This window comes from Ruditapes philippinarum, unplaced genomic scaffold (genome assembly GCF_026571515.1).
Source record: "Ruditapes philippinarum isolate M1 unplaced genomic scaffold, ASM2657151v2 ctg1261_1_1_1_1, whole genome shotgun sequence".
Lineage (NCBI taxonomy): Eukaryota > Metazoa > Mollusca > Bivalvia > Venerida > Veneridae > Ruditapes > Ruditapes philippinarum.
In genome coordinates, this window is record NW_026858541.1 from 4 (window position 1) to 144182 (window position 144179).

A 144179-nucleotide genomic window follows, 5' to 3' on the forward strand; every position below is an offset into this window, starting at 1 on the left:
ACGTTGGGGGTTGATATTTTGGGGTTTTTATTAGTGATGTAAAGAGCTAGTTAAAAAACAAAGTTACCCACGTAACCCTAAAATCATGCATGAATGGACCTCCAGTATTCCTACAAAAGTAAATCCCTAAAGGCACCATATGACCTTTACACAGTTCCTCTTACTTAAAACACTACCATTAACCTTAACCATGCCACCAGAATAAATCAAGGTCAAAATATGATTCACTCCTAGGTTCCATACTGTTTGATGGACAATTTCCAAATTTAAATCCTGATGTCCCTAAAATTGATAATGGACAGATAACAAGCCCTTATAAGCCGCATGCTTGTTCCAAATGTACTCTTCATGAACTTAAAAAATATAACAAATTAATTTAACATTTTGAAAAGGATGTAGAACAACACGTCAAGAACACCCGAGTACGTTTAAGCTACTTTACTCATTTACTGGTTTATGTTCATCAGGAATATACAGTCATTTAGAAAATTCAGACTTTAAGGATGCAAAAAGTGGAAACTAAATATTATGTGACTTTACTATATTTGGAGTTAATTTGGAGGTGTAATTAAAATGTAAGTTTAATAACCATGTTTGAGTACCACATATAATAATGACGGGTGATTATAAGATAACTTACATCATATCCAGCAGGTGGCGTCCATGTTATAGTTACAGGCTTCAAGATACCAGCCTCTACCATGCCCTGAAATGTACACATTTGTTCCATGTAAAATTCTTACAATACATAAAATAAAAAAAATGTTTCGTTAGTTTCCTAAAATGTTTTAAATTAGGAATTTTCTACATTACATGTATATCTTAAAATAGTAGAAGACCTTTCAAACATGTATAAGATATAACTAACCTATTTTCGAACCAATTAAAGTGACTTGTTAAGAGGGCTCATAATTAAAACCAAAAACACTCGTACACAACCGCTTATTTTATAAGTCCCCGAACTTTCTGCTTGGCCAATAACTAGGAAAGACTTATCCGGTTATTTGACTGTCAACATGGCTGGGAAAGGTAAAGGTCACTGACGACGATTATTTTTGACCATGTGGGATTGGGAACTACAAAATTAACTCATATCATAAAGATATTTAGAGACTATTCAAGTATTTTTTCCTACCACCAATCCTGAAATATTTATTTTCATACCATTCGATGAAAATAAATCCTGTGATTTATAGAATAAAAAAAGTTTTGTGTTTATTATATACGTTTGTCTCTTTTTCGACATTACAATTTGAAAGACTTCCCCTTTAATTTTGTGTTTTTGCTGAATTCCGAAGAAAGTAGTCTGGCACGTTACCAGATAAAATACTGAAAATATGTTTCACTGCAGTGAAAAATAAATTCTTTCCGTGAAATAACTTGAAATGAAAATACGCATTTCATTTCATCAATATTTCATTTATAAGTACATGTACATGTATATAATATATGTTTGGACCTTTAAGTCATTTGTTACAGACTTGTATTAAAACTTGTATTCCAACGAGTTTCATGAGCTTTATAAAATTTCTGTGACTGGTATAACCCTTAAACTGCTGGAACCAAGTGATCAGTCATTGCTACTAGTAAACCCACCAGGCCTGTCTGCACATCTATGTAGTCGAACCAGGCGCTATACTGTTGGTAGCTAAATTTTTGTATTTTGATACTGAATTCCCTAAAACTTATCAGGAATTCGGCAAAGTGGGTTATTTTTAGGTACAAGCTAACTTTTACAGTTATAACTTCACGGTGTACTACCCATCACAATAGATTAGTCAACCTGTCACGCTAATTTTCGAAGCTGTTACTGTAAAAGTTTATGTACCTGTTATTAGCTGGGAAAAACCCAGATATTCTTAATCCATTATCAAAAGTCGGCAGCTTAAGAGTATGAAGTATTGTTCATGCTTATACATATAAAAAAATGCTATAGTTACCTTCTGTGGCTCAATCGTAAAGCCTTTTGGTGCTATCAGTTGAACATTTTCAAACGAAAATTCACCATTCTGGAAAACAAGGAAAAAAATTCATTACTAGAATCAAATGATGAAATGTGTACAGCATAATTTCAAACATTTTAACTTTGTTACATATTGAACTTGCATAAGACTTTAAAAGTTGTTTGTTTTTTTTTTTGTTTTCTTTAGCCACCATGAATGCAAGTTTTCCTTTTTCGGCCATCACTTCTACATGTATGCGTGAATCCAAATTATAACTCAATCACTATTTACATCTGATTCATCCATGGGGACTTGAAATTTTATCAAATGTACTGGTATTCAATAATAACAGAAGTACCCCAAAAATACACTTATATATCGAGATATCGTTTGAATATTTCTGTTTATATCAATCATTTGATATAATTCTAAGTTGCCATGATTCATCCTATTTTTTTACAGGAAAATGATTCACCAAATGTTATGACCATTGGTGACTTTTTAGCTGCACCTGAAGTTATATATGGTAGATTCATTTCCTTGTTTACCTGTAAGATTCCTACCGTTTTTATCTATGAATAGCTGAATAATAATGGTTTGTTTACTGTTACCATACTTTCACAGGAGACAATTTGACATTTATATATTTTTCGTTAAGACTTATTTATAGATATCCAACATACTGTTATGTAAATAATGAAATAATTTGTACCAGAGAGTCAGAGGAAAGAAAGAGGACTCTACAACCAACACCAAATCATTTATCTACAGAACCACTTAAAATCATACACCAATGTAAATGGAGTTTGCTGGATCATTGTTAGGTTGGCATGCATAATGATTAGTATAAAAAAAAATCATTTTTCAAGTTTAAATTATAGTAAAGGCAAGGTAAAACCATAGATTGCCCAATAATAAAGTAAGGCAAAGATAGTAAAATCATAGATTGCCCAATTAATTCTAAAATCTAACTCTTTTTTTTGAGAAATTTCAACAGTGGCTTTTATTTGTACCCTAAGTAACCTGCTGAATTTGTGAAATGGATTTGACCAGCTTTGAATTTGGAACAGTCCATTCAAAGTTAAAATATGAAAATGAAACTATCAACATTTTTAGAGCCTTAATGTTGGACAGCACAGACGAACTGGTTATCCTGTTTCATATATCAGTGGTATCAAAGGGCTTTAGGCTAATCATTTTTTAGTCCCAGCAGGTTAAGGGCCTACACTGCTATAAATTTGACATTTCCGAGTGGGCCAAAAAAAAAGAAGAAATCTTTGATCTGTCAAAATATTATGTCTATTTATGACAGGTATAGTTTTACATCTAGTTTTATAACCAATGTATTTGTCAGGAAAATATTTGTGAATTAAAACCAATCTTACTGAATAAGTAAAAATATTTACAATTTTATAAATGGATTAAGTTCAAAAACACTGCTTTATCCATTAATAGGCACGAATGCAGTCACTGCCACAACATTGGGAGCATTTGTTAGTGCTGTCATAGGGACAGCATTCAGTGCTTGATCATCATTAGAAGACAAATTTAGGCCTGAATTCAAAACAGTTGTAAGTCCTTTATTTCATATAAGTTACTGCAGTTTTGCAGTTTAAACCTTAAAATGCCATTCAGAAATTTCACAAAGGGGAATTATTAAGTCAAAATCAATGCTAGAGTTTTGTTTCTTGAGTAGTGAATTGTCCGAAGATATGTGTGAAGTTAAGGCAAAAGGTGCGCTTTATGAGAACTAAAATTGCTGGTTTAACAGTAACCAAGTGTTACCCTGATACCATGATAAATAGATGAATAGAATAGCCCTCATTTCATTGAAAAATTAAGCTAAATATAAAACACTTGATATATTACTTGTGTTATTGAGTACTAGAAAAAATTTCAATTTTTATCATTTAAACTTTTTGAGAAATTTACCGGAATTGGATCCTAAATATGTGTATCTTAAAGATATATGAATGATAAAAAAGAGCTTACATGTAACCCACACAAAACACACACTGCTTGTTCACCACAACAAAACATATATTTTTGATAGTTCAATTTTAATATGTGCAAACCCTTCAATTTTATTTACCCTTAACTTGCTGTACCTAAAAGTATTAAGCCTTTGCCACCTATAAAAAGCCACGCTTTAGCCTGCACATCTGTAATGCCTGACTGCAGTCTGACCAGGCTCTATACTGCTGGTAGGTCAATTTTTGTATTTAGATATTGAAATCACTTAAACTTTGATGGGGCTCTTCAATCAACTACAAAGCTTGTGGCCAATCCAATACCTTATAAAATTTAGCAGGTTAAGGGTTGAAGATAATGGATTTTATACAACCAAAATACAGCAGTCTGACCATTGGAGCATGGAGCAGTCTGGCCAGACTCTGAGATCCCTACTGCTCAATTTTTAAATTTTTGATACTGAAATCCTACAAATGTAACTCTCGATAATTAAATCAAAATTCCAAATCCTGTAACACGTGTTCAACTAGATAAAAGATTTAAGTGTTCTTTATTTTGCGATGCAACCCTTTTCCATATCTTTTTTTTTTTTTTTTTCATTGCATGTAAAGTGACTGTGTGCTTGAATTACCCGTATTGCCTTATCCTATAATAGAGAAACTTGCATAAATATTTCTATAGCTACACGGCAATCTTTCTGTACACAACTTAAACATCGCTGCCTATCATTCACTGGCAAATCTTGTAATATTTTCATTTTTCATCATTTACATAAGACAAAGCACATTAAACTATAAGAGGACTTAATTAATTAAGTTTCATTTCAAAATTCTATCCCTCCAATAATTGTAGAGAATACTAGGGAACAAAATCAATCGTCCATTTTGCCCACTGTTGTCCCACAGCCTGTACGGAAAAGTTAAAATTTTCAAGAATTTGCTGTATAAATATCATACGGACATAAAGTTAAGAAATGCTTTAGATAAAAACGGACAAGTAAGTCAACATCTTATTTTGCCAGCCCTGCTCACTGTAAGTATGTAATTGTGCCAAAAGACCTACTAATTGAGCCATTTTTCAGATTTAATTCTTATTTTGAATATAGAAATATCAATAAGGTACATGTACACAACTTATAAGTTTTTGACAGCCCATGGAGAATATATTTCTAGTTAATTTAATATTATTACAGCTTGAAACATTATTAGATATGACTGATCATTTAAATACACTAAATAAGTCAAATTTTTATCAATCCTAAAACGCATTTTAACATAACATTTAAAAAATAAACTTGAATTCATACAAATAAATAATGACACTCATGTCAGAAAATTTAAGAAAAAAAATTAAACAATTTAAACAGCCAACTGGAGGGAGCCTATTTAATGACTAGCTCAGTAGTTATTTAAAGGGTTTCATTTTTTTCTCCTATATTAAGTGACTAAATATAACATAATAATATAACATAATATAACATAATATAAATATCTTCTCATTACTGAACAGTTAAACAGTTAAATGATATGAGTTTACCCGATATCCTGGTTTTGGTGGATCCTGAACATGTAGCAGACGGTAAAAATTACCCACAATGCATCAGCCAACAGGAAGTGGATTAAACAGAAGAAGCATGCATCACAAACAACAGGAATGGAAGGTTTTTTGGTAACAAAAGAGAAATATTATTAAATGAAAATAATGTCAAAACTTTGATCACAACTACTGTGAACACTTGCAAGAATTTTCTTTTTTTCCAGGTGAAAATTGAATTTTTAATGAAACTTCAAAAAAAGGGGAAGTAACTTTGCTTTGAAAAACCAACTATATGGATACCAAATGAATAACTTTAAAAAATTTCCAGTAATATTTTAATAAAATAATACTTTGTACATCACTATTGCATTGGTTGTTATAAAAAAATGTTTACTGGCCATATTAATTATTTATTATCTAATCAGTTGTAGATAATACAAAAATAACTATCATTAATACGAAAAGAAAAAGTTTTTCATGCAAGTGTACACAATACCAAAATGTTAGCCAAAAGCTATATATAATATCATATAATATAAAAAGCAACTATATAGAAGCAAAATTATATAATATATATTAGTTTGTTAAAAAGCTGAACTGTTAATATAATATAACATGATAACTTAAATATGAAATAATGAATGCCCCTTTTCAGGTTTCAGTCTTAGATCCCTGGCCTGTCGACTTATTCAAATTATCAGATAAGTGAATACAATAAGAATTTTACAACAACATAAGTAACTTACTAAGGTGTTAAGTAAGAAATTCAAATTTAATGTTTTTAGACTTTTGGACCTCAGTGGAGTTCCTTAAAGGTGTTTTTGAACAGGCAGCTAAAAAATACATAACATTCTTTAAGTTATCAAACTAAAGGGCATCCATTAATACACATAGTTAAAATCTATCAAATATAAAATACTATGAAATCACTTTATCATTTCAAGGTGAAATTTTTGGAGTAGTCAGGAAATGGCGAGAGAGGGTTAAGTTTTTAAGTTACTACTCGGACATTGTAAAGTTCATATGGTCAAGACATCAGTTGCCCCTCAAAAGATAATTTCAGGCCCCAATGTGTACCCAGAGTGAAAACAAATTTATGGCTACAGTTTTACCTTAACCTTTTGCCTGTTGGCGACAACTATTTCTACCCTTGCGCCTGTTGAGTCCAGAGAGTGAATTTCATAATCTTTATTATGGTAAGGACTCAAAAGGCGTTTATAAATGAGCCGCGTCATGACAAAACCAACATAGTGTGTTTGCGACCAGCATGGATCCAGACCAGCCTGCACATCCGCACAGTCTGATCAGGATCCATGCTGTTCGCTATCAGTTTCTCTACTTGTAATAGAGTTGGTAAGCAAACAGCATGTATCCTGATCAGACTGCGCGGATGCGCAGTCTGGTCAGGATCCATGCTGGTCGCAAACCCATTATGTTGGTTTTGTCGTGACGCGGCTCAAATATCCTAGGTAAAATGATTCCATAGTACAATATATTCTAAAGTTTAAAGTTACACTATCACATCTCATATACATGTATCGCAAAGCAATATATTTGTTACAGAAGAGACGATGTTACATCAGCAAATACGTGCAAAACTAGCATCATTATTAGGTGAATATTAATAAAAATAGATGGATAAATTTGTTAATTATCTAAATTAGTTAATAATCTAGATTTGTTTTAGTTAAAAAAAAATTTGGGACGATAATCCATTTTTTTTTTTTTTGATAACAAACATCCTTTAAGTACCTGTGTTTAACAGGGTATCAGAGAAAAAATTTAAGTATTTAACCGTATTTAAGTTATGGCTGAACATTTAATTCAAACTTTGTTGTAATACTTCAAGGATCTTACAATTTGACTGCCAGTACTGACCAGAATAACTCCAGGGTACCTGTTTACAGCGGTAACCAGGCTCTGCCGAGTTTCCACTAAACAGTTACCCAAGATCTAGATATTCCTGTCTGGTACAAATGTAAATGACAGCCCGTGTTTGATTTTTCTTGCATATTAGATGTTTATTATATTTTGAAAAGAAATTATTATCTCCTATTTTTTTTTACCAATCACATTCAGCCTTAGCTTTATTGTCTTTTAGCCTGCTTGTACACAGGTATCAAGTTTAAATTCAAGACACAGATGTCTGACAGATTAAAAAAGAAACCTCTAAATATAGAGATACTACATTCTAAAGTTGTTAATTCTAACTAAGATTATTCCGTATACTTTTATACTTGAAACTTTATAAATTACAATGCAAGAAACAAATTGACATTTTTATTTTAAAAAAATCTAGTTTCTGGTATTATCATTAAAACAATTGCTATTATATAATAAAATTGTTATAACTTTATCATATACAAATTATTCTGACATTATCATTCAAACAATTGCTCTTCTGAGATAACCATAAAATCAAGTTCGGGTCTGAAGTTGTCATTAAAAAATTGCGATGCATAAAAACTAAGACAGTGTAAATGTTATAAAGTATGTTTAACAATGCAACAAAAGACTTTAAACACACATTTGTTAACAATAAAATCAAATCAGCAATTCAGACTTATTAAATTCAAACAGTTTCATTGTATTGAACAGTTAAGATTATTGGGAAAAGAACATGCAAGTTAACCGACACGATTTCAGTTCTTACCTTTTTCTGACTAACGGCCATGGTTCTAACACAGCCAATCATAATATCTCTACTGGCAGGCTGGTATGCATCGTCTTTAGCCACGGATCTGAACGTCATTAAAACTGTTGGCAACTGCAGTCTAAGATCTAAAATGATGAAATAAAATAAATTGATTAACGACTATGTTGTTTTAAGTAAATTTTAGGATATAAACAAGAGTTTTTATAAAAAAAAGAACATCATGTTTGACCTGTCTCGGAGATTTTCAAAGATTAAAACAAAAGCTTTGCAGTAATTCAAGATTATTTTCAGACAAAACATCATATTTATATTTTAGACATACTGCAACTTTAAATCACATACACTGAATTTCTCGCCAAAGTTATTCAGTCCTTCATAATTTGCTAAAAATATTTCATTGAAAATTTTCAAAATAAATCTTTCATTAGGAATTCAAAATGATTATCAAAAAATTATTAAAAACTCATGAAATTTCTATGTCAAATATACAAATATGTCAAAGTTAACTAACCTTCCTCGTCCAATTGTGGTAAAGGTTTCACAGCAAGAGATTCAAGTTCTGGTTTAATTGGGTCGCCGCCCTCTAAAAACATGATGCGTTGCTTAGAAATGCCCTTTATCTGGAACGCTTGACATTCCTCCTGTTTAAAAGAAATTTCATTTTATCAGTTTATCACATAACCATGAAATCTATAACCCTTTACCTGTCTTATATCACATAACCATGAAATCTATAACCCTTGACCTGTCTTATATCGCATAACCATGAAATCTATAACCCTTGACCTGTCTTATATCACATAACCATGAAATCTATTACCCTTTACCTGTCTTATATCACATAACCATGAAATCTAAACCCCTTGATATGTCTTATATCACATTACCATTAAATCTTTAACCCGTGACCTGTCTTATATCACATAATTATGAAATCTTTAACCCTTGACCTGTCTTATATCACCTAACCATGAAATCTATAACCCTTGACCTGTCTTATATCACATAACCATGAAATCTATTACCCTTGACCTGTCTTATAGCACATAACCATGAAATATATAACCCTTGACCTGTCTTATATCACATAACCATTTAATCTTTAACCCTTGACCTGTCTCATATTCACAATGGAATTTCCCAGCTTTGAATTTGGAACAGTCCATTCAAAGTTTAAGGGATTTCAGTATAATTTATATAAAAACTTGACCTACCAACAGTATACTTCAGACCATACAGATCTTCACCTAAGTGCAGTAATGGGTTAACTCCTTATATAGTTTAATAGAAGTTAAACCATTACTGCACTATAGTGACTAGATGTGCTGATTGGCCTGACTGTACTTGGGGCAAAGGTTAATTACTTTCATTTCCAGCTATTCTAGGGTTAAAGTGAAATTATACTCATTTTTCTCATTCATTGGGCTGAATAAACTATATATTTTAAAAGATTGACTGGGTAATAAAATGGTGTTTGAAAAATGTTTAGGATAAAATATAAATCTGCTTAAAATACAAAAAGACTGCCCCATCCTTTTTATAAATTGTACATTACAGGTAATTTCTGATGAATATTTACAGAAATGTGAGTTCTTTATCGTTCATGTGAAATAAATCATAAAATTGAAAGGAATTATGACAAAATGTAAAGATATTTTGATATCCACCAGTTCACCTACTATTTACATTTGAATAGGCATTATGCCACTTTAACAATTACATAAAACTAAATAAGTCTTTGTTAAAGGGGGGGGGGGGGGGGGGGTGGAGGTGAGGAAAAAAAAAAACCATTTTGGACTTTTCTAATATATCTATAGAAAATATTTTCATTAGGTTACAATGATAACTATAAAAACACAAGTTTTTCTTTTGAAGTCCTGAAAAGGATGACTTACATTTTTGAAAATGTCTAGAAAAATAGGAAAGGCATTGTTTAAATAATAAAATAGGAAATGTGCTGTAAACTACCAATTTTGTCACAGTTTGCAGTATTTTATGAAAAACAAATACTATGTAACTAAGGATATCATATGTTTTTGCCAAAAAAATGAAACAAAACAACAAAATCTATCTCTACGAATTCTTTTGAAACAACAGAAACTTAATCTTGTTTTCCGTATAACTTCAATAACAATAACAAAATCTCCAATGAATTTATTTGAAACAATAGAAACTTCATATTGTTTTCAGTTTACCTTAAATAAAACCTCTATTCAATGAATATCGATTAAACATAATAAATAGGGAATTTAGCAGTTGTTTGACCTTAACATTTCTATTTACATGAACAATATGTTCTATATTAACCCTTCACCTGTTGAACTTTTGATTGGGTTTGTACATCACACCAACACAGTTTAGGTCATATGGCGACGTTCCAGCTTTACTGATGGAGGAAGACATCAGGTGCCCTTCTGTGCATTATTTCAAACACAAATGGGAACCCAAGTAGAACCACTGACCTTCTTAAGCTAGATGGATAGCTTCCTCACATGAAAAAATCTGAAGTCCCTGTCTTGATATGAACCCAGGTGTTGACGGGCAAGTGGTTTGAAGTCAACAACCATAACCACTCTGCCACGGATGACCTCCGTTGAATGTTCATAATGGACTTGTCCAGCTGTGAATTTGGAACTACTCATTTCCAGTTTAAGGGTTTTCAATAAAAAACTGAAAATGGGCTGTTCCAGATTAAGCAGACAACTGTATATAGTATATTATACCCTTTCAAGAAACTTCCAAATTCAAACAGAGTAAAGATCTGGCAAAAATGATCCCTTGGTTATGCTATTAAGAATAAAATACATCAACACTTGATAATTATCAAGACCTTGTTAAATTGAAATTAATATTCTACAAAAATAAGTGCCCAAGGAATAATAATGATTTTGGAGTACTTTTGAATTACCTTTCCAAATAATTCTATTTTAACCCCATCTGAATAGTTGTCACTGGCATGATCAGGGGCAAAGGTCACGGTAATCTCAACATTTCCTCCTGAAAAAAATATACAAAATAGTGATTCTTTAATATTTTCCAAGATTTTATTTTGCATATAGTTAAATTTCTGTTCATTATTTTTTTTTGCCACTTCCACGGCAAAAATATCTCAAAGTTCAGTATCACAATTCAGTGATCACTAATTATGAATGATCATTTATTATCAGTAATAAGTAATTATCAGATATTACTAATTATCAGTGATCACTTATTATCAATGAAATTTTCATTGATCACTCATTTTCAGTGATCACTATTTATTAATGATCACTTATTTTTAGTGATCAATAATTACCCGATAGAAGGAAAAACATGTCTTATAATCAAATAAATTAATAAATTCACAAATAAATGAAATAGACAAGTGTATATAACTGTTACAGCATCTCACCTGGAACTATAGTCCCTTCCGCTGGTACAAGATCAAATACATTTTGACCATTATTGTTCTGCACCCCTACAAGTGTTTTAGATTTGCCATCGAGGAATTTTGGCAGTTCTTGAGCGTGGGCATGCCGTAATAAAGACAGGCTCTCCAATCGTATAGAATAATCTATCGATAACGAAGAGGTGTTTTGCATCTGAAAGAAGAAGAAATAATTCAATACAGAAATAGATACAGTTTTTATTTCATAAAAAGCTACATAGAGGATATTGAATATTGAATAATTAATGAGCCGTGTCACGACAAAACCAACATAGTGGGTTTGCGACCAGCATGGATCCAGACTTGCCTGCGCATCCGCGCAGTCTGATCAAGATCCATGCTGTTGGCTTACCAACTCTATTACAAGTAGAGAAACTGATAGCGAACAGCATGGACCCTATCAGACTGCGCAGGCTGGTCTGGATCCATGCTGGTCGCAAACCCATTATGTTGGTTTTGTTGTGACACGGCTCATTTATTGAACAACAAGTTGAATAAAATTATATAATACAAGCAAATCAATTATACATGTATAAATATTGTAAGGTATAAGAATGATGACCCCAACACTCTCACAACTATTACGGACTGAATTCCGGTAAACGTGGTTCAGCAGTTGGAGCCTCAAAAAAGTTTTTTATACACATGTATATATATATTATACAAGCCTCTGTTTACAAGCCTCTGGCCATTTATTACATAAGGTATCCAAAACACACATTTAATGAGCACCTGAGTAGAAACAATGATGTTTCGTAAGCCAACTTACTAATTAACCAAGGAGGCAGTGATAATTTAGATAATAGTCTCCTGCAGCAATCCATCAGAAATATTATATTTACAAACTGCTTAGTAAGTGATAATTTACAACAATCTGGAATATTTTAATAATATTTGATATTACACCAACTTGTTTTACGTCAATACTTTGAAGATTGTTAACCTTTACAGAGGCTCTATGCGTGTTTTAAGTAAGTGCAAAAATGTCATATTGTCTTGTACATGAAAATACACTAATCCCTATTTTTTTCAATATATTCTTATCAGTTCTATGGAATACCTACCTTAAATGTTTTTTCTATGTACTCTCCTGCAAGAACAGCCCCCATATCCATGACACCGTCTTCTGCTATAGCAGGTGACAAACTGATAAGGGGGCTCACTCCTTTACCAACCAGGTTGATGTGTAACTGGGCAGTTAGGCAACTAATACTAAGAGTTTCTTGAAACTGCAAAGACATTTAAATCAGGTTTTCAAATGAACTTATCACATCATTTGTTTCACATTATTTTCTTAACTGACAGATTCAAAATATCAGTCAAGTTACATCAACTGTGAATAGAGCCTAAAGAATAATATGAATCATACATTTTTTTCTTTTCAAAATGATTTTCAAAATATGTCCTGTGTTGTTGACAAAAAGCTGAAAACTTTTTGCTACTATATTTTGTATGTTAAAATGCAAATGGATACCATTAAATAAAGGGAAGTAACTTCATGGTATCAGACACATTTCTCCATGAAGAAGGGAGATAATCTCTTGAATAAAAACTTTGCCAGAAAATTTTAAAAAGCTGCTTTAAAAAAAAAGAATTTAAATAAATCACTTACCACTCTGCCAGCACTTGGAGTAAATGAAACTAACATTGTATGTGTTGCATCAGGGGGAAGAACTCTAAATGCATTCATCACTTGAAATGGACCCATAGTATCTAATGCAGTTGCTGATAACTAAAAGTAAAATGTATGTATCATAATATTACAATCTGTCCACTTGTGAAAAGAGTGAATTTGCCTGCTCTTTAAATATGTCTCTTGGCATCTTATCTGTGATATAATGGCTTCACTATCTGTAATCCCCTTTCAAAATTCCATATGATTTAGTTTGTTATTTGTCTTCTTGTCGAGGGCACATGTCTTATTTTACTTGGGGACCAATTATACCCCTTTACATGGAGTGGCTGGAATGGCACAAACATATCCCATTGAAATTTACATTTCACAATTTTTATGTTTAAATGTAGAGTTCTGCTTGGGCCGGTACTTGGGGCATGGAAAATGGCCTGTGTTTTTCGGGCACATCCATGAGAGGGTTCAATAAAACTGAGCCTGCAACATTTTGGCAGAATAATGGCAGCCAGCATCAGGAACCATGTAAGACTGCATGAAAATGCAGACAGGCCTGGTTTTATACTGGTGGCAAAATAATGGCAGATAGCAATGTAGATTCTTGTCACACTACAGGAAATAACACAATGATTAAACTGGTTGCACAGTAAAAGTATTTAAATCACAAACACTTGATGAATATTTACCTCCTGAGTCCTGTTTGAAATATTCTGTATGGTAATAGACTTGAATATATTCTGTCCTAGGGATACTTCACCAAAGTCTGTGACTGTCCTTCCGCTATCAGAAATGACCACCAGAGGGGGCTTCACTGCTGGGCAGTGGATTTCCAGATATAGCGTGTTACTGGTGCTGTTGGTAAAACCAGAAAATAAACAGATCAATATTTTGTTTTATCATGCCTGGTCAGACTAATATAAAATAGGGATGAGAATGTTGAAGTAGCTAGCTCACTAGCAGGTTAGTCAACCAGGCAAAAAATTAAATTTTTGTTTAAATATTATTTATTTCAACTTGATTTGTAAAGAAAACTTTCAGCTTCCTGGAACTATAACCAGTCCTGATGCATATTAGGTTATACAGTTGTGCCCCAAGAAGGACTTATACCCATAACCCCTGTATTGAGACAAAGACACTTTAACCATTAGGCTGGCACTAGCCTTAAATGTTATTTTTTATTCTTCCAAGTATTACCATTATGATTTAAGTAATGGTGCTTCATGTACTGGTAGAGAGTTTAGCTAAAATTGTACATTACAATTTTCCTATTCACCAATGAAAGGGAAATAATCGTCAACAAACAGAATGTTTGCCAGATATCTGCTGCAATCAAGTGTTCATTTACTGTATAAACATTCCACAATGTTCCGTCCTATTTACAAACATAATCATTCAAGAAGCATCATATGCATGATTGTTTAAGACAAGATAAAAAGAAACTTTTAACAAAATATTACAGTACCTGTAAGGAAGCTCTCCAGGGTTTGTAGTTTCACCAGACGCAACGTAACATGGTACCGTCAATGACTGAAATTTACCCTTAAACTGTCGTAACAGGGATCCAACAGCTGCTGCATAGGCTGAAGAACTAAATAGTAAAACTTCAAATATCAAATACGTTTAAATGTATGCACACACTGGTAATGTGGTAAAGGGGGGAAATTTCCAATTTTGACTTTGGAGAACTCAGGATTTAAAACAAATCTATCAGATTCATACTTATTTCAAAAAAGACCATTTTAAACAGTCTGAAAACAGTCTGAAAATTAAGAATTATGTCATAATTAAGGATATCCTAAAGAATAGTTAATTCTAAACGTCTTTATCTATTCTAAAATTTTTTGCTCTAAACTTTGGAGCTCCTTCAAGGTACCAATCAAATTAAATGCCAAAGAATAAGTCTGGTGGTGATACATCCATTTACAAACAAAAACAACTTGTTCAAATGTTTTTTTCCCTATTTTTAGGTCTGTTATACTTATATAAAGGGGCCAGCTGATAAAATATTAGCAAATTGTAGTTCAAAGGGCAAAAAACAAATTCTCGCTGCATATTTGAAGGAAATCTGACTCATACTTTCAAGTTAATATTAGGCACGTACTCTTTGGTAATATCCTCCGGTTTAGGGGGGACTACAGGGGTTGGCCCCGTCACTGTCAGCATAGTGTTTCCAGGAGTTTGTTTACCTTTAGGAGGCCCTCCTTTAGGCGGGGCAGCACCTTTCTTCCCGGCTGCAGGAGCTGATTTCTATAAGTAACAAATTACACAGTCATATTAGTTTTCTTATATCTAGACCAACATAGTGGGTTTGCAACCAGCATGGATCCAGACCAGCCTGCGCATCCGCGCAGTCTGATCAGGATCCATGCTGTTCGCTATCAGTTTCTGTACTTGTAATAGGGTTTATAAGTGAACAGCATGGATCCTGATCAGACTGCGTGGAAGCGCAGGCTGGTCTGAATCCATGCTGGTCGCAAAACGCATTACGTTAGTTTTGTCATGACACAGCTCTTATATATTTGTACAGCCATTCTTGCGTATAATTGACAAATCTTTTGAAAATATTCTTCAAAAAAAGTTTTAGTTGTCTAATCAAATGTAAAGACATTCAATTTTGCATGATCTTTGTATATAATTGATGAAAATATAAAATAAAAAGCTGACCTGAATTTAAAGTCAAACTTTCACTACAAAATGTCTATGATCAGAGATGTTCTTCTCAGTCACATGTCTGATTGTGGTTACAAATACATATGTACTGCAAATTGTTTTGTGACTTATAATAACAAAAAGAAATTATTATAGTGAAAACAATTAGTTCAAAAGGACTTTTAATCAAAAATTGTTTAGACAAAATAAGGAATGTGATAAAAAAGATAAACTGATTGTTAAAGAAATAACTTATTATTGAACATATTCAAGTTATTCAACATATATAAGTAACTTTTACTTCGATTTTTTTTATTATACACCTTTATGAAGAAAACAAAATGGATAATATCAAACAAGTATTATGTACATGTATCAAAAACCCTTTTGTTGCCTACTCTATGTGTTTTTTTTTCCTTTCAATTTAAATTATTATCTATTTGCAAATAAGATGAGTAAAACTTTAAACAAGTATATCAAAATACTTGATCTTGCATGTAAGAAACAGCAAAAGACAAATGAGCTGTGCCACGACAAAACCAACATAGTGGGTTTGCGACCAGCATGGATCAAGACCAGCCTGCGCATCAGCGCAGTCTGATCAGGATCCATGCTGTTTGCTTATTAACCCTATTACAAGTGGAGAAATTAACAGCGAACAGCATGGATCCTGATCAGACTGCGCGGATGCGCAGGCTGGTCTGGATCCATGCTGGTTGCAAACGCACTATGTTGGTTTTGTCATGATGCGGCTCAAATGGTAGATATTACATTGTTAGCAACAAATTTACCTAATATCATGGAAACCCACAAACTGCTATTAGGAATCAAAGTTGTTGATCTGAGAATTCAGTCAAAACTAATTCTGAGTAAAAATCCCTACTTAGAGTTATAGTCCTTGAACAATGACCAACAATTTAATGATACAGGAGACAAGTAAAAAGATGCCTTTAAAATTCAGTACATGAGTTATGAGTCTTGAGAAAGAACTTTAAGTTATGACCAACTCCAAAGACGGGTGTGGAGTTGCTCATTAAAATTCTATACTTGAACCGTTGAGTGAATGACTTACAAGCAAGACCAGTTTCAAAGATGTGATAAGTTTCAACAGGATTCCTCTAAAAAAGATTTAAAAAAAACTTAACTAATTAACTACCCAAAACCAAGGCAGGAATAGTAGACTAAGGGTAGCCCCATGATTTCTTTGATAAAATGAGCTAGAAAACCACAACCAGTTTGTTTTGTTTTGTTTCCAGTTTTAGAAAGGCACTACAACACAGTTTAGGTCATAATGGCACTGTACCTGGAAAGATGATTTTGGCTTCCCTCGGGTGTTTACATTTTAACTAAAGTTAAAGCAACACTGGGGGTTAAATTCAAAACCACCTAACCTGCTGGAGCTAAGAGATGCATAGACTCCAGTTATTCAAACCCATTCAGTCGCCTTACAAGATCACGCAGGGTTTTATTGTGGCTGCAATTCTGATGCCTCAACCAGTAAAGGCAACCTGAGACTCTGCCACATGGGAAATTTTTCAAAAATATTGATTATGGTAGTTGTTTATGATCTTGATAGATGAAAATGATATATCTCAAGAAAACTAAAAGCAATGAAAAATAATACTTAAAAATCTATTAACAGTAAAAAGCAATACATAAAAATCTATTAACAGTAAAAAACAACAAGTCAATTATTTACAGGATATTGCATTTTCCTTCTCAAAATATTGCCTCTTTTTCAGGCGATAAACATTTTTCCATTAACATGTGGAGGTCTGAACCAAACTAAAGACGTAAATGAATAACGGTTATTAATATTAACGACTCCTACGTATATCCTCAATATTTTCCCTAAATGACTGCGTAATTGCATGATTACCAAAACTTTTTCAAGGTTAACAGAAACAAAATTACTCAGTCTCTATAATAATACCCTGTCAATATCGGTAAAAGCCTCATAATGAATTAAAACATAGTGAAATTTCAACATTTTTAAATTTTCAAAATAATCATCACAAGACACTGCGATTTCGTGATATATTACTTTGCAATACCAAACACTACGATATATGAGCCACATCACGACAAAACCAACATAGTTCGTTTGCGCCCAGCATGGATCCAGACCAGCCTGCGCATCCACGCAGTCTGATCAGGATCCATGCTGTTCGCTATCAGTTTCTCTACTTGTAATAGAGTTGGTAAGCGAACAGCATGGATCCTGATCAGACTGTGCGGATGCGCAGGCTGGTCTGGATCCATGCTGGTCGCAAATGCACTATGTTGGTTATGTCATGACGCGGCTTATATTTTGATACCAATTATCCCAGCACAATATATATCACTAATTAAAAAAAAAAAAGAGTCTAATTCATATAGAATCCAGCCACTGACAAAAAATTTCTATAATGTAATTTTCTCCCATTTTTCTATTGAAAAAAAAAGTTTACCTGGTATTTTCCTCTCACTCTAAATTTTGGTGTCTAAAATATTATAATATACAGATGAAAACTGTGCATGTGGGTGTATTTGTGTTTTCTGTAACGATTAAATTTCACACTCTCACATTTTACATTATAAAATGATCTGTAAAAGGAACTCCACTGAGGTGAAACTTTAACGTTAAAACATAAAATCTAAAATTCTTACCGGTCATATCAACTTTGAAATTTAAAGCCGGATAATATGCAAATGATAATAAAGAAATATATATCAAAGAATATAAAACTGAACATTGATTTTTTAAGCATGACTCTTGACCCGATTCAAGTTATATGCATTATAATTCACTTCATAAAAAATTTTGTGTGTCCTTCAGCATAATAAAATGAGTATTCGTATGAAATAATTATGAAATGAAGAAAGTGTATGATCTGAAAATTTGCAGACTACCAGTGTTATCCATCCAGACCTTCATCAAATCATAAATAAATCTCGAAAACAACTGTTTCAAATCCCGTCATGTCAAAAAAAAAAATCTCAGTGGAGTATCTTTTATAGTGTAAATTACGTGGAAAGTGAAAAAAAAAAAACAACCAAATAAATCAGTGCTCCATTATTTACTTCATACAAACTTCTCATTCAAGTTTTACATTACAAAAACTAAGTTTGACAACTAGTAAGAAAAACATATGCTCTGATTGGTCAATTTTAAAATTTAAAATTTCAAAACCAGCCAATCAAATATTGAAGTTTTTAATCTAGTCTTCAGATGCAAAGTTTTTATAATTTAGAACTTTTTTAATTTACCTTGCTTGAATCAGTCTTAATAAATAAATAAATAAAGAGAAAAATTATTGAGGTAAAAAGCTTTAAGATTTAACAGGATGTAAATGTTAGCAGACACCCATTTCTTTAAATTAAATATACACAATTAGCATATATCTCAAAAACTTATTGACTTTTTCTTTCCTTCTTAACACTTCCTCTTTGTTCATAAACACAGTCATATTGTTGACAATAACTATCCAACTAAATATTCTTATCATTAGCACAACCCCAGCTCAAATAAACACCAAGCCTACGCGGGCATTAACATGAAAATTGAAGCGATCCTTTCCACATTAAATAACAAATTATCAAAATTAGCAGATTTAAAGACACTATCAATAGCGGAAGGCACTATCTAAATCAATACAAGTATGATATTTCCTGTTGTTTTTCTTCTTCTTTTGATTTCCTCCCCTTATGCATAAGATAAAAAATGAAGTAAAGGACCTTAAATGGGTAAACAGCTATTTTTAGATTGTTTGTATTGGGCAAAATGCTTTGGGGTTGTTGTTTTTTTTGTATCATTATAAAAATTATAGTGGAGACCTTAAACTAACAGTCTCAATAATAAACTATTGTGCATGACACTTCTAGTCATTGCTAAATAGGCTAAGAACAAGAGCTGTCCGTAAGACAGCGCGCTCGACTTTTTTATTGCTTGCCAATAAAAAAAGTTTTTGCAGTAAAAGGCAATACAAGAATCTCTGTATTTTTAAAGTGAACAATGGCCATGAGCATTAAGATATTTAGTGAAGAATTATTTTACTGAATTGTGTGATACCCTTGAACACTGCAGGTTCAGTGGATAGGAATGAATTTTTTTAGATTTTTTAAGTTTTTTAGTGCTTGCCTATAATACAAAACATTGACAGTTAAGGGCCATAATTCAAATAAAATCTTTGACAGAATTACCTTCTCCTGGACATGTTTGGGAATCATGATTGTAAACAAGTATTCCAACTTTCAAATTAATATCTCAAACAGTTCAGTCAAAAAGTGGACTGGTACTAAAAACTTAACCAAGATTCTAAGTCGATAAAAGGCCTTAATTTTTAAAACAAATCCTTGACAGAGTTACCTTCTCTTGCGTACAGATGGGGGTAATGATGTGAAATAGCATTAAAAGTTTCAAAGCAATATCTCAAAGGGTTAAGGCAATAAGTGGATTTTACCCATATTCAATGTATTTTCTAAGTCAAAAAGGGGCATAATTCTGTCAAAAACCTTGACAGAGTTATGTCCTCTTGTCTGTTGATGAAGGTCGTGATGGTAAACAAGTATGGTCAGTTTCAAAGCAATACCTCCAATGGTTTTGAAATAAAGTGAGGTGGTACAAAAAACTTAACCAAGCTCAATACACTTTCTAAGTCAAAAAAGGGCCATAATTCTGTCAAAAACCTTGACAGAGTTATGTACTCTTGTCTGTAGATGGAGGTTATGATGGTGAACAAGTATGGTAAGTTTCAAAGCCATACTTGTAATACTTCTGAAATAAAGTGGGGTGGTACGAAAAACTTAACCAAGGTGTGACGCCAACGCCGACGCCGGGGCGAGTAGGATAGCTCCCCTTTTCATAGAAAAGTCGAGCTAAAAATCAGTCTTAATATAATATATCTTGATTTATTTGATATGGCATCAGAGGTGTGTTGTTTTTTTTCTTAACATTTCACGACTTGTAAGAAATGTCACCTCTTAATATAGAATATGTCAATTTTTTTGATATGGCACTAGCGGTGGCTTTTTTTTAACATTTCATATTGAAACATTAGATTTTTCATTAAATAAGAGAAAATTGCTTTTCTTATTTACAAGTTTCATGTGTACATGTCAAAATGTCACGATTCCTCTTTAACAATTAAAAGGAAAATAATCCTTCAAATTCACAATTTCAAGCAAAAATCTCTCTTTGTCTTTCTAAAATCTGACCAACCTGCGCCTCTTCACAATAACGGGGTGGGATGGGTAGGGGGTGTGTAGCTGAGTTCAGCTGTATATTTTGTTACAGAAATTTTTATTTCATTTAATTTTTGTCAGAGCATTTTAATGCGAACAGTTCTCTGACAATTTGGATGTCAGAAATTTCTCTAAAAATAAAGGGGTTACTTCACAAAAGAAATTATGTACACCTGACATGGGTTGCAACACCTGCCAATCTTATAACCAGGTTTTTCTGTTGAAAAATCCGGTTTAGTATAAGATTGAGTTAAATGCGATCATAGCTTATTTTTATTTCATTTTTAACAGTTATGTTTACACGAAGGCTTGTATAGTTACTTAACATAATGTTCTATCTTTATATCACTATGGTAACACAACATAATTATATTCCACAGAAATCACAGTTATTTATGTAATGTACATGCAGTCATTGAAACCCGTCTCTCAATTCACAAGCCTGAATTTTTATTCTGAAGTGTATAAAGACTGAAATTTCTCGTTTTGATCATATCTGGGAGGTTACTAGCCCAAATATATAAATTGTGAAATTTTCACAAGCCCTGACCTGAATTTACCAGTGTTTTACTCAACAGTCCAGGCTTAAGTGTGGATTTCAATGACTGTTTAACATGAATAATTATATACATTTCTATAGTTTATGCCGTCCCCTTGTTAAAAAAATTTGACAACAAAGTACAGGACTAATCTATCTGACATCTACAATGTCATTATCATTCTTTTTTGACATATACTTTTACACAATATTTTCTACACAATATCTTCCGATATAAAACTCATCCCAACACCGAAGATTATGTGACAGTTATCAACATCCAGACATTTAATTAAATACAATAAAATCAACCCTTCCAATGCTAGAGATGTACATGACTTGCATTTGCCACCTGCAGAGTATAGTACCTGCCAGCCTTCATACATTTCCGTGAAGTCGGACAAGACTCTATTAGAGCTGTCATTGATTTAGTGCAAAGCATATTGACGATATATTGATATCGGACGACAAATATGGAAGATACACTGATATCTCTATATTATAATCTATAATGACTAGTCTATTTGAGCCGCGTCACGACAAAACTAACATAATGGGTTTGCGACCAGCATGGCTCCAGACCAGCCTGCGCATCCGCGCAGTCTGATCAGGATCCATGCTGTTCGCTATCAGTTTCTCTACTTGTTATATGGTTTGTAAGCGAACAGCATGGATCCTGATCAGACTGCGCGGATGCGCAGGCTGGTCTGGATCCATGCTGGTCGCAAATCCATTATGTTGGTTTTGTCATGACACAGCTCATTTATTGTCTAAATCGCTTTTGTACATGTTTAAACAATCTAAGTAAGATATGATTATTATTTACCAGAAAAATATCAACAATACATCAATATCATTTGTATCAATGACGGCTCTAGTATCTATACTGTCTACAGATTTATTTAAGCATTTTGATATTGAAACCCTTCACTTTGACAATAGTCCGTTCAAATTTCAAAGCAAAGGCACGTCAAATTTAGCACAACAAGGGTCTACATTTCGTTCAGTGTTCTATACAAGGCTATTATTACATATACTTTGATGAGTAATGAACAACAGTAGTGCGTAGATCGCTCTACACAAACATTCTAATAAACTTACATCACTATTTGACTCTGACGGCTGTATAATTTATAAAATGCAAAAATAAATCTATTTTTATCTTAAATCATGTAATACAGATATATAAAAGAAATATACAGTACAAACTCTGTGAGTTCACCCTTTCGGATGCAAAAATGGTACTTGTTACTATGAGGTGTTACTACAGAGTGGTAATAATGTAGTAAACAAAAGGAAAGACTGGATCATGATACATGTAAGGTTGGCAACATTGTCTTGACAATCGGTTTTGTACACTTTGTATTTGTCCGATCAATTGCCTAATTGTGTTTAAGGTAGTCTTACTTTGATGCTTCCCAGCCAAAAAATTCTGATATCGTAGCAAATCACTATTTCCGGAAGATTTGTTTTTATTCAAAATCTTGGGCATAAGATTATTTACAATCACTCATCATTTATCGCTTTGTACTAAATTCCGATTACAAACTGTTAAAAATTATTGAATACCAAAGATTATGAAAAATTACATTCCGGAAATGACCGATTAATTACGATATTGGCCGATGTTAGAAATTTATTGGCGGGAAAGCATTAGAGTAAGACTACTAAGGCGAAACAGCAGACGGGCACTATGTTGCCATTTGTTATCACTGTATGCCATGGATAGTGGCAACATTAAACAGTTCTAGCCGTTGAGATATTATGTTAAGTAATACAAGAGCTGTCACAGGAGACAGCGAAGCTCGACTAATAAAATGCTTGACGCAGTAAGGAGGACAAAACTATGAAAGAAAAATCAATTACGTATAATTAAGTATTAAGTTATAGTAAAAATATAACATTTGTTAACATAAATTCCAAGAGCAAGGGGAATAATTCTAGAAATAGTCATGCAAGAGTTATGGACCTTGCCACACAACATTTGTGTAATGATAAGAAATATATATTTGAAGTCTGAAGTATATATCTTAAAAAATAAAGAAGTTATTATATTTCTTAAAGAAAATCCTAAGTTCAAAGGGAGATAAATCTGTAAATATTGCTTCAAGAGTTATGAACATTGTCACATAAAATGTAAATGATTATAAGGAATAAGTATTTGAAGTTTGAGGTAGATACCTTTAAAAATAAAAAAGTTAAAATAAAAAATAACATTTTTCTAGTAAATAAATCTAAGTTTATGGGGAGATAATTCTTGCGATATTGGTGCTAGAGTTATGAACCTTGTCACATAAGATGTGGATGATGATAACGTAAATATATTTGAAGTATGAAGTTGATCCCTTTAGAAATAAATAAGTTACAGTAAAAAATAATATTTTGTATGGAAAATTCTAAGTTCAAAGGGAGATAAATCTAAAAATATTGGTGCTAGAGTTATGAACATTGTCACATAAGATGGGGATGATGATAATGTAAATATATTTGAAGTATGAGGTTGATCCCTTAAGAAATAAAGAAGAAACAGTAAGAAATAGTATTTTTTGAGGAAAATTCTAAGTTCAAGGGGAGATAAATCTGAAAATATTGGTGCTAGAGTTATGACCCTTGTCACATAAGATGGGGATGATGATAAGGTACATATATTTGAAGTATGAGGTTGATCCCTTTAGAAATAAAGAAGTATCAGTAAAAAATAGTATCTTTTAAGAAAAATTCTAAGTTCAAGGGGAGATAAATCTGAAAATATTGGTGCTAGAGTTATGAACCTTGTCACATAAGATGTGGTTGATGATAAGGAACATATATTTGAAGTTTGAAGTTGATACCTTAAGAAATGACAAAGTTATAGTGAAAAATATTTTACTGCACCAAAACTTTAATCTAAAATCTGGACGCGGACGCCGACGCCGGGGCGAGTAGGACAGCTCTCCATATACTTCGTATAGTCGAGCTAAAAATGAAATCTTGCTTCGCATAGGGTGTTGCTCAGGTAAGGTTGTAATGTAAATATATTAAGATGTCTTACCTATTTTTTTCAATTAATAGCTCATACAAAAATTCTATACCCTAGTTAAGTTTACTGTTAAGAACAGTTAGAACTACTTTTTTGACAAGGATCTATTTTTTTACCTAATTGGATGGGATTTTTTTTTTCAAAAGGAACTATTTTCTACTCTAAAAGGGGGAAAAACAGAACATGAACAGGCTCAATCAAACTGAGCCAGCAACATTTTCAATTTTGTCTTTTTGGGCACTTTTTGGGATACTGTTTTTTTTCTAATCTATAACTGGGAATTAACTTTTTGCTTAAGACCTTCATTCCAACTAAATATGTGTCCATTGGAAACACAGATGCCCAAATATTTGACTGCTTTACAAGTCTACAGAGGAAAAGCTTTTAAGCATAGTGGTCAATACCAAATCTATACGCCCCCCTCCTTAGTGGAAGTATTAAAAAAGGAACTATTTTTTTAGCACAATCTTTTTTTATAACATTTACCTGGGCTTCCTCCGCTTCTTTTTGCCGTTTTAATGCCTCTTTATACTCTTTATCTGCCTGCAGCTCCATCTGCCGCGTGGCCATTCTAACAGCCTCAGTACGTATTTCATCTTCATTCAATGTCGGTGCAAAACGTATCTGTACTCTGGTTTTCTGTTTCAATAGATAGAAATATTAGACTCAAGCTGTGACATATAACTAGCATGATTATGATATGGTATTCTTTAGGACTGTAGTAGAATTCTTAATAGTGTGGAAGTTTGAAAACATACAACTAACAAGAGCTGTCAGAAGGACAGTGTTTTTGACTTTTCTCAGCGCTCCAATTATGCTCTCAAATAAATGTATGAAGTTTCAACCTATTCCCCGTATACCAACTTGCATGAAAAAATCTTAACCACTGTGATACAGAAATTTTAAAGATACATGTATTAATTTAACTTAATTGATATTGTCACCTGAAAATATGCCCCCTATTCCCTCCAATCTCACTTTTACACCCTCACAATACTTTAATTTTTATTATGAGACCCATAACCAACAAATCAAACTTATCAGATCTCCTATATAGCTTACATCATTATTATTATACTATAAATAAGGACTATAAATATTGATGATAATTATTACCTCCCCTGGCTGGATAGTCCCAACAGATGGCGATATTGTAACAGGTGCACCTTCTGGTACCACAAATTCAAATGAAGTCGGACCAACAGGTGCAATTTCTCCTAAAAATTTTTGAAAAAAGATAAAATAATATATAATTTATACAAACTGATAAAAAATCTACATACAAAAAAATAAAAATGGCCTTCAGAGATAATCTTACATGTATTATATGTATTCTTTCAGACACAAAAGAACACTGTTGCTTAAGCTTGGAAATTTAAAAACTCTGAAGGATTATTCAATCACTTTTACTGTCACTTTGAGGAGAGGATCAATTACTGAAATATTGAAGAAAAAGTTACAAAGAAGTAGGATCAAAACCTTTTCCAATTCTAGGAACAGGGTGTGTAAACTCGTTCATGCTGGTGTGAGAGTTGATCACATGAAGTCCGGCTGTAGACACATCGTAAAGAGACGTGGCGGCAAAATGGATCACTTGGTGTGAAAGATCCAATGGTGGGAGAACGCCAACGCCTTTACACTGAATTTTAAATTCTCTGCAAAAAGAATAAAAAAACATTCATTTAGGCACATTCACATAAAGTAAACAGTCATTTCAAAAAACAACCCACCTGTGAACGCATTAACACCTTCACATTGTAATCATTTTGAATTTTTTGGCAATAAGTAGGAAAGTCTGTACTTCCGTAAGTCAGTTTAAAAAACAACTTCTGTCGGAATAGTGATTTTATTAACATTCATTAAATGGCTTCCTTGTTATGTTAACACATATAATTATTCTAATTTGAATCTCTGAAATAATAACAAAAACAGATAGCAATTATAAGTTTTTATGTAACAGTGCTAGGACATTGTACATAACAATTCTATGTTAACAAACAAGGATTGGTATCACTAACATAGCCACATATAAAAATAATTCTAAAGGAAAGTAGATCAAAAATATGGACAAGATTTATGTGGTCCATCCAAGCAAGCAGACCAAGTGCAGGTAGCAAATTTTGAATTCTGCCACTCTAAGAAGAGAATATACAAATCATACAAACCTATTTATCAGAGACTTGCAGTTAAGTTCAAACTTGTAGTCTCTGGCCTTTTTCGGGCTAAAAATAACTTCTAGCTCTATCGTTTCTAGTGGCAACAATGTTCCGAACCCGTCATTTGGCTGTACCTCTACATACTGAAATAATGAATAAAGTTATAACCAGCTATTACCAATTTCTCCAAAATTAATCGGCTACTTATTCAAAATGATTTCCAAATCAGCAAATGAATCCCTATTGAGGTAATAAGTTTGACATGTAAACGATATGAGGGAGAAATGAAACACATGGCAACTATAAATTCAATTTAAATACCACCTTGCTAGCGTATAAGAAAGAACGTTGGACTATAAATCAGGTGACCCGTGTTTGATTCCCAGACAGTGCATGTAATTTTCATTATGATTGATCATGAAATCCTATCAACAGTCATTCCTACTATACCTATGCTTTGGCTTGTAAAGAAGTTGTTAGTTCCTTGTGAAAGTGAAGGCAACTAGTACTGGTAAAGTGTGTGACATCGTGCCAAGGAACAATGCAGTGGCTGAACTGGGCTCTGGTGAATTCAAAGTGGCTAACTCTCATGATCCTAAGGGTAAACTACCAACACTACCACCATTCAAATTAAATTTTTTTAGAAACATGAAAAGAAACAATGTAGGTATACCTCAGGATGACCAACAAAACCAAACTCCTGTGGTAAAATTGATTTATTAGTAAGCTTGATTGTAGTTTTTGTAGATTCGTAGATCGTACAGTCTCCAAAGTTAATATCTGTTGTATCGAACACCATGTCCGAGTTTGTAACCACAGCAGTCACTGTAAACGGCACTGGAGCAGTCTGCAATACATAATGTTTATATATACATGTACAGGCATTTAATAATTGGAAGGGCTTAATCTTATGTTGCCCAACCCATTTGCTTCTTGTTATAAACTCTCATCAATTGTACGATATCTAACATGCACTTGATGCTATAAAATATGTTTAAACTAAAAATAATTGGAAAGTTTTGCCACATGTGACATGAATATTGTTCAGACTTAAACTTTCTATTTTTTATTGACAAATCTGGACATTCGGTACCCTTTTGTTGCATTATTTTTCCCTGCAAAACATGCACTTTGAAAGATTACTTACCCAAAGAAAGTTACCTGGCTATATTTTATTTGTATGAAAACATCAAACCATTGTGAAATTTAACACTAAAAAAATCATTATTTATAAATTTTTGTGATTTTTATTGGAAAAATCAATCCACAAGTTTAAAATCCAACAAAATTTTATTTTGTCTGCTGTTAGATTATTTTTGCAATACAATATTTGCATTGTATTCTTTGCAAAAGCAGACAATATACAAATTTAAAAACCCATTAAAATGTCCTTTTTTACAAAATCATGAATTCCATGCCATTGAAATTAGTGATTTCACAGTAATCCTTAATATTAATTTCTATAAAATACACGTGACAGATACAAAATGCTCCCTACAGATGAGTAAACAATGTATACATTTATTTCTAGGTGAAATGTTTTGTTTTGTTTTATGGAACACAAACACAATTTGTCATATAGTACCAGAACAGAAAAGATGATTTTGGCTTGGGTGTTACAAAACTTAAAGCAACAGTTACACCTGCAGTCAAAACCACCTCACCTTCTAGAGCTAAGAGATGCATAGACTTCAGTAATTCAAACCCATTAAGTCTCCACTCACAATCAGACAGGGACAAAAGGTGGCTGCAATTCTGAAGCCTCAACCCTCAAAGGTAACCCCTCAGCCACAAGGGGAAGTAATTTTTTTTATTTTCTGTGACACAAATAATGCATAATATTCTTCACCTGATCAGCTACTCTGATTGTCATAGGCGCTTCCAACACTCCTGTTTCCTTGTCAAAATATTTGCCCCCTTCTTCAAATAGACTTTGCCTGAAATTACAAAAAAAAAACAAACATACATGTACAATGTATATATATGAGCTGCATCTGCGCAGTCTGATCAGGATCCATGCTGTTTGTTATCTACTTTCGTTTCTCTACTTATAATAGTGTTGGTAAGCGAACAGCATGGACATGATCAGACTGCGCGGATGCGCAGGCTGGTCTGGATCCATGCTGGTCGCAAACGCACTATGTTGGTTTTGTCGTGACGGCTCATATGTAGACAAAGATCTCATAGGACTGTATACAAATTATATAGGAGAAAAAAAAAACAACAAATAAAATAGGACCAGACAATGATATAGGACCAGGTAAAGATTATTTAGGACAGGACACAGATCACATTGAACATGGCACATATTATTAAAGCAGGACAATTCTTTTGCAAACATTCAACAGCATTATAATTCGTCTACAAAACGAAAAAAAAAATCATATCTAAAAAATTCAGACTTGTTTTTGTATCAATTTTGGCAATCCTTTCTTAGGCTTATTAACCACAACTCAAATTCAATAACAATCGAGAGAAGTCTTAAAAACATGTAATTTGAGACATTACCACTTACAATCCTGTAATTCTTTATCTAATTGATAAATCTCCCCTGCATTGGTACATGCAAAAATTATTGACCTTGTTGTTTTCCTGAATGAACATTTTAGTTTAGTTTTATATGAATTTATTTTAGTTCAATTGTGTCGGAAGCTATAAGCTTACTGAAACACTCCCGCATCCTTCCTGGAACTAACCATAACTAATTAATGAGTGTAAATTTTCTTGATCACGGAAACAACAACTTAATTGCCCCCTTACAGGGTTTTAAACTCTTGAGGCCAGCAATCCTTAGATTAATGAACCTTATACATTACCTGGGTAAGAATTTAAGTTGTGCAGAGAACTGTGACTGTGCCTGGATATACCCTGTCTTTGGTAAAAGCTCAAGATGATTTCTTAGCTCTTTGCAAACTTCGAACTTCAGGCGCAGTGCTGTTGTAGCCCTGTGTACAAAATTATACAAGCAAAGTAAAATAAATGTACAGTCAAATCATAATGCAAAATCATACTTATTTGTGGGGCACGTATTTTTTGTGGTTTTTGTGGCTAGGTAAATTAAAGATGTAAGTAACCAAATTTTATTTCCTCTACTGTAAGATTATTTTATTTCATTACATTATTTCAATTTATTTTATTGCAAAAACAGACAATTCAAGAATTTAAGAATCAAGACTTTAAGAACCCACAAAAATTTCCTTTTTCAACAAAATCTCAAAATCTCATGCCCACGAAATTAAGCGAATTCACAGTATATGTGTAAACAGTTGAAACTGTAAATGAATTAGTTTATTAAACTCTATATGTACAAATAAATCCAATTGTATAGAAACATGTTTTTAAGGTACTCCATTGAGTTTTTTTTTCTTTTTGACAGGACGGGACTGAAAATACTTTTTTTAAATTTGTGTACCATTTTTGATGTAGATTGGAACCAATAACTTGTGTGCAAACTTTCATGTCATTTTCTCACCCTATTCTACTAAATAATCATTTGCTCTTCAATATTGGTGGAATAAAAAGTATCTATCTTGTCCAAATTAATCCAAACATAAAAGTATTGCAAAGCTTTTCACTCAAATCAGACTATAACACTATGCACTAACTTAAGATTTCCAATTTAATTTTATGTATACTTCTTTGTGATCCTTTGCAGATTTTCTATTCTAAGTGCTTCACTTATCTATATAGAAATTACAAATTTGATAGTTTTTAGGCTTTTTGACCTCATTGAAACTTTGAAGGACAGAATGATTTCTAAGCTCTTCACAAACTTCAAACTTCAGACACAATGATGTTGTAGCCCTTTGTATAAATTAAAACAAACCCTGATGAAGACTTGTGAGAGTCTTTTGTTTGTTTGTTTGTTTCATTTTACACCTTTTCCCAACAGTATTTCAGTCATATAGGGGGGTAGTTTCCTAACCATCGTTCCTGGAGAGTTACACCAGAACTAGACAGTAAGACTACCTTCCTCCGTGCTAAACTACCAAGGCATCTCCTGGGGATCGAACCCACGCCAGAGAGGTATCTGGATTAGAAGTCATCGACTCTAACCCCTTGACCACGGAGGGGGTTGTGAGAGTCGGAACGTTAGTTATCATCATTGAATAAACCTTAAAACTTTCTTCTAGAAAATTACATATCTGATTGTTTTTAGGCTTTATGACCTCAATGAAACTTTGAAGGACATACGATATAAGTCATGTAAGTAGGAAACACTCGTTTTATTGGTTTATACAGAATTTATTTTAGTTTGATTGTGTAGGAAGCTATTAGCTTATATACACACTTTAGAATCCGTTCCTGGAACCAACCAGTACAGAGCAATGAGTGTAAAGTTTTTTGCTGAAGGAAACAACAACTTGCCCCTGTCAGGGTTTGAACCCATGCGGCTAGCGATCATAAGATTACTAGTCCGAAGCGTTAACCACTTGGTCATGCCGCCATTAGTAACAATATCAATCACAAAACATACACTCGTTTTATTCAAAATCAGAATTCAGAATCCATTGATTCCAGGTTATTTAAGACATGTACCTGTTTTTCACTAGAATGGTATCCTGATACAATCTGTCAAACAAACATATTTTCAGGTCCACAGTCTGTCTTTCCACCCATACAGGCACATCTATAGCATTTCCTAGAGCTCGAACAGGTATCTGAAAATTTATAGCAGTTTTCATTACTTGATAGAATTATACAAGTGTTTTATTTTTATTCTGTATTGAATTATACAAAATGATATCAAAGTTCTTCATTGAATAAAACAGTGTTATTTAATTCATTTATTGCAAACCATGTGTTTCTATTTTTCATTAAAATTATACAAATTATACAATCACTGTATTTTGTTCTAAATTAAATAATACAATGGAATACTTTTGTTTCTTCTACATTGAAAAACACATTGGAATTCTAATCTTTACTTCTATATTGAATAATACAATGGAATTCTTTTGTTACTTCTACAACGAAAAATACATTGGAATTCTAATTGTAACTAATCTATATTGAATAATACAATAGAATTCTTTTCATTTCTTCTAAACCGAATTATACATTGGAATTCTATTTGTTACTTCTACATTGAAAAATACAGTGGATTGTACAATTTCAAAACACGCTGTGATGTTGTTCTTAAACAAAATGGACGTCATGTGGAACCCATCTTTTACAAACAAACATGCTATTCTAAGCGTACACAATATTTTTTCAGTAATTACGTTCACTACTTAAAACTTTATTATTTTACCTTTCCTGAAATGCAACTTTCATATAAGTACTGATTAAACAAATTTGTACAATAAACAATTAAAATGGTAACAGATATTAATGGACACCCTGCATTTGATACTGAATAATATATAATGTAACAGGTACTTACACTTTCTGACAACGGATCATTGAAGGTGATAAGAAACTCAGAGTCAACTTTTCCTGGGAGAGAGGGGTTCCAAATAATTTCAAGTTTTGTAGACGCAAATGGTCCAATTTCCCCTGCAGAAATGGGCCCGGCTTTCATTCCATCCAGGGAACCATAGTCGTCCATTTCACTGACAGCAAGGTCTGGTGAGGCATTTTCCTCGGCTTCACCTGTATGAATAATGTGACATTCATATATCATGAGATTCGATGAATTGACATAGTGACATAATTTAATGTGAGAAATGATGACTTAATGTGACATTCATGTGTCAAGAGATTCGATGAATTGACCTAGTGACCAAGATTCAATGAGTTGACCTAATAACCTAATTTTATGTGAGCAATTTGTCTCAAATATTTGCTGAATAACAGTAAAGAACATGAATTTTGCAATGTCATCATTTGCTGTACTACCTACTCACAGCCAATTTTAAAAGCTGATAATTTAATTACTTTAATATTCATACTACACACGCAAATGTTTCAATATAAAAGCAAAGGATATAATTTTCTTTAACATGTTTAATGAAAAAAACAGCCAAGTAATACCAATCCCCTACTTTTATATTGATAAAAGATATTCATAAAACTAAATTTCAAGCCAAAGGATATAATATATCCATATACATGTAAATGTACCTTCTTCAGCTTGACCTTCAGTTTGACCTTCTTGGGTACCCTCCTGACCTTCAGAGGTCACAACCTGACTTTCTTCACCACCTTTCGATGTTTCAGCTAAAAAAAATTACATGAAAATTCTATAATCATTGATTCAGTCATATCTTTATTTTTTTGTCAAGATTTAATCAATTCACACAAACGCTAAAGTCATATGGTAATTTTAATGCTTTAACTTTAGAAGGGAACCTTATAAGCCCCCTCTGTGAAATATTTCAATTTAAGTAAAGAGCCAGCACTCAAAAAGAATGAAAGATCTTCTGCAAGCCAGAAGAAAAGCTTCTACATATGAAAAAGTACAAAGTCTGTGACAGAATTCAAAACAACAGTTGTGAGTGTTAAGTGATTGTAGACAACAAACTTGGTCACCTGGCCATGAAGGCAACATAAGAAATTAAAATGAAACAAAATTACATTTTCAAATTTTCATTGCCAGACATTAAAACTTTTATGCTAAAGGTTATTGTTTTACTAATGAACAAAGTATCTTTACAATTACTCTGTTGAAAAAACCTGTAAAAGATGTACTCGAATATAGTGACAAAATATCTTTCACAATTGTAGCAGATATTCAAAGTAATATTGATATGATTAAAAAGCAAGGACAATATAAAACATGGGTCTAGTAGAAAAGCTGAAAGCTGGCAGATGTTTAACTGTAACAACTTATCTATTAAAGTGTATAAAATACCGTCAGTTTTTTTCTCTATTGTAGTCTCTTTCTTCGATTTATCAACCTCAGTGGGTTCGGGACTCAACGGCTGTGTAGACTCATTACCTGTTGTCTGTAAATATATCGCATGCATCAAGTTATAAACCTATTCCAATTAACCCTTAACATGCTAAATACTTTGTATCTGAAATGGACTTATCCATTCTTCAATCTGGGCAAAACCATTCATCAATTCAGGGGAAATTTTCAAAAAAAGTATTGACTAAATAGCAAACAATGCAGACGGCATGATCAGACTGCATGGAAGTGACATGGATATATAGTCAGATACCTACATGTAAATTAATTTGTATACTTTTATGGTCATGTCAACTGAACAATTAAGGTATCAATTATTATAATGAATGAATTTTACATTGAAGAGCAATAATTTACTGACTATCCCTGCTTATAGTAAATGGGACAGTCCAAACTTACAGTATTATTATATTAGTTATAACTTGTCAGAAATATTTACAAACAAATTTAAAATACAGCAAGAATCTTTTTAAGAGAAAAAAAAGTGAGATGAGATTTCTTCATAAATTAACAGCAGCCGTGTATAATTATATCTATATAAACATCACGATTATATCCAATGAAAAGTGACGTTACAAACGTGCAGTATTATAGATGATAGTGTAAGATCTTTATTACCATTCTTCCAAGAGAGGTTTGGGCACTTGTAGCTGTCTTTGCTTTCATTCCTTCAAAAAAAAAAAATATTTTTCCTGTTATAAATGTAGTATAGAAATCTAACAAAACATTGTGATTTCAAGTGAATTGGTTTACAACGGGCAGATTTTCCATTAGTATTTCAAATATTGATAAAAACTGCAGAAATGTATCAATTGGATATTCTTATAAAATATTGTTTGAAATAAAAATGTTAATGAAGTTCTAAGGGATTTAGTAAGAATATTTTTATCAATGATAACACTGGCCAACAACATCCATGTTCATGCATAATTCTTTCGAGGTTTGTTCTTTTGTTCTTATGTGTGATAAAAAATACTATCCATGTAATTATTTGTTGTATCACAGACCTGCTATTATAGACCAATTCAATTTTAAAAGATGAATACTAGAAATGTTTCTATAGGAAACTGACACCAACTTCACCCTCCCCCCACCCCCCGGCCCAAAATTCCACTGTTTTGTCAATATATGGATGGACAGCATGAAAGGGCAAAGGAGATAAAAGGGCAAATTTATATCCCATCCTAAGTGAGGGCGTAACAAAATTAGACAGAGTCATTACATGAATGAGGATGAAAAATATGCATTTCTTGTGACACATGGTACTAGCATCAGGGAAGTATAAAATCTTCAAATCAAAAAAGTTTCCAAAACGAGAAAACAATCTCACATGACCAGAAAAATACAATGTTTTAAAAAATTAGATAACATAAGAGTGTTTAATGTGGCAACTTACAAAAATAAGAAAGAAGGATAATTCCTTTAATATAAGTATGAGTGACTTTTGTGAATATATATCTTTATATCGAGAGAGGTTGTCATCCTTGTACTGTCACTATTTTTTGTAACGTTAATTCTAGCAAAAATACTGTGACCTTCGGATAATTTGCCTCGGTAACATTATATTATTTGGAATGATTTCTTTACTGATACTCACAACCCTATGTGTAATCTATATCATAACAACAGGTAGAAAGTATGTTAACTGACATTACCTGTGAGTTTAAAGAACTCAAAAGTTGTGCCGAGGGCTCCTTTGTTTGTCAGGGTGAATGTTCTCTTGAGCGTTTCATCTATGACTGTTGTACCAAACTGTATGGTATCCATGTCAACTGACAACTGTAATAATAAATAATACATTCAACACTGTTCTAAACCTTACCCTCATTTAAAGACCACTTTTAAAGAAAAACCTGAATATAAAGGCCAATATTCTCACTTTTGCAATTTTATAACATATTAATACCAGAAGAATGTTTTTTGACGTGTAAAGTATTCTTTTTTTTAATTTATCACAAATTTACACCAAAATAATGTGTTTTGACAGGTAACTTCTAGAAATGACTGTTTTAAAAGGACAAAAGAGATATTCATGTACTTCAGTGAATGAAATTTTTTGCTGCTCTCATCAAATTACTTGTTATTTATTTTCCTCTTTTTATTCCTTCATCAAAATTTTAGAGAAATTGTTACAAATAGTCATAAACAAAATTGCACAAGATGGGCAGTCAGTATAATACACAACTAAGCTTCATGACAGCCACTGTATAAGAAGGTTTTATATTACCACCAGATTTCATCAATAATGGTTATGAATATACAGCATAGACAAATAAGAGCTGTCACCCAACTGACGAATGCCCCCGAAAATGTTTCTTAAGCATGCAGGTATATGAAAAGAAAAGAGAATGAAAGTAACTAATTGCTGAATATTGTTCTTTTTATTATTGTACCTGTAGTCTCTAATTGTGATAGCATGAACCTTCAAAATATAAGTGTGACCTTGATCTTTGAAAAAGGGACATGGTTCCTAGACCCAACAAAATGTTGTAATGAGATAGACATTTTTGCCAAATTATTTCAAAATCCCTCAATGCATGACAAAATTACAGTCTGGACATGATTGTTGTGTAAGTGGGGACAAACGGACATGAGCCTAGCCGCGACACATTGCCTTGATGTGGTAGACATTTGTGCCAAGTTATTTTAAAATCCTTCCATGTATGACAAAGTTACAGTCCTGACATGAATGTGTATCTTCAAACTCTTCTCAAGAGAATGAGTACCTTCAAACTAAAAATGTGACTTTGACCTTGAAGGTAGGGACATGGGTCTTTGTCGCGACATGTCGTCTTGATGTGGAAGATATTTATGCCTAGATATTTTAAAATCCTTCGATGCATTACATACAGCCCGGACACAAATGTGTGTACCTTTAAACTCTAACTGTGATAAAGTGAACTTCAAAAGGGTAGTGTGACCTTGACCTTTGAGGTAGGGACATGATTATTAGATGTGACACATCGTCTTGATGTTGTAAATATTTATGCCAAGTTATTTTTAAATCCTTCCATGCATGACAAAGTTACAGTCCTGACATGAATGTGTGTACCTATTAATTCTAATTGTGATAATGTGAAACTTCAAAATGTTAGTGTGACCTTGACCTTTGAGGTAGGGATGTAATTCTTGAAGACAACACACTGTCTTGATGTGGTAGACATTTATGCCTAGTTATTTTAAAATCATTCGATGCATGACAAAGTTACAGTCCAGACATGAATGTGTGTACCTATTTACTCTAATTGTGATAATGTGAAACTTCAAAATGATAGTGTGACCTTGACCTTTGAGGTAGGGATAAGGTTCTTGAACGTGACACATCGTCTTGATGTGGTAAACATTTGTGCAAAGTTATTTTAAAATCCCTCAATGTATGACAAAGTAACAGTCTGGACATGAATGAAGTGGGACAGACGGAGGGACAGAGACAGACAGACGGTGCAATTATATTATGTTTCCCTTCCGGGGCATAAAAATTATATCGTACAACAATACCATCACCATTTTGGCTCCCATCTAGGGCACAGCAAATGTTTTACCATATCAAAGCTTTGTGGGAATTGCCATATTTCAAAAAGATATATTCAATGATACTCAATGCCATTTTAAGATTTTACTACAATTTCTATTCTGAATGCAATGTGAATCAAAATAAAGCTTATATAATTTTCAAAGAGCCAAAATGTTTACTTCAGGAGTGTACTAAATTGGGATGGAACTTGTTTTTGTTTTCCATTTAATCACCAGGAAAGAGTGCGGAAATGTTACCACAGCATATTAAATGGCACCTAATTATATTCTTTCCTGGAGGGAAAATTGTCCGTTTATTTAATTGTGGTTGCTTGTTTTCCATGTGTTTTGTTTTTTTTCAAAATCAATTCTAAAACATGATTTGGTCATATCTCTGATAAAGACAGACCAAATTACTTATGTTATATGAACTTGTGGTCCCAAAAAAATATTTTTATCTTTTTTTCTATATATTTGCAGTGTACATCTTGTAAAACAAGAGCTGTCCGTAAGACAGCGCGCTCTACTTTTTTATTGCTTGCCAATAAAAAAAGTTTTTGCAGTAAAAGGCAATACAAGAATCTCTGTATTTTTAAAGTGAACAATGGCCATGAGCATTAAGATATTTAGTGAAGAATTATTTTACTGAATTGTGTGATACCCTTGAACACTGCAGCAAAGTTTGAAATGTTTAAGTCAAAAGAGGGCTGGTAAGAAAGAAAAAAAAACTGAGTTGAGCCTTAAATAAATTTAATTCTAAGTCGATAAAAGGCCTTAATTTTTAAAACAAATCCTTGACAGAGTTACCTTCTCTTGCGTACAGATGGGGGTAATGATGTGAAATAGCATTAAAAGTTTCAAAGCAATATCTCAAAGGGTTAAGGCAATAAGTGGATTTTACCCATATTCAATGTATTTTCTAAGTCAAAAAGGGGCATAATTCTGTCAAAAACCTTGACAGAGTTATGTCCTCTTGTCTGTTGATGAAGGTCGTGATGGTAAACAAGTATGGTCAGTTTCAAAGCAATACCTCCAATGGTTTTGAAATAAAGTGAGGTGGTACAAAAAACTTAACCAAGCTCAATACACTTTCTAAGTCAAAAAAGGGCCATAATTCTGTCAAAAACCTTGACAGAGTTATGTACTCTTGTCTGTAGATGGAGGTTATGATGGTGAACAAGTATGGTAAGTTTCAAAGCCATACTTGTAATACTTCTGAAATAAAGTGGGGTGGTACGAAAAACTTAACCAAGGTGTGACGCCAACGCCGACGCCGGGGCGAGTAGGATAGCTCCCCTTTTCATAGAAAAGTCGAGCTAAAAAGGAAAGGAATAAAATATGTTTACACTTAATCTCAGTGTCACCATGACAGTCACAAATTCATGAAATCAAGCTTTGTGCTGCAAACTGGAACCCTTGTCATAATAATCGTACTTTAAATGTTAAAAAACCCAAACAACTTACATCACATTTTTTTGTTGTGCATTTCAGCGGAATGGAAAATGGCCCAGTCTGTGAGAGAAACTTCACTTCACCTTCTAGGTCCTCATTTATCTGAAGAAAAGATTTTTTTTACTAAAAAGCTGAAGAAAAGATTTTGAATAAAAATCTGAAAAAAAGATTTTGAACAGAATGATAATAAATAATGAATCTGTCTTTTTATCTGCCAGTGTAACATTGTAGAATTTTGGACAAAATTAGTTTTTTTAGGGCTGTCAGCGAAAATCATGATATCAATAATCATTATTCAAAATTTAATGCAATAATGATTCCCAATTAAGAAAATCATTACAATTAAAAACCAATCTTTTCCTGACTTGTGATTTTTTTCCCTATTTTGCTAGAAAGAGAATTTTCTCCATTTTTCTTGGCTTAGCTTGGGCCTTGAATTTGATTTTCAGAGATGTTCATATGTTACATTTTACTTGTAATTATGTTTTCAGGTACAAAATTTATAAAAAATAATAGCTTACTCACCATCGGTTTAAATGAAACCAACATTTCACATGTAAGACCAGCAGACATCTGTCCAGGTGGATCAAAACTAAAAAAAAGGAAAAACATTAATGTTAACTAAAAAGTGCCCCGATTGTGCAGTGATTCCCCCACCTTTCACTGTTTTCTCAATTTACGGACCAACATTATGAATGGGGAAGTGGGCAAAATAAACAAGGGTCAATCTTATATGTCCCTAATATATATCAATGTAGTTTATTGGCCTTTACAGGGTTCCCACTCTTAGATATTTTGAAAATTTAAGGACTTTTCCAGGACTTATCAAGGACCTTTTTTGATTTTTTAAGGACTTTTTAGAAGATTGAATTTCAAGCTATTCGATTTTTTTGTCTTATGAATATTTTCATGGTAATGTTTAAAACAACATTTAATAACAATATAATACATGTAGTTCATGACATAAATCTAACTCTATCTAAGAAATACATTCAGTGTCTATAAGTAATGAAATTTACTTTGTGACAGCAACTGTTGCAGGTTGTCTGCAATTTTCATGTAATTTTGGTGTTTTTAATGCTTCCAAGGGATCACTTTTTTACAAGATATTCATAGTACTTAATAAGTAACCTCACATTTGACCTCAGTCCACTTAGGTGCATAGAATGGCAAAAGCATGTCACACTGAAGGGTATATGAAAACTGCCTGCAGGTGTTTCTACATTAAAAATTTCACAACTTTCATGTTTAAATGTTGTACTCTGCTTAAGCCAGTGCTACGGGTTCTACAAAATATGGAAGCAGCACAAAATACCCAAACACACACAATTATAGCAATATTCATTTTGATTTGTATACAATATAGATTTTAATGAGAAAATGAATTGATAATTTCAAAATAATGTGACTTAGCCAACTATTACTTTCATTCATTCCGTTGAAATTGGCAGTTCAGATGTTGTAAGAAAAAAAGTGACATTTGCTTTTCTAACTGTTAGGTTCATTAATGAATAGACAAATGTACTTGCAAATATGGTGTGGCCAACTGGCTGTGCTCTGCCTTGACAATAGTTCATGTATGTAATACTATTGTTTATTTTATATTGATTTACCTTTGGCTTTTAGCATGGTTGTGAGCAATAAGGTTAAACAAATTGCCCAAGGAAACAACCAGACCTGTGAGCTTTCATGTTTCTTAGCACGGGCCAATCAAGCAAACTTGTGGTCGATTTGTGACTGTCTTATAACATTTTCCAAACAAAACCGCCATAGTAACCAGAAAATAAATGTTAAATCTCATAAATGTCAAACTTGGCCTCCCAAAACACTTGTAAATCGAAAAATCATCAACATTCAAGATGCAGAAGTCAATATACTGTGCTAAGACCGCCATTTTGGTTGTTTGATTTACCTCCCCTTTACCAGACTAATTCCCGTACCTTCCCGGACTTTTTTATGTATCAACACTAATTCCCGGACTTTTCAAGGCCGGGAGCTCCTGTTTTCAAATTCACGGACATTTCCCGTTTTCCCGGACAGCGTGGGAACCCTGCCTTTAATAGTGATCTACAGTTATGGTCACAAAAACATGTATTAAAATCATAGTAAATTAACTTCAGTAGTTTTGCAAATCTTCTGTCAAAATCTATGAAAGTGCTATAGGCCTTGGACAGTGACTTCCAGTTTTAAAGTGTGTGAAGGTATGAGAAGTTAGAAGCAAATATGTCTTGAGTGTTTGATAAGATATAATGCTTGAGGACGAGAAGGACAGGGGGAGGGGGGGGATTCTGTTAGCTTCAGATTTGACTTAAAAGTGTTTAAACACTTTTCATTTTTGAGTCATTTTGCACAACTTAAAGGATTATATTCTTAAAATACACAGTGAGAGAATGATCCTTCAGTTCACATATAATGTTATTGATCTAGACATTTATCAAATGTTAAACAAATCTCGGTAAAAATATTGCCAGTACCCGTCATGTAAAAAATCCTCAGTAAAGTCCATTCAAAAATAAAAATTTTCAATAACAGGATGTCTTCATTGTCAGTTTTGTTTAACTAAAGTAAAGAATGTAAATGTGCACAGTCATTGTTACTCTCACCATTGTTTCCTGTTTGATTTTAAGTCACGTCAGCACAGTTAAGGTGGTAAAATAACCTCCCAGCTTTATTTTAGGAAGGATTGTGTGTCCTAAGTTAGTGTCCTAAGTTTAATAAGGGTCCATCTGCCCTTTATGAATTTGGCAGTAGCCTCCTACAGCTTTGGGTTTAGCACATAAAATATTCAAAACCCTTAGCCAAACTAATGTGCGAAAAGATTTACATACATTTTATATTTAGAACAATAAATATGTTCAGGGCTTAATTAGAAACTGCAAGCAGATGGATACTTTTATGGATATTTTTTTCTCACTTTCTTGGAAAAAAGTTAAGGCCACGGCCCACATGGCCTATAAGAAAATACATTAATGGAAATATACAAAATTATCAACCTCAAATCTTGTTCAAACCTCAAAAAAATTGCTAGCATTAAACAAACAAAAAAAATACTAGGAATAAGGCAATAATACAGCTATGTACATAATTTCAAATAAACACATATAATGCAACAGCAGCGTCTAAATGTCAAAAAACTGTTGTTTTATCTTTTGATGATTATTCTTTTTATCACATCTTAGTCACACTAGCACCTCCATATCAACAACTTAATATATTCCGGTGTTTTATTATTCCACATTTTTCATAAATATCTGAGTCATCTTGTACAACTTAAAGAATGTTTACTTGTTCCGGCCCATAAGACACAATTTTCAATCATAACAGTTCTTTAAAAATAATATGGACACTTTTTTGTATTTTAAACATTTCCATACACTATGTTTTATTATAATAACTACAATTGTCACAGGAATGGCTAAAGTACCCCCACCATCTATATGACACAGTATTACTATGTTCATGTAGCTAAATTATCATCATTTCTAAAAGTGAACATTTGAGTGTAGTTTTAAGAATAACCCTTAAAAAGTTTAGAACAGTTTTAACAGTGCACACACAAAATGTCTGACACCGGACTCAAATTCAAGGATGACCTTGACCTTAAGCCATGTAGCACGAGTTCTGCACATTACCAATTTGAAGTGAACATTTGAGCCAAATTTGAAGAAAATCCTTCAAGGAGTATATAAAGTTATAGACAGGACACAATTACAATTGCTGTGGGCATTTGAGCAAAGTTTGAAAGTATCCTTCAAAGGGGTAAAGGATTTAGAGAGCAGACACAAAATTGTTTGACACTGAACAAAATTTGAGCTGTGTCATGACAAAACCAATATAATGGGTTTGCAACCAGCATGGATTCAGACCAGCCTGCGCATCCGCGCAGTCTGATCAGGATCCATGCTGTTCGCTTACAAACCCTATAACAAGTAGAGAAACTGATAGCAAACAGCATGGATCCTAATCAGACCGCGCGGATGTGCAGGCTGGTCTGGATCCATGCTGGTCGCAAACCCATTATGTTGGTTTTGTCATGACGCGGCTCATTTGTCTCTCACCACTGATTCATGTGAAATAAGTAGTCATTTGCTTGTGATAAAATTGATAATAACTGGATTGTTTAAGCAAAGTTGGTTAGCTAGATTGACAGCCAAGATATGAACCAAAAGTATGTTAATTTTGGCATAAAAGAAAAACACAAAAATACAAACAAACAAGCTGTTCTGGCCATATGGCAATTTTCAAGCTAAAATGGTCGAGTAAGACTTCATGGTGCCAGCCCATATATGCATCATTTCAAGCAAGAGTATGCAGCTGAGTAGAACCATCAACCTTTGGTTAGAAAGAATCTAAAGTCCTTATCTGAATTCATACCTACAGCAGTGAGGGGTGAGAGACAAGATGTCAGCTACCATAACCACTTGGTCATTGAGGTTCAATTTACAAGCCTTTTCCCTAAATTACGAACTTCTCTATTGACTGGGACCTGCTCTCAACTCCATAAAATTTATCATTCTAAACTTGTTGGTGTTTTTCGTTGTTGGATTTTACGTTGCATCTACACAGTATAGGTCATATGGCAACCTTCAAGCTTTACTGATGGAGGAAGACCTCAGGTTCCCTTTCCGTGAATTATTTCAGGCACAAAAAGGCACCTGAGTAGAACTACTGATGTTCTGTAAGCTAGCTGGTAGCTAACACACATGAAATAATCCAATGTCCCTGTTGGGATTTGAACCCACAGCAGTGTGAGGAAAGTGGTTTGAAGTCAACAACCTTAACCACTCAGCCATGGGTGCCACTTGTTCTTAATTTGTTCATCTTTAAATTCCTCTGAATATAAGGCAATTAAAAGCAAGCAATATATTCTTGTATTTGAGGTTGACTTTTAGCCTTTCAATGCCTACATAAAATTATCAACAAAAGATAGCAAGAAATTCTGAGTCACATAATGTAAACAACAATTTTTTCCTGTGATTATACTTACTGGATGTTAATGAAATCTTTGAGACGTTCAGTTATGTCTATGTATTTACAGTAGTTCACCGTATAAGACACGTTGGTGAGCGTAACTTTCTTCTTGTATGATTTACCAACGTCAAAATCCTGAAAAAAAAGAGAAAAACTACCAGCATTAAATAATTCAAATTATGATATTTTCATTTCATTTGCGTAATACATGTAACTTTCATATCTGGATACAGAAATTATAGTTATGGGTCTATGGCAAGGTTCAAAATTCCTATCATTTATTATCTAAAAAATGTCACTGGGCATAACATTTTCCAAGGGGGTGGGGGGGGGCATTAATTTAACTACAAAAATTTTAATACTGTAAAAATACAAAGGATGATTGTTTCTGAGTTATTTCCCTCCTCATTATTGAGATGATGTGTTAACATTTGTGTTAACTTCCTTGAATTTATAATAAACCACTATTGTCTTGGTGAATCTTTTTCTTTGTAAAAAAAGTAGGAGGGGAAGGGGTGGCTTAAGGTTACAGCAAAACTGAAATTAAATTGTCACAGAGTCACAATTTAAGAGGGTCAAAGGGGGGGGACAAAAAAGGTAAATGAGGATAGTAATTTTGTTCTTGATGATCATTGGGTGATTATGATAAATTTGACCACTAAAATGGTGTAGCAAATAGTGCGGAATGCCGTATTAACCAAATTTTTGTTCATTAGAACTTGTTTACAACGCAATAGAATAATAAAACATAAGGAACCAAATATTGAAATGTGCTTCAAAAGACAATCATCCTCTCAATAAATGATTTAAGAGGATTGTCTATCTCTATTAATTTATAGTTCCTCAGATCTCTTTTTTCTTAATTCTTTAGCACTCTTCATTCAACGGAAAGAAAATTGATCATTTTATATCTACAAAAAATTTTTTTTTTTTTTTTGGGGGGGGGGGGGGGGGATAGGGGACAGGGGAGGTGTGAGGTGTATTAGAGATAAAGGATTGACATATTAAGATGAAGAGAAAAAAGGTCTCAATAAGTAGCTGTAACAACTATAAATATACCTTGAAATGGATAACGTCAGGTTTACTATAGAACGGACACCCCGAAAACTCTCTCCCTGCAGCAACCTGCTTCACTACAATACCCGCGCGGTGCTTCTCCAAAACTTGATTTAAAATTGCCTGAAAAAAACAGTGTAACAATTTTTTTTATCAAAACAAATCAAGATTCAACATTGTAACAGCAAACAATATGGGCAGAAAACCCTTGTGTCCAGTAACAATTTTTTTACATTAAATAGACTCCACTGATAATTTTTGACATGACAGGACAAAAAATAATATTTAGAGATTAAAATGTTCCATTTGATCAAGGTCTAGATCAATCACTTGTGTGAAAAATTTCAGATAAGTAGCTCACTTCCTTTTGCGAGAATAATTATTCTCTTTGTGAAAAATGAGCAAAAATTAAAAAACGTTGCAATGCTTTTCAGACAAATCTGGCTAAGAATAACACAAAAATAGAAATTTTGTCAATTAACAATGTATTTATTAGTATATTTCTTAAACATTTTTTGCATATATTTCTGTTTTAAGTGCCCCAGATGATGTATGTAAGAAATTCACTTGATATATTTTTAGGTATTTGGACCTTAGTTGAGTTAATCTAATTCAAGTGTAAAAAAACCAACATAATGGGTTTGTGACCAGCATGGGTCGAGACCAGACTGCGCTTTAGCGCAGTCAGATCAGGATCCATGCTGTTCGCTTACAAACTCTATAACAAGTAGAGAAACTGATAGCGAACAGCATGGATCCTGATCAGACTGCGCGGATGCGCAAGCTGGTCTGGATCCATGCTGGTCGCAAACCCATTATGTTGGTTTTGTCATGACCGGCTCATTAATGTTTTTCAATATTTTGCTCTAGGTTGGTTCATAACATTAACACCCCTATGTTGATAATTGCAGGGCTTCCGTTAACGGGCGTACGGCCGTAAATTACGCCCGAAAATCGTATCTGTACGCCGAAAATTAAGATCAATGACGTACCGCTGACTTCCAAAAATTTAGGAATACGGCGAAAATCGTAAGCCGTGACGTACGCCACGACCATTTTCCGACATTTTCTCACTTTCCTGGCGTACGATTGGATTATTTATTTAACTCCGCCCCCTGAATTGAATGGTTGACATGACAGCGATGGGGGAAATTATGCGAATGCACCTGGCGCGTGACGAATTAGCGAGTGTTGATTTATGACCTTGATAAGCGTGAAAACAAAGTGATTGGATTAATTGTTTGTTTTGTACGGATAATGGATAGTTAATTGACGTAAACTGTGGTAGGTATCTGTTTTTAATTACTTTAATTAGATAAAATGATTTATTCTTTATAATTTGTGTGCATCGGTAAGTTTTGAATGTATGGATCCGAAAGTTTGCCGAGTCGGCGAAGCGTGTTTTTGTCTTTTGATTTTTTTTCCTTTTTAAAGTTAAAGACGTTTTATTTTCACACATTCTATCGATGTTGATTTGATTTGATTTTTTTTTCACTCGCTAATTACGAATACGAATACGAAATTATTATGAGAAGCAAAGTAAACATTTAAAAATCTTTTTCCCTACCCACTCTCAAAATGTCTCAATGCTCACTTCTGCAATTTGGCGTATCTCAAAAACGTAATTAAAAAATTAATTTGGTCAAGAACGGTGTTCGAAATTACTTTTATAAAACTTTCAATTTATAAGCCTGATTAAATTTAACCATTTTATGTTGTTAATGTGTTATGATTCATTTGATACACTGAAATTGTGTTCGGTACTGTAGTAAATAATTTTAAACACAAGAGATATTTAAACAACAATTTTTATTTTACAAAAAAGAAATATAACAATGCTAAAGGATGTCATGTTTTTTTTTTATTTCAGGAAATCTACAGAGATCCACCCTTTTAAAACACAATGAATCCAATGACCACAAAAATGCTGTGCAGGCTGATCACAGCTGTATGGTACTGATCCAGAGGTAGAAAAAGAAGAACCCATCATACACATTTCAGAATCTACTTGTACCATGATTGATTAAAGAATTAAAAGTTTTCTGGAAATATTATTTTTTCTGTTATACCAATGAGCAATTATTTGAATGTTATCACTGAAGGGTTCTACACGGTTACCACTGTCCTTAAATAACAACAATACAGTCCTTTTCAGGGTAATGTTCTTACTTCTATTGAAAATATTTACCCAACAATCATGTAAAGATACTTTGAACTTTTTAAATATGTATAATAAAACATTTAAAGGAATGACATTTTCAGAATCTTGTGATTAAAATAATTGCTTTTACTTGTATCATCCCATACTATAAATCAAACATTGAAACATGAAAATTATACGCGTAAGAACAACTGACTTCCAGAAATTTACCTCATGACTTCCAAAATTCCTTGAAAGGAAGTCCTGACTTCCTAAAAAAAATTCCTAGTGGAAGCCCTGAATTGATGATCTTTGTAAACAAGAATATTATTTGAAAAGAAAGGAAGTCCAAAAAGCAATAACAAAGAGAATAGTGTCAACATCAAGGTGGGACTTGTAAAAATATGATTAAAAGATGCTTAAGATGAAAATAATAATAAAAAAAACCTCCTCTGTTATGGGTTATGAGCATCAATAACCAATTGTTATTAATATTCCAACATACACTCCTTTTAATATTACTTTAACTATTATGCTGCTCATCTTACAACTTTGCATTGTCATGAAAATCAAGTATTCCAAATTTCATGTTGATATCTTTCATAATTTGGAATCATTTTACTTGATAAAGCAATTTTGACCAAAAAAAATCTAGATAAAAAGAGGCATAACATATAGTTTTCAGAATAAAGCCCCTTGTCTTACAACTGCACTTTGTCCTGATAAGTTAGTATTCCAAATTTTGTGTATTTGAATAATGAGCTACATTAAAGCTTTTGCACAATGACAATGACAAGGAAACAATGAGGGCACTGTAACAATCACAGTAGCTCAACTTTTTCTTCAAAACAAACAAGGTAACTTTGATAATTCAAATTGCCAGGGACTGAAAATTTACTTTGAATAAAAATTAATGGGTTTCAATAATCCAAGTCCGAATATAGTGATAGACATCAACAACTCAACTTTGACATTTTAGCGAAAAAGCTTCGATACAAAAATAGGCGATATTTGGAAAATGCATTTGAAAGGATATGCTCTATATATATTAACATATATAGAGATAAAAGCAGGACTGGCAATCTACTAAAGATAATGCAAGGTATTCAAATAAAGGTTTGTCACTAAACAGGGGTAGACTGTAAGGAATACATCAGAACCATATATAGAAAGAAGTCCATTCTTTATTTGAAAAAATTGTAAAATCCAATGTAATTCTATTGTAATACCTTGTCCATTTTTGAGGCACCAAGAGTTTTCAGGGGAGATGACTCTGTATCTTTTGGTACTTTATAAGGTTTATGATGGTCCCATAATCCCTCAAACTCCGGTTTTGCCAGGTCCACGGCATTCTCGCCAATATCTTCATCATCACTGGAGTCACTGCTCTCGACTTCCCTTTGTGGAACAATCTTTTCATGCATGTCAGTATCTGCTGTATCTAATTTCTCATCATCCAGTTTCTCAAAAATCTAAAAATAAAATGAATATTCTAAAAATAGAATAGAAATATCTAAAAATAGAATAGTCTAAAAATAGAATGACTATTTATAGAAAAATCAGTCTGACAAAAGAAAATGAAGTTTACAAAAAATTCATGTTTCATTATTAAGCAAACTGATTTGATTGTTAACTTAAGCCAAAGTAATACAAATACAACTTTTGCATGACCAAACTACCCGTAAAATGTACCCTATCAAATCAAAATTTTTCTTTATATAGTTCAAAGTCAGAGTATTGAAGCAAATCATGTTACATCTTCACTTAATCTATTGAATACATCAATAAGCACATCTTTGCAATATTCCAGGTAAAAGCCAAATGTAGATATAAAGTGCAAAATATAAGATAAATGATTTTAACCTTTATTCTGATTCATATGTAAAATCATGACTTGCCATTGTTTTTTAATATGGTTCATAGTATTTTGATGTGATTTCTATATCAGAACAGCACAAAGTCTTGCCAGACTGCATGGATGTGAAGGCAGGGCCCGAATTTGCCACGTTTACTAAAGGCAATCAATAAAGCTGTGCGCATATAATGAGTCAAATAGTGAAAAATAATGTTATAAAATATAGATATATCAAAATATAGTTACATTCTCGTCTAATGAATCTCTGAGATTTAACTTAAGATCTTCTTCTACACTCATCTTGGTGTATTCTTGAAATGTTTTCAGCGGCCTCTTCTTAGGTGGTCCAAGTATCTGGTTAAAAACACATCAAAGCAATTATAAAATGATTATACGAGTTGGAGTTATGATTTTTGATTTGCCCTATATAACAAATTGTCCACAGTTTTGCACTTAGCATTGAATGCAGTATAATCATTGTTCTTTAAGTTTCCAATATGTCTCGTCATGTTTTGCATTTAACATTGAATGCCGTAAAATCTGACGCTTTTCTTTTTGATGATATTGTAAAGAGCACATATAAAACCTAGTTATTAAAGAGTTTACTTTTAAAGATATACCATGCTCAAATTTGATATTAAAAAAATATTGATAATTGGTACACAGTCTCTTTGTAAATATAAAATAAACATGTTTCGACTTCACAAAAGGTAGATAATTGTTTCGTTTAATATTCTACACACTATAAGTGGTCACAATATGAATATACAATGTACATGTATAATGTCATGAAAAGAAAACTAGCAGTTTTTTAACTAAAGACCAACTTTACTTGACCTGTAATAGGGAACACAGCTTCCCATACATAGTTTATTCATTTTTATATTCAAATTAGCCATATTCAGTAAGAATTTCATAGATTACAATAAATTTCTGTAATTAAATTTTTTTACAAGGATGGGCATAGTATATCTTTAAAACCAAGGAAACATGGGTTCAAGCCCTACTGGGTACATCACCAGTCACTCATGTGGTGCCAGTACTGGTTAGCTTCAGGAAGAGGACCTTAAAATACGGCTCACATAAGCTCTCAGCTTTCATTCGCAATAAAACTGAAATATATATATCTAACCGTACGTAATTAAAGAACCTCCCTTTCTGAGAAATTTTATGCCCTGCATACCTTTGTTTTTTCACGTTGAGGATCATCCCAGAGTAACGGTTGCTGTTGCTTTCTACGACGCATTCTTTCCTCCTCAATCAGTATCTTTTCCATCACACTTGCCTGCTTTTCCTTCTGTTCATTTTCAAAGTTCCTGAAATGTGTCAAAAACACCTCACATTTGTTACTTTCTTAATTTAAAATTGGCTGAAATCAGGAGACTAGATAAGAAACTATGACCTTAATAAATGACAACTTTGAGATTTACAATTTTGTCGCATTTGCTTAAGTCTTATTGTCTTAATACATTAGCTTCCTAGACATAACCGATTTTTCCCATGCAACCCATTGGAGGTCAAGTTCAAATGGTCTACACTGTTTGATATTCATTCAGAACATGCATGCAGTTTTAACTTTTAACCTTTCCTTTAAAATGATGCATGACTTTGTCCTGACTGACTGGCTGAAAGATGGACATTGTCCATTTATGAAATTTTAGAATTGTGAATGGTAAAAATGCCATTTTTAAGACAAATATCATCACCTCAGTGCAATAATAGGTTAACTCCTTATATAATTCAATGGGAGTTAACCTATTATTGCACTAAGGTGATGACAATATGTTGACATAGTCATCTGATAAATCAGATAACCATCAATAAAATTTAATGAAACAACCTAACAGTACAAATTATCTGTTCATTACATTAAGTGACATGCAATAAGAAAATAAATTTCAACTATTCCATATGAGTTGTTCATCATATAATAATGTCGGTGACACCAATGGTTGCTCCCTAAATGTTTTTACGCTACATCGACACAAATTTCCAGATGCCACAACACTGATATAAATTAACATTCATAAACAAACAAACAAGGTTAGTTTACATATATTTACTCTTAAAACCTCGATTGTGAAATAAATTCTAGCCACTAAATTATATCAAGATTCCTAGATCTAACAGGTACCAGGTGTCAAATTGGTACCTTATTTGGTGTCATATTGTCACCTTAGCACAGTAACGGGTTAACTCCTGATATAATTTATTGGAGTTAACACGTTACAGCACTAAGATGACGAATTTAATTTACCATGAGGAATATGCATGGTCTTAACTTAAGTAGGGCTTGAACCCACAACCCCTGGGTTGAGTGGACAACAAAACCACTAGGGAACCACTCCCCTTTGACAAGGTTTAGAAGCCTATGCTATGACATTCCTGTCATAGATGTATTTTATTAAGCCAAAGATATGTGATCCTGTTGAACTTGACAATTTTTGAATAATTTGATTTTTTACATTTAATACAGTCAGTGCATAAGGTAAATTACACATGTGCCTTTTTATAAATAAGACTAATTTTATTTTAAGTTAAAAAATTTTCCCAAACATTCTTACCTTTTTCTGCAAATAAAATCAATTTTACAAAAAAAAAAAAATGTGTTTTTAAAATTATTCAAATCAAAAAAAATTTTAAAAAATATTTAAAAATAAACAAATTCAGATCCCAAAAATAAAAATTCTTTACAAATTTTAAAAAATTTCCCCCGTTGGGTTTGGGTTTTTTAAGTCACTGTTTTTAAACCAAACTCAATAAAAAGGGGCAACCAAACCAGCAAAACCAATTTTTTTGTTGGGGTTTTAAATGCACAAACAAGGTATGGGTCTTTATTTTTTTTCAGTTTACTGGGGTTGGAAGCCCTTCAATTCCCCTTTTCCCCCCCCATTTAGACAAACGGGCCCCGAAGAACCCTGACGCTCTTTTTTAGCTAGCGTGGTTTTCCTCACAGTAAAAAAATAAAATCCCTTTCGGTTTAAAAAACCCCACAGTGGTGAAGTACAAGTGGTTTGAAGTTAACGACATTAACCACTCAGCCATGGATGCTCCTAGTTTTGTTTATCAATATATCTATTTGGGCAATCACACCAATACTGGTCATTTTGTGAGTTCTCAGCATTACTACTGGGGGAAGGCCTTTTCTGTGACCTTTCTTATCATTACTTTTGACACAAATGGACATCCAAATATAACCATCTAATAACCACAGAAAAAAAGTAGAACCAAACTTGTCAAAGTATTTGAAAATTTAATTCATTTTAAGTAATAAAATGATATTAAATATACCTCTGTTTCGTTCTGATTTAAGTCCAAATTTTATACAACTTTTCATAATACTCAAAAAATTCCACAGAAAGCTAGTCTTTCAAATTGAACACTGTAAAAGTATCAATAAGAAAGAAACATTAAAACTTACGAAATTTTTTTTTTTCAAAACACTTATACGTTTTTTATAAGAAAAAATCTTTTCGGTTGCCTCCCTTCCCCAAAATTTTTTGACGAATTTGTTCAATTTCTGGCCCCTCTTCTTCTGGGAGCTTTTTCCTGCACGGAGAGCTTTTTTGTTCTCCTGGTTAAAAATTTTTAATGGGATAAATCAAATTTTGTTTAAAATTTTCCTTAAACCTAAAAAAAATGGGAAAAAAAAATTTTAAAAGATTTATAAATATAAAATTTGCAGTACGTCTGAAGAATTTTTTTGTCGGGTTTGAAAACACACAGATATTGTAAAAGCCATGTGAGGACTTTACAATGTAATTTGCTGAGGAAAATCTTGGGTACACAACTTTGCAACATTTCAGGCACAAGAATGACTTACCTTTTGTAAGCTACCTGGCTAGCTAACTCAGACACCCAAATGTTGCCTTTCTTAAAAGTTAAAATTAGACCACTTTACCAAAGTGGTAACTTTTAATGACACTCACAGAACGAAGGAAAAATAAAACACCCTACACCACAAAAACACATAAAAGAATCAAAAGACCATCACTGCATTTGAATTCATGGCAATAAGGGATATAGATTATAGATCTGTCATCACTTGGCATATGAAAGGCTTGTAGTTAACATTTTAATAAAATAAAACTGACAAACAGATTTATGGGAAAAAAAAAAAAGAAATAAAGACACGGATGCCCCCACATGGACACACCGTTTTTTCTGTATACAGATGGACAGAATGACAGCCCATCAGCATGACAGACAGACAAGGGCAAATTTATATCCCTATAGCATCCACCCGGTCCCTTGATATTAATTCAGCTATACAAAAGAATTTGTGAAGTATACCCTGTTTGCAGTGATATCACTCTTTAACTTCAGTAGCATGTCCATTTTTGTCTGCATGTTTTGCTTATAACGCTGATTTTCCTCTTCTTGGCGTTGTTTCATCCTTTAACAAAGATAAACAAAAAGTTGTCAAACCAAACACATGCAATGTTTTAGCCAAGAATTTACAACTGAAATGTTCAGAAAAACATATTATCTTTGAGAAGATTTACTAACGAACAATACTGCAATGTCTTACAAGAAATGATAAACATGTACCATAATAAAAATATCTAATTCAATATAGCAATACGAGGTATAGTCAAAAAGATCCTGGATTCCTATGCCTATTCTGGCACAAAATTTGATAAAAATAAACTTACTTATTCATAGTATCATCAACAAATTTTCTATGTTTCTGCTGACTTTCTTTAGCATTATTTGCTCTGTATTCTGACTGTCTCTGCCTCTCCTTCATGATTTCTTGCTGGAGTCTACAAAACAAACACTGACTAGTTACAAAGATGTAGTGTTAAAGGGACTCCACTGAAGTTTTTTGACATGATGGGACTCAGATAAATTTCCAGATAAATGTACAATTTGATGTAGGTTTAGATCACTAACCTTTGTGCCAAAGTTCAAATCATTCGCTCACTTCGTTTTTCCAGAATATTTATTCAAATCGTAAAAAATGACCTAAAATGAAAAGTGTTTAAACGCCTTTCACTCAAATCGGGCTAAGAAAAGCACAATAAATACGATTTTCAATTTATTTCAAAGTATATTTCTCAACTATCTTTGCATATATTTCTGAATAAAGTGACCCAGCTGATTCACGTAAGAAATTAAATGTTATGTTTTTAGGCTTTTAAACCTCATACCAAATGCTGTTTCAGGTTTTAAGTCTATAGATACATTTTTCTTATATTTATCATACCAAATGAATATCTTAATATCACTTTCAATGTAATATACTGTACAATGATATACATGTACTAGTATAGAACTCCCTATGCGTACCATGTCCCTAGCTACCCGTCTGTAGATTTTCCACAGTCTGTCTGGAAAAACTCTGGAAAATAACTGATTTTCCATGAATTTCCATGAATTTTCATGGAAACAAGCTTTTTTCCACAGTATTTACAAAGTACTCTGGAACAATTTTCATGGAGAACTCTGGAACTTGACTTTTTCATCAAAGAAATAACCATGAAACAGTTCTGGAAAGTTAACACTTAGACAATTTTCAAGGAGTTTTACTCTGGAAAACACTTAGTCATTTTTAAGAAAGTTTTGGACTTAGAAAATTTTCGTTTTATTTCTGCATTTACATATACTTCACTTAATACATTTAACAGATACCGTGGTTATCCAACCATGAAATAAATTATGGTTGCAACAATATCTCTATCGTTTTTTTTTTTAAAAAAGGGTCGAGCAAATTATATAACTAGCACCACCAATGAATTTGACAGATTGAAATAAGTATTACATTCTGTTAAATCACTGACATAAATTTTATCAGACATTTGTTCTTCTAAAGTAATGGTGCAACAGTTATTACCATTTAAGTAAGTCAATTAATGTAGGTCCATCTTTCAAAAATTTACAAATAGTTCAAGTATCGCAGTATCTATGCGCGCCACCTGAATTATAGGTTCAAAGTTAAATATCTGACAGGTGTAACTTAGAATAAGGATGACTCATTATTTTATCAAACACTTTTCTTTTTACCGTTGTTTATTTCTCATATTTTTCTCTGCCTGGAAGGCTTTTCTCTCTTCTTTCCGTAGTCTACGAATAGCAAGATCTGTTTTTTCTTTAGCTAATCTGTCCTCTTTCTTTACAAGCTCATCTTCGGCCAATAGGAATTTACCTCTTTCAACTTCAACCTTATTAAGCTCATATCTGAAATAAAAAATTTTAAATATAATTATAAACAAGATTGCATTTGTGAAAAAAATGCTATGCCGCTGCATTAATAAAACACTAAATAGTAAGAATAATATAGATTTTTTCTTTTGGTTCTATCAATAAAACTTTGCTATAATGCAGTTGCGCCCAATGAAATTTGGAGGTCAAGGTAATAGTTCAGCATTTCAAATGAAAGGAAATGTACAGACATGTCTAATGTTAAGATACAAAAAGGCCATGGAGGATAATAATTGATTCAAAATAAAAGTATTCTTACTTGATAAAAATTTGGTATTTTCTGCAATAAATAGCTGTATTAACCCATTACTTCATGAGCATTTTGTGAAAAATGGCTGTTTTCATTGAAAAGTCTCCCGTTACAAGTTCAAATTGCTATAATACTATAAAAACTGCTTCAACACTAATCAAACTTGGCACAAATGTTGACTGGACCATTGCCCTTGCAACAACATGCTCAGGCTTAAATTTTCTGTTATCATGGCAACGAGGGGACATCTCAAAATTGCCAAAAATCACTATTATATGTTGATTTTTTCCATCATAATTGATTTCAAAGTGCTGCAACTTCTCAATGGATTGAGATAGAGTCAAATGCTTTTCAGCGTTGGTTACACGTTACCTTATGATCAATCTGGGGTCATTTATAGCCTCGCACAAGTCCAAAATTTTCTTGGCGATGAGGGGGACTCCGCCCCCTTCAAACCCCCTTCTGGCAACCCCCTGATGTATTTTTTGGTTGGGGGACCGCGCCGAAAAAGTGGTCACTTTTTTTAACAACATTTCTCAAACAAAAACAAGTGTTGGGGGCCTAAATAAGGCATTTTTTCACCATTTGAGACAACAAAAAGGGGGGGGGGGTGTGAAAAAGGCGTTAAAAGGCGTGTATATGACGTAATGGGTTAAATGTTGAAATACAGTTACAGTTATTTTTCTAACATACAATCTTAATACATATTTTAAACAGCCATATTTTTATATTCTTCTTTATCCAAATTTCTGAAACTAACTTACTCTTCTTTATCTAGCCTGTCAGAGATAAGTTTCTCTATTTGTTTCTCGTCCAAGATCTCTTGACTCAATCTGTCATGCTGAGCTCTAAGTCTGTAAACAGCTGATCTGTAAAATAATACAACAATAAATGCTTGAATATTTGTTATGTATGTATAGGCTTGAATATTTGTTATGTATGCATGTATAGGCTTGAATATTTGTTATGTATGTATAGGCTTGAATATTTGTTATGTATGTATGTATGGGCTTGAATGTTTCTTTTGTGTATGGTATAGCTGCTTTTCTACACTTTTTTAAAATAATATTTCTATTTTTTTGTCTCAATCTTTATGTAAATGACAAAAGAGGAACTAACTCTTTTATAATTATATAAAGGGCAATAACTCTACATATTCCGTCAAACATTTTATGATTCATTCAGTGCTTAATTTATGTTGCAGATTGATATTATAATTTTTCAAATCCACAAAAATATTGCATGACAGTGTTTTGCCTGTTGGCAATCGCATTTTATGACCTTTATATTTTTAATTTTCTCAAAAATATATTGACAGTCTGCATTATCAATTTTTCATCCTAACCACACTAAATATCTTCAATGGACTTGTCCAATCTTTCAATCTATCAATTTTAGAGAAAATTTTAAAATATGTATAGACTAATTAGCAGACAGTGCAGACTGTGATCAGGAAAAAAAACAAACAAACAGAAATTAGAACAAACTATTCTGGAAAAAGTAAATCTGTCAGTAATGATTTTTATAAATAGTAACATAAAATTATTTTTTTACTGGTTCCCGGTTGATTCTTTCTGTTGTATTTCATCTCTGACCTGGTTCCTTTCTGCCTCTAGCTCTGAAATCTTACTACGACACTGCTTCATCTCATCTCTGTGTGAAATATCATAAATGTAAATTTTTATTTCATTCACTCTCTGACAAAACTATAAGCTGGTGACAAATTCTTAACAACAATCGATCATAAAAACTTAAGGGAAAGGGATGATAATTCAGCACATATTTCCCATCCTCTACCACCTTTTAGAATTGTCTGATCTTTGAATATCTTTTTATATTATCTGAGTGGGTGGCCGTAAAATCACACTTTTCAACTTACAGAGCTTTCTTGGCCAAGATACTTGCAGAATTTTTCAGGAATACACTTGCTTTCTTTCATATATATAAAATTGCATTAGTATTACAACAATATATCAGTACTCAGACCAAAAATATGTAACTTTGTTTCTGGTGTTCTCCCTTAAAAAAGGACAGGTAGTTAGATTTTTTTTTCTTTAAAAAAGAAAATCTTTGAAAACATGGAAAGGTAAGTGAAAATCTAAGGTCAGAAGTTTAAAATGAAGGTGGGTAGACCCAAAACAGAACAACTTTTTTCCCTGGCAATGTAAGTACCTTGTTTTTTCTGTCATATACTGGTGATGTTTCACTTTTTCTGTTAACTGGTTGAGATGACTTCGTAAATGCATCATACGTAATTGTTCCTGCCGAGACAATCTCTCATCTGGGGTATCTGGGTAATCTGGGGATCTAAAAATTTTTAATTTAATTTTAATATTGTCATTTAAATTTTTATGTACCATAAATATTAATAGTTCAAAGAAACATAATTTAAATTAGTACAGGATTTAAAGAACAATTTATTTAATTTGAATCATATATATTTACCAGTTGGAACAGAACTAGTTTAGCAGAAAAACTGGAAGGCGAAAGATAAAAAAACAAGATATGTTTGTAAAACATGTATGCCCCCTATCAGCAGCCAATTAGTCATGTGATAAGGTTATTATGCATGACTTCTGACCTAGTGATCAAACAATTAATAAGGGTTATCAAGTATCTACTGGTCATGACCTTGACCTTTGACCCCTTGACCCAAAACTCAATAGGGGTCATCTGCTGGTCACGACCAATCATCATACAAAGTTTGAAGTTCCTAGGCCTAAGCGTTTTTAGTTAATTGATCAGAAACCGATTTTACCTACAAGGTCAATGTGACCTTGACCTTTGACCCCTTGACCCCAAAATCAATAGGGGTCATCTGCTGGTCATGACCAATCACCATGCCAAGTTTGAAGTTCCTAGGCCTAAGGGTTCTTTTATTATTGATCAGAAACCGGTTTAACATACAAGGTCAATGTGACCTTGACCTTTGACCCCAAAATCAATAGGGGTCATCTACTGGTCATGACCAATCACCATGCCAAGTTTGAAGTTCCTAGGCAGAAGTGTTCTTTTGTTATTGATCAGAAACCGTTTTTACTTACAAGGTCAATGTGACCTTGACCTTTGACACCTTGATCCCAAAATCAATAGGGGTAACCTGCTGGTCATGACAAATCACCATACCAAGTTTGAAGTTCCTAGGCCTGAGCGTTTTTAGTTAATTGATCAGAAACCGATTTTACCTACAAGGTCAATGTGACCTTGACCTTTGACCCCTTGACCCCAAAATCAATAGGGGTCATCTGCTGGTCATGACCAATCACCATGCCAAGTTTGAAGTTCCTAAGCCTAAGGGTTCTTTTATTATTGATCAGAAACCGGTTTAACATACAAGGTCAATGTGACCTTGACCTTTGACCCCAAAATCAATAGGGGTCATCTACTGGTCATGACCAATCACCATGCCAAGTTTGAAGTTCCTAGGCAGAAGTGTTCTTTAGTTATTGATCAGAAACCGTTTTTACTTACAAGGTCAATGTGACCTTGACCTTTGACACCTTGATCCCAAAATCAATAGGGGTAACCTGCTGGTCATGACAAATCACCATACCAAGTTTGAAGTTCCTAGGCCTGAGCGTTCTTAAGTTATTGATCAGAAACCGTTTTTACTTACAAGGTCAATGTGACCTTGACCTTTGACCCTTGACCCAAAACTCAATAGGGGTCATCTGCTAGTCACGACCAATCATCATACAAAGTTTGAAGTTCCTAGGCCTAAGCGTTTATAGTTAATTGATCAGAAACAGCTTTTACCTACAAGGTCAATGTGACCTTGACCTTTGACCCCTTGACCCCAAAATCAATAGATCACCTGCTGGTCATGACCAATCACCATACCAAGTTTGAAGTTCCTAGGCCTAAGGGTTTTTAAGTTATTGATCAGAAAGCATTTTTACCCAAGAGGTCAATGTGATCTTGACCTTTGATCCCTTGACCCCAAAATCAATAGGGGTCATCTACTGATCATGACCAATCACCATACCAAGTTTGAAGTTCCTAGGCCTTAAGGTTCTTTAGTTATTGATCGGAAACCGTTTTTGCTTACAAGGTCAATGTGACCTTGACCTTTGACTCCTTGACCCCAAAATCAATAGGGGTCATCTACTGATCATGACCAATCACCATACCAAGGTTGAAGTTCCTAGGCCTTAAGGTTCTTTAGTTATTGATCGGAATCCGTTTTTGCTTACAAGGTCAATGTGACCTTGACCTTTGACCCCTTGACCCCAAAATCAATAGGGGTCATCTACTGGTCATGACCAATCACCATACCAAGTTTGAAGTTTCTAGGCCTAAGGGTTCTTTAGTTATCACTCGGAAACCGTTTTTATCCAAAAGGTCAATGTGACTTTGACCTTTCACCCCTTGACCCCAAAATCAATAGGGGTCATCTACTGATCATGACCAATCACCATACCAAGTGTGAAGTTCCTAGGCCTTAAGGTTCTTTAGTTATTGATCGGAAACCGTTTTTGCTTACAAGGTCAATGTGACCTTGACCTTTGACCCCTTGACCCCAAAATCAATAGGGGTCATCTACTGGTCATGACCAATCACCATACCAAGTTTGAAGTTCCTAGGCCTAAGGGTTCTTTAGTTATCACTCGGAAACCATTTGGTCTACGGACCGACGGACCGACTGACCGACAAGTGCAAAGCAATATACCCCCTTTTCTTCGAAATGGGGGCATAAATATTAGCATGCTAGCTTATTGGGGGTTTTCTCTCCCATAATCCTGCCTTTTCTACATATAAATTTCTTAAATTACAACTAAATCCAGGATAATCTCTATTGAGAGAATAAAATCATAGTTTTTAATACAGTGGTCTGCTAAACTGCATTCTGTAAATATAATAATAGATGTTCTTTCACATATCCTGGTATCCTGAAAAAATTGATTTGTTTGAACTATCATTTTACATTACTTATCATGCTTATATAGCTAATAGCCTAAATAATTTATTCCCCTATTCATAACTGATATGACATGAATTAAAGATATCTATTTTAGAATAAAGGCAGTTACACCATTCAAACCATAATCGAAAGAATATGATACAGTCACAATGTACAAGGAAATCAAACTTGAAATTTGTTCCTACTCAATATATGTTTCATCATCATCTCCTTCCGATCCGCCAAGATCAAGTTCACCATCCTCATCATAGTCGGCAATTTCTCCCTCAATCATAAAGTCTTGTTCCATGGTATCAAGATTCTTAAAGAAATCATCCCCATCAAGCAGTGGCATGCCAAAATCTTGTGGCAGTCCTTGAAAATCCATCTTTCTAATGTTTGACTCTCAACCTTCATACAGAAAGTCAAATTAGAAATTAATTAATATCAACTTCATTTAAATCATGAAACAATTCCATTCAAACTTAAGTACATGTATCTGAGTTTTAAGCATACCCAGATAATACAAGAATCCCTGATAAAACAAGAAACAGGGATACTATACAATATTGATAATGGGAACTCTGAGTGCAATCACCACAGGTTAAGTCTAAGGTTTGTTTATTGATGCAAAATGAAGTTAAAATTCCCATTATTCTTTTTCAGAGAAAATATCTCTGTCTAGAATCATATGTTTGCATATACATTATTTCTTTATTTATTATAAAAATGTCATAAGGGCTTAAGCTCATTTTACATGATGGATATATCACAAAAGTAAAAAAATGTTAAATTCCTACAGCAGTTTTGCATATAGTGGAACCCCATTGTATTGTGCTATTCATTGTATTGATCTATTTACAAATCTTTAGATTTTTTGCAAAATACGTCACCTACTGATTGTTAACATTTACAACAGTGTCACGAAAACTTTTCGCATTTGTTTTTGTTCAGTAAAATGATCAAAACATGTTTCCAGTACCGTAAGACGTTGTAGAAAATAAATAGACTTATAAATAATGTGTTCTTATTAAAAGTATAGCTACTGTCTGTTAAAAGTTCCTAAATTTATACTGACATTTTAAAACAGACATCTATGTTTCTTATTGACTGAAATAGCTAACATAAAGATGGTTAAGGCTTCCCAAACTGGCCAACTGAACGATTCTCAGAATACATCGATATTATGGCGTGACCTAATTCTTCAACCTGTGTGACATGTCTGTAAATAACCGTATATACCAAAGCTAAAAAGTATATATCACTGATATTTGCCATGTAAATATTATAGCAAAATGTTCCAAGTAAATGATACAAAATAAATATTCAGGGAGATTTGAATTTTTTTAAATGCAGTTGTGATTTATGGGTAAATAGAACGATACAACGGGGTTCCAGGCTAACTCACTGGTACATTTAAACTGTACCCCTGACAATTGCTATATGCACCAATTAAGCGTCACCCTGTCTGGAGTCTAGTGTAATAGTTTTGAAGTTTGGTGTAAACTCAAATGTAGTTGACTGATACACTGAATTTTTGTGAATTCTCTATAAAACATGGCACAATCATTTATCAACATGATCAATGATAGCTATCAATCAACAGAGCTATATAGCTTTCCATGACTTCCATTATCATTATCAACACATACCGACCAAAATTTCATTAATTTAACACAAAATAATTTACAAATATGCTCATCTGATACCAGATAATTTACCTTTAAGTATTTAAATCATTGATATTTTTTGGTTATTAATTTTATAGCTTGCAATTTAGTTTACGTTGGAAACATAATCTCGCGTTAACTCGACAACGAGAGTACCTGTATAAATTCTGTGACAGTAACAGGTGCGTTTCTGTCCAGGCCCTTCTGTCCAGGCAATCTAAATCTTAGGTCATAATTCAAATTCAATTTATGGTTGTGGCATGATAATAGAAAGAATACGTATAAACAAGAAAAGGCATACTTGAAATGGATTGAAATGCACGGAGTAAACGTTAATTTTAGTCTACCATATAGTCCGGTTATGTACCGATTACCAGATTTTAATGTAACTATTTCGAGGGAGACAACTCCGATAATTGATTATAAACTGAAATTTTTGCACAAAGAAAACGGTAAATACTTGTAATATGTGCTTTGTCCAGGTATTTGCTAATACAAAATCTGTAGATTTTAAAAAAAGTTATAAGCTCTAATTTCTAACCCGAGTATTTTAAGTGTACTGATAAGGAAAAGTCGCATACAACTTTAGGGCCGATTTGACTAGTTGTGAGGCCCATTTGACTCGTTTTGGGACCGATTTGACTCGTTTTGGGGCCGATTTGACTTTTTGAAATTGTTGTGTGGCCGATTTGACTAATTTTGAGGCCGAATTGACTAATTTTGGGGCCGATCTGACTTGGGGCCGATTTGACTAATTTGCACAGACATTCGGGTTTCAGCTGTTTTAGGGTTTGTGTTCTATCAGGTAGACAGACGTTTCACTATTAAGACGGTTCACACCAAGACGGTTCACACCAAGACGTTTCACTCCCATTTGGGAGTGAAACGTCTTGAAGACGTTTCACTCCCTTTTTATACCAAAATTATTTTGATACTTATGATATACTAAAATAGACCTAAAATATTGAATTGAACTAAAATAGACCTTAAATTTAATAAAAATAAATTAAAAAGGGGGAATTCACATTTTTGTCAATGACTTAAAACTCAGTACTTTAAGTTCTATCACTTCAGTTATCTTATCTTCTTTATTGTTGTTTTGAATTAAGGTGTTTTACTATTCTTTAATCCATATGTGCAATTATCACATTATTTCACTTAAAGAAAAAAATATTTTTGATTAAAATAACACTTTAATATATAAGAGGATATTCAAGTTTTTTCTATAAATACATGATTTATTTTCATCGAGTGGTATGAAAATAAATATTTCATGAGTGGCTGTAGCCACGAGTGAAATATGGTAATTTTCATGCCACAAGATGAAAATAAATCATGTATTTATAGAAAAAAACTTGAATTTTCTGTTTATTATATACATTTTTCTCTTTCTGGACATTAAAATTTGCAAGACTTTTCCTTAAATTTTGAGTACTGGCAGAATTTAAAAGAAAGTCCAGCAAGACACCAGTGAAAATACGGAAAATATGTTTCACTGCAGTGAAAAATAAATTTTTACAGTGAAAATATGGAAAATGAAAATACGCATTTTATTTTATCAATATTTCTCAATATTTCATTTCAAAGTATATAATAAAACTAACTATTTAATCTTTTGTAAACATGGACTCAATAGGCAATTTTAATTTATTAAAGCATACCAATCTTGTGACAACAATTAACTTTGAATGGGTTTTTTTTGTTAATTTTAACAATGGGATAAAAAAATTGTTAAATTATTTAATGCTAGTATAGTGCTTTTGGGATATATGTCAAAAATTTAAATGGCCATTGAAATCAGAAATATCTTTAAATTAAATTAGAAGCATTTGGACTTTTTCAATATTTGTCATGTATAATCATTTTTTTTAACTAAAATTCATTATTATATAAACAAAACTTATGGAGAAGTTTCTGTGTTTAAATTGGCTGTTGTCAAAAAATATTTTAATGGTCCAATAAACAATTGATTAGTAAACTGTTATGCTTAAGTGCAGTGTTTATACAACTGATTTAATGGTGGTGTTAAACTGTTAGTTGACCACAGTTACTTAAGTTTGTTTAATGGCTACTGTTTAATAAATTGATAAAGAAAATAATTTTAAAAAATAATTTATTTCATACACATATTTCACATTTCATTGTTTAAGACTTACAAAAAGTAATCATTATATAGTCAATAAATTTAATATATTGATATTTTTTTTATTATTTGAATAATATTAATTACTTTACTGTACTGGTAGTGATTTCAATATTTAAACTGATACTTATGTCTTTGTTGTTCTTTCTATGTTATTTTTTTTTTAAATTTACTATAATAAAATTTTCTCATGTCAATGTTACACTTCTAATAAAAGTGATATTTCAGAAATTTGTCTTTCATATACACCTCTTATCACTCAACTCATAATTAAATGAGTAATCTTCTCATAATTCGTATTAACAATACCATTGAAATCAATAAAATGAAACATTAAATTGAATTTCCTTTTTATACCTTTTGATATTAATGAAATTAAAATTTGTTAACTTTCCTTGTAAACATCTCTAAAAATTGGGAGTGAAACGTCCATACAATTGACAAAATGGGAGTGAAACGTCTAGGAGTGAACCGTCTTGGGAGTGAAACGTCTCAATAGTGAAACGTCTTGGGAGTGAAAGTCTGACATTCGTTCTATCAGATCATTTCTGGTCTGTTCATGTCAAGGGAATTTTAACTCAATGTCATGCCAGACATTTTGAAACACTAGAGATCTTAGTCGTACTTTATTAATTTAAGACTTGTCAAACTCAAATTTTTAAGAGACATCAAGACAATTTCTGATGGGCAATGTTTAACAGTTTGACAGTATGAAAAAAATTGTCATGCCGAATTAGGCTATACAGATCTGACAGCTTAAAGATACTTTTTTTCTTACTCATTGGCTATTTAGAGTACCATGGTCAGCATTGTCTTAAATCAATTTAAGAACAGGGCTGACTGTATGAAGGTGGTCTGGAGATCAGGACAGGGTTGACTGTACCAAGGTGTTCTGTAGATGGGGACAGGGCTGACTGTACCAAGGTGGTCTGTAGATCAGGACAGGGTTGACTGTACCAAGGTGGTCTGTAGATCAGGACAGGGTTGACTGTACCAAGATGGTCTGTAGATCAGGACAGGGTTGACTGTACCAAGGTGGTCCGTAGTTCAGAAGAGGGTTGATTGTACCGAAGTGATTTGTAGATCAGGACAGGGTTGACTACCAAGTAAATTCGTAGTTCAAGATCAGGACAGGGTTGACTGTACCGAGGTGGTCTGTAGATCAGGACAGGGTTGACTGTACCAAGATGGTCTGAAGATCAGGACAGGGTTGGCTGTACCGAGGTGGTCCCTAGATCAGTACAGGGGTGACTGTACCAATGTGGTCTGTATTCAAGATCAAGACAGGGCGTCTGTACCGCGGTGGTCTGTCGGTCAGGACAGGGTTGACTGTACCAAGATGGTCTGAAGATCAGGACAGGGTTGACTGTACTAAGTTGGTCTGTAGATCAGTACAGGGTTGATTGTACCAAGGTGGTCCGTAAATCAGGACAGGGTTGACTGTATCAAGGTGTGCTGTAGATGGGGACAGGGTTGACTGTACCAAGGTGGTCTGTAGATCAGTACAGGGTTGACTGTACCAAGGTGGTCTGTAGATCAATCAGCAATGACTGTACCAAGGTGGTCTGTAGATCAGTACAGGGTTAACTGTACCAAGGTGGTCTATAGATCAGGACAAGGTTGACTGTACCAAGTAGGTCCATAGTTCAAGATAAGGACAGGGTTGACAGTAACAAGGTGGTCTGAACATCAAGTCTTGAAGACAGGGTTGACAGTAACAAGGTGGTCCGTAGATCAGTACACAGGATTGACTGTACCAAAGTGGTCTGTAGATCAGGACAGGGTTGACTGTATCGAGAGATAGATATCGAAAATATATATTGACTTTGACAGTAGATACAATGTACAATGATAAACATGTGTTATGAATTAGGATCATTGTGTTATACATGCTTGACATGCTTAGACATTACAAATACTACAAACTAACAGAAAGTTGTTTTTTCTGTTATTTTTGTCACTGACATTTGAAAATGGAGTTTAAACTGAAAAGTTAAAGTTGGCCAAGAAAACTGGAAAAAACTGACTTCTCTTATTAGGCAAAATAGAGAGGTATATTCACTAACAGAAATAAATCAATTTTAGCTTTTAATGATATTTGAAAGTGTATCAGATGTCTGATGATGAATATCGATGATATATCAATATTGCAATATTCAGATAATGACAGCCCTAGTTATAGTTTTGTATTGGCCCAGTGGCCAAACCCAAGTTGATTTACCAAGAAGTAAAAATATCACAAAGCAACATATTTATAAGACTAACTTTCATTCTGGCTCTAAACTGTGGCAAAGTTAAATCTTTTTTTTCAGTTCAAGTATGCTGAGGTTAAACATACCATGATATAATTATGGTTTATTCAAAGTATTCTTATTTATAATAATATAGTATTTGAAATTTTTTAACATACATGTTCTTGAATTTATCTGACAGGACAACTTCGAGATGTCAGCGTTGGGGGTAGAGGCAGGTCTCAGAGAGTTGCCTTACTACAAAACCATTCTTAAATCATGTCTCAGGAAGCAGATTGGAGCTCTGGTAAGGTTTGTTTAAGTAACATAGTCTGAGGTCAAAAACAGGATGAGAATTATACAATTTAATCTTTCACAATAAATGAAATCAGTACATATGTATTTAAATTTTTATGTAACACACTTTCTATTTACAAGGACAGGTTTAGCTGTAACCTGCCAAACCTGTGGCCACCCAGGGCTTCCGTTAATGGAAGTTTGGGAGTTAATTACTCCTTGATTTTGGCTTGTGACTACCAAAATCTAATACTTTTCTTTCTTTACCTTCTTGACAAGTGGTCTTTATTTGGGGGTTACTCTATTCTAATAAATCAGAAAACAGTTGTTGAAAAATGGTCTTTATTCATAGGATGATCTTTATTCAGAAGTGGTCTTAAGCACAGGTTTGACTTCATATAACCTTGGTATTGCTAGTTTCAGTCCTGAATACTTACTAGTGTTATTAGAAGAATAGGAAGTACTATCCTAGCCACTTGGTTACTGACAGCTACTTCCTTATAATAACTGTCACATCCTGGTTAATTCTTTTGCACCACATTTTTATGCCCCCGGGCATATAGTAATTGAACTGTCTGTCCGTCCGTCTGTCCGAGCAAACATTTTGGGTGTAGGGGCTATATAACAGTAAAGAGAACAAAAGAGAACAATAGGATCATTCAAAGGGTTTAGAGGCTAGTAGCCCTTAAGATAACAAAGTAAATAACAAAGAAAATAGCCCCTAAAGCCAAAATGTTTGAAAGTCCGTCCATCCGTCTGTTCGTATAAGGTTAACCTAGAACGGCAAGTTGGATTTTTCTTAAGTTCTACCTGTACCAATGGCTTCTTAGTTTACACACTTACTAATCAATACAAAGTTCATGATCTGGGCAAGTTACATAACTCTGGCTTTCATATTTACCAAGTTATTGCCCTTTTCAGCACTTAAAAAATGAATAATGGTTAACCTAAAACGGCAAGTCGGAAATATCTTAAGTTCTATCTATTACTAATGGCTTTATAATTTCCACATACAAAGTACATGATATTGCCAAGTTATATAACTGTGTCATCCATATTCCCAGTTATTTCCCTTTTTTAGCTCGACTATTCGATAAGAATAAGTATCTAGCTATTGCAGTCACCCGAGCGTCGGCGTCGGCGTAACCACTTATGTTAAAGTTTTTGTAATAGTTCAAATATTTTCAAAGTCCATTGACATATGGCTTTGAAACTTTGCACACTTGTTCACCATCATGACCCCAACCTGTAGACAGGAGGACGTAACTCTATCAAGCATTTTGACAGAATTATGCCCCTTTTTCGACTTAGAATTTACGTTAAAGTTTTTGTAATAGTTCAAATATTTTCAAAGTCCATTGACATATGGCTTTGAAACTTTGCACACTTGTTCACCATCATGACCCCAACCTGTAGACAGGAGGACGTAACTCTATCAAGCATTTTGACAGAATTATGCCCCTTTTTCGACTTAAAATTTACGTTAAAGTTTTTGTAATAGTTTCAAATATTTTCAAAGTCCATTGACATATGGCTTTGAAACTTTGCACACTTGTTCACCATCATGACCCCAACCTGTAAACAGGAGGAGGTAACTCTATCAAGCATTTTGACAGAATTATGCCCCTTTTTCGACTTAGAATTTACGTTAAAGTTTTTGTAATAGTTCAAATATTTTCAAAGTCCATTGACATATGGCTTTGAAACTTTGCACACTTGTTCACCATCATGACCCCAACCTGTAGACAGGAGGACGTAACTCTATCAAGCATTTTGACAGAATTATGCCCCTTTTTCGACTTAGAATTTACGTTAAAGTTTTTGTAATAGTTCAAATATTTTCAAAGTCCATTGTCATATGGCTTTGAAACTTTGCACACTTGTTCACCATCATGACCCCAACCTGTAGACAGAAGGACGTAACTCTATCACGCATTTTGACAGAATTATGCCCCTTTTTCGACTTAGAATTTACGTTTAAGTTTTTGTAATAGTTCAAATATTTTCAAAGTCCATTGACATATGGCTTTGAAACTTTGCACACTTGTTCACCATCATGACCCCAACCTGTAGACAGGAGAACGTAACTCTATCAAGCATTTTGACAGAATTATGCCCCTTTTTCGACTTAAAATTTACGTTAAAGTTTTTGTAATAGTTCAAATATTTTCAAAGTCCATTGACATATGGCTTTGAAACTTTGCACACTTGTTCAACATCATGACCCCAACCTGTAAACAGGAGGAGGTAACTCTATCAAGCATTTTGACAGAATAATGCCCTTTTTTCGACTTAGAATTTACGTTAAAGTTTTTGTAATAGTTCAAATATTTTCAAAGTCCATTGACATATGGCTTTGAAACTTTGCACACTTGTTCACCATCATGACCCCAACCTGTAAACAGGAGGAGGTAACTGTATCAGGCATTTTTTTTACTATCAAGCACTAAGAATAGTCGAGCGTTGCTGTCCTACCGACAGCTCTTGTTTCACTTTGAAAATAGTGCCTTGTCTGGTTAACCTATTTCGGCAAGTTGGATTTATCTTAAATTTCTCCTAATTGCTTAATTTCTTTAATGATATCTTTCATATTTAGTAGGTGGATACCTTTGATGGTCCTCTAATTTTTTGTGGAGTAAGCGGTCTCTAGGATCAAGGTCACTGGTTTAAAAAATAAATATAAACATTTTTGCTCATACAGCCTTTATTTTTTAGTTGATGTCTTAGTTTAATACGAACATGCCAAGGAAGGTCCTCCTTCTTTGGGTGTAGTAAGGGGTCATTTGGGTCAAGGTCAATGTTACCAATGTCAAGGTCACCAATGTTAAAAATAGATTTTTACATTTTTACAGGTGTATTAACCTTATTCTATAGACAGATGTTATTTATAATTGATAGAAACATAAAATTTGATGGAGTTAGTGGTCAGATGGGTCAAGGTCACCAGTGCTAAAAATAGATTTTTACACATTTGCTCATACAGCCTTTATTTATTGACAGATGTATTTCATATTTGGTAGGAAGATAACTTACATGTATGGTATTCTTCCTTTGGATAGAGTTAGGGGTCAGTTTGGTCAAGGTCACCAGTGCTCAAAATAGATTTTTACACTTTTGCCCATACAGCCTTTATTTAATGACAGATGTATTTCATATTTGGTAGGAAGATAACTTGCATGAAGTTGAATATTTTTCAACTTCACAAGTCAGAGCAATGACTTGGCAACTTATATTTTTCACAATACAAAATGCCATGACTTTGTCAAGCTATATAACTTGTGTTTACAATTTTTTGGCAATTTTTCTGTCCATAACTGAGTGAGTGGGTAAACATAATACATTTTTTGAAATATTGCTACTGACAAGTATCTGAGCCGGGGGCATTTGTGTTTAACAAACACATTCTTGTTTTTTCACTGATAGTCTGAATCCATTGACCATGTACTTTCAAATTGGGAATGCTTGTTAATCGCCATCACTTCCACTTAATCACTAGACAAAAGAATGTAACTGCTCTTGAATATTTCAAAGACCTGCTTTTAATCCACTGCTTCCGTGGCCATTAGAAGACCATTGACTTTAATCTATTTCCCCTTCACAGCTTGTGGTCAGCCAGGGACTTTGAATTATAAGAAAGCTATCCAGCAACTTGTAGCTTACAAATAATTGGTGGTTCTACTCGGGTTCCATCTCTGAATTAATGCACAGAGGGCCAACTTAGGTCTTCCTTCACCAGAAAAGCTAGAAAGTTTCCATGTGACAATAATAGTATCTATATGAGCCACGTCACGACAAAACCAACATAGTGTGTTTGCGACCAGCATGGATCCAGACCAGCCTGCGCATTCATGCAGTCTGATCAGGATCCATGCTGTTCGCTATCAGTTTCCTTTCTTGTAATAGGGTTTGTAAGCAAACAGCATGGATCCTGATCAGACTGCGCGGATGGTGATGAATACAACAAAAACTGTCCTTTATAGCACATAACATGTAAATTGTTACTTGTATCTTAAATCTTTTTACCTTTCTTAAAATCTTAGTACATTTTACTCAAGTTTAATTTAATTGAGGCATGTCGCTTCAAGGGAGTTTTTACATGTATATTACAGCTTGAAGAACTTGCTACAGAGACCGGGGAGGAGTCAATTATTGTAATGGCCGATAGAGGTAGCAGATCAACTTCATATCTTGCATCAAAGAGAGCTACACATTTTCTGGAAAAAATCCAGAAATCAAGAAACTTGGACATAAAAAATGAGTTCCTATCATATTGTTTAAGTGGTGAGTTTTTAAAAGTTGAAAAGTTCTATAATGTACAACAAAGCTTGATGTATTGGAGGTTCTTTTTACCATCTCATTGATATGTTGGGTTCTTGTCTGTAATAGTTTATTACTCAACGGATTTACTAGAAATATGTTCCCCTTATCATCATCTTCAATATATGTGTCAAGTTTCATTATAAACTTTAGCATCAATGTTTCAAGCAGTATCTGATTAATCTCCCCTTTGTAGCTAACATTTGCTTAAATTTTATTTTTTACCCTTTCTGTATCATGAAAAGATTTACTTCAGTCTTTTGAGAAGGCATATCATTTATTTTTAATTGGTCTGTTTCAAAGAAAAAAGTTGGGAGTCAAATTGATCTTAGAATTTGCAAAAAAGAAGCACAGTGGATTTACAAAAACTGTTATGTGTGTTTTAAATATCTGTTTGATGAATTAATGATGATTGATTGCAGATTCAAATTAGCTCAACCAATAGGTAGAGCATCGGATTCATGATCCAGGGGTTACAGATTTGATCCAGGGTGAGGCAAAATCTCAGATTGTGATGGTCATTTGAGCCCGTCACAACAAAACCAACATAATGGGTTTGCGACCAGCATGGATCCAGACCAGCCTGCGCATCCGCGCAGTCTGATCAGGATCCATGCTGTTCGCTTACAAACCCGATTACAAGTAGAGAAACTGATAGCGAACAGCATGGATCCTGATCAGACTGCGCGGATGCGCAGGCTGGTCTGGATTCATGTTGGTCGCAAACGTACTATGTTGGTTTTGTCGTGACACGGCTCATTTGATTTTCACGGCTGATTCAGAAATTCTATGGGATAACAAGTGGCTCACTTGAAGAGAAAATGGTTATCACTTGTTTAGTTATCCAGGAGTGTAGGTTAGGTGGACGGACTGTCGAGATATGACCAAATTTCTTTTGAAATGGATGTAAAACCTATACAAATAAACATGGTAAACAAGTCCGACTAGTTATCTTATGATCGCTAGCTGCATGGGTTTGACTGTCGGGGGCAAGTCATTGTTTCCTTGAGCAAGAAACTTTACACTCATTGCTCCGTACTGGTTGGTTCCAGGAACAGATTCGAAAGTGTGTCTATAAGCTTATAGCTTCCTACACAATCAAACTAAAATAAATTCTGTATAAACCAAATAAACAAATAAATAATTTCTATATTATATATTAACATTTAAGGTTTAGCAAGTGAAGCAAGAGAAGTAAGAAAACCTAGCACAGCTAAAAGGAAGGCAAAGAATGTGGCAAAGGGAGGTAACTTGTCAAAAAAGCCCAAGCTTTTAAATTTTGAATGTCATGGTGATGGAAATAGTTCGAGAACAGAATTTGAAAACTGGGAGCCTGTTAGACTTAATTCAGAAAGAGACAGTAATGAAGATGCTGCATTGGCAAGAAATGAAGATAAACTATCTGAAGGTCCCAATCTCAGCCAGAATCTGTGAACATCCAATTAATAATAGAAAATAACCAGGAAGGTGAAAATTTAAAGGAAACTATAAATAATGAATTTGATGATTCAATAAGAGTCAAAATGGAACCCTTATCTGATACGGACACCATGGAAGACACATCGAATATGAGTATAAAAATTGAACCAAATATAGAACAGAATTCACTGGCGTGGCAAGATCAATCTCAAGGCAGTGAGTCATTAGACATGAGTGTGTTAACATCATCTGAACAAAGTTTTGATATGTCTTTGAATCTGACCACTCCTGTTATGGCAGGGCAGACAATAGGTCCTATAAGATTTGGTGAGCACTGATATATTTTTGTTTAAATTTTTTTCCATAAATAGAGGCATAATATTTACCTTGATAAAACTGACAAAACTGTTGGGACATAAAGTTTAATAGCAAAAGAATGCTCCCAGCCAGCCCATCTTTCTGTTTAAAGTGAATTTGTCTGAAATATCTAAGCACCAGTAATTGTGTTAATAGTAATAAGTATCATACCTAACAAGTTACAACAAATCTTGAAACACATTTTATGGATTATATGTGGATGTTTTTAGCTCACCTGACCACGAAGTGGTCAAGGTAAGGTATAGTGATGGGGCTATGTCAGGCATTGTGCATTGTCAACAATTGGGTTGTTAACAGTCTAGCAGTCACAGTTTTGATTGGATCATCATCAAAATACAGGTCAAGTATGAATATGGGTCATCTCAGGTCAAAAACTAGGTCACAGGAGCTAAAAATAGAAAAAGCTTGTTAACACTCTAGTTGCTGCAGTTTTGATCAAATTTTCCTAGAAATCAGTCAGGAAGGTTGTTTTGATAATTTGTAGGTCAAGATCGAATATGGGTCATCTCCGGTAAAAAAACTAGGTCACAGGAGCTAAAAATAGAAAAATCTTGTTAACACTCTAGGGGCTGCAGTTTTGATCCAAATATTCTGGAAATCAGTCAGGAAGGTTGTTTTGATGATTTGTAGGTCAGTTTGGAATATGGGTCATCTCGGGTTAAAAACTAGGTCACAGGAGCTAAAAATAGAAAAATATTTTTTACACTCTAGTGGCTGCAGTTTTGATCCAAATATACCGGAAATTGATCAGGAAGGTTGTTTTGATGATTTCTATGTCAAGTTTGATTATGGATCTTCTGGGGTCAGAACTAGGTCACACTGCCCAAAAACTGGAAAAACCTTGTTAATACTCTAATGGTAACATTTTGACTCAATTCTCATCAAACTTGGTCAGAATGCTTGTCTATGACATAGCGCGGATGTGGTTTATTGGTCAGGGGAGCAATCTAGGGCCATCATAGCCCTCTTGTTGTTAAGTGTGAGATACATGATCAGATATTATATCTAATTGTAGCAGATTATAAATTGTTCTACAACAAAATATTATTATTCAACATAAAGATGTTCATACTAAATCACTTAATACTCTTTCAACATTTTTTTTTTCTGAGAGTATACAGATAATTCATTTCTATTGTTGTTTTTTTTCAAGTTTTGAAATACTTTATAAAAAAAATGTGCTCATGGTAGATCAATCTACTTTTAAAACACCATGCATTTACACAGTGGATAAATGAAATCATTGTTCTGTGTCTTGCAAGCCTAAAAAATTCTGTGTTTAACTTTTCTTGCTATTATAAGTACCTGCTACTTCTTATTACTGTACCATTTTTGGAGCATATATACTTGAACCTGTACTTGTAATGTACAAAATCCTACAAAAACAGAACAGGATGTAAACTCCTTTATCCACAATGATTTAAACAGGCTTGGTAAATGTTTCTAATTTTTGCTCTTCTGATTACCATTCTCAAAATCAAATTTCTTCCCAATTTAAAAGGCATGTGTTGTTTGCTAAACAAGTAAAGAAGAAAATCATTTGGCAATATGTCACCTTATTGCAGCAACATGTCTGTAAATGTTTACTCCTCATATATTTATTTAGGAGTTAACCTGTTACTGTACATATAAATCCATGATCATATGTTCCAATCAATTTTGCTTGAGAAAAAAATAGTTATATTTATTCTTTGTTTTTATATAGTCCGAAAGTTTCCACCAAAAGAAAGAACAACACTTTCCTTACCTGAGAAGATCCATATAATAGAGGAGTTTGAAATGGCTGATGAGGGCCTGTCACAGAGGAAACTGGCAGATAAGTACAAGATCAGTAAAACGGCTGTTGGCGATATGCTTAAAAACCGCCAATTACTGAAGGAACAGTTCGAATTCAACTCAAACACAAAACGAAAAAGGTTTAAGACAAATAGCAAATTTGCCCAAGTTAACGAGTTAGTTTGGCAGTGGTATAAAGTGTCGCGGGAGAATGGTGTTCAAATGTCAGGGCCAATGATTCAGGAGAAAGCCCTTCAAGTGGCCCAGAATTTACAAGCCAAAAATTTCAAAGGATCAAACGGGTGGCTGCACAGTTGGAAGAGCCGTTACAATGTGACGTCATTTAAAGACGATACGGGTCTTACTCCAAAATTAAACTATATCAATGATTACAGTAAGGTTGAAGGACAAAATCCTTCACTGCAAACATCTGATGCCGCCAATATTATCATGAATCTTGATACTATACGTAAACGTAACTTATTGAATGTAAATGCAGCAAACATGCAGGGATCTGTTGCCAATTTAAGCAGTGTAGAATGTTCTAATAGTTCACAAATGGGCAATAATGACAGAGATAATAGTAAGTGTGAGGATAAGTCAGGTGTTAGTAGTGAAACCCCTAATATTTCAGAAATTTTAAATAATGCGCGAACTGTGTCAAGTGTGGCATTGAAAGCAAGTTTAGATAACTCGGTGAAAACTGAGCAAGATCCTTCAGACACAGGTGATGATAGTCATTTAGCAAAGACATATGACAAAGTTGTTGAGAATGCATTGTCCGAGTACGAAGATATTAGTTAGATCTGATTAAAATGTTGATCAAATTGAGGCTCTAATTCAATACTCCTTAAAGTGGCCTTCAGATTTTCTAATTATTCAATATGTTATTTTTAGATAAATCGTTCCATATTATAAGTTGTCAAATCATAAGAGTTATGGTGTAAAATGAAATGTGCAGACGATTAAATACTTGAGTAATAAGGAAACCCCTCTATACCTCTAATCTACTGGTGGGCTTTCTAATTCTTTTTCTATTTTTAGAAACGAACATCACTGACGTGGTATAAATAGCTCTCTGGACGCTGTTTTAAAGAAGGCTTACAGTGAGTGATAAGATGTCTTTTTTCCAAAATAAAATTACTGAAATACTAAGTTTGAAGCAACACAGAATTGTTTTTACAACAGAAAATATAAGCTGAAGGCAGCTTTAAACGCAAGTGGATTTTTTTTAAAAATAAAAAATGAGAACAAAAATTGTATACTGTCAAACTTCTGACGTAATAATTTTGTCAATCTGGCATGATAATCAAATGAGCCGCATCATGACAAAACTAACATAATGGATTTGCGACCAGCATCCGCGCAGTCTGATCAGGATCCATGCTGTTCGCTATCAGTTTCTCTACTTGTTATAGACTATGTAAGCAAACAGCATGGATCCTGATCAGACTGCGCGGATGCTGGTCGCAAACGCACTATGTTGGTTTTGTCGTGACGCGGCTCAAATGTTCATGGGTGCCAAGCTGAGAATAATAAAATTTAAGCTTTATCAAATATGGTCAAAGACCCTAGGTTTTGATGTATGAGATTTTAAGTAGGTTGGAAGTGGCAGTGTTTATTAAAATTAACAACATCGACAAAAAGGTGCCATATACGCAGTCATTCTCAATATGATTCTAATTGTTTTTGTATGTAGAAAAGTAAAGGTACGACAAAGGTTAATGTACAGCCATGCAATTTAGGACAAGTGTCACGCAAGCAACAGATGGCATCATGGTAATGCTTTTAGGACTCCTAATTAGATAATGGTGGGTAATTGGTTATGGTAATGAGATTCTCCCGTCATACTGTCAGAAGATGATTTATCATGTTTATAGTGTACATGTTTTGTTAAATTAAAACGCAATATTTTTATTTTGATATTATTATTTATGTAATAAAAAGATGTAGAAAACCATTGTGAATTCCTTGTTAAACCGGTTAAACTTGGTGGATGAGAGCCGGGCTAGTTATAATTTGGCTTGTGATCTTTCAGTATTGACAAAACCATTCATCACTTTTTGTATTGGGAAAATATCTGGATATGTACTGTTTTTTTCCTCAAAAATATTTATTAAGTGTTCCAACATGAAACTTGGAATAGTTATTTTTGTTTTTTTTCTGAATTTGGTAGATAAAATTTATGAAATTTTGACAGAACACTTGACACAAAATTTAGAAAAGTTACTCTTGTTTATATTCTTTACATGTACGAATTTGATAGATGGGAGCGGCTGCCTAGCAGTTTAGGTGTCTGCCTTTTAACCAAGAGATCATGGGTTTGAGCCCTACTCGGGTCACGACCATGTTTCTTCATACGACACCAGAACTGGTTGGTTCCAGAAAACGGACTCGAAAGTGATTAATATAAGTTGCAAGAACTTGTTTCGCAATCGAGTGTAAATAAATATGTTCAAACTAAACTAATTTGATAGGTGAAATTTAAAATGTATGACAAAACACTTGATTTGCTACCATTTATAACAAAACATATTTTGAAGAACTTAATTACATACATGACATATGCAAGACTATTTTTCAAGTGTTATTTACAGGTACAAAAATGCACAGTTTTTGTATCCAATTGAGTGAGAAATCGTTATTTGGCAGAGCTGTCTATATTTACATTCAGATTGTAATGTCTTAACTTTTATTAGTGATGATCGTTTATTAACGGAAGACCACTATTACGCTTGGTAATAAATGATTTAGATAACTTTACATTGAAGTACAAATAAAGTTGTAATTAGTACCTAATTTTAAATATTTTCATAAAGTTTACTGACATATTAATGAGAAGAAAAAGATGAAATCCCTTAAGGTCGATCAACTCGGCAAAAATTAAAAACGATACAATGTGGTACACTAAGACTGCATTGCTTTTTAATTTCTGGAAAAAAAGAAAGTTTCAACAAAATAATAAGGATGTCGTTATTTGTTTATAAGGTTTGTCCGTGCGTGTGTGACAAATTAATCTCTTCGAACGGTCTAAATCAACTTGGCAATGTAAATTACGAGAAATTAACTCGAACCAGTTTTATTTCAACAGTCGTGTTCTGTTATATACATGTATTATACGATGTCGGAAAACAAAGAAATTCTCCCTTTTTTATCGGTAGAATCGTGTTACCATTTTAAAAGCCCCACGTATTTATAAAAGAGGATATGATTTAGATCACAATTGAACAGTTACGTAATATTTGTGTAATGTTTACACTGTTAAAATGATAAATGGAAATACACATTGTTATATATTCTTGGCGCCGCCTGGAGATTTTCATTCATTTGTTTGCGATATCACCGAGACTATATCTGTCCATCACTGTGAACTATTTAAACAGACGTGAAAAGGAGTGTCTTCTGTTCATTGAAACTCCATCTAAGACTAACAAGACATAATTTTATGCACCCCTTCTCTTTCTTAGAAAAATACAAGTTACATCAGACTACCATAATTTCTCGTTTTTCCCACCATTGTGTGAACGAACGGACGGACGGATTTATTATCGTAAATGCCTGCTAATAAACACTTAACAGTTCATTGTTTGAATTTCTTTTATAAACAGCCGATTTAATGGAGTGATTTATAGTATAGCCGAAAGAAAAATAGGGCATAATTCCTTAGAAATCTGCACGAAAGTATTTTATTCTATATGGATATTTTAAATCTGTTTTGTTTTTAAATAATGTATATTAAATATAAAAGTTAACTCTAAAAACTTTTCCACTAAGTAATTTCGAGTGCGCCAAATTGAAAATATATGTATTTTAGTGGTGCAGATCGAAAATATTCAGAAAAAAAATATTATCAGCCCCCTAATAACGTTTTTTTTGAGTGTGCAAAATGAACATTCTCTGTAGTAAGGGTGTAACTATTAATTTATTTCTTGTACCTGAGTGGAACTGACCGGACCTGTTCAGTAGCTTGAAGAAGGGATTTCGTTTTACACAGTTTCGTTCTTGTGTTTGAAGGCACACCCTGTCACTCAACATGTATACCTTTAAGTTGCAATAATGCCAAAATGTTGTCGATGTCACTTTAAAGTGTATCAGTATCTTAAAGAGGCTCCACTGAGGTTTTTTGACATGTTGGGACTTGAAATGTTTTTCCAAGGTTTGGATGCCATTTGATATAGGTCTTGACTAATGACTTGTTTGCAAATTTTAGGATCATTTCCCCCCCTTTTTTTAAAGAATCCCTTTCATAATGAAAAATGTCTCAAAAATGAAAATCGGTGCAACGTACGCTTTTCAATGAAATCGGCATATAATCGCACAAAAAGAATTCGATTCTAATATTTATTTTAATTCTGAGTATATTATGTCTTTATTAACCTTTGTTGATTTTTAAACATTTGATCTATGAAAGAATTTCATTTCATAAACCTCCTTTAACTTTAAAAATCACAGTTGATTCATTGACATTCAACATTTTAAGTTAACTCAATTAATACAAAGTTTATATAACTAGTGTATGGAAATATATCAAACATATATTTTACTTTATTGTTGAAATAATGTTGTAACATCTCAGTACTCTAACAAGAACGATTTAACTATAATTAACTCCAGGGAATAGGATGTAGATATATTTATATATACTGTAGTTATAATTTATTTCTACGCTGTTTCGTATGTACAAACCTTAGGCACATATGTTCAGAACAAATTATCCGTATATGAACAAAGCATTTTTTTGTATGCTCTATTTTGTTTGCATTGCTCATGAAACGATAGAATTATTTGATTTATGTTGCATAGAAGGTTTGCTATTTGTTTCATCATCAGTTCTAAGAACAGCACAAAATTTAAGTGTTTCAAGAGCGTCATTGATAAAATTGTTCTACATGTTCTAAACTAACCACTCTCTCGACGTCGTTTCTGAAAGCTAGAAGACTTGAGGAGGTGGTGGGGGAGTCGGGTTTGAAAGTATTAATTATGAGCAAAACTATTGGCTGACATTGTTTACACAGAATAAGAGATATGTCGAATAGTTAATTGCTTATTTTTTACCATATGTCCTTTTATTACAATTTGATTGTGAACGCTACAGATGACGTTATGTCGTTGTAGGCAAGCATTATTTTTTGTGTAATCAACCTTATCAATAAAATCTTGCAATTTTTATGACAAATTTAGTTGCAAGCAAGCTTTCATTTCAACATTTGTATTCTAATAATAAACAATACCGAAAATGACGAGAAAGAGGAGAGATATTTCACACACAATTTGACCAATATCAGGGCCATCTTTGAAATACCGCCATTCAAAAGACCTCTCTATTCAATGTAGAAATAAGATCGCATCGTACTGTACGAGCAATTAGGTGAAACAATTGAACTGTTAAGCATTGTTTATTCGTGTACAAACGATACATTGGCATACAAATGGATAAGATACCTTCTTGGTTCCCACCAGAGACCGATACATTGGCTAAAATAACGGGTCATTGTGAACAGATATCTGACCCACGCTCCGATTTATTAAAATATCAAAAGTCCCCATTAAGCGTCGGAAATTGATATATTGTTCTTTCTGTAGACATAGCAAACATGTGCTTTATAACAGTGTAATACTAAATTTAGAACATATAAGATGCTTATCGCCTACAGAAATGAACGCTATATGTTTAACAATCCTCGTATGTGGTAAAGGTAGAAAATGTAAACTTTGTGGTATATTAACTTCCATATAAAATTCCAAATCAGTTTAACTATACTTATTGCTTAAATGAACACAAATGTGGTTCAGCTTCACTGTTAGTTAGATAAGTATCAGTTTTTGTCACGATTAAATTCACCTTAATTTAATAAGCCTGTTTTGATGGAAGACAAATATAATGCTTTTAATTTTATAATGACCAACCGTATAATTGTAAATGTTAATAATGCTATGTATAGTAAAACCTGTGCGGAGCAACACCTTTGGGATTTTGGTTGTGGCTGAGATGTTTTGCTTCAGAGAGTTTAAATTTATTGCAAAGTTATGCATTGGGAAGAACTAGAACTGTTGTTGTAAAGAGTAATAATGTATTTTGCTCTGCAGAGGGCCTTTCTGAAGAGGTGTTACTGTAGAGCTCAACAGAACGCGATATATGCGACTTGACGATTGCAACTTTTATTTGAATATGATTTGGACAAGTCTAAAAATAGATATTTTGATACGTATCGCTCTAATCATTGCAAATGCAATTACACCATTTATCACTTGTCGCACACCGTTTATTATCTTTGATCACTGTATTTTTATATCAGAAGTAGCAGTGCATTCAGACTCTCCATTATGGCATTTCAGACACAGTGGCGTAAAAACACGATAGCATCTTTCATGCGAATCCAAAATATCATATTTTATTATTTAGATAGTCATTTACATATATATTTTTTAAATAACTATTTTTTTTCTTTTTTATAAAACATAGCGATCAGTGGCCCAGTGGTTAAGGTCGTTGTCGTTGACTTCAAACAGCTTGCCTCTGGCCACTGAAGGTTGGACGAGCGCCAGTGCCATCGATTTGTTCATGTGAGAAAGCCATCCACCCAGCTTAATTACTGAACGTTCGTGGTTCTACTTAGGTGTCTGAGGTCTTCCTTCCCAATTTAAAGCTGAAAAGTTGCCATATGACCCATATATGACCAACTGTGTTGGTGCGACGTAAACCCAAACCAACCCTTTTATTTTATAAAACTTTAAAAACAAAAAAAAATGTTGTTTTCGTTACCTTATCGTCGTTTCTTGAACGTTTTGTATCATAGAATGTCTATTGTACATAAACATAATTAAATGTTTCTGACCAAAATACTCCGTTGCTATTTTAGTGGGTTTGCCGATGATTTCTTGTATGCCCCAATGGCTTTCAATAAAATACACTCCGTAGGAAATATATGCAGGAAATCCGACTTACTTATAAATAGGATACAAACGAATCAAATAGCATCTAAAATTTTTTAGGGTGATGGCATAAAGTATGATTCGTGCATGCTTTGTTGCATTTCTAACAGTGAAATCAAGTTACGAATGGCTAAGGTCGTTGACTTCAAACCACTTGTCTCTCACCGCTAGCGCTGTGTGTTCGAATTATGCCACGGACTATGGATTCTTTTAATGTAAAAGATATCCATCATACGGAACGTCGGTGGTACTACACAGAGGCCCGTTCGTATGGAGAGGCAACTGAGGTTTTCTTACAAAGGAAAAATGGGAAAGTCGCCATCCGGTCTTACAATGTTGATGTGACGTTAAACTTAACAGAAGAAAACCAAGTTCAAATAATCGGTAAATTTGTACAATTTTCTATCACAATTACAGAATTTATGTGGAACCTTTTCTCAACTTTTACTTAATACCGTAACTTTTTTGTACATATATATGCAACATGAATCTCTTGACACAATATATGTACGTATTGTTCTGACGTTTTAAAATGGAAGTGTGACAACTGCTTGAATGGTAAATGTAATGCATCTACAGTTTAATATTCTTCACTCTTTTAGGGATAAAATACCAATTGTTGCCTGCTATTCCTAAGAGACACACAGATTTGATGTTACACAATAAAATATCAATTTCAAACGTTTAAAAGTGATTAAATCTCTATTCGAAATAATCACCAAATGTTTCATGTCTAATTTAGCTATGTGATGGTAAAAATGTTTTGTAATTCCAGTGTTAGATTACAATTTCGAAAGCAGCTTGTTTAACGTTTAACAATCTGAATTTGTGAAATGGTCTTGTACATTTTTGAATTTAAAAGACACTGTTGGACTTTTAGTTTAATAAAAAAAACATACACTCACAAAAAGTATAAACCTTTGCAAAACTTCACAGATGCCGCCCGCCATATTCTTTCATTTTTATTTCTCAAAAATCTTTTATTTTTTGGTATCATATTACAGTTACTAAAAAGTTACTCATCAGCCATAGATATGATCTAACTTTTGCTCTTTGACAATTGATATACTGACAGTGATTCAGTATTTTGTACCAAAACTCAAAGTACTATTTTGTTTAGCTTTTGTTACCATTATGATCCATTACTGAACAATAATTTGCTAATTTGTTGAGTTGTTTAACATCTAACATGCTCTCAGTCCATTATTAAAATGTTTAAATTAAAATTGAAATGTTTGAGAAAAACTAAAGAAATTAAACAAATTTTTTACTGATTTCTGTGGTTTCATGTGCTTAAAAGTAGTGCCTGACAACAAATGTCCATTTTTTTTCCAGAAAACCTTTAAGAAAAATTGATGTCGATTCATTTTTTTTTGTCATTTTTCATATTCTTAAGTGGTTCTGAAATAACCTTAAAAGGTAAAAATATCTTCTAATGACTCTGTTTGACTCCTGCTTAATTTTGGAACAATTATTTTGCCCTTGAAAATCGTTTATTTTTAATTTTTAAAGCTTTAAATATTTAGTGTCTTGTTAATAGTTTCTAAAAAATATTACTCCTTGGTCAATTATATACCTGAATTGTATTTCGCTTCTCTTGCATTCTGAGAATCAGTACAGTTACAGTGATTTAGTATGGAAGTCAAATACTGCGTACAGTGAAAGGTGAGAAAACCCGACACTAAAAAAATCGAAACTCTCTAAATACCGGACGATTTTCCCTTAGTAAAACTCTTGCATTAACCATTGACAATTCCGGAATCTGTAAAACCGAATAACGGACGGTTGATAAAGGACTATGAACTCAATTACATAGATAATTACCGTGACAATACCGGACGGCGATAGTGTACTTGTCAATTGGTTGTGTCTAAAGCGCTAACTAACCGGTAACGGAACAATGATTATGTGATTTGTTTATTATATCTCTTTTCAGAGTTTGATTTGTTGTATACCGGTGTCTCATATTTCCGTGGTACCAAACTGTTTAACGAAGACAACAAAAGTTAGAAGAAATATAATTCTGGAAAATATCTTGGATATTGTAGAGAATTATTACATCACACATGTAGTTTATTCCATTAAATGTTTGCATTAAGCAATGATGTAAACAACATGGCGACTGCCTAGCGAGTAAAAGTTGTGTACTCATATTTTCAAGACAATATACATTATAACGTTTCAAAAGCAAAAACAATAGTATCCTTTATTATTCAGTACATATATTCCTAGCCTCATCTGCAATTGCGGATTTTCTTTGTGACATTTATCAAATATTTCAATGGTACTTTCATTTACAAAGACAATTGCCTTAAAAGGTATGAAAACTAAAAGAAAAATGGTGAAATAATTTATTTTGCTCTTCATCTGAATAAAATAATAAGTTTTCGCAGTCCTATATGTAACATTTTGATAAAGATACAAAAAGAAAGTGAAAGTAAAACTCCTGGCAGGTGCATGAAGTCTAGGAATCACTTGAGACTGTTTATGCCGAATACCTTGGAAATATGGATAACACGGAAATACATGTATGAGGCACCATTATAAGGCATACTGTAGATGTTACCATTTTATATTATTGCCAAAATGATTGAGGAATTGGTAACTTAAAATTCGGTATGACTAAACAAATACAGAAATTTAATACTACGTTACTTTTTGTATGTTCATAACCACAATGTCAACGCTACGGAAAAGCCTTTCATCAGCACCAAGATCTATTCAGTCGCCAAAAGAATCCAACGAGAGCAGACCATATAATAGACAAAGCTTGAAAAGGACATTCTATGCGACTTGTCACAAGCATCTATATAACTTAGAATACTTCAACAAAATGAAAACAGCGACAAAAGAGTAAATGTCTTTTTTTGTTTGTAAATAAACAGGTTTCGTGTGTAAAAAAATCAGATGGCATGTTAATTTAATTAAACGTGTTCATATAAAAATTGTTTGTTATATCATTGTAAAATAAATAAAACATGTTACTTTGTATTTCATCATATCATTATTTAGCAATAAACTATATATGATTATGAATATACAAGCATCTGTGATAAGTCATTGCTCTGTACATATGATCCAGAAAGGGACATAAAAAAGGCCGGACTGCTGAGAAATCCGAAAAAAAACATCGGTCCGAAAGCCGTCTAGTTTTCTCTACTTTCACTGTACTTTGTTTTACATTTTGCTTATTTTATGACAAATAATTTCTCATTCATATTATTAATAAACTAATCATTGTTCTTTCTCAAGAAGAAAAACAATAATTGTATTCATTTCTGAGACATCTTGTGACTTTTATACAGAATTAAAATTTTCTAGAAATAAGATAAAAAACTTTGAGCGAAACACGTTCTTTCTCTCGTCAAAATGAAAGATCCAAATACGGGAAAGTAAGGGGAAGTAACCTTACACACATACTTATTTTCAATTTCACTTTTTTTCAGTACCTACAAACAAAGATATATATATTTTCACTCCTAGCATCGTGCTCTTTGATGTATTGTGATCAAGCTTAAATATGATTTTTTATGAATATGCTACACAAAATGGACTGTAAAAAACCCGTGCTTATTGATTAAACGACATTTGAATACGCGACCAGCACTCCATAGGTTACTTATCCTATGCATAAATAACTCGACCACAAAATCGTTCGGAGTTCAGAGTAGAAATGTCCCAGAAACGAAAGATATTCTTTTTACGTTATTGATAAAGAGTAGAAATTATTAGGACTAAAGACTTTGTTCTGATAAGATTGGATACTGAATAAGAAGTGTTCAAATTAGCAAGGATTGATTACGTGATACTGGCCAAGTTGATTCACCAAACAAATATTGAACTGTATATACTATAAGGTTATTGATGTTGAAATGATCGTTTATTAACGGAAGACCGCTATTACGCCTGATAATAAATGATTTGGATAACTTTATGGTGAAGTATCAATGAAGTTGTAATTAGTACCTAATTTTATGTATTTTCATAACGTTTACTGACATATGAATGAAAAGAAAAAGATTAAATGCCTAAAGGTCGATCAACTCGGCAAAAATTAAAAAAACGATACAATGCGGAACTCTAAGACGGCCTTGTTTGAGGCATACATGTATTTACTTTACTTTTTAAATTCGGAAAAAAAAAAAGAAAAGTTTCAACAAAATATTAAGGTTGTCGTTATTTGTTTGAAATGTTTGTCCGTGCGTGTATGACAAGCAAATCTTCGAATGGTCTTAAGCAACATGTCTGAGCCTTTCCACGCAGGGTGAATTATGACAAAACCGGTTTAAATATTAGAGCCGCGTCACGACAAAACCAAGATAATGGGTTTGCAACCAGCATGGATCCAGACCAGCCTGCGCATCCGCGCAGTCTGATCAGGATCCATGCTGTTCGCTATCAGTTTCTCTACTTGTAATAATGTTTGTAAGCGAACAGTATGGATCCTGATCAGACTGCGCGGATGCGCAGGCTGGTCTGGATCCATGCTGGTCGCAAACCCATTATTTTTCCAACATAGTCACTTTAAAGGAACAAATGATAATAAATGCAACATATATGTTTAACTTATTTTATTTATGGTTGGCATAAAAATTTCCGTCATGACTGGTCATTAAGTAACATAAAGTTAATAGAGTTTGAACCTTTATATAAAATAGAATATTATAAAATAGGTTTTGCTTCGTCATCGATTGCAAAAACCTGTAATTTTATGTTAGATTTTCGCCATATCGACGGCTGAATAAGAGCATTAAATATTCCAGACAATCTGTTATAGAATAATATTAACTATTACATGTATATCAATTATAATATTATATGACTAATACTCATATCCCAACAGTCGGAAGTGACATTTTATATATTGCTTATATATGCTTCGGTAGCTTAATATGTTTATTCAGATATAATCAATTAAAATTATGTTTCGAAAAAGAGACAATGTGCTGACAATGCCAGATATGATAAACACTTGATATCCGAAGCTTATAAAATATGTTTTATAATTATTATCAATAAAAATTAGTTAAATTTTGAAAAGACTGATACAGCCATTTGTATATATAAATACATTTATCAAGCATATCACGATCAAAACTGCCATAGAATGTCTAGGACATTCCAAACCAGAACAATTACTCAACAGGTTTGATCGTATATTCGTCTTAGGAATACTGGCCGCCTACGTAAAACCCCTTTTTTAAGAGGAACCGTAGCATCCGTTGGCATGCACGGAGGAAACCTCCTCAGACTATTCCTCGGAATATAGAACAACGGACCTGCTCAGATATTACAGTAAACATATAAAATACAAAATACATACAGCTCAATAAAGAGAAACGTTCTTTATAAGAAAAATTATTATTTTAATTAAATAGTAGTGTGATATATAATGTAAGTAAACTTGCTTGAAACCATGTATAACAATGTAATGATATGATAATAACCATTATATCAATACTTTTTTAAAGACAATATGTGTTTTATTTACACATAGGTTAAGTTAATTAACAGTGTTTTGTTTTGTACCGACATCGGTTACAGGTTATCTAATGACTATTCTACAAATATCCGAAAGTCAGTTGCATCCCACAGGTGTTCGAAATGTTTATGCTTATGTACAGGCCAGTTAAATGTATGTTTTGAACCGACGTCGGATTCAAATGACAGGGGTCTGGCAGTCGACGTTGGCAAATTTCCGGATGTCGCAAAACAAATATTGACTGTTGAAATGATAATTCCAGCCATGACGAAGAAGGGCTAAGTATCGCGGCGGTCATTATTACCTGAAAACAGAAAAAAGAGACAACAGCAAAGCAAATGGGAAGGGCGGGTGGGTATTTTTCCGTGTTAGTTCACGGCAGCTTCTGGAGCTCGGAGACTGGATCGAAAAGGAATTTGCAGAAGCGTGCTCGGTTTATATACCCAGTCTACTAAGCATGCGCGAACGAGATTGAATGACTTGTTAGGAGGAGGAGCCAAATATACAGGTCATTGCAAAAATACTGTGACGTATAGTGTAAAAATAAAGAGTTTAAACTCAAGCGCTTAAACTGAATATTATTTTTCCAACATAGTCACTTTAAAGGAACAAATGATAATAAATGCAACATATATGTTTAACTTATTTTATTTATGGTTGGCATAAAAATTTCCGTCATGACTGGTCATTAAGTAACATAAAGTTAATAGAGTTTGAACCTTTATATAAAATAGAATATTATAAAATAGGTTTTGCTTCGTCATCGATTGCAAAAACCTGTAATTTTATGTTAGATTTTCGCCAAAAGGGTCTCGAAGAATTGAGAGAGCCTTCCGCCAACAGCGGGCTAACATAAACCAAAATAAATGACTCAGTCATGACGATTTAATTGCAGATACTGGTGTGTTTAAGCATACACCACGAACGAAATTTAATTAATTAACGTAGTATTGTGACCAGACAGGAGTTAATGGCACCATCTACTCAAAAAGATCACGGGGTTTTAGGACTTTATCAACAATCCCTATTTCTAATAAAGTTTGTACTATTTTGTATGTCACTATAGATACGTTCCACCAAAGAGAACAGCCATATGATTATCTATAAGAATGTCGCAAACAAATCTGAGACTGAATTAATTAAGTGCTTGGAAAGATGTTGCACAACCGTAGGAAAATTTGTATTTATCTAGGCTTAAAAGAAAGTTTCTTCTTCATCAGCAGTCGCTGACGAAGAAGAACCCATTTGAATCACACCGTAATGTTCAAGCAAATATGCAGGTAGATTTAAATAAGAAGAAACTAAATTGTAGGCTCTATGAAATGAAATGCACATGTCACACAAAAACTTCACATACAAGAGGACATGCCACACAAAACGAAAAACTAATGAAAAGTGTCTTTACTAGAGATGAGCCAACCACCCATGCAAGGAATTGGGTCGCCGGAAAACCTATTTTTAAACATGTTATTGTTATAACGAATTTGTTCTTCACAACGATACAATTTAATAACATATTATTGGTAATTTTTACGTGAATTGTCTGCAATGAAAAATGTACCAATACTTGGCCAAAATTCACCAATAAATGTACAAAATTACATTATTGTATTTGGGAAAATGCAGCTATAAATGTTCAAAATTCCATGAATATCCTTGTGTAATTTGCACCCATATATGTTCAAAATTAGGAAATATAAGTGAATAAATTGCACCCATAATAAAAATATATCTGGGTAAACTGCACCCAAAAGTGCAATAAGTCTGGGTAAACTGCACCCATGTTCAATCTGATAGAAATATATCTGGGTAAACTGCACCCATATGATAATAGAAATAAATCTGGGTAAACTACACCCATAATAAAAATATATCTGGGTAAACTGCACCCATAACAAAATATATCTGGGTAAACTGCACCCATGTTCAATATGATAATCTGATAGAAATATATCTGGGAAAACTGCACCCATTATAAAATATATCTGGGGTAAACTGCACCCATTATGATTTTTTTTTCCCAGGGTGATATATTAATTATTAAGTGAAGTTAAATTACTGCATTGTAATCCGTCGACGGTATCACAAATACATTTAAATGTGGGTAAACTGCACCCATAATTATATTTATTATAGACACTGCAAATTTAAACCCAAAGGCGGACTGCCGGCCCAATATATCATTACGGGCAATTGGCAGAACCTTTTGTTTCTCTTTATAATTTTGAAAGCAGTGTCTTCCTTAGTTAGAAACACCCTGTTATCAAGTTTACTTAAAATACTACTATAAACATATATTGTACAAGAATCATACGTGTTGAACGAATATTTGACGGCTATCTACCTTTTACTTAACTACATGTACAACTGGATACATAGCCTATTCTGAATGAGTTGGGTTTAATGTTATTAAAAACATATGCTTATAAATTTAATGCAATTTACATTAAAGCTGCACTCCCCCAGATGAAATCAAAATATTTCAAGAAAATCAAACAAAAGAAGTACTTGATTTATAAGAACAATAAAAGATTCAAAACTGAAGTAATATCTTTATAATATGCAATATGTTTTGCAGTATTTTCCACCATATTTCTACTGCGTTACTAACGCAATGAGGGTTATTTTGCATATTTTGACTTCTTTTATTTTGCTGAATTACATAGGTTGTAAGTGCTGTATCCAACATGATTTTTTTTTTTTTTTTTTTTTTTAATTTTCATGAAAATTTGCATGAATCTGGAGGCATGCTGCTTTAAATTAAATGGCATGAAAGTACAACCATTTAAGCTTTATCATTTGTATTGGGATATCTATTAAAGATACAATTGTATAGTTATCAATACGTTTCCTTTTCTATTTTGTCGTTTAAGCGATGCTATTAAACGTACCAATACACTCTAGAATCTAGATCATTTGTGTGCGGTTAAAAAACGGACATTTTGCCTATAGCTAATTAATAAATATATCATTATAGCCAAACATGTACTTTTTAGTAAGTTGTTTCAAGATGGAAATTTGGATATTGTCAGTAACACGTGACGAAAAGTAGAGAATTTCTTCAAACTGAAGGCATAAATATCTCTTAAGTAATTTATTAGATTTTCTAAGTAAGTTTACGTTTAATTTCTAGTCCAAACTAGTATTCTTCAACCTCGATATGCTACTGTCACACAATGAATTCCTTTGTATTATAAACAAGGCTTTATAGTTTACATTAGGTAATTGAGGCAAATGCAACAACGTTTGTGACGTGCGTATTGTTACAAAAGCAGGTATGCCATTTATATCAGTTTATGTAAGACTGAGGGTGGCTATATTAAAACAGAACCGAAAATAAACATATCACTCAATTCCAGATTTTCTGTAGCCCGAGGGTGACGAACTAATTGATAATTAACTAATCTTTCTACTTCCGGTTGAATATCTGAAGAAATGCTTAAAGATCCTGTATGTTTTGTAATTGATATTGTTACTGAGTGTATACCACACTTGCAAAAAATTATATATGTATTATATATACTATATAATTATGCAAATAAAACAATTTTCAAACATCGAAGAATATGTAAAATGTGTACTGCAAACATTTGTGCATATTATATTTAATCAATAAATTATATGCATTCATTTCTTATTGGAAAATTTGACTTTATTATAGGAAATACATTTCTAATTACCTCCCTTTATTTACATGAAATGTTAAATTAGGTAATATCGTTATAAATAATAATTATTGGAACTTACAATATTGACAGATCTTAATTTTAGCATCATATTTATGAAATAAAACCATGAACAAAATATGAAACAGGATCTTTAATGGTATTGGAGGGAAGCCTAGATGCCTGTTGTGGTTAATCCGGGAATAGCCATAATGGCTATTCCCGGAATAACCTTGACCATTGAAAACGTGTCATTGAATCAGCAATAGTATTCTGTATTGAACATATATTTATTATTATTATTATTTTTTTTTTTATTATTTTTTATTTTAGTGTTTATTTCTAAGATAAACAATATTAGATGAAAGCAAATTTCATCACACGTTCATTTATTCTTCATGGATCCATATATTTTGTCTATAAATTGACAATTTCATATTTCTCAGCAGTATTAATTATATTATTTTTATTTTTCACATCGTTTCCTAACAGATGTATACATGCAACAATTCCACTTGGTACGAATTCTTAAAAGAAAATTTCTCAAGAAATGCTATTCTCCCCATAAGCCATGCCGTTAATTACCAATGATCGCCTTTAATATAAAATTCAAAAACTTATTTAACCTTAACTCATTAAAATTGATACGACGAAACCGTTGAGCAATAGCATCCATACCATTGCATCATTATTGTCATTCTTATTATTATTAATATTATAATAATTATTATTACTTTTTTTTGCATTTAGTAATAAAACTCAAAACTGATGCTCACACTCAAGACCATGAATTTGTGCAAATTATGCTGAGGAATTCGGATGGCTTAGTTTTCGGCGTCGATTTCAGTCACTTAATATGTAAATACTTAACTAAACGTCACATGTTATAATGTAAGAAAACCAAAATCCTAACCTAATGACAGAAAGTCATAGGTTTAAACTACTGCGATTTGAACGATATCTATAAAATTTTAGAAATAATTGCTTGACTTTGAAAATGAAAATTGTGCAACCCGACCCTTTAAAATGGCAAATGTTTATTTACAATTAATATTCCCGCAAATGATGAATGCAGATTTAATATCCAAATAGGCATATTCCCTAGATTTAAACTATATTTAAGAGCAAAACCAAGAGCGTATATCTAGTTCATTTTAACTCGAATGTATTGTAATATACTGAACTTTGAACTTTGAACTTTGAACTTTTATTTTCAAATTCTAGGCCTCTGAGAGGCATCAGAATACAACATATTAAACATGAACAAATGACGTAATACAAATTTGCTATATAACATGAACAAATGACATGATACAAATTTGCTATGACTAGATAAACAGAAAATTATCATATCAGACTAAATTTGAGAAATATCAGACAAAATTTGAGCAATATCGGACACTGAGCCATTTCTAACACATAGGAAAATTTGCTATATAACATGAACAAATGACCTGATACAAATTTGCTATGACTAGATAAACAGAAAATTATCATATCAGACTAAATTTGAGCAATATCAGACAAAATTTGAGCAATATCAGACACTGAGCCATTCCTAACACATAGGTGATAAAAATACATGTTAGCCTTAAGAAACATAATATTATACTACACAATACTATTTACTATCAAAATGTATACATATATTACACAACCTCGTTTATCATTTGAAAACATGCATTACTTTCCTGCAATAAACAGCAAGTTTAACAAGCTCGTTTTTGTCTGTACTATTCATTAGCAATGAATATTTCAAAGTATTAGGATTACTAGTATATCTTACTGAAATATATTTACGACGCTCCTGCTTAAAAAAGTCACACACAAACAGGTAATGAAATTCATCCCCTAAAGAGTTTGTATTACATAAATGACATGTTCTTTCATCTCTCGGGATACCAAAGAATCTCCCCTTTTCTATAGGTAATCTATGGTTCGTACATCTGAACTTTAAAATAGCATTAGACAAATGGTGAGGCAAAGTATCTAGATAATTTTCAAAAACAAAGGAATCTTTGTACATTCTGTAATTAAGGCTTTTACTGGACTCAGCCACAAAACTATGCCATTGTTGTAAATATTGATCTCTCAATCTAGTTTTTAACAATGTTCTTGAACAATTGCTGTGAAGAAGGTATATTATACATCCAGTAATTTGACATGCCCAGAGAGTCCAATAAATTGTGTACATAATTGATCCAAGGTAGTTTTACATTGTTATCATCACTATACAACTTATAAGAAACATTATACAATATATGACATATTTTCTCAGGTTTAGCATTTAAAATTCTATTCCAGTAACATAAAATATGAGCCTTAACATGAATAGACAAAGGTAGCACCCCTAGTTCACCATATAGCATACAATTAGGAGTGCTTTGTTTTAACCGAAGAATAAGTTTATAGAATTTTAACTGAAATTGATCTATCAAGTCTAAATTTTCAATTCCCCACACTTCACTTCCATATAACAAAATGGGTGCTACCATTGTATCAAACAAATGTATTTGCATACTAATAGGCAGGTTCAGCCTTCTAGACTTTACTATTACAGAGAACATTGCTTTTCTAGCTTGTTGTAACAAGTATTCTTTTGTTTTAGTAAATTTACCATTATATGAAAACTTTACGCCAAGATATGAAAAAGAGTCGACTACTTCTAACATATTACCTTCAAAAATGAAATTAGGAGCATTACGAATACCACGTACATTTTTACAAAATACAACAATTTTAGTTTTTGCAGGATTAACTTGGAGACTCCACATATTACAGTAACTACTCATTGCATCAAGTGCCTTTTGCAATTCATCTGCAGTTTCAGCAAAAATTACAGTGTCATCAGCATAAAGTAGTATGTACAATTTAAAATAAACCTCAACATCGAAGTTACTCAGAGTATCATTTACTACTGAAGATAATGAAACTAGACCATTATAATGTTGTGACAAAAACTGGTTTAAATCATTCAAAAACAAAGAAAATAGAACAGGCGAAAGATTTTCACCTTGCCTAACACCTGTATGACTTGTGAAAAAATCTGACATTTTACTAAAGGAGTTCACCTGAACACAAGATTTAGCTTTTTTATACATATCATATATTATTTTTATACATTTACCATCAACATTATTACTTAACAATTTTTGCCAGAGTGCAGTTCTATTAATGCTATCAAAGGCTTTCCTGTAGTCAATAAATGAACAATACAGTTTTTTACCTTTAGACAAATACAGATCAATTAACATTTTTAAGGAAAAGATGTGATCTGTTGTACTATAATTCTTTCTGAATCCAGCTTGCTCTTCACACAATATATTATTATTCTCTAAAAAATTATTGAGTCTAGTATTAAGAACATTCGTAAAAAGTTTACCAAAACAACTCAAAATTGTAATACCACGATAATTGTCTGGATCAGAAACATCACCTTTATTCTTATATATTGGCAAAATAATACCCTTACTCCATACTTCAGGAAATATTCCCGAGTCTAAAATGATGTTAAACAAATAGCAAAAAATTTCATACATATTATCTGGTGCATATTTCAAATACTCGTTTAACACATCATCAAATGAAGATGAAGCTTTGTTGTTTTTAAGTAAACGAATGGATCTTCTAATTTCCTCTACTGTAAAAGGTTTGTCTAAATCTATATTATTCGCAGATACATTTGAAACATTGAAATCATCTGGTGCGTCATTCGCTATATTTTCATTCAACTTACTAAAATGTTCATGGAACGCTTCAGTGGCAATATTATTAACAATTTCTTTTTTATTGTTACTGTATTTGTTTAACATGCTCCAATACGCCTTTGGGTCTTTGTTTTTCAGCCCTTTAATTTTGTCAACAATTGCCCTCTGAAAATTCCTTAACTTTTTATTAAGTTCTTTCTTATATTTTCTGCTAGTATTAACTAATATTTCTCTATTTCTTTTGGAAGGGTTTTTACGAAAAATATTTTTACACTTGTGATAATCAGACCGAGCATCTATGCACTCACTATCAAACCAAGTATTTGATGGCTTTCTAGGTTTACTAATAACATGCCTTTTCTTAAACAAATTACAATCTTTAGCAGCATCTGTTAAAATAGATGTTACCTTCTCAGTTAACTGATTAACAGAGTCATCTGTATACTGTTGATTACCAAAAACATCCTTAAGTACATCTAACAAGTTAGAAACAACATCCGGGTCAAATTTATCTCTATAATCAGTATTTGCCTCGGTTATCCATATAGGTTTACAGTAGAACTCATCGCTATTACTGTTAATATCAATACCTGCATCATCAGTAATATCATTATTTGGTTGGATACCCAAATTAAGACAAAACTCTATAGCACAATGTACATCAGATAATATTGGATCAAATTGTAATATGTCAAACCTAGTGATACAAGAAAACAATTTCCCTGACAACAGTAAGTAATCAATTAAACTGCCATCGCCTTTAATACAAGTATGTTTACCAATATACGCATCAGCTCCACACCTTCCATTGGCGATAAAAATATTCAACGCCTTACATAGGTGAGTAAGTCTATAACCAAAATTATTGCATTTTCTATCCATGGAAAAACGTTCTATAGGAAAACCTAGATCGCTTAAATTATTTAACACCATCTGTTGCACAGTAATATCATCAAAATTATCATCCGAGATATATTTATCATAGACATAATTTTACATCTCTGGAAGACAGGGGAAGTGTTCAAAAAGGTAAAGAATAATATTGTGATGACTAGATGTAAGTGTATCAATAGTCACATGTTTTCCCATTTTAAATCATTAATTGACTTTTCTTTTTCCTGTCTCCCCCCAATATTTTATTATTATTGTCATTTTATGAATTAAAGGTCCTTGATGTCTTATAACTTAAATGTACTCGACTGAAGAGATTTTTGACATGACAGTACTGGAAATATTATTTATTTTTTTTTAATTATCGTATTATTTGATACAGTAATAGATAATTACTAATGTGCAAAATTACAAAAATCCATCACTCCAAGGTATCCGCCCAAGTTTAAAACATTTTCTTACAGTTGTGACAGTTGCTTTTAAGAATATTTTATGTTAAATACCGACATTTTGTTAATATTCTGCATTTTTGAAGAACTCTTCTGTAATAAGGAATATATGTGTATTTAATTGATAATGTCATTTTTGTCACAAACAGCATAGATTAAATTTTAACTATAATTTGTATTTAAAAACAGTGACGTCACCTGTCTATCGGTTAATCTGTATCAACAATTAGCTTGATTTAGGCATCACAACTTCTGCTGGTTCTACCGACTTCTGTGTTCTGTTCTGGTGCCATTGTCTAGAACATAATGTTGACCAGTCTCTTCAAAGAAACCTTGACAGCCAGAAAAACTTGTGACAGGTTAGGTTGTCGTTTGGCATGGCCCCAGCAATTTGTAAAAGAAGTAGAATAAAATCAGAATTAAAATGCTGAGTCTACAACAAATACAAGGTTAACGTATTACGTTATCACGACTTATAATGTCTACGAATGACATTACTAACCATTATGAAGCATCCCTACGTGAAAAGTTTAATATATTAAGGGATAGATCTACCTGGACAATCATTCAACATAATTTATGGGTAGATAAAGTTTCTTTATCAATACTTTATAAACATTAACACAATAACATACTGCCAGGGCATTTATTACACTGTATACTCCACTAGTCACAAGGTATTTGTTACGTCATAAAGTCTAGTGATGACGTGATCAAATAATTTTTGTTTTTATTAGGCTAAATAAACCTACTGCAGTATTGCAAAATAGTATCAACAATGTCTTTAGTAGGATCACTTTTTCTCAGACCTTTCTCTGCCCTTAAGCCTACAGTATCGGTAATAGATCTAGATTGTCTAAATCTCGTGGTCGTAATAAAATTTGAAAAATTGGTTTGTAAGATAAATTTAACACAATATTAAAGATAATAAAGAAAAGCAACTCTACCTTCGGCTACTTTAAAAAACACAAAAATGAAGTCTTATTGCCATGTTTGTTCAGAACCGCTACATAATTTTTTCTCCAATATTTTTCCGTGTTAGTTCACGGCAGCTTCTGGAGCTCGGAGACTGGATCGAAAAGGAATTTGCAGAAGCGTGCTCGGTTTATATACCCAGTCTACTAAGCATGCGCGAACGAGATTGAATGACTTGTTAGGAGGAGCCAAATATACAGGTCATTGCAAAAATACTGTGACGTATAGTGTAAAAATAAAGAGTTTAAACTCAAGCGCTTAAACTGAATACTATCCTGGTTTTGTCGTGACGCGGCTCAAGTATTTGAGTTCGACGAAAAACAAAGAAATTCTCCTGTGCATTTTATACTCCTTATCGGTAGAATCGTGTAACCATTTTAAAAGCCACACGTATTTAAAAGAGGGATATGATTTAGATCACAATTGAACAGTTACGTAATATTTGCGTAATGTTTACAATGTTAAAATGATAAATGGAAATACAAATTGTTATATGTTCTTGGCGCCTTCTGGATATTTTTTTTTCATTTGTTTGCGATATCACCGATCTGTCCATCACTGTGAAATATTCAAACAGACGTGAAAAGGAGTGTCTTCTGTTCATTGAAACTCCATCTAAGGCTTACAAGACATATGTACCCCCTCTCTGTTATAGGAAAATACAAGTTACATCAGATTACAATAAGTTTTCGTCCCCCCACCACTGTATCACACTTTGGAACCAGCTTCCCAGGAACATTGTCACCCTGCCTGATCTTGATCAATTCAAGCAGGCAGTTGTTAATATACAGTATTAGTTCACATAACTTGAAGTTTTCAATGTCTCTCGCTGTCCTGATGGATGGATAGGTGGATGGACGGACGGACGGACGGATTTATTATCGTAAATGCCTGCTAATAAACACTTAACAATTTATTGTTTGAATTTCTTTTATAAACAGACTATTTAATAGACTGATTTATAGGATAGCCGATTTACTAAAATAAATGTATTCTGATACATTTCAAATACAATGTACTGAAATCTTATTAGCCAAAAAATCATTTCAAACACTTATTAAGTATAAATGTCAGGGTCTTTTTGTAAGCGTTTCTTTCCGGACATGAATGGTAACATGTCCGTGGTCCGTACTCTTTATGCTTGAAAGGGCGGATGGACCTTCATTAAGCATAGAATACACATACATATCGCTTATAGCGTATCTGAGTTGAGGACTTTTTCTATTGCGCATTAAGAAACTGCTTTAAAAACGAAAATAGGTTAAAGCAAACTTAGAAGTTTTTCACATTAGGAATCATTTGGTATTTGTTTGAATACACACTTACTGATATAAACAGTACCTGCAAGGAGTTAAGGTAGACCATGGGTAATGCATTACCTCCACTCTGAAGAGTATTCAAATAGGCTAAAATCACTTGTCAACTACACTTAAATTGAGGGGCGTGGGTTCAAACCCCAGAAGGGGCAACTTTTTTTTCTTTTTCACATTATTTATGTATCTCTCAGATCCCTTATGGAAGAAAACAGTGTTTGATTTAAATTATATAATTATTGTAGATATTTATTCGCTAAATAATGTCAAATTTAATAGCAAATATGATACCAGATATTTTCAAAGTTTAATAAAATAAAAACTACACGGTAAAAGTATTTTGTATTTCGCATGATCAACCAATATACTTTTAAGAAAATTTAGGCAAACTTTGAAAACAGTCCCTCATTTTGGTAAATTTTAGGGATATTTTGAATAAAGCTTTTATATAGGGAAATGGTCAAATAAGTGTTTAAAGTGGGTTGGGTAGGGTAACATTTTTATACATATGAAAAACATTTTGTTTAGAAACAATCATTTTGCTCGTGTAATTTGTTACCTGAATGTTATTGTTTGTTTCTTAACAAAGAGCAATAGGAAAACATTTTTCATAATGATGATATTGTAGATTATTTAAAGTTTCCTCATTTCTGAAAAAAGCCCTTCTAATAGCAAAGTTTTAGTTCAGAAATATATCCATAACTCATAAACCACACGGTAAATTTCATTCAAATTTTGCATACAGGTGACATTTAAGGTATATAACTGTCCTATGTTGTCAATTTTACAGTTTCTTATAGTGCCCATTACCCATGGTCTACCTTAAATAATTGATTTGATTGATCTCAAATATTTTCGTCTCTTTTTATGGTTGGACACATACTGTAACGGGACTGTCCGTCTTTGCGTATGTCCTGTTATCCTTGCTCGATCAATATTAGGAATAAGTTGTGGATTATGTACATGGACATTGCCCATGACCATGTCATAGCGGCATAGCTAGATGTAAATTTACCCATGTGAAACTTGTTTCATGCGCATTGCGTGTTTTGAACATAAACAAATTGGAAAAAATAAAGTTAATAACATTTCCTAGATTCATAAAGAAACATAGGACATAATTACTATGGAATCTGCATGAAAAAATATTTTATTATACATGGATATTTTAAATCTGTTTTGCTTTTAAATAATGTGCAATGTTTTTAAGTACACCATGTACGATCATTTTAAAAATAAAACTCAATTTTTCCACTAGGTACTTTCGTGCGCGCCAAGCTGAAAATATATGTATCTTAGTGGAATAGGTTCAGAATAAAAAAATCTCTCAAAATTTGGACAACTAATCAGCCTCCTAATACCGTTCTTTTTGAGTGTGCAAAATGAACATTCTCTGTAGAAAGGGTGTAACTATTCATTTATTTCTTGTACCTGAGTGGAACTGACCGGACCTGTTCAGTAGCTTGAAGAAGGGATGTCATTTTACACAGTTTCGTTCTTGTGTTTCAATTATGCGCTTTTCTCCAACATGCATACCTTTAAGTTGCAATAGTGCCGACAACATAAAATGTTCATGTTGTCGATGTCACTTTAAAGTGTATCAGTATCTTAAAGAGGCTCCACTGAGGTTTTTTTTATTTGACATGATGGCACTTGAATTTTTTTTCAAGGTTTGTGTTCCACTTGACCAATGACTTGTTTGCAAATTTTAGGATCATCACCCCTCCCCCTTTTTATGCCCCCACAATGTGGGAGCATATAGCGTTGCACTTGTCCGTCCGTGTGTCCTTCCGTCCCGAAATCTTGTGAACGCAACTCCTCTTAAACCGAATGGCAGATTTTGCTTAAACTTCCAGGGATGAACAACCTTAATGTGTAGATGGTAGTAAAGGAAGGAATTTTCGCTGCGACCAAATTTAACAGAATTATGGCCCTTTGTTGATTTTTTCACTATATACCATATACATGTTGTCAGTGGGGGCATCCGTGTCCTTTGGACACAGTTCTAGTTTACCATATTTCCTATTAAATATTACAATTTGATTGTAAACGCTCTGAGGGTATGTCGTTGAAGGCAAGCATTAAAATATTTTTGTCGTAGTCAACCAAGATCATTTCATACCTTATCAATAAAATTTTGCAGTTTTTATGACAAATTTAGTTGTTAGCAAGCTTTCATTTCTAATAATAAACAATACCGAAAAATATGAGAAAGAGGAGAGATATTTCACACACAATTTTAATAATATCAGGGCCATCTTTGAAATACCGCCATTCTAAAGACCTCTCTTTTAATTCATGGTAGAAATATCATCGCATCGTACTGTACGAGCAATTACGTGAAACAATTGAACTGTTAAGCAATGTTTATTCGTGTACAAACGATGCGTTGCCATACAAATTGATAAGATACCTTCTTGGTTCCCACCAGAGACCGATGCATTGGCTAAAATAACGGGTCATTGTGAACAGATATCTGACCCACGCTCCGATTTATTAAAATATCAAAGTCCCCATTAAGCGTCGGAAATTGATATATTGTTCTTTCTGTTGACATAGCAAACATGTGCTTTATAACAGTGTAATAATAAATTTAGAACATATAAGATGCTTATCGCCTACAGAAATGAGCGCTAAAATGTGAAAGAATTTGTGGGAAAGGTAGAAAAGTGTAAACATATTAGTATTTTGACTTCTATATATAAAATTCTAAATCACTATAACAGTACGACATGTAATCGTAAAACGAAAAAAAAGAGCAAAATATGGTAAAGCTATATGGCCAATAAGTATCTGTCTTGTGACGAGCAAATTCAACTTAAAATAATAAATCTGTAGTCATGGAAGACAAATGCTTTTAATTTTATAGCGACCAACTGTGTAAATGTTAGTACATAGATGTACAGTAAAACCTGTGCAGAACAACACCTTTGTGAGAAGAAGATTTTGGTTGTTGCAGAGATGTGTTGCTTTAGAGAGTTTAGATATATTGCAGTCATGCTTTGGGAAGAACTAAAACTGTTTTTGTAAAGAGGTAATTGCTCTGCAACGGGTCTTTCTGTAGAGCTCTACAGCACGTGATATATACCACTTTACGATTGCTACATTTATTTGAATTTGATTTATTTTTTATCATTTGGACCAGTCTAAAAATAGATATTTTGATACATATATCGCTCCAATCATTACAAGAAATTACACCATTTATCACTTGTCAAGAAAATTGACGTATACACCGTGTATTATCTTTGATCACTGTATTTTTATATCAGAAGTAGCAGTGCATTTCAGACTCTCCATTATGGCGTTTGAGACTCAGTGGCGTGAAAACACGATAGCATCTTTCATGCGAATCCAAAATATCATATTTTATTATTTAGATAGTGTTTTAAATATATTATATAAATAACTGAAATATTTTTTCTTCTTTTTATAAAACAAAGCGATCATTGGACCATTGGCCGTGTGGTTAAGGTCGATGACTTGAAGCCACTTGCCTCTCAGCGCTGTAGGTTCGACACGTGTCAGTGTCTTTGATTTGTCCACGTGAGAAAGCCATCCACCCAGCTTAATTACTGAACGTCTGTGGTTCTACTTTGGTGCCTGAGGTCTTCCTGCACAAGTAAAGGCTGAAAAATCGTCACATGACCTATATATGACTTATACTGTGTTAGAACGACGTATACCCGAACCAGCCCTCTCTCCTTCCCCAAAAAAATATTTTATAAAACTTTATAAACAGTAAAATTATGTTGTTTTCGTTTCTTGAACGATTTGTATCATAGAATGTCTATTGTACATAAACATAATTAAATGTTTCTGAACAAAATATTCCGTTGCTATTTGAGTGGGCTTGGCAATGATTTCTTGTATGCCCCAATTGCTTTCAATAAAATACACTCCGTAGGAAATTATATTATGCAGGAATTCCGACTAACTTATAAATAGGATACAGACGAATCAAATAACAACTGGATTTTTTAGGGTGATGGCATAAAGTATGATTCGTGCATGCTTGTTGCATATCTAACAGTGAAATCAAGTTACGAATGGCTAAAGTCGTTGACTTCAAACCACTTGTCTCTCACTGCTAGCGCTGTGAGTTGGAATTATGTCACGGACTATGGATTCTTTTAATGTGAAAGATATCCATCATACGGAACGTCGTTGGTACTACAAAGAGGCCCAGTCGAACATGAATTAATGCACGGAGGGGCAACTGGGGTTTTCCTACAAAAGAAAAATTGGAAAGTCGCCATCCAGTCTTACAATGTTGATGTGACGTAAAACTTAACAGAAGAAAACCAAGTTCAAAAACTCGCTAATGAGACCAATGAAGGGACTTTTACAAATCTGGTCTTAATAGCGGGTTGGTCTCATTAATGAGTTTGGTCAAACAGAAAACCAGGCAATATATTAAGGGATACTATGTACTGTACACATGTTTAATTCTGGGCTAACCTATTTTAAATGAGAAGATATAAAGCATACACTATTATCTTTTTATTTTCATTTATTTCCTTTTACTTTTTAACATTATAAAATTTTTAAACTTCTTTAGAGGTACAAAATGTATTATGAATGTCTTTAAACACAAACATATTTTTACATTCTTGTTAAAAGAATGACATGACTTACTCAATTAAATCACCATTTTACTACAAAGCACATCGACCAATTAACCTTTAATTATTTTCACAGTTTTCATCGCCGATAACAACTTCAAAAACCTAATCGTATCATGTTTATGTTTGTTTAAAATTATGGAACGAAAGAGATAATGATAGCAGCAACACCTCTAAAAAACTTATTGAAAGTTTTCTGTTCAATATTTTGTTGTTTTAATCCTCCAGTTATGACATTAAAGGTGTGAAATTAAGAAATTATCGACAATATTATTGATCATTTCCGGGTTTGATACAAAGTAACCTTGACCTCTGCCGTAAATTGGATGTCGTTAAATGTCGTAAAACTAGGACAACTGTTGTTTACACTACGTGTCAAAAAGATTTCAGCAATATACATGCATGTCAATATCAAGGTGAGAAAGTGCCCGCGGTCGTATTTATGGGTTTCCAAATGTACAGAATTTACGAAATGGGACTGAATTTACTGGTCGTATTACGGAATAACGGGGTGGTCTCAAAATCGGGGTTAGCGACCATTAAAATAAAGAATAAAAAAATCGGGTCTTTGAAAAATCGTTCGTATTAGCGGGTTGGTCTCGAAAACGGGGTGGTCGTAAAGCGGGTTTTTACTGTAATCGGTAAATTTGTACAATTTTCAATCACAAAGACTTTTTGTGGAACCTTTTCTCAACTTTTACTTTATACTGTGAATGCTTTTTTGTACACATATATGCAACATGAAACTCTTGACACAATATATGTACGTACTGTTCTGACGTTTTAAAATGGAAGTTTTACAACAGCTTGAATGGAAAATATAATGCATCAACAGATCAATGTTCTTCACTTTTGTCATGGATAAAATACCATTTGTTGCCTAGTATTCCTAAGAGACACACAGATTTGATGTTACACAATAAAATATCAATTTCAAACGTTTTAAAGTGATTAAATCTCTATTCGAAATAATCACCAAATGTTTCATGTCTAATTTAGTTATGTGATGGTGAACATGTTTTGTAATTCCAGTGTTTGATTACAATTTCGAAAGCAGCTTGTTTAACATTAAACTTGCTGATTTTATGAAATGCACTTGTCCAGTTTTGAATTTGGAACGCACTGTATTACTTTTAATTTAAAAAAACACATACACACACAAAAATGAAGTTTCGACAGTATAGACCTTGGCAGATGCCGCCCGCGAAATGCTTTTATTTTTATTTCTCAAAAACCTTTTATTTTTTGGTTTATCAAAACGTTACTAATTAGCCATAGAGATATGAACTAACTTTTGCTCTTTGACAATTGATATACTTACAGTGATTAAGTATTTTGTATGAAAGTCAAAATACTACCACATTTTGCTACATGTACCATTACGACATATAATTATATATAAATGAACGTTCAGTGCTACTTTGTTAACTTTTTTGACACCTACAGTAGAATATGCTCTTAATCCATTTTTAAATTTTTTGACCATACTAAAGAAAGTAAACCTAAAAATTAAAGTCTTAATTGGCTTAAAAGGGAAACGGACAAAAGCCCTCCCGGACAAAAGCCCTCCCGTCCAAAAATGACAGGGCGGACAAAAGCCCTCCCGTGAAATTAACAAGGCGGGCATAAGCCCTCCCGTAACAAAATAGATATGTATGTTACATACCTGTGGGTTTTTTTCAACGCACTTAAGATATTAAATTTGTAACATATATATTTGTTGTTGTTTTCTATTGATCTAAGTATTTTTATGAGCTTATTTTTTAGAACCACCTTTCATTCAGAATATACCTTTCAGAAATGTTTAACGAGGTAATATTTTCACACGAATGTCGTTTAAAACAAAGTCTCTTTCTAAAGTATTTGACTCATTACAAGGCACTTGGACTTTTAATTTTAGTTAATTTTAGCTTCTTTTCATCATTTAATACTCTATTAATCTAAATTTCTCATGTGAGTAATTCTTCATTTCTACGTGAATAAATATGCACTTACAGATTTTAGTACTTATTATTCAGATGTCAGTCAGGAATGTACTCAAGCTCATACAAACACGCTTATGAGAATGGAAAACAAAAATATTTATGATTACAATTTTAATATGTGGAGTGCATTAAATTGAAAATACAAACTATTCAATGTACAGATATGTATTTGCTGTGGGAGGGCTTTTGTCCGCCCTGTTATTTTCACGGAAGGGCTTTTGTCCGCCCTGTCATTTTCACAGGGGGGCTTTTGTCCGCCCTGTCAATGTCACGGGAGGGCTTTTGTCCGCCTTGTCATTTTCACGGGAGGGCTTTTGTCCACCTTGTCAATTTTGGACGGGAGGGTTTTTGTCCGGGAGGGCTTGACTACACTCGGCTTAAAAGTATAGTGAGTAACTTTGACAACTAATGTCCAGTTTATTGCCAATTTGTTTCCAGAAAACAACCCTAACCATTGGTTTTTATCATTTTTCACATTTAAGTTGTTTCTGAAATTTCATTAAATGTAAAACTATCTTCTTATGATTTCTTACGACACTGTAAAAACAACAACAAAAAACAACAACAAACAAACAAACAAAATAACTAGTCAATAACTAGTCAATATTAAAATCATCGGAAATATTAGTTTATTGTATAAAGTGTTTCATAAAAAATCATTTTGGTTACTCATATAAAATGGTACTATCATTTATTCCAAAATGGAAATGATTTTAGAAAAAAACAGCAATATCTTTATCCAGATTACAAACAAGTATCTAGCTGGTGTTTCACAGTTATCAATTAATTCAGTAAGCCTGGGTTTTTAAACAAAATGTTTTCAGTTCAACAGGTTTGTACATGCTTTACTAGGGGTTTCACTTTTGAAAAATACGTATAGTCCGGTAATTATGAACAATATTCCGTGATTATACAGAACATATATGTTTTGTATGTTTTTTCTCGTATTTAATAAACCAAACCCCAGTTATTTTTACAACACTTAATACAGATTCAAAATCAGTTAGATTTTTGTTTGTTTCATTTTACGCCTTTTCCTAACAGTATTTCAGTCATATAGGGTATGTGAGAAGTTAGCAGTGAACAGTGAGCTAAGCAAAAAGGCATTTCAATTTATATAGGGAAGTCAATGATCTGCTGTAATGCTCAGCTGTTTTGGGCATCTAGCAGGGCATTCCTAAATATAGCGTAAAATGCTCTGCTGCAATACTCAGCTGTCTTGGCAATCTAGCAGAGCATTCCTAGCTTAAATGAAAAAATGCTCTGCTGGAACGCTCAGCTGGCTAGGCAATCTAGCAGTGCATTACTAAATATAGTGTTAAAATGCTCTGCTGGAATGCCCAGCTGGCTAGCTAAGCTGGCTAAGCAATCTAGCAGGGCATTACTAAATGTAGTGTGAAAATGCTCTGCTGGAATGCTAAGCTTGCTAGGCAATCTAGCAGGGCATTACTAAATATAGTGTAAAAATGCTCTGCTGGAATGCTAAGCTGGCTTGGCAATCTAGCAGGACATTACTAAATATAGTGTACAAATGCTTTTCTGGAATGCTAAGCTGGCTAAGCAATCTAGCAGAGCATTCCTAGTTATAGTGAAAAAATGTTCTGCTGGAATGCTAAGCTGGCTAGGCAATCTAGCAGGGTGTTACTAAATATAGGGTAAAAATGCTCTGCTGGAATGCTAAGCTGGGTAGGCAATCTAGCAGGACATTCCTAAATAAAGTGCTAAAATGCTCTGCTGGAATGCTGAGCTGGCTTGGCAATCTAGCAGTGCATTACTAAATACATGTATAGTGTAAAAATGCTCTGCTGGAATGCTAAGCTAGCTAGGCAATCTAGCAGGGCGTTACTAAATAAAGTGTAAAAATGCTCTGCTGGAATGCTAAGCTGGCTAGGCAATCTAGCAGAGCATTACGAAATATAGTGTAAAAATGCTCTGCTGGAATGCTAAGCTGGCTAGGCAATCAAGCAGGGCATTACTAAATATAGTGTTAAAATGCTCTGCAGGAATGCTCAGCTGGCTAGGCACTATAGCAGAGCATTCCTTAATATAGTGAAAAAATGCTCTGGTGGAATGCTCAGCTGGATAGGCAATCTAGCAGGGCATTACTAAATATAGTGTAAAAATGCTCTGGTGGAATGCTAAGCTGGGTAGGCAATCTAGCACGGCATTCCTAAATATAGTGAAAAAATGCTCTGGTGGAATGCTAAGCTGGCTAAGCAATCTAGCAGGGCATTCCTATATAAAGTGTAAAATTGCTCTGCTGCAATACTCAGCTGGCTAGGCAATCTAGCAGGGCATTACTAAATATAGTGTAAAAATGCTCTGCTTGAATGCTAAGCTTGCTAGGCAACCTAGCAGAACATTCTAAAAAATAGTGTGAAAATGCTGTGTTGGATAAGCAATCTTGCGGTGCATTCTAGAATGAATTATAGAATTAATAAGCTCTGCTGGAATGCTCAGCTTGCAGACTGATTCTGAGTTCCGGGATTTATTGTTGCCAACGTTTTATTGACATTTTCGACTTCTATGCACTTCTGAGGCACTCGCAGACTTTCAGGATTTTTTGGTGCCAATAGAAATAATGATATTTTAGACTTCTAAGGACCTTTAAGAGACTATTTCATTGTCCTGCGACTTTTTGATGGACACTCGCAGACTTTCAGGAATTTTGGTGCCAATGTTGATATTGACAATTTAGACTTCTAGGGACCCTCAAGAGTCCATTTTGTTGGTCTGCGACTGATTATCAGACACTCGCAGACTTTCAGGAATTTTGGTGCCAATAGAAATAATGATATTTTGTACTTCTAAGGACCTTTAAGAGACTATTTCATTGTCTTGTGACTTTTTGATGGACACTCGCAGACTTTCAGGAATTTTGGTGCCAATGCTGATATTGACACTTAAGACTTCTAGGGACCCTCAAGAGTCCATTTTGTTGGTCTGCGACTGATTCTCGGACACTCGCAGACTTTCAGGAATGGTTGGTGCTAATGGAAATCATATTTTTGATTTCTAGGGACCTGTAGGAGTCCATTACATTGGTCTGCAGCGTATTGTCAGACACTCGCAGACTTTCAGGAAAGTTTGGTGCCAATAGAGATGATGGCAATTTTGACTTCTAAGGACCCACCAGAGTCCATTTTTATGGTCTGCGACTGATTCTGGGACATTCGCAGACTTTGCCAATGGAGATAATGACATTTTTTACTTCTAGCGACCCACCAGAGTTCATTTCGCTGGTCTGCGACTGATTTTGGGACACTTGCAGACTTTCAGGAATTTTGATGCCAATGGAGATAATGACATTTCTGACTTCTAGGGAACCGCCAGAGTACATTTCTTGGGTCTGCGACTGATTCTTTGAGACTCGCAGACTTTCAGGATGTTAAATGCCATTGCAGATCATGACATTTTTTACTTTTAAGGACCACTTAGTCATAAGCAGAGCATTTTTACTCCGAAATATCATTATCTGCATTAGCACCAAAAATTCCTGAAAGTCTGCAAGTGCCCAAGACTAAGTCGCAGACCAAAAAAGATGGACCCTGGATAGTCCCTAGAAGTAAAAAATGTCATTATCTGCCTTGACATTAAAAATTCCTGAAAGTCTGTGAGTGCCTCAGAATCAGTCGCAGACCAAAAAAAATGGATTCAGGAAGGTGCCAATAAGTCAGAAATATCATTTTCTGCATTGACACCAACATTCCTGAAAGTCTGCGAGTGACTCAGAATCAACGAAATAGACCAACGAAATAGACTCAGGAGGGTCCTTTTGAAGTAAAAATGTCAATATCTCCATTGGCACCGAAAATTTCTGAAAGTCTGCGAGTGTTCCAGAAACATTCGCAGACCAACGAAATGGACCCTGGATGGTCCTAAAAATTCACAAATATCATTATCTGCATTAACACCAAAAATTCCTGAAAGTCTGCGATCGTCCCAGAATCAGTCGGAGACCAAAGAAATAGACACTTGAGGGTCCCGTATAAGTGAAAAATGTCATTATCTGCATTGGCACTAAATATTTCAGAAAGTCTACGAGTGCCAAATAATCAGTTGCAGACTAACGACATTTATACTTATTATATTTATATTTAAGAATACCCTGCTAGTTTGCCTAGACAGCTCAGCATTCCGGCAGAACATTTTTACATTAATTTTCAGAATGCTTTGCTGGATTGCCTAGCCAGCAGGGCATTTTTAACACTATATTTAGGAATGCCCTGCTAGATTGGTTAGCCAGCTGAGCATACCAGCAGAGCATTTTTCGCACTATATTTTAGAATGCCTCGCTAGACTGCTTAGCCAGCTGAGCTCACCAGCAGAGCATTTTTACACTATATTTAGGAATGCCCTGCTGGATTGCCTAGCCAGCTGAGCATTTTGAACACTATATTTAGGAATGCTCTTCTAGTTGGCCTAGCCAGCTGAGCAATTCAGCAGAGCATTTTTACACTATATTTTGGAATGTCCCGCTAGATTGCTTATCCAGCTGAGCTTAGCTGTTATCAGCTAAGTATTTTTTACACTATATTTATGAATGCCCTGCTAGATAGCCTAACCAGCTGAGCATACCAGCAGATCATGTTTAACTATATTTTGGAATGCCCCGCTTGATTGCTTAGCCAGCTGAGCATAACAGCAGAGCATTTTTACATTATATTTTGGAATGTCCCGCTAGATTGCTTAGCCAGCTGAGCATAACAGCAGAGCATTTTTACATTATATTTTGGAATGTCCCGCTAGATTGCTTAGCCAGCTGAGCATAACAGCAGAGCATTTTTACACTATATTTAGGAATGCCCTGCTAGATTGCCTAGCCAGCTGAGCATACCAGCAGAGCATTTTTACACTATATTTTGGAATGCCCCGCTTGATTGCTTAGCCAGCTGACCTTAACACCAGAGCTTTTTACACTATATTTTGGAATGCCCCGCTAGATTGCTTAGCCAGCTGAGTATAACAGCAGAGTATTTTTACACTATATTTAGGAATGCCCTGCTAGATTGCCTAGCCAGCTGAGCATTCCAGCAGATCATTTTGTACACTATATTTTGGAATGCCCCGCTTAATTGCTTAGCCAGCTGAGCATACCAGCAGAGCATTTTTTGCACTTTATTTTGGAATGCCCTGCTAGATTGCTTAGCCAGCTGAGCATACCAGGAGAGCATTTTTACGCTATATTTTGGAACGCCCCGCTAGATTGCCTAGCCAGCTGAGCATACCAGCAGAGCATTTTTACACTATATTTAGGAATGGCCTGCTAGATTGCTGAGCCAGCTGAGCATACCAGCAAAGCATTTCTACACTTTATTTTGGAATGCTCTGCTAGATTGCTTACCAAGCTGAGCATAACAGCAGATCATTGATTTCCCTATATAAATCGTAATGCCTTTTTGCTGAGCTCATTGTTAACTGCAAACTTCTCACATACCATATAGGAGGGTAGTTTCCTAACCATTGTTCCTGGAGAGTTACACCAGTACTAGACTACCTTCCTCCGTGCTAAACTACCAAAGCATCGAACCCACGCCACGTCTTCGACTCTAACCCCTCGACCACGGAGGCGGTCATTATCATACATGATGATTGAGATAATATAAGGCTATTAACTCTAATGATGTACTAATGTGTTAACTAATAGGTTTAAAGAACTTCGAGCTTACAATGAATGATAAAATATATGCTGACATGTGTACTGGAAATACACGACCAACAATAATGATCAAAGTCTGGTTCCCTTCGTACTATAAAATTTACTATTGAACGGAGAGAAAAGGACAGTGACAGGTCATCCAGACTATTATGCGCATTGTATAGATTGTTATCTTGTGAGAGTTCTTTCCCTTAAAGCACACATGTACATTATATATCCTTAATGAAATACGTTGTTTTCAATAAAAACAGAAAAACATTTTCTGTCTATAACACACTTTTGATGGAATAATTTCACGAAAAAGGGCGACGTCGTGTTTCGGTATTTACGGCTTTTAAATATTATGCTATAACTGTATATAGTTACGTAGTCATATCATATATAGTTCATTAAATTTGTCTTAGAAGTACAAAACACCTCGCCACAGACTTGCTTAAAAATGATTATTTTAGACTTATCTACTAGTATATGAAATGATAGCTCATTCTACATCCTATGTAATATGGAATTGGGTTATCTGAAGTGTTGTACACACCATTTTAAAAAGAATTCGTAAAGTATATGTCATTCAACATAATTTCATCACTCACCTTCGGTCATGGTCATTTAAAAGTTGGTTTGTGTTTTTAAATGTTGCACATCTACATTATGTCATATTTTTGCTATTTTTTTCACATTTTCACATGCATTAATACAAAAGGTAAATGCCTTTGATATATTCTGAACTAAACGAAAATGCCATGATCTGTATATAATATGTTATAACTGGGAGAGAACACTCATATGCTTTCGATCATATCCCAAAATGTATTGTGTAAATATTGTTCATCATGCAAAATTTAAATATATCGAATAAATATGTTTAAACCATATGCAAAGGGAAACGGAGTCTATTTTTCTAATCAAATATATTTATTTATAACATCTGATTTGACAACATTTTATCTATTCTTGTTCTACAATTTAGCTACATTTAGATGAATTGAATAAAAACATAAATGACCTTGGCCATCGTTAGCAGGTAATTTGAATAAAGCCATTGCGAGACAGATAAAACAGATGCCAAAGCGTCTAAACATACGCAACTGATCGAGCTATACTAAACAGATAACAAAAGACATTGTGATGTGATATAAAGAATATTTTAAGTGTTGAGTACTTCAATACCCACCTGGGAACTATCATCATGTTTGATCAGATGTGTATTATGGGTAACATTTGATACACCAGTCTCTATTAAAGTTGCTTAACATTAACCGTTATTTGATAAGACAAATAAATCAAAAATATGCAAGCAAATGTAGATGATTTGTAAGACATTATTCCAGGCATGCGACTAATTTGACATTTTTCGGTCGCAGACTGTTTGTTTTCGCCCTGACTTCCGATGAATTAACTAGCTATTTGCCATTCTGTCCCGGTACTTGCCGGACAGGTAGCCAGCAACGGTTGAACCACGGGTTCACCTAGGCCGATTATCTTCTATATTATAGCATAAAATCGGCTATTTTTCCCTCTTTTGCCCATGTTATAACGGGGCCAAAACCATGCGTTAACATAGTCACGCGCTCTTGTTATAGCCCGGTTTTACCTATGCGCAATACATACAGGGCCCAGTAAACAAACAAAAAATGACGATTTGCCCTGTTTGCCAGAGTCATGCGCTCTTGTTATATTGGAATTATTAATTCGAGGGCCTCAGTCGCGTAACGGTGAGCAGCATTCAATTAAGTAATTATGCCGGCAATACGGCGTATAGACATATCGCCGCTTATCTTGGTTGTCGCCCTTTCTTAGAAACGGACAGTTGTCAATGTAAACAAATAGAATCTGTCATTCAGTTTAATCCCCCGATTAACTTACAAAAATGGAAAGCACAAAATGAATATAAGAAAACGTTGTTTTATTGACGTTTATATTGATAAATGTTCTGTATGTTTCTTGAGAGAATAATGTTTTATGCCTGATTTTTTTAAACTTGCGTGCTTAAAAAAAACCGATTCTGAATTTGAATCTGATGTCACTGATCTTTTTCCTACCGCCAATCTGTAATCATTCTAGGAATTTCTGAGGCGTCTGTTTAGTCTTGGGTAGAGTAATGTTATGTTTTTTCTTAAGTTAATATATCTCCAAAGTTAAACTTTGTTAAATCAATTAAAATTCGAAATTTCGTTCGGTTCTCAAGTTGTTGGCCCCGGAAAAAATAAAACGCATACGTAAAACATGTAGAGTTGGATAAATACCGTTCAAGCACAAGGATTTAATGTTTGTGTTTTATATATAATATACATCATGAATCTGTTTTAAAATTTTATGCTATAATAGCGTCAACGCACGTTTATTTCGTGTTATAAAGTCTGCAGAGTCCCTCGGAACTGTTGGAGCCCTCGCCCTACCGGGCTCGGGCACCAACCGTTCCTCGGGACTCTGCAGACGTTATAACACGGAAAAACGTGCGTTAACCCTATATTATAGCATAAAATCGGCTATTTTTCCCTCTTTTGCCCATGTTATAACGGGACCAAAACCATGTGTTAACATAGTCACGCGCTCTTGTTATAGCCCGGTTTCACCTATGCGCAATACATACAGGGCCCAGTAAACAAACAAACAAAAAATGACGATTTGGCCTGTTTGAGTCACGCGCTCTTGTTATATTGAAATTTATTGATTCGAGGGCCTCAGTCGCATATTCAAGTAACTATGCCGGAAAAACGGCGTATACTGTAGACATCGGTGCTAATCTTGGTTGTCGCCCTTTCTAAGAAACGGACAGTTGTCAATGTAAACAAATACAGTAGAATCTACCTGTCATTCAGTTTAAAACACTCCGATTAACTTACAAAACTAGATAACACAAAATTAATATGAGATAATGTTTTTTTATTTATGTATATGTTGATAAATGCTCTTTATATTTCTTAAAGAGAATAATGCTTAGTGCCTGATTTTTTTTGTAAACTTGTTTGCTTAAAAAGAAAAACCGATCCTGATGTCTACCGTCAATCTGAAATCATTCTAAGAATTTCTGAGGGTCATATTTTGTCTTGGGTAGAGGGTAGAGTAATGTAACGTTTTTTTTTCTTGAGATAATAAATCTCCAAAGGCCAAGCTTTGTTAAATCAATTAAAATTCAAAATTTCGTTCGGTTCCGAGAATTTTCCAAATTGTTGGCCCCGGAAAAATGAAACGCATACGTAAAACATAGAATTGGATAAATACCGTCCAAGCACAAGAATTTAATGTAATTGTGTTTTGTATAAACTATACATCACGACTCTGTTTGAAAATTTTATGCTATAATAGCGTCAACGCACGTTTATTTCGTGTTATAAAGTCTGCAGAGTCCCTCGGAACTGTTGGAGCCCTCGCCCTACCGGGCTCGGGCACCAACCGTTCCTCGGGACTCTGCAGACGTTATAACACGGAAAAACGTGCGTTAACCCTATAAAGTTAATTCTTGCTCACCGCTTATTTCATTCTACAAATAGTATGATAGAAATTGCTTATAAACTTTTTTCATGTTTTGTCGCATAGTTCAATTGTCAAGATATAATTCAAATCTATTCTTTTCTTGTTTTTCTCTATATTTCTATCTCAGAAACTCATTTAAAAGAAAACGGGGAAAAACTTATAAATTGCACTTGATAAAGAGGGTTGTACAAAAAGTAATAGGACTGCAGTTTTACTCCTATTTGAAATGTATATACACAATTTTACAAAAGACAAATATCGGAACACGTTATCTATATACAGTGAAAAATCAATTCAAAATGTTTACAAATTTCAATTCCGTGAACATTTCAAATGACAAGGCAACCCGGGGCTGGCTCACAGTAACAATACAAGAAATGACGTTTATGACGTTGTAAAATGAATTCAAAATGTAATAACTAGATCATTATTCCTGAAGGTATTCATCTTAGTGCTCTAGCTGTCTGAATCATGCAACTTTTGCCAGACCTCAGATGAAGCGAGAGAAAGAAGCGATCACATTCTCGTTCCACTCTCCAAAACATTGCCAGATAGCCGGCCATTCTCCACTTTTTTCGTATATGTTTTGAGTAATCAACAGGCATGGACTTATTACGTTTAAGAAAACGTAATTTAGAGAATTTATTTACACATGTCATCGTTCGCTCAATGTACAGTGAAATAACAGTATTTATCAGCTTTCTGAAAAAGTATCCTTTTCTTCTAAGCACAAACTATCCTTCGGGGAAAATAAAACTGATTATTACCATTAATAAACTATTATATTAATTTATTGATAACTAAATAAATAAAACATGTTTAAAAATGTCTCATATTCAATTATTTGGTTAGCGCTGAATAAATAGACCTAATTTAATGCTTATATGACAAATACCGGACAAATCCGTCGATCCTTTTGAAGCCCTTTTGCAAATGACGTCATGAACGTCACGACAATTTTCCGCTTTCACTCTCGTCTTTTCCTGTTTGTGTTCTTGTACTCGCCGTTTTTGAATCGCTTGCGTCATCTGAAGATGAATCACTTGAATGCCGATTAATTGTCCTTTGTTAATACATGTACAATCTTTATGTATGTATCTGAAGAAGTATCAATTTGTTGGCAAACTTGAACGATCGGACGAATTTTCAGTTTATTCAATGAATGTCATATTTCTAGATTTAACGCTATGGTCACTGCTCTTCAAAACTTGATAATTTAGCCATTTCCTGTCTGTATGACGTAAAATTTTGGCAAAATGCCACTTTAGTATAATTTAACGTGTTGGTGAAATATATGGACAAACATATTATAAATTAATATGTCAAAATTAGATGTACAAAATCGCTGCAATAAGGTTTAGATGTGCTGCGCCGGGTCCATGTCATCATGTTTTTGAATGTCACATGGAACACGCATTTAGCACAATATTTTAATAAACTTATGCTCAAATTAAAGTAGCAGTACATATGAAAATACTAGAAATTAAATGAAATATGAATATGCAAAACTCTTACCCCTATTACATTGTGAATGTCCCTCGTAAAATTTCAAAATTTTATTTAACGTATTTATAAAGTTTATACTTAATTTTTTTTTATCTATTTTGGTATTGCAATTGTAGTATTTTGGTATTGCAATTGTAGGATTTTGGTATTGCAATTGTATAACCTAACACAAATACTTTTTAATTACTTATTAATCACTGTTGAAAATAATTTTAAAAACCCCCACTGAAATTCAACTTTTATTCTGTAAATGCTCACGTATAAACGCAAACCTATACTGAAAGGATTGCCTTGCACACCAACGCCGACTTTATATTAATACTGTGTATTTTTGTCTTTGTCATAGGCAATACAATATAAATTATGTGTCACATAACACTAGCCCATATATAAGGTAAACACCTCAAAAAACATCTGTGAAAAAAGGGATGAAATATCTATTGTTTGTAATGGAAAACTACGTGTATTATTGTCGGGGTTTACTGACAAATTGACTAGAGCATATTTGTAGACGTCCAAGTTGGCACTTGGAAGGCAACCATTGCAATCTACCTTAGGTTCTTAGATGAATACAAAGCGTAGATAACGAATGTTTACCTTTGCTGATTTACTTATTGCGGACATTATATATTGTTCTTGTATTCAGTCAAAAGTGAAAATTGATGTATATTTTATGCATAAATGAGAGTTAGATTATTTGGAATTCACAAAAAAGAAATGGAGTTTTAATTTTCTGGAACTTTCCTAAGGCATTCGTTAAGGAAAGTAAAGCGACATGTTTGAGTTTATCGGAAGTGGTGTTATGTAGGTGAGGACTTTTTGTTTAAACAATGAGATCGTGAAATTTTTGTTCAATGATCAGCACTAAAAGCCTCTTGTATACATGTCATAGTGTCGCCACGGGTCAGATTTCCAGACCTTTTTCCTAGTGTCGCAACGGTTCAGATTACCAGACCCATTTCCAATGGCAAATATGCTTATTTCTTCCCAATCTTTAGAAAATAAAACCCTATTGAACTGAAATTCTCAATATCAAAACTGACAATTTTGCTTCAGTTTATTTCAGTATGATATCAGTCAGATGAAATTCATGAAATATCTAGGAAATGTAGATGAGGAATGTCGTTGACAAATACCCAACAGTCGTAAACACATAATAATCGTTGAAGAAACCGGAAACAACATTGCCATGGTATAACACCAACAAAGTGATGGTAATTGATCCGTTTTTGAAAAAAAATCTTATTAAATATAAAGATACATATATATCAGACTCATTTGTTGATTGAATATTTATATTCGAAGAATAAGGAGAGTTATTATATTCACCCAGGTAACGGCATCGGAACCACATTTTCTTTTTAGAGTTAGTTAGTATCTTCAAAACTACTGGAGGGAATTGGTTGAAACTTCACCCACTTATTTTAGAGCATAATTTGATGTCTATATGCAAGACACAGACTTTGACAGTCCTTTTTGAACTTAGAAATTTCTCCATTATCCAGGCTATTGTTTTACTATCAAGCACTGAGAATACCGGTAGTCAATTAGGCTGTCTTATCTAAATCTGCACAGAGTGTATCTGTAAAATACCGTAAATGGACAACGGACCTCAACAGCTACTGAAGCTTTCAATTCTATTATAACATAAATCAGAGTTAAAATCCAACATATTGTTCTGTAATTATGTAAAGTAGGAAAGTAGGAATTTCCCATTTAATGTTTGCAAATGAACGGTTATTTCTTATACATAACAGTTAAAGTGATACGTATATAACAATCATAACAGAGTAAATCAATGAAAATAAAAGTGTTCAACGAGTAATTAATTCAGTTACTTTTACAACACTACAATACACTACAATAAGATATCAGAGCTAATTGATGAAATGATAACTCTAGAAATCTTCAATAGTATTATGATGCTGTTTTGATTATATATACCTTGATGTTCTTTCTGTATATTATATAAATAATTTGTCAAACAAATTCGATTAAAAGCGAAGTTATAGTTTGTTCTCCGCTGAAATTTAGTACTCTTCATTATTCATTTACAGAAGTAATTTATAGATGTGAATATATAATTGATTAAATGAGTTTTGTCAGTGTATGTAATGTATTACATTGTACGTATTAAATATCCCACTGCTCAGTATTGTATTGATTCTTTTTATGTGTAATTGTAAAATATGTGACCTAAAATTATATTTCAAAATGCTTGTTATAACGATGTACCTATGTGTGTACAAGTTATGAAATAAACTCTGTTCTGTTCTGTTCTGCTCTGCTAATTTATTTGTTGTTTGTTGTTTTGTATTGTGTCATATATTGCGTCTTTGTCAGCGGAAATAATAACACTTTAACAGAATAATGTTTACAAGTTAGCCAAAACTTGTGAAAGAAACTGACCAGTAATATTGGTCCGATTACAAAACAGATTTACAGAGTTCCGCTTCTTTTTTCAGTGCTCCTTATTTTAAAGGGTTAATTTGAATAAACGTCATTAATACGGTAAGTGACACCGTATTCTCGCCCACCTGTTCCTCCAGAACAGTATTTGTCATTTCATATTTTGAAGGATGTTTTTAAGATACTCGTAAAAAAATGCCCAAATTCCATAAGTTTTTCCTGGTTCTATAGCGAGCCAAGTGTATAAGCACTCATACGCACTCACTTCATTTTTCATTATAAATTGTTGATTCATTACGACGACTGAATACGACCCGCCTTAACTTATCTTTGACTCTCCTGCCGCGACCAAGGCCATTTTTGGTCGGGACTAGTTAGGTAGGTAAATATTTTTACCAAAAATATTTTCATTGAACATTTTTTTTTATTCATTACAACGCCTGCCTAGCTATGACCAGCCTTAAAAACACTTTGTCTCTTTCCGCGACTCATGCCAGTTTCGGTATGGTAGGAGGCAGGTAAAATAATTTTTTTACCCAAAGTATTGTTATTTAACGTATTTTTATATTTATATCTGAATAATATTCATATAAAAATATGAATGGTTAGCATCTTTTTTAAGTTTATAACCAATTTTTTCAAAGTTATATTCTACAGAATACATTCCAGTTTGTATATAAACAAGACCGATATGTAGATGCGATTATCATAGACATTGAAGAAATAATTATTATGTCATTGTTATGCAAGCATTGCTAACATTTCTTTTTGTATTGAAAACTTAAAAAAAACATAATTTTGCATGTTTACCACTGTAATGACGACCGAGTATCTTATTGAAGGATGCCTCTTGTTACACCAACTACCATTTCCTATTCATTTTTCTACTTCTTATTGCATTATCATGCAAATAAAGGGACTGCTAATAATTTTAATTACCAAGACAGAATGTGTTAATGATAAAGGAAGGGTTTTTTAACGCATTTAGCACTTAACAAGAATAATTTATATTATGTGACCTCTAGGAGGAAAAAACGTCAAATCTGGCACCGATTTAGGACTATAAGTATATCAACATTCAAGCGTACGTGATATTAAGCATGTAAACCTTATTTGTTAGAGTGAATTGGTTGTCAATGGGAACATTGTCAAGAAATATTTCAAATATTGTTAAAACTATAGAAATATATCATTTGGATATTATCGCAAAATACTTTTTGAAAAAAAAATGTTGATTGAGTTCTTACTGATTTAGCATGAACATTTTTGATATTAATTATAAAGATTTTTTACAGGTTATATGGCCCTATATAAACGACTATATTGCAAACAGCTTTTTATATACCGTCATAAAACCTGTCAGGAATATCTATAACGAATTCATTATACATCAAACTTCATTCCTTAAAGAGCAAAAGTGAGGAATCTTTATAAATTGACAGTAGTCGTGTAAATTGTTAGTTAAAAAGATTATATAGACTGATATAAACGATTGTTTGCATATATAACCCGTGATTTTTCTGTCATGTTTGTTGTTATATACCATCAACATGATTATTCATAGTTTTGCAAACTTTTCATTATGGTCAATAAAGTTAATAATTTTTTCAACAGAAATCATTTTAATTCCGAATGCATGTTTGTGTTTTTTTGTAGACTCACTTGGAATAAGTGATAACATAATTTGTTTTGATGAAAAACAAATACCTGCGTATATTGACAAGACCTTCAGATAAAATTGAACCTTACTTTATGTCCGATCGCAGTTATGGAAAGAAAAAACAACAACAAACAGGAAAAAAGCCGTTACCGGCAAAAAGTTGTTTCAATACAAAATTTTGATACTGTTTATGTACATATACTATATCAGGTTGAACTTACAAAACAAATGTTGTTAACAGTACTGTTTGGTATATAGACCAACAATATTTTTATCACAAATATTTATTGGTAGTCTTACGTCAGGTATAGTTTTGATCGAATTGAATACTGAAACTGAAAAAAATGGCTAAATTTTAAGCAGAAAATACAAAGCAATTCCTGATTAACATTCAAATGGACAAAATTATATAAAACAAGAATTATTTTTACAAGAAATATATCTGCAGTTATAAATGTGTTGTAACCGTTGCTGGATACGTGTCCGGCAAGTACCGGGAGAAAAATGGCGAATAAACAGTTTATTTACCGGAAGTTAAGGTAAAAACAAACAGTCTTCGGCTGAAAAATCCAAAAGTTTGAAAATGATAATATCTGGCAATAACAACTATAACAACTATGATATTGCATCGATTACATGTAAACTGGATAACCGTTAGGCTTATATTAATTATATCAACAGCTTCAGGAAAATTATAAATTATTTTTTTATGATAATCATCATCATCAGTGTTATTATTTTTAGAATTATTATTATTATCAAAGAATTTGTGAAGAATTAAAAACTCGTTATGAAGTCGTTTTTACAGGTTGAATGACCACTAAGTGAAATAAAAAGCTCAAAAACTGCGACCAAGATGGCGACCATTTTTTGTTTGTTTTTTTTTTTTTTGCGTTTTACGTCACATCGACACAGTATAGGTCATATCGCGACAGTCAAGCTTTACTGGTGGAGGAAGACTCAGGTGCCCTTCCGTGCATTATTTCAGGCACAAACGGGCACCTGAGTAGAACCACCGACGTTCCGTAAGCTAGCTGGATAGCTTCCTCACATGAAAGAATCCAAAGTCCTTGTCGGGACTCGAACCCACAGCGGTGAGGGGCAAGTGGTTTGAAGTCAATAACCCTAACCACTCGACCACGACGACCATTTTTAATGCGTTTTTAAGTTAAAATGCGCTTAACACCATTTTATGCGTTTTTAAATAATACAGAAAATCAAACAATTTTCTGCAAAGTAATCTAAAAGTACAGCAAAGCAAACAATTTTCTGCACATTAATGCAAAAAATAAAGTAATTTTCACAATTTTAAATAAATGATAAAAAACACTTTTTTTCCTTTTTTTTTACTTTAGAAATACAACAAAATGTAAAATCTTACACGCAGACCTTTAAAATCTTATGGATATTTTTTTTTAATGAGTATCAACTTCCTTACCATTGAGCATTGTCGTAACAAGCTTTTACATGCCTATTTGTTATGGAGTCTAGTAAGGCGAAGATAATGTCGGCTTCTCTTTGCAAATTTTTTTTCATCGATACATAAACAGTTGTTTATAAACCATCATTCTTAACATGTACATTTACAATTTTGTCCAGACAGTTCACTCCTTAAATTATATATGCAAATCTATTCATACACAAGTAATCAATATATGAAATTAAAGTACAAAATAACAATATTCAAATGCAACTGCCAAAGTATGATGAACTATATAATTGTATATAATGTTAAAAGTAGGCATACTACACACATATATGCAAAGCAATCTTTTCTTTTCATTGCATAGAATATAATTATTCAAGTGTTTTTACTTAACATTACTTGTAATATAGCGCTGTGGGAATAAGAAATTACAGAAATTGATTAACAGATAATTATAGATTCTATGCATACAAACTTTACTGTAAATTGAAGAAAATGAATGAAGTTTAGTGTTTGAACTGCACAAATTCTTCTTTTATATCATTTGGCAATTTGATTTGTAGTAGATTGAAACCAATCAATGTGGTTGACGATTGTTAATATTTGAATAATTTACAGACATATTCTCAAAGGACCATTTATATTCAGATAATAAAATACAATTGAGGAAACTCATTTGTAGGCAGTGATATTTTGTGTCAATAATGTCTGTAATAATTTAAGCTAATCATTAAGTAATCTCAAATAATCAGCAGCGTTGTACAAAAAGATTATTAGTTTTGTAACTTGTATTGCAAAGAAATTTGAGAAATTGAACGTTTTATTTATCAATAACATAACTGTTTTATTTTGTTGCTTAATTTCCTCACAGTGGCAGGTTATTGAATTATACATGTACGTCTTATTTACCAATAACATATTTTTTTTATTTATTTAATTGTCTCAGCGCGGAAGATTATTGAATTATACAAAATCATTTAAATTTTCTCAATGGAAACACGTGTACAAAATGTTGAGAGGATAAAAGCTTGTTATGCAAAGAGCAAAGAGCGCTATGAGTATGCCGCATTCAAAGGATAAACAAACGTATCATTTAATTGAACTAAATAAGCAACCAAAAAAAACTGCATATGTTTAAATAGACGAGATACAGCTATTGCAAGGTGAAACTAACCTCTTCAAACAATTATCTATAATAATTTGAGTGGGAGTTATGAAGATGATTTAAACTGTAGTATTATTTTTCTGATAGTGTTGAAAGCAATTTTGTCATTGAAAATAACAAATCAATGAGCGACAGTTACAATCGAGCTAAAGTAAGCAAAAATTTCCGGTAGCATACGTCTAAGGCAATTTGAATTATCCAGATTTTTTTCACAATTTAGTGATAAATAAGTATAGAATCATTATCTGGTTGTGGTAAACGTTTGTTTCTGGTCACATGGTTGGAAGTAAGGACATACCTTATATCTCTATCATAATGATATCATACAACGCTGAAAACACATTAACTTTCATCTGAATGACAATAAATGTTACAAAAATGAATTGCAAAATTTCCTTTGTTTAGAATTATTTTAGAATTCTACTGAAAATTTATTATGAACATTATTGAAACAAAATATAGCGTAAAGGGGATTTTGTATCAACAATATAACGTTAAGTGCTGTTAATGATACCGAACACTCTATAACTTGCTACACATTCATTCTGATCTTCCATTGAGAATTTTGAATTATACAGGGACGGTATCTTGATACATATGTCTATAGCATGTATGTAGTCTATTGTAGTGCAAGTATTAACATTTTTGTATGAATATTAATATTTAGGTACATGTAGTTGAAGATAAGACGTTTGGGAAAGCGTGATGCGCATGAATTGGTTTCAAAACATAAGTTATGTACAACCTTTGCATCAATGTAAGAGTTTTCAGCGAGGCAACAAAATAATGCCTACTTATAAAATCTGAAGAAATATGTACATGGAGCTGAAATGTTTAGTAAGCGTGCTATGTGATCAATGAATGAACATTTCAATAAAAAATAATATGCAATGAATGAATATGTTTCTTATCTTTATGGTTTCTATTCTTTGCTCTCGTGGGAGACATTTTTATCAGATCTTTTTTACTGACTTCAGCAGGTGTCAAGCATTGTTCGGCTTCTGTGGCAGTTGTTATACTGTCCTGTACATCATCTCAATGTAGCTATATACTTTCTGGACTTTCAAGAGCATTGATTCTTGTATTGGTGTGGATTGAAAATCGCTCAATCTGGTGCTAGAGGGATCGAGATTTGTTCCATATTCCACTTTCTCTCAAACTGTCTTTGCGATTTCTTACTATTTGTTATTTTTTTGTCGGAAACTTCCTATAGTATCATTTTAATCCGTATTTTTGTATCTGAAATGAAAAATATGATCAGCATAAAATGATTCTTCGGGGTTTGCACATTTTTTTTTTAAATCAAACAAGTGTGTTAAAATTCATGATGATTATTTGTGAATAGACATGTTTAGACAAATAAGATTGCATCTTTGGAAAAAACATACGACGTTACGTTTTTATGCTGTGCATCAATGTCCATAAGGACTTTTTTAAAACTTAATGTAGAAAATAAATGCTACAGCTCAAAATAATCTGTAAGACAATGGAATGGTAATGAAAACTGTTCAGACTATTAATAGAAACCATTCAGGATGAATTTACCCGAATTAACAGATGGTATCTATGACGTGGCAATAATCTTGTTACACGCATCTATTAACATTGTTTGGCAGAGCGAAAATTCCAAAATTAACATTTTAACATTTGAACATTTCCAACAAATAATCTGTTTGAAGGTTTTCAACTATATTATCTAACTATAAAGAAATAAATGCCTTTTTTATTTCGTTCGGTTTTCAGTACATGTAGTTGTAAATTATTTTTAAAATAGATCTCTTAAAAATATATAGATATGAATCGAAGTTTGTGTCAGACGATCTAACATTTAGATTAAATTGCATCTAGGCAACGTTTATCACACAAATGGAAATGTTTGTTTACTTTATGTCAGATTTAAATTATAAAAAGCAACAGTTAAGTGAAACACAGTATTTCAAGAATGTAATAAAGACAACTTTGAGCATGTCATGATTTTTTTTTATTTTTAGAATGCATCGATATGTTAAAACTTAAAACAATTGCCTCCTACTTATAAATAAATGATCATAAATATTACATTGTTGCACAGTATATCGTCTTAAAATCAAAATTTATTCTCTGAAAAAGGAACACCACAGAATAAATGTCTAAAAAAATTTCTAAGGTTAAAACGCATAAAATGAATATGATATAATTTATTTCTTGAAATAGAACCTTCTAAAACATGTAAAATACCAGGTACATTTAAGCGTGCTTTTTTACGTCTGAAAATTTGTTGTTTAAATATCAATATATATATTTTTTAATTTCACGATGGGGTTGAATTGCTTTTCGTTACAATAGCAAATCATTAATCAAAATATATTTTACAACAAAAGAGAAATGAACATACCGAATACGTAATTCTCTTTTAAAACTAATCATAAATGCACTTCTTTTAAATCTAAATCGAGATGTATTGATTTTGATATATCTAGAAAAATAATGACAATATATTTTTCTGCATGCTAAGTGAAAAGAGCGGTATCCCTAAAGAGATCCTAAAATGAAGTTTTAAACTAAACACCTATATACTCGTAGTGTGAAAGTGCCTAGAAACTCTGACTATATTATGGAACTTTATATACATATTGAAACAAGTGCTGTGTAAATTAATACAACATACCTCATTTGATTCGTTTGAGTTGATCAGAGGTGGTGCTGTTACATACGTGAGGACTTTTTGTTTAAACAATGAGATCGGGAAATAATTTTTTCTCAGTTTGTTCAATGATCAGCACTGAAAGGCTCTTGTATACACGTCATAATGTCGCCACGGGTCAGATTACCAGACCCATTTCCAATGGCAAATATGCTTAGTTTTTTCCAATCTTTAGAAAACAAAACTATTGAACTGAAATTCTCAAAACTGACAAATTTGCTTGAGTTCATTCCAGTATGGTATCAGACAAACGTTTCCACACATTTAATTGTCAAACATTGGATATTTCTATGCTTTGAATGATATATGCATTTGTTGGAATAAATAGTTTTGCACAATTCAAAATACTATGCCGAAAAAGCATGAAGGATTTTTCAAAAGGTTCCAAATATTTTTCCCAATTAAGCAATTTTACGACACAAAATTTCCCATACTGTGCAAGGTACTTTTTCCCAAAATGCCTGCTATACACAATTAGATATTCTTCAAAATCTCTACTTATGATACAAAAATTGTCCAGTACGTCAAGAAAAAGACAAAAATCTTGTTATTTTGAATTAGATGACTCTTGTCGGAGCTTTGTAATTCACGTACATTTTTAAATACATAATATAAAAACATTTTTTTTTAAAAAATGTTTTACACTTTGGTACGTTGTTAAATGAAATAACAGATGAAAACATCCACTGATTTATTTAACAAATTGTTTATTTTCCCCCTTGATAAAGTAGCATATTTAATAAATATTGTTTCTTGAAATATCTAGGAAATGTACATGAGGAAAGACGTCGACAAATACAGTCGTAAACACATAATAATCGTTGAAGAAACCGGAAAATGCATTGCCATGGTATAACACCAACAAAGTGATGGTAATTGATCCGTCCAGAAAAGAATCTTATTAAATATAGATACATATATATCTCACTCATTTGTTGACTAGAATATTCATATTCGAAGAATAGGGAGAGTTATTATATTCACCCAGGTAACGGCATCGGAACCACAGTTTTGTTTTGGCGTGCAAGTTAGTTAGTATCAGGGAAGGGGTTGAAACTTCACACACTTATTTTAGAGCATAATTCGATGTCTATATGCAAGGCACAAAATTCTTACACAGACTTTGACAAAATTGTGGTCCTTTTTGAACTTAGATTATGCAGGCTATTGTTTTACTATCAAGCACCACTGAGAATAGTAGATCACTCTGTCCTATATCAAATCTGAGCAGAGTATACATGTATCTTTAAACTACCGTAAATGGACAGACTTAGCCAATACGGACATCAATAATAATTAATGTACTTTACTGAAGTATTCAATTCTATCATAACATAACAACTAATTTAAAATCCAACATATCGTTTCGTAATTATGTTAAGTAGGAGAGCAGTGTACATTCCATTTAATGTTTGCAATTGAAACGTTATTTCTTATATAGAACAGTTAAAGTGATATGTATTAAAATCATAACACAATTGTTAATGCAGAATAATTCAATGAAAATCAAAGTGTACAACTATTTATTTATAAAGTTACTGCGGTAAATTATGATGAATACAAATGTATTTACAACAGTACAATACACTTCAATAAAACATCAGAGCTACTTTATCTGGGTTTTTTTTGTTGTTGTTTTGTTTTGTGTCATATACTGCGTCTTTGTCATCGGAAATAATAACACTTTAACATAATAATGTTTACAAGTTAGCCAAAACTTGTAAAAAAACTGACTAATAATATTTGTCCGATTACAAAAGAGATTTACAGAGTTCTTTTTTCATTATACATTTTTGATTCATTTCAACGACTGTCTATGACCCGCCTTAAGTTATATTTTAGTCTCCTGCCGAGATCCATTACCATTTTGGGTAGGGTAGATAGGTAGGTAAATATTTTTACCAAAAATATTTTTCATTGAACATATTTTTCATTTATATCTAAATAATACATTTTCATTTTTCAATCTAAATTGTATATTCATTGCAACGCCTGCCTAGCTATGACCAGCCTGAAAAACACTTTGTCTCTTTCCACGACTCATGCCAGTTTCGGTATGGTAGGAGGCAGGTAAACTAATTTTTTAACCCAAAGTATTGTTATTTAACGTATCTTTTTATTTATATCTGAATAATATGCAAATAAAATATGAATGGTAAGCATCTGTTTTAAGTTTATAACAATTCTTTTAAAAGTTAAATTCTACATTAATTTCAGTTTGTATATATACAAGACAGATATAGGTGTGATTTCCTTTGACACACCCTGGTTTCATGTGTAATGAAACCCTGGTTCAATGTTCAGTTAAATGATAAACTTGTTTCATATTAGTTAAATTGACAGAACCGGGTTCCATGGTTAGTGAAACTGTCAGAACCTGGTTCCATGTTTAGTAAAATTGACAGACCCTGGTTCCATGTTTAGATAAATTAACATACACACACTGGTTCCGTGTTTGGTTAAAATGACAGACCCTTGTTCCATGTTATGTTGTTTGCTGTGTTACAATTAAATATTTTGGGTGGCAGTGATTTTGTGTGTGTGTAGGAAGGGGAAACAGACAAACAATATCTCGTTTAAGGCCTTATTGAAAGAGTGGCATTGCTTGCACTGGCATTAGAACACATACAGTATATATAGTATAACAGGCTACGTCTGTAAATGTTGGTAGCTTCATAAATCGCTTCCAATCAGAATCAATGACTCTTTCAACCAATTACTGTGCCCTCTATAAACAACAGACACATTTTTTTCTCCAACCATTTTGTTCTTTACAAACAATTCAAATAATTTTAGAAATGATGAAATTACAAACAAGAAAATAACTTTACAGTTTCGAATAGGATTATATTTTTAGCATATACAATGTTTTGTCAACTCAGAAAGCCTGTTGTATATATATTATATGGAATAATGAATAGTAAATGTACATTTATTGCATTTAATATTGGCGAAGTTCGTCTGTCATCGGTTTGACTTCCTGTAAAATTAACAGGGAAGGATTGAATATAAGATAAATTTTTCATTCGTCATTTTAAAAAACTGAAATCGGCAAATCTCAATGGTCATTCTAAAATATTATGCAAAGGATAGTTCTAACCATTCTAAAAAAAGAATTTAAGGATAGCTCTAAGATAAAATTTAAGGGATAGTTTTGCCAATATGAAACAAAATGTCAAGGATAGTTCTTAAATAAAATGTACAGGAATGAGGACAGTTCTTTAACTTTTAGGTTAATTTGAAAATTATTACAGAATTTATGAAGTCCAACGTAAAACAATTATACATGGGACACCTTAAATAGAAGTTGTCCTACATTGAAAAATCATCACTATCAATATGATATAATTTAATTTAACTTAATATTTACAAAATGGGTATTTTCTTAGCTTCAAGAAATAATTATTATGTCATTGTTATGCAAGCATTGTCATTTCTTTATGTATTAAAACTTAGAAAAAGAACCATAATTTTGCATGCTAACCACTGTAAAGTCGGCCGAGTAACTTTTTGAAAGATGCCTCTTGTTACACCAGCTACCATTTCCTACACATTTTTCTACTTCTTATTGCATTGTCATGCATTGAAAGTGACTGCAAATAATTCTAATTACCAAGTCAGAATGTGTTAAAGATAAAAAGGAAGGGTTTTTTAATGCATTTAGCACTTATAGGGATGATTCATAGTGTGTGGCCTCTAGGAGAAAAAAAGCGTCAAATGTGGCACCGATTTTGGATATAAGTATATCAACATACAAGCGTACGTGATATTAAGCTTGTAAACCTTATTTGTTAGAAAGAATTGGTCGACAATGGGAACATTGTCAAGAAATATTTCAAATATTGTTAAAACTATAGAAATATATCATTTGGATATTCTCGCAGAATACTTTTTTTGAAGAAAATGTTGATTGAGATCTTAGTGATTTAGCATAAACATTTTTAATATTAATTATTAAGATTTTTTACAGGTTATATGGCCATATATAAACGGCTATATTGCAAACAGCCGTTTATGTACGGTCATTTAATTTATGATACAGCAAACTTCATTCTTTAGAGAGAAAAAGTGAGAAATCTTCATAAATTGACAGCAGCCGTGTATATTATGAGTTCTAAAGATTCATGAAAGGTTATATGGTCCTATAAACGGTTGTTTGCATATATTACCCATGGTTTTATCTGTCATAATTGGTGTAAAAAATCAACATAATTATTTATAGTTGAGCATACTTTTCATTATGGTCAATAAAAGTATAATATCTTTAACAGTAATCATTTTAATTCCGAATGTATGTTGTTGTTTTCTGCTAAAATGATATGGTTGAGACCTTTTTAATTGTATGTTTTATATACATGTATTAAACTGGTGATTCGTTATTTTTACTGAGTTTAGATTATATTTCAATACCTCTTTTTGTACATTCCCTTGGAATGATTTGTTGATATCAATGACAAATTTATCGTCAAATTCATTTGGTGAAAAACAAATACATGCGTATATTGACATGACCTTTAGATAAAAGTGTACGTTATTTAATGTCCGATTGCAGCTATGGAAAGAAAATACAACAAACAGGAAAAAAGCCGTTACCGGCAAAAAGTTCTTTCAATACAAAATCTTGATACTGTTTAATGTACATATACTGTATCAGGTTGAACTTACAAAAAATGTTGTTAACAGTACTGTTTGGTATATAGACCAACAATATTTTATCACAAAAATTTATTGGTAGTATTGCGTCAGGTATAGTTTGGATCGAATTGAATACTGAAACTGAAAAAATGGCTAAATTTAAAGCAGAAAATACATACCAATTCCTGATTAACATTTAAATGGACAAAATGATTAAAAACAAGAATCATTTTTACAAGAATTCTATCTGCAGTAATTAATTTGTTGTAACCGTTGCTGGATACGTGTCCGGCAAGTACCGGGAAAAAGGATAGACTGTAAATTTACCGGAAGTTAAGGTAAAAACAAATAGTCTACGGCTGAAAAATCCAACAAGTTTGAAAATGATAATATCTGGCAATAACAACTATAACGACTATAATATTGCATCGATTAAACTGAATAACCGTTAGGCTTATATTAATTATATCCACAGCTTCAGGAAAATTATAAATTATTTTTTATGATAATCATCATTATCATTGTTATTGCGATTTAAAGTTAAAATGCGCTTAACGCCATTTTATACGCTTTGAAGTAATACAGAAAATCAAACAATCTTCTGCAAAGTTATCAAAAAAGTAAAGTTAATCAAACAATTTTCTGCAAATTAATGCAAAAACTTTTGGCTAAAAGTAAAGTAAATTTAACAATCTTAAATAAATAATAATAAACACTTCAAAATGTAAAATGTACACGCAGACCATCAAAATGTAATGGATATATTTATTTGATTTTTTTCTAATAAGTATCGACTTCCTTTGAGCATTGCCGTAACAAGCTTTAACATTCCTATTTGTTATGGAGTCTAGTAAGGCGAAGATAATGTCGGCTTCTCTTGCAAGTTTTTTAATCGATACATAGACAGTTGTTTATAAACCATCTCTCTCAACATGTACATTTACAATTTTGTCCAGACAGTTCACTCCTTAAATTATATATGCAAAGCTATACATACACAAGAAATCAATATAAGAAATTAAAGTACAAAATAACAATATTCAAATGCAACTGCCAAAGTATGATGAACTATATAATTGTATATAATGTTAAAAGTAGGCATACTACATGCATATATGCAAAGAAACCTTTTCTTTTCATTGCATAGAATATAATTATTCAAGTGTTTTTTAACCTACATTACTGGAAATATAGCGCATTGGGAATAAGAAATTACAAAAATTGACTAACAGATAATTATAGAGTCTATGCATTCAAAATGAAAAAAAAAATGAATGAAATTTAGTGTTTGAACTGCACAATTCTTCTTTTATATCATTTGGCAATTTGATTTGTAGAAGATTGAAACCAATCAATGTGGGCGACGTTTGTAAATATTTAAATAATTTACAGACATATTCTCAAAGGACTATTTATCTCAGAATGTTTTAAAAGTATTCAGAGGATAAAATACAATTGAGAAAAGTCATTTGTGGCATAGTCTATTGTTTCAATAATGTCTGTAATAATTTCAGCTAATCATTAAGTAATCTCAAATAATCAGCAGCATTTTTCAAAAGGATTATTAGTTTTGTAACTTGTATTGCAAAGAAATATGAGAAATTAAAAGTTTTATTTACCAATAACATAACTGTTATATTTTGTTGCTTAATTTCCTCACAGTGGTAGGTTATTGAATTATACGTACTTATTTACCAATAACATAATTTTTTGATTTGTTTAATTGTCTCAGCGCAGAAGATTATGGAATTATACAAAATCGTTAAAAATCTTTTCAATGAAAACACATGTTGTGAGGATAAACGCTTGTTATGCAAAGAGCGCTATGAGTGTACCATATTCAAAGGATAAAAAACGTTATGATTTAATTTAACTAAATAAGCAACCAAAGAAAAAAACTGCATATGTTTAAATAAACAAACGCTATTGTGCCACAAACCGGTCATAGAGTTAAAGTTTCTTTAGCACATCTCATTTTCCAGTCCTTAACAACGTCATGGCATTTAATATATTCTATTTATTCAAAATCTTTTACAACGTTGAAACAATATTGGTCCCTCAAATATCTTTCAGAGTTGAAATCTTGTGCTTAGAGAGGTGGGTGCCGCCGCATATAACAACAAACGGAAATGATAAGAAGTCCAATATAACACAACCTACATTGTTTTTATTCTTGCCGTGCCATATTTGTCTGGTTCATATTATACATAAGCTATCAGTAAAGCAACTGTACAACAAACGTTATTCACGACAAATATTCTGTTTTCCCCTGAAACTACTAAATGTAACGTAGACAAGGGACGAGAGAACAGCTATTGCAAGGTGAAACTAACCTCTTGAAACCAATTATATATGATATTTTGAGTGGGAGTTATGGAGATGATTTAAACTGTAGTAGTATTTTTCTGATAGTGTCGAAAGCAATTTTGTCATTGAAAATAACAAATCAATAAGCGACAGTTACAATCGAGCTAAAGTAAGCAAAAAGAAATTGTGAGACCAAAGATCATAATAGGATAGCAAGAGTAACGAAGCCCTGAATATTTCCGGTGGCATACGTCTAAGGCAATTTGAATTATCCAGATTTCTTTCCACAATTGAGTGATAAATATGAATAAATGATTATTTGGTTGTGGCATACGTTACTTTCTGGTCACATGGTTGGAAATATTTTAAAAGACCATACCTTATATCTATATCATAATGACATCATACAACGCTGGAAACAGATGCTATAATTTTAACTTTCATCTGAATGACAATAAATGTTACAAACATGAATTGCAAAATTTCCTTTGTTTAGATTTATTTTAGAATTCTACTGAAAATTTATTATGAACATTATTGAAACAAAATATAGCGTAAAGGAGATTTTGTATCAACAATATAACGTTAAGTGCTGTTAATGATACCGAACACTCTATAACTTGCTACACATTCATTCTGATCTTCCATTAAGAATCTTGAATAATACAGGGACGGTTTCTTGATACACATGTCTATAAAATGTATGTAGTCTATTGTAGTGCAGGTATGAACATTTGTGTATGAATATTAATATTTAGGTACATGTAGTTGAAGATAAGCTGTTTGGAAAAGCGTGATGCGCACGAATTGGTTTCAAAACATAAGTTATGTACAACCTTTGCATTAATGTAAGAGTTTTCAGCGAGGCAACAAAATAACACCTACTTTATAAAATCTGAAGAAATATGTACACGGAGCTGATAAATGTTAGGAAGCTAGCTGTGTGATCAATGAATATAAACATTTAAATAAACAATAATATGCAATTAATGAAATTTATTCTAAATACAATATGGTTTCTATCTTTATGGTTTCTATTCTTTGCTCTTGTGGGACACTTCTTTATCATTTTTTTACTGACTACAGCAGGTGTCAAGCATTGTTTGGCTTCTTTGGCAGCTGTTATGTTGTCCTGTACATCATCTCAATGTTACTATACTTTTTCTGAACTTTCAAGAGCATTGATTCTTGTATTGGTGTGGATTAAAAATCCCTCAATCTGATGCTAGAGGGATCGAGATTTGTTCCATGTTCCACTATCTCCACTGTATTTGCGATTTCTTACCATTTGTTATTTTTTGGTTTTACTAGCTCCTTCGGAAACATCCTATAGTATCATTTTAATCCGTTTTCTTGTATCTGAAATGAAAAAATGTGATCAGCATAAAATGATTCTTCGGGGTTTGCACCTTTTTGAAAACAAAGAAGTGTTAAAATTCACGATGATTATTTGTGAATAAACATGTTCAGACAAATAAGATTGCATCTTTGGAGAGAAAAAAAAACATACGACGTTACGTTTTTATGCTATGCATCAATGTCTACAAGGACTTATTTATAACTAAATGTAGAAAATAAATGTTACAGCTCAAAATAATCTGTAAGACAATGGAATGGTAATGAAAACTGTTCAGACTATTAATAGAAACCATTCAGGTTGAATTTACCTGAATTAACAGATGATATCCAAGACGTGGCAATAATGTTGTTACACGCATCTATCAACATTGTTTGGCAGAGCGAAATTTCCAACATTAACATTTTAACATTTGAACATTTCCAACAAATTATCTCTTTGAAGGTATTCAACAATATAATCTAACTAGATTAGAGGAATAAATGCCTTTTTTATGTTGTTCGATTTTCAGTAGTTGTAAAATCATTTCAAAATATATCTCTTAAAAAATATATAGATATGAATCGAATTTCTGTCAGACGATCTAACATTTAGATTAAATTGCATCTAGGCAACGTTTATCACACAAATGGGAATTTTTGTTTACTGTATGTCAGATTTGAATTATAAAAAAGCAACAGTTAAGTGAAACACAGTTTTTTAAAGAATGTAATAAAGACAATTTTGAGCATGAAATGTTTTTATTTTTATTTTTAGAATGCATCATAAAGCAATTGCCTCCTACTTATAAATAAATGATCATAAATATTACATTGTTGCACAGCACATCGTCTTATATCGTCTTAAAATCAAAATTTATTCTCTGAAAAGGAACACCACAGAATAAATGTCTAAAATTTTTTTTTCTTAGGTTAAAACGCATAAAATGAATATGATATAATTTATTTCCTGAAATATAACCTTCTAAAATACCTTTAAGTGTACATTTAAGCGTGCTTTTTTACGTCTGAAAATTTGTTGTTTAAATATTAATATCTTTTTTTAATTTCACGATTGGGTTGAATTGCTTTTCGTTACAATAGCGAATCATTTATCAAAATATATTTTACAACAAAAGAGAAATGAACATACCGAATACGTAATGTCTCTTTTAAAACTAATCATAAATGTACTTAATTTAAATCTAAATCAAGATGTTTTGATTTTGATATATCTACAAAAAATAATGACGATATATTTTTGTGCATGCTAATTGAAAAGAGCGGTATCCCTAATGAGAACCTAAAACGAATTTATAAACTAAACACCTATATAGTGTAAATATGCCTAGAAACTCTGACTTGATTTCTTGAATATATTATGATTCTATACGTACATATTGAAACAAACGCTGTGTAAATTAATACAATAAACCTCATATGATAATATTTAAACTGAACATACAATATTTTGCTTTGTACGTTATTTTCAAAGAAATCAACAAAACTAGTTCAATAATGTCATATAAGTAATACATTGACAGAAACACTATACATGCTTTTAGCACTTATTGTAAAGATTTTCTTCACAATTTGTCTATTTTTTGCTGAGAATATTCCAATTACCCTTCAAAATTTGTTTGTCAAAATCACATTAACAACTTGTCGTACCACCAAATATATTTCTATTAGATAAGTAAAGGATTTCTTTACGACACCATAACCCTGTCGATTAAATATAAACAAACACCAACATCTTGTCATAGTTAGATATGAAATAAAATTTCGAATACAGAAGTAAATGATAAATTCTGATTCTACGTCAAATATGGGTTGTGATTTAAATGTTAAACCATACGAGTGTTGTATTATCATTGAATTTACGGCATTCTCTTCTCGTGATTAATTTTATGACCATGAAAATCGAATTTTTGAACTTTAGGTTTTGGTTATGATATGATGAAAATTTTGTATTTACAAAGTCTCTATGTTTTCCATTTATTTAAGTTAATGAAACCATTTTATTTAAGCAATGGTACATGGAATAATGTCGAAATATAGAAATTTAAGATTTTGTTTTCTATGTTATATGCATATTATAACAATTCCACGAAGCTTTTATTTAAAAAAAAAATAGATAAAGCTGGTAAGCCCCAAAGGGGAGACATTTATAAGGGGCACATGTGTAGCTTTAAATCAAAGCGTTTTATTTCTAGTATTTCACAACAAAAATAAATTATTTCAGTTAAACTATTTAATTTGTCATTAAAATTGCTGAATCATACGTGTATCGTCACACGTCTTTTCTTTTTCAAGAAATTGTTGGAATCAATGTCGCACACACTAAATTGATAAAACAAAACTACGATTATTATATTTGGAAGAATTGAATTGTTGCCCTTTACCATGATTTAGGCGACGAATATCAATAGTCCGTCCATTTCTCTCTCAATCCAGGTAACTGTGTGTGCCAGGCCGATTTTATCCAAAACCAAATACATGAACTAAATTTTTTATCGAAATTTTACCAGTGACTAACGGATTTTAAGCATCTTTTTCACATTTTAACAAATTATAGGTAATTTTTTCATCTATTATGACTGCATAAGGTTTTATCTCCTGCTTGATCCATTGACAAAAAATTAAGTAATAACTTAAGTTTTCATTAAAATTAACACACATCTAGAAGTGCACCGCTTTAAATCGAAAATGAAATAACATATATGATTTTGGATTGTACTTTACACGTCCTGATAAAGTCATGGTTTATTGAAATAGAGAAAAAAGAAAGTCCAAAACAGCAAAATTGAAAATGTTCCAGGTTTGATTGAGCCTTTTCCGTGACGGTACTTTAAAGTGAAAACTACGGTCTACGCCACATAATTAACGGCTTCAGCGTTTAAACATGAAATGGTAAAAATTTGAATTTAGAAACATCCACAGATTTGGTCATAACACTTCATAATATTGTTAGATATGTTTTTAAACTTAAAGGGGTAAAATACTTAGTCCAGAATTAAGAATGTTTTGAGCTTGTAAACAAATTTTTACATTAGCAAATCCGGAGGCTGCTTCGTCTATTTTGAATAGAGAAGACCGTAAAAATGTGTTTATACAAAGGGCATCACCTTAGAAAACAAAACATTTGCCAAATTCCGGATAATATCCAAATATCTGTAAATATTTTTTAAAGGTCTCGATAACATTATTTTGTGATACAGGTTCATTTAAAACATAAGGGATTTTGCAATATAGTTTATAAATTATAGCAAATATGATGTTTAACCATTTTCCTTTTTCCTTTACATCTTGTTACCACAGTTTTGATAGTCACACGCAAAAAATGACGCTTTTGTTAAATCGTGATATTCAAACCTTTACTAAATACGAATTATTTTGTAAAAACATGACTCATTTCCTAACTGACCTACGAGTTTGAACTGCACACATTTTTTAAAAATTTTGTTTGGCAATTTAATTTGTAGAAGATTAAACCACTCAATGTTGGCGATGATTGAAAATATTTTAATAATTGTTATTTTTTATTGTTTAATTTTCTCAAAGTGGTTGAGTATTGAATTATACAAGATCGTTCAAAGTTATTTTTTCAGTGAAAGCACATGTACAAAAAATATCATTCAATGTTGACTTCTGGTGAAGTTGGTGCTGAAAAAGACGGGTAATGACGCATATAACAACACATATGAAAAAACGACTGACCATTAATTGATAATTATAAATGTTTAGAATGAAATATAAAAACTTAAACTAAAATATTAAAAGACTGCCTCACTCTTTCATAAATGTAACTAAATAATTTCTCAAGGATATTTATAGATATTAATGTGGGTCACGGGGGTAATTGATTACTCATTTGATGATTATTATTAAATCGAAAAAATGAATACAACAAAATGTTGTTATTTTAAGTTTACCTGATCATTCAATATTTACGGTTGGATGAGCATAATGTCACTTTTATGTAGACAATAAGTTATCTTAACAAATGTTTCAGCTCAAAAAATACAATGGACAAGGAAATAAACTATTAATAGAAATCATTTAGACTGACTTAAGACGAATTGCCAATGGTATCCACGTGAAAACAATGTTGTTACATGCATCTATCAACATTGTTTGACATAACGCACATTCAAACATTTAATCATATGACAATTTCCGACTACAAATTATTTGTTTGAAGTTGTTCAACCATATAATCCAACTTGAAAGGAACAAATGCATTTATTATTTGACTAATATTTAGTTTTAAGTGTATGTAAAATCTTTTTTTAATGTAAATCCATAAGGACGAGCTATATAAAACTATACTTGAAGATAAAATCATATCTTGTTCAAATTTATAGAGTTCAAGCGAAGTTTCTGGCAGACGATGTAACATTAAAATTAAATTTCATTAAGGCAATGTTTATCACACAAATGGTATGTTTTGTTCACTAAATAATATATTTTGAGAAATAAGCACCAGTTAAGTGAATGTCAGGTTTCCAATGTATGTAATATAGACAACTTTGAGCATGTAAAGGTTTTTTGTTATAATGCTTTGTGGTGTTAAAAGAATTGCCTCCTTCATATGAATAAATGAACAAAAATAATATCATTGTATCTCGTCTGAAAATTAAAATTTATTCCCGTACATATATCACTTCGGAGAATATATCTTTAGTAACAGCGCACGAAGTAAATCTGACACCATTTATTGCTGAAATGTCAATAATATTTTGATATGCTTTTTGGTCTGAAAATGTTTTGTTAAAATATCATAACATTTTTTTAATTTCACGATGGGTTTGAATTGATTTTGTTACAATTACGAATCATTTATCTAAATATATACTACTCAACTTTTGCTAAGCACCTTAAGTTAATTTGCATATTATCACAAGTATAAAAAAGATTTCTTTCCAATTTTTGAAAATTCTGATTCAGCAATGTTTTGAGGTAGTCCCCTGACATGAATTCGTCTTGATTAATCCGTTACGTAGCATTGAAAGCATGCACCCCATTATTTTTCATATTTTGACGAGGTGTACAATAACATGACTTTTATAATACGGCGACATTACCGGCATATTGTCATTCAGTGGCTTACATACCTTACATCTGTCACTTTGATATGGTGAATGCTAACATTAGGCGGCATTTTAGAGAAACAGAGTAATTGGGGGGAGGATTGTGCAGCAGCGGGCTTCCTAACGCCAGGTTGGTGCGGCGCTTGGTGTACACCACACCGTCATGACCAGAGCGTGGGAGATACCGCCTACATGGTACACCCGCAGTGAGGCATGCTGCAGGTCGGCAAACGGTCACAACACCAGCTCAGGATCGGTTTTTGGTCGTTCAGGCACGTCGTGAAAGGTTTTCGACAGAAACTTATCTTCGGAATGACTTTTTTAATGCTGCGCGGTCCGTGTGTGCACGCAGACGGTACGCAGTAGGCTGCATGAAGGTAATTTGCGGTCGAGAAAATCTTGCATACGTATCCCATTTACGCGCCGACATCGCCATGCCCTTTGGAATGGACCATAGAGCTTACACGGTGGCCCATGCAACACTGGAGACACGTCCTGTTCACTGATGAGTCTAGGTTCTGCCTATACTTCACAGATAGGCGTGCTAGAGTCTGGAGACGACGAAGTGAATGGTTTCAGGCTTCAAATATTGCTGAGCATGACTGCTACGAAGGTGGGTCAGTTTTGGTGTGGGGAGGCATCAGTTGGAATAGGCGAATCGTCCTGGTTGTGCTAAATTGAGGCACATTGACAGGTCAGCGATACATATACGACATCTTAGACGACCAGGTTAGGTTTTATGCTGGAGCAATCGGAGATCTGTTCATTCTAATGGACGATAATGCTTGCCCCCATCGGCCAGGGTGGTCCAGGACTACCTAGAGAGGGAGTCTATTGAGCACATGGACTGGCCAGCTCGCTCACCTGACTTAAATCTAATAGATCTCATGTGGAATGAACTGCAGGTTAGTATTTCAGTTCGTCGGATGCAACCCGGAACCATCCAGAAACTTGGAACCATGTTGGTCCAAGAATGGACAGTCATACCCGTTAGAACGATCAGAAACCTAATAGGGAGTATGGGAAGGCGCTGCCAAGCTGTCATTGATAGTCACAGGTCACACACACGGTATTAAGTCTAAACTGTAAACAAAAAAAATTAACAAATTTGCAAAACACGCTGCATGTTCTGAAATCTTTAAAGAGGGGGTCTCCTCTTCTCTCTAACAAAATCAGTGTAAAACTCATTTATAGGGTTAATTCAGCTGAATTGATAAAACAGTAAATCAACATTTAAAACCTTTTGCACGGCGTTAATAAAATTATCCAAAAAAGATATTCAAACTCAAACATATGGTGCTTAGCAAAATTTGAGTAGTATATTTTTCAACAAAACAAAAGTTAATTCATTATACCGAACATCTCTTTTAAATATAAACCTTCATGCAATGATTTTGATACATCTACATAAATAATAGCTATAGGATATATATTTTCTGAATGCTTCAAGTATTGAGAAAAGCGAAATCCCTAAAGAACGCCTGAAATGTATGAAAGAAACACCTATATATTGTGAATGTATCTAAAAACTCTAAGTTGATTTTTTGAATATATTATTAGCCTTAGCTGTACATATTGAAACAAATGCCATGTTAATAAATACAACACATCTCAATTCAGGCAAAGATTTTATGTACTAAATTTTATTATCCATATTTCTACCCGTTACTAAAGGAGTTTTAGTATGTTCTCTAAATTTTGACAAATTATATGTGATTTGCTCTTATAATGACTGCATTAAGTTTGGTATCCTACTTTGTCAAATGGACAGCATTTATTAACTAAATTTTACATTTTCATATAAATTAACACAAATCTTGATGTGTGCAGATTTCAATCGAAATTAACAGTTACAAATTCGACAATAAGGGTAAAAGGTTTACTAGTCTGTTTGGTACGGCCAAAACGGTTGATATGTGTTTCTACCAGCTTAAGAATCCTAATATTTGCTGTATTCCGGATGAAATGTATTTGGAAATATTTGTATATATACAACCTGGTATTTTGTTTGAAGATACATTACTATTAGTGATAGTGATACACTATTAACGCTCTTTGGATAACAAAATTCACGACATAGTCTATGAATATGTTCTTCAAATTTAATTATGAACGTTCTGGTATAATTCAATAATCTACCACTCTGGGAAAATTAAACAATCTAAAAATTATGTTATTGTTAAATAAGACGTATAATTCAATAACCTAACATTGTGAGAAAATTATGCAACGCAATATAACAGTTATGTAATTGGTAAATAAAACGTTTAATTTCTCATATTTCTTTGCAATACAAGTTACGAAATAATTTCCCAAATTTCCTTTTAATTTTGGGTTTTAAAAGCTGAATTTTTAAGAACATTTTTACCGTTTTGCCTCAAATAGTTTCCCTTTTACTCTTATTTCTAATTTTTAAATTACATTTTTTGTTTGGTAATTTCGATTAAAATCTGCACACATCTAGATTTGTGTTAATCTATATGAAAACTTAAAATTTATTTAATAAATGCCTGTCCATTTGACAAAGTAGGATATCAAACTTAATGTAGTCATTATAAGAGCAAATCACCTATAATTTGTCAAAATTTAGAGAACATACTAAAACTCCGTTAGTAACGGGTAGAAATATGGATAATAAAATTTAGTACATAAATTCGTTGCCTGAATTGAGATGTGTTGTATTTATTAACATGGCATTTGTTTCAATATATACAGCTAAGTCTCATAATACATTCAAGAAATCAATTCAGAGTTTCTAGATACAATATATATATATAGAGGATATTTGTTTGTTTGTGTGTAAAATGATTTTTTTATTTCATCGAGTGGGCTTTAAAAACAGTATTCTCGCGAGTGGCGTAGCCAACATTGAGAATACTGTTTTGAAAGTTCACGAGATGAAATAAAATTACATCTTACACAACAAACACACACATTTTCTTTTTATTTTATGCTTAAAAAACAAGTTAAAACGAAATTTCCATAATATTAACGTTAATAATAAAATTTGTTTTCCCCATTGAGAGCCCCATTTAGTCGGAATTTCTCGTTAAAAACAAGAAGTCTTGAGCTGAAAAATAATTCCGACAATCAACGTTAAATGACTGGGATATTATTCATTTAATTAAAAAAATATGAATGATCGCTTGTTTTAATAATAAAAACAAACAATTCTTGTAGGAGAAAAAGTCCAACCATCCATCCATATTTCTGTTACTTACTGCGAATTTATATTAGACCTAGCTTTGTTAAATGTAAGCGGCAGCCATTTCGATAAACAAACGTTATAATTGCATTGTACTAAATAAGAACCAAAGTTTGAAAAACAACTGCAGAGGTTATGATAAACAAACGCTATTCTGTCACAAACTGGTCGGAGAACACTAGAGTTCATATTAAAGTTTATTGATCACATGTAATTTCCTAGTCCTTAACAACGGCATGGTATTTAATATCTTTTATTTATTCAATATCTATTTCGACGTTGAAACAATATGGGTCACTCTTTCAGAGTTAACATCCGGTAAAGTTTGTGCACAGGGAGGTGGTTGGTGCCGCATATAACAACACTTATAAAATACTAAGACGTTTAATTTCATTCTTATCTCGCAATTATATTTCTTTTCTTGTTCATATTAAACTAATCAGAAATCAGTGTGTTTTTGCATTATGTCGCAACATTCTGTGTTTCATTTAACATTTTTATGTTTCTCTAAAACAGCTACTTGGGACTTTCGTTCGAAGTCTAGTTATACAACCTGGTATTTTTTTTTTGAAGAACTGCTGTACATGTATAAAGATATTTACAGTAAAAACAAGTCATGGCTAAGATTGATTTGATTAAAGATGAAGCAATTAACAGAACATTGAAACATTGAACATTGCTACCCTTGTATCTGGCTAAATCTTTCCACTACAATAAATAAAAATAATGTCAATAACTTTTCTTATATTCTTGATGTGGTTGAAGAAAGAAAACAAATTTGCAACAAACAAAAGTTCATTTTGCTTCACATTTTACTTTATTTGAGAGACGATAAAATATCTAACAAACATTTTTAACGATAAATGATTTGACTCATAAAACAATTAACTCAGCAAATTTTCACCAATTATAGATTGTTCATAAAAGTTATTTTTATCACAATAAATATAACGCAGTGTTTTCAATTCAGAAAAAGGTGTCTTCTGCTTATAAAACAGTCATTATTTGATGATACACCTTTTTATATGAAACTTCAAGCTCTGTGCGACTGTTATATTACGCAAAATATCTTACGCAAAATATCAAATGTAAGCAGACAACAAACCCTGACACTTAATCTTGATAATGTTACTGCAAATAAAACATCTGTACAAATTTGTTTCTGTACAACATACATTATTCACAACAAATATTCCTTCACTTATAAGTGTTTTCCCCTGATACCACTTAACGTGACGTAGGCAAGAGACGAGATAACAGGTATTGCAAGATGAAACTAACCTCTTGACAGGGAGTTATGAGGATGATTTATATATGAAGTATAATTTTTCTGATAGTGTTGAAGGAAACTTTGTCATTGAAATAACAAATAAATGAAGGACATTCACAATTGATGTAAAGCAAGCAAAAACAAATTTGAGAACAAAGATCTTAACTGGTTAGTAACAGTTATAGAACGAATCCCTAGATATTTTAAGTAGCATAGGACTAAAGCAGTTTGAATTATCCAGATTTTTTTCCACAATTTATGTAATAAATATGAATAAAATAATAATCTGATTGTGGCAAATGTGTGTTTTGATCACATGGTTGGAAATATTAAATAAGGTCATTCCTTATATATATATAACTAAATATTGCGTTACAAAGAGATTCTTTTTTTTCAACTTTCATCTGAAATATTATTCTGAAAATTTATTATGAACCTTATTGAAAGAATATAGCGCAAAGGAGATTTTGTATCAACAATATAACGTTAAGTGTTATTAATGATGCAGAACAGTATTTGATTTGCCACACACTGATTCTGATATTCCATTGGGAATCTTGAATAATAATTGAGAATCTTGAAAAAGTCAGAGAGGGTATCTTGATACATATGTCTATAGACTGTATGTAGCCTATTGTAGTGCAGATAGGGTACATGCATAGTGAAATTTTTTTTATTGAAAAAGTTTTATTTTTTCGATTGCTTTCGTGTTACATTTTCGAGTATAAAGAACTTTTTTGTATGAATATTGATACTAAGGTATATGTAGTTGAAGTGGAAAAACGTGATGTACACGAATTGATTTAAAAAAATAAGTTATATGCAACCTTGGCAACAAAATACTGCCTACTATAAAAAATTGAAGGAATTATGTTTGGAGCTGATAATGGTTTAACAAGCTTGCTGTGTGATCAATGAATAAACATTCAAATAAAAAATAATATGCAATGAATGAATATGTTTCTTATCTTTATGGTTTCTATTCTTTGCCCTCGTGGGAGACCTTTTTATCAGACCTTTTTTCTGACTACAGCAGGCGTCAAGCATTGTTTAGCTTCTGTGACAGCTGTAATGTTGTCCAATGTAGCTATATATTTTCTGGACGTTCTTTGAAGATCTTTGATTCTTGTATTGTTGAGGATTGAAAATCCCTCAATCCGGTGCTAGAGGGCTCGAGATTTGTTCCATATTCTACTATGTCTCAATTAAACAGGGTTTGCGATTTCTTACATATGTCAGATTTAAAGTATAAAAAAGCAACAGTTAAGTGAATTATAGTATTTTAAGACTGTAATAAAGACAACTTTGAGCATTTAATGTTTTTTTTTTAATTTTTAGAATGCCTCGATATGTTTAAACAATTGCCTCCTACTTGTAAATGAATGATCATATATGGAAAGCCTTAACTGTCTTATAATTATAAACCTAAATGTTGTTATGTCCATATAGCAATATATTGAGTCAACCTTTCCTTATACAAAGTGCACTCATTAATATATTATGTGGATCCATCTTTATATGTAGTAAACTGAACAATATATGATGTCAACGTATCTTTATATGATGTCAATCTATCATTATACGTTGTGCAATTTTGAATATATTATGTCGAGCCATCCTTATATAAGGTCAAAATAACAATATATGATGTCAATCTGTCCTTATATGATGTCAGTCTGCCATTATATGATGTGAAGTTATGAATATATTATGTGGAATAATTCTTATATAGAGTCAGCATTATATGATGTCAACGCGTCCTTATATGATGTCAATCTATCATTATACGATGTGCATTTTTTAGTATATTAAGTGAAACCATCCTTATATAGAGTCATAATAACAATATATTATGTCAATATGTCCTTATATGGTGTCAGTCTTTCATTATATGATGTGCAATTACGAATATATTATGTGGAATCATTCTTATATAGAGTCAAAACAACATTATATTATGTAGAACCGTCTTTTTATAGAGTCAACTTAACATTATATGATGTCAACATGTCCTTATATGATGTCAGTCTCTCATTATACGATGTGCATTAATGAATATATTATGTGGAACCGTCTTTATATAGAGTCAACTTAACATTATATGATGTCAACATGTCCTTATATGATGTCAGTCTTTCATTATACGATGTG

The 144179-nt window shown here is 32.7% G+C and overlaps 2 protein-coding genes across 4 annotated transcripts; one reads left to right on the forward strand and one right to left on the reverse strand.

Annotated features, from left to right (window-relative positions):
• Positions 1–644: 644 nt before the first annotated feature.
• On the reverse strand, positions 645–61758 carry LOC132753547 (cilia- and flagella-associated protein 74-like; the record flags this gene model as incomplete). Its single annotated transcript, XM_060744024.1, is given in 44 exon segments — positions 645–706; positions 1941–2009; positions 4546–4560; positions 5451–5474; positions 8104–8231; positions 8618–8747; positions 11015–11103; positions 11498–11687; positions 12598–12762; positions 13146–13265; positions 13850–14015; positions 14626–14751; positions 15265–15410; positions 18263–18295; positions 25079–25231; positions 25709–25809; positions 26072–26247; positions 26758–26891; positions 27422–27595; positions 28598–28685; positions 29565–29693; positions 31288–31409; positions 32135–32343; positions 32815–32910; positions 33545–33638; positions 34223–34272; positions 35260–35383; positions 38582–38671; positions 39095–39161; positions 43557–43675; positions 44600–44719; positions 47966–48208; positions 48838–48945; positions 49775–49907; positions 52009–52141; positions 52144–52165; positions 52885–52987; positions 53247–53357; positions 54598–54771; positions 55810–55914; positions 56600–56698; positions 57218–57352; positions 60152–60356; positions 61667–61758. Coding segments are annotated over 43 exon segments (5057 nt in total), but the record flags the coding sequence as incomplete, so codon positions are not given.
• Positions 61759–61944: 186 nt separating this feature from the next.
• LOC132753548 (uncharacterized) lies at positions 61945–75407 on the forward strand. 3 transcript variants are annotated; one of them, XM_060744027.1, is made up of 6 exons: positions 61945–62067; positions 66192–66296; positions 70396–70567; positions 71775–72349; positions 74106–74759; positions 75221–75407. In XM_060744027.1, exons 4-6 carry the CDS (start codon positions 72127–72129, stop codon positions 75244–75246), a joined length of 903 nt encoding a protein of 300 aa, XP_060600010.1. In that variant the 5' UTR covers positions 61945–62067; positions 66192–66296; positions 70396–70567; positions 71775–72126; the 3' UTR covers positions 75247–75407. The 3 variants fall into 3 exon arrangements, with proteins under 3 accessions (XP_060600010.1, XP_060600008.1, XP_060600009.1); XM_060744025.1 differs by having other exon boundaries at positions 74106–75407; XM_060744026.1 differs by having other exon boundaries at positions 62020–62097; positions 74106–75407.
• Positions 75408–144179: the final 68772 nt, after the last annotated feature.

Coding starts and splice junctions, on each gene's coding strand:
- LOC132753548 (XM_060744025.1), top strand. CDS start 72,127: ATGGAACCCTTATCTGATACGGACACCATGGAAGACACATCGAATATG. Junction 72,350..74,105: donor AATAGGTCCTATAAGATTTG/GTGAGCACTGAT, acceptor GTTTTTATATAG/TCCGAAAGTTTCCACCAAAA.